Source organism: Ricinus communis, chromosome 9, assembly GCF_019578655.1.
Source record: "Ricinus communis isolate WT05 ecotype wild-type chromosome 9, ASM1957865v1, whole genome shotgun sequence".
Lineage (NCBI taxonomy): Eukaryota > Viridiplantae > Streptophyta > Magnoliopsida > Malpighiales > Euphorbiaceae > Ricinus > Ricinus communis.
Window position 1 is genome coordinate 7,998,970 of NC_063264.1, and position 140,684 is coordinate 8,139,653.

General features: G+C 32.9%; 14 protein-coding genes, 4 long non-coding RNA genes, 3 other non-coding genes and 4 pseudogenes across 31 annotated transcripts; 8 read left to right on the forward strand and 17 right to left on the reverse strand.

Annotated features, from left to right (window-relative positions):
* Positions 1–8,815: 8,815 nt before the first annotated feature.
* LOC125371166 lies at positions 8,816–10,560 on the reverse strand. The gene is made up of 3 exons (XM_048379693.1): positions 10,231–10,560; positions 9,960–10,100; positions 8,816–9,049 (listed from the first exon to the last, which is right to left on the reverse strand). The coding sequence occupies exons 1-3, from the start codon at positions 10,558–10,560 to the stop codon at positions 8,816–8,818; spliced, it is 705 nt and encodes a 234-aa protein (XP_048235650.1).
* A 10,143-nt stretch (positions 10,561–20,703) lies between these two features.
* LOC8282921 (fatty acid desaturase 4, chloroplastic) lies at positions 20,704–22,986 on the forward strand. Of its 3 annotated transcripts, none has more exons than XM_048379601.1 (2): positions 20,704–21,678; positions 22,083–22,986. In XM_048379601.1, exons 1-2 carry the CDS (start codon positions 20,818–20,820, stop codon positions 22,098–22,100), a joined length of 879 nt encoding a protein of 292 aa, XP_048235558.1. In that variant the 5' UTR covers positions 20,704–20,817; the 3' UTR covers positions 22,101–22,986. The 3 variants fall into 3 exon arrangements, with proteins under 3 accessions (XP_048235558.1, XP_048235559.1, XP_002522972.1); XM_048379602.1 differs by having other exon boundaries at positions 20,705–21,678; positions 22,459–22,986; XM_002522926.4 differs by lacking the exon at positions 22,083–22,986 and having other exon boundaries at positions 20,713–22,061.
* LOC8282922 (vacuolar protein sorting-associated protein 22 homolog 1) lies at positions 22,375–24,801 on the reverse strand. Its single transcript, XM_002522927.4, has 7 exons — positions 24,664–24,801; positions 24,446–24,556; positions 24,019–24,154; positions 23,191–23,345; positions 22,951–23,058; positions 22,775–22,864; positions 22,375–22,644 (listed from the first exon to the last, which is right to left on the reverse strand). Exons 1-7 carry the CDS (start codon positions 24,712–24,714, stop codon positions 22,543–22,545), a joined length of 753 nt encoding a protein of 250 aa, XP_002522973.1. The 5' UTR covers positions 24,715–24,801; the 3' UTR covers positions 22,375–22,542.
* Positions 24,802–25,373: 572 nt separating this feature from the next.
* Positions 25,374–29,559, reverse strand: LOC8260821 (probable folate-biopterin transporter 4). Its single transcript, XM_002522928.4, has 7 exons — positions 29,256–29,559; positions 28,456–28,583; positions 27,636–27,857; positions 26,871–27,335; positions 26,282–26,479; positions 26,050–26,187; positions 25,374–25,875 (listed from the first exon to the last, which is right to left on the reverse strand). Exons 1-7 carry the CDS (start codon positions 29,334–29,336, stop codon positions 25,614–25,616), a joined length of 1,494 nt encoding a protein of 497 aa, XP_002522974.1. The 5' UTR covers positions 29,337–29,559; the 3' UTR covers positions 25,374–25,613.
* Positions 29,560–31,449: 1,890 nt separating this feature from the next.
* Positions 31,450–34,086, reverse strand: LOC8260784. Its single transcript, XM_002522929.4, has 2 exons — positions 33,844–34,086; positions 31,450–31,992 (listed from the first exon to the last, which is right to left on the reverse strand). Exons 1-2 carry the CDS (start codon positions 34,001–34,003, stop codon positions 31,709–31,711), a joined length of 444 nt encoding a protein of 147 aa, XP_002522975.1. The 5' UTR covers positions 34,004–34,086; the 3' UTR covers positions 31,450–31,708.
* Positions 34,087–43,638: 9,552 nt separating this feature from the next.
* On the forward strand, positions 43,639–44,801 carry LOC125371151. Its single transcript, XR_007217464.1, has 3 exons — positions 43,639–43,837; positions 43,957–44,231; positions 44,625–44,801. It is a non-coding gene; the product is annotated as an uncharacterized LOC125371151 (long non-coding RNA).
* An 8,419-nt stretch (positions 44,802–53,220) lies between these two features.
* Positions 53,221–59,013, forward strand: LOC125371155. The gene is made up of 2 exons (XR_007217467.1): positions 53,221–56,505; positions 57,475–59,013. It is a non-coding gene; the product is annotated as an uncharacterized LOC125371155 (long non-coding RNA).
* LOC112535468 lies at positions 53,616–53,698 on the forward strand. Its single transcript, XR_003079588.1, has one exon. It is a non-coding gene; the product is annotated as a small nucleolar RNA R21 (small nucleolar RNA).
* On the forward strand, positions 54,480–54,580 carry LOC112535466. Its single transcript, XR_003079586.1, has one exon. It is a non-coding gene; the product is annotated as a small nucleolar RNA Z161/Z228 (small nucleolar RNA).
* LOC112535467 lies at positions 55,739–55,834 on the forward strand. Its single transcript, XR_003079587.1, has one exon. It is a non-coding gene; the product is annotated as a small nucleolar RNA Z161/Z228 (small nucleolar RNA).
* Positions 59,014–63,686: 4,673 nt separating the features above from the next.
* LOC112535456 lies at positions 63,687–65,255 on the reverse strand (annotated as a pseudogene).
* A 2,593-nt stretch (positions 65,256–67,848) lies between these two features.
* Positions 67,849–68,538, reverse strand: LOC112535457 (annotated as a pseudogene).
* Positions 68,539–69,941: 1,403 nt separating this feature from the next.
* On the reverse strand, positions 69,942–71,152 carry LOC8260786 (annotated as a pseudogene).
* Positions 71,153–77,548: 6,396 nt separating this feature from the next.
* Positions 77,549–79,554, reverse strand: LOC8260787 (BURP domain protein RD22). Of its 4 annotated transcripts, none has more exons than XM_048378817.1 (3): positions 79,536–79,554; positions 78,940–79,045; positions 77,549–78,433 (listed from the first exon to the last, which is right to left on the reverse strand). In XM_048378817.1, exons 2-3 carry the CDS (start codon positions 78,989–78,991, stop codon positions 77,670–77,672), a joined length of 816 nt encoding a protein of 271 aa, XP_048234774.1. In that variant the 5' UTR covers positions 78,992–79,045; positions 79,536–79,554; the 3' UTR covers positions 77,549–77,669. The 4 variants fall into 4 exon arrangements, with proteins under 4 accessions (XP_048234774.1, XP_048234773.1, XP_025013811.1 ...); XM_048378816.1 differs by having other exon boundaries at positions 77,549–78,442; positions 79,536–79,552; XM_025158043.2 differs by lacking the exon at positions 79,536–79,554 and adding an exon at positions 79,146–79,473 and having other exon boundaries at positions 77,549–78,442.
* A 3,490-nt stretch (positions 79,555–83,044) lies between these two features.
* LOC8260788 (BURP domain protein RD22) lies at positions 83,045–84,468 on the reverse strand. The gene is made up of 2 exons (XM_002522933.4): positions 84,165–84,468; positions 83,045–83,895 (listed from the first exon to the last, which is right to left on the reverse strand). The coding sequence occupies exons 1-2, from the start codon at positions 84,229–84,231 to the stop codon at positions 83,120–83,122; spliced, it is 843 nt and encodes a 280-aa protein (XP_002522979.1). The 5' UTR covers positions 84,232–84,468; the 3' UTR covers positions 83,045–83,119.
* Positions 84,469–86,192: 1,724 nt separating this feature from the next.
* On the reverse strand, positions 86,193–88,262 carry LOC8260789 (annotated as a pseudogene).
* Positions 88,263–89,087: 825 nt separating this feature from the next.
* On the forward strand, positions 89,088–91,264 carry LOC112535461. 2 transcript variants are annotated; one of them, XR_007217211.1, is made up of 3 exons: positions 89,096–89,628; positions 90,170–90,233; positions 91,056–91,264. It is a non-coding gene; the product is annotated as an uncharacterized LOC112535461 (long non-coding RNA). The 2 variants fall into 2 exon arrangements; XR_007217212.1 differs by lacking the exon at positions 90,170–90,233 and having other exon boundaries at positions 89,088–89,628.
* Positions 91,265–91,601: 337 nt separating this feature from the next.
* LOC112535463 (BURP domain protein RD22-like) lies at positions 91,602–92,120 on the reverse strand (the record flags this gene model as incomplete). The annotated part of the gene is made up of 1 exon (XM_025158055.1): positions 91,602–92,120. A coding segment is annotated over one exon (519 nt), but the record flags the coding sequence as incomplete, so codon positions are not given.
* A 4,061-nt stretch (positions 92,121–96,181) lies between these two features.
* LOC8260790 (BURP domain protein RD22) lies at positions 96,182–97,785 on the reverse strand. 3 transcript variants are annotated; one of them, XM_002522935.4, is made up of 3 exons: positions 97,698–97,785; positions 97,426–97,534; positions 96,182–97,049 (listed from the first exon to the last, which is right to left on the reverse strand). In XM_002522935.4, the coding sequence occupies exons 1-3, from the start codon at positions 97,746–97,748 to the stop codon at positions 96,280–96,282; spliced, it is 930 nt and encodes a 309-aa protein (XP_002522981.3). In that variant the 5' UTR covers positions 97,749–97,785; the 3' UTR covers positions 96,182–96,279. The 3 variants fall into 3 exon arrangements, 2 of the variants coding, with proteins under 2 accessions (XP_002522981.3, XP_025013820.2); XM_025158052.2 differs by having other exon boundaries at positions 96,182–97,058; XR_007217236.1 differs by lacking the exon at positions 96,182–97,049 and adding an exon at positions 97,214–97,276 and having other exon boundaries at positions 97,426–97,785.
* On the forward strand, positions 96,908–98,717 carry LOC125371049. Its single transcript, XR_007217237.1, has 2 exons — positions 96,908–97,036; positions 98,064–98,717. It is a non-coding gene; the product is annotated as an uncharacterized LOC125371049 (long non-coding RNA).
* A 1,553-nt stretch (positions 98,718–100,270) lies between these two features.
* On the reverse strand, positions 100,271–101,753 carry LOC8260791 (BURP domain protein RD22). The gene is made up of 3 exons (XM_015721641.3): positions 101,639–101,753; positions 101,403–101,511; positions 100,271–101,255 (listed from the first exon to the last, which is right to left on the reverse strand). The coding sequence occupies exons 1-3, from the start codon at positions 101,675–101,677 to the stop codon at positions 100,486–100,488; spliced, it is 918 nt and encodes a 305-aa protein (XP_015577127.3). The 5' UTR covers positions 101,678–101,753; the 3' UTR covers positions 100,271–100,485.
* A 1,282-nt stretch (positions 101,754–103,035) lies between these two features.
* Positions 103,036–105,585, reverse strand: LOC125371167 (probable aminotransferase ACS10). Its single transcript, XM_048379694.1, is given in 5 exon segments — positions 103,036–103,764; positions 103,766–104,080; positions 104,166–104,326; positions 104,765–104,878; positions 105,580–105,585. Coding segments are annotated over 5 exon segments (1,137 nt in total). The 3' UTR covers positions 103,036–103,223.
* On the reverse strand, positions 105,530–107,039 carry LOC8260792 (BURP domain-containing protein 5). Of its 2 annotated transcripts, none has more exons than XM_048378846.1 (3): positions 106,932–107,039; positions 106,708–106,819; positions 105,530–106,407 (listed from the first exon to the last, which is right to left on the reverse strand). In XM_048378846.1, the coding sequence occupies exons 1-3, from the start codon at positions 106,968–106,970 to the stop codon at positions 105,635–105,637; spliced, it is 924 nt and encodes a 307-aa protein (XP_048234803.1). In that variant the 5' UTR covers positions 106,971–107,039; the 3' UTR covers positions 105,530–105,634. The 2 variants fall into 2 exon arrangements, with proteins under 2 accessions (XP_048234803.1, XP_002522983.2); XM_002522937.3 differs by having other exon boundaries at positions 105,530–106,410.
* Positions 107,040–111,701: 4,662 nt separating this feature from the next.
* Positions 111,702–113,696, reverse strand: LOC8260793 (BURP domain-containing protein 5). Of its 2 annotated transcripts, XM_002522938.3 has the most exons (3): positions 113,637–113,696; positions 113,411–113,519; positions 111,702–112,505 (listed from the first exon to the last, which is right to left on the reverse strand). In XM_002522938.3, exons 1-3 carry the CDS (start codon positions 113,673–113,675, stop codon positions 111,733–111,735), a joined length of 921 nt encoding a protein of 306 aa, XP_002522984.2. In that variant the 5' UTR covers positions 113,676–113,696; the 3' UTR covers positions 111,702–111,732. The 2 variants fall into 2 exon arrangements, with proteins under 2 accessions (XP_002522984.2, XP_048235394.1); XM_048379437.1 differs by lacking the exon at positions 113,637–113,696 and having other exon boundaries at positions 113,411–113,604.
* Positions 113,697–123,316: 9,620 nt separating this feature from the next.
* Positions 123,317–126,610, reverse strand: LOC8260794 (MDIS1-interacting receptor like kinase 2). The gene is made up of 2 exons (XM_002522939.4): positions 123,920–126,610; positions 123,317–123,838 (listed from the first exon to the last, which is right to left on the reverse strand). The coding sequence occupies exons 1-2, from the start codon at positions 126,561–126,563 to the stop codon at positions 123,471–123,473; spliced, it is 3,012 nt and encodes a 1,003-aa protein (XP_002522985.2). The 5' UTR covers positions 126,564–126,610; the 3' UTR covers positions 123,317–123,470.
* Positions 126,611–140,684: the final 14,074 nt, after the last annotated feature.

Sequence of the window (140,684 nt, forward strand, 5' to 3'; positions counted from 1 at the left end):
CAGAGTGGTTTTGAAGGTTTGACCATTGGCTGCCCTAAAGAACTGATTATGGGGCTTCCAATACTCTGATGGGAGAACCATTGGGTTCATCATGCTTCTTTGTGCTCCACTGTCAAAGAAAGCTATAACTGGTACAGGCTTGGAGTATTTTGAAGGTAGGATCTGTATGGGAATATATGGAACTGGAGGGGGTTTTGTAGTAAATTGAAAAGTTTCAGGAGGTGGAGAAAAAGCAAAGAAAGAAGACAGTAGGGTTGGAGAGAGAGGATATTGTATTACATCTTTCAGAATATTCTCCTGACTTTCTTCGTGCAGACCAATCATTAAGATTGGTATCTCACTATCGTCTAAGTCTGAAGAAGATTCTTGTGAGGACTCTGTGGAGTCTGAGAACTCCATTTCTAACCCAAATAAGCTTTCTGGGGTAAGGTCCTCTTGCTCTGAAAGAAGAGATTCTATTTTTGCTTCAAAAGAGTCTGGAAGAGATAAAGACATGCTGACTTGTTGAATCATCTTTGCTGACTTTTCTGGATTCTTAGGACAATTTTTTGCATAGTGTCCCTTTCTTTTGCAGATGAAACATCTGTCAGACTTGTACCCTTGATTCCGTTTCTTACGGAAGTATTTGAATCTCTTTGGGTTCTTTTTTCTGAACTCCTTGTTGCTACGCGTGTATTTCTGAAAATGATGTCCAAACTTCTTCTTATGATTTGAACAGACACAGTTGGCGGCTTTGCACTTAATCTTAAGGTGGTTCTTGTTGCAAGCCTTTTGGACTATTAAGTCCCTTTGAGATAACCTTTTGAATAACTCTTGTTGATCACACAGTCTCTTAATGGAAGAGAGTGTGAACTGCCAGATTTCGCCAAGTGTAATAGAGGTGACTGGTCTCTTTGTTGCCGCAATCATATTGTTGACCTCAGGTTGTATTTCATCCGACAGAGAGGTGATGAAGGTATACTTTAGTGTATCGTCACCATCATGTCCTCCAATGACATAGTAGAGTTTAGACATAGCCGAATAATGCTTTTCCAGATCCTTCATTTTTAATGAACAGCATTTTCGATCAAAGAACTATTGTTTCTGCTGTCTTATGACAAGGTCATAACTCCCAAGGAACTGGTTATGGAGGATTGTTACTGCTGCTGATGGAGTTGGCAGTGTGACAAATTGAAGCTTGGTGTACTCAGGCTGAGACTGAAACCAATCTCTTAAGCTTCCAGTAAATCTTGTGACAAATTCGGCAAGGACCTTTTTGAGTGTGGCCCCTTCAAGGGTCATCTGAAGATCAATTCATGCCAAGAATTCGGAAAGCTTGTCCTTCCATCTCGATGGGGGTAGGTCATCAAAAGTGAACCAAGGTCCCATGCTAGCTGGTTTTGACCTTGGGTTTGGAGCTCCAGTGGGAGCAAAGAATGACTGTGCATCCTCATCCTCAGGTTCTACTATTTCTGGACCGGGATCAGTAGCAGAAGTGTTCATGAGAATCTCAGTGATGTCCGCCATCTCTGAAGTATTTGAAGAGGATTCTGAATCATACGGACTGATAAGAGATTGCTCTGGTATTTTTTCTTTACAGGCTAGAGGAAGAAAGGTTTTTCTTTTCTAGGTTTTTTGGGTATTTTGGGTAAAGATGAGAGAAAGTGTCGAATGGCTGATAAAGAGTTTCTTGTGGTTATTCTGGTTGTGAAAGAAAAGGGAATGAAGAATAGTACGAAGGAGCAATAGCAGATGATGTAGAGGCTGCTGATGTGAAGGAGGGAATTATGGTAGACTGGTCTCTCCGAAGATCATGCTCAATCTAATCTATTTATTTTTTCATCCGTGTGATCTCCTTCTCTTTTTGCATGAAGGCTGGAGTAATTGGCTGAGGAATCCGAAGCTCTCTATCCAGAGCTTGATATTTTGCAGTGAGCGATGAATGGAGCTGGTGTACTTCTTAAGAGAAAGTATCCAACTTGTGATCCAGTTTATGAGCCAGGTGTAGAGCCTGGTCCAGTTTTCCATCTATCTTCTTTAGATAGGAATTCTGGACAATAGAGTTGGAGGTTTGCCAGTTTAGCACCTCTTCTGGCGGTGTCAGGGGCTCTATAGATCTAGAGGGAGAAATCCTTGAAGGAAGAATTTCTGATCTCTTGTTCTCCATTTTCCCTAAAGGAGGGAAATCCTCTGGCTAGAATATGTAGCACCCTTGAATCGATGGTTGTACCACTGGTAGATCTGGCTGGATCTCCTTTCTGCAGGTTGCAGAAGGGGCTTTCCCAAATTTGAGTCCGAGTTGGGCCAACAGTACCTTCAACTCATCGAAAGAGATATCAAGGATTGTTTTTCCTTCTTTTGCAAGGAGTTCGATAGCCTCATCAAACATTGGGAGTGGTGTTTTGCTCTTCTGTTGCTTCTAAGAATCATCTGGATCCCGGTCATCCGGTTTCGATCTTATTTCTGAACATGGAGTGTCCGGTGACATATTTCGAGGATTCTTCTTTGGATGCCGAAAGCAAGGTTCAGCATAGTCTAAGTCATCATCACAAGTGCATCCCGGGCGGCACATCTCTAGGGCAACATCCCAGACGAAGTGTCCTTTGACCTGGGCAGCGTAGATCTGGTGTCTAGAGGACTGGAATGAATGAATAAGGATCTTTTCCCTTGGCCTTGATATTGGTTGTATCATGGATGCTTGAAAGATGGATGGAGCTGAAGAAGTTTCTCCAGTCTTTGTGAAGATCATTTTAACAGTCCCGTCTCTTTGTTGGATAAAAAGAGGGTCTGTAACTTGAACAGGCTTAGTTTGAGATGCCTGAAGCTTCTCATAGTTAGTGACCCATTCTGTTGGGATAAGCTTTTGTAGATCTTCTTTTTCCAGTTGCCTGGGAGCCTGGACAATAGTAGGGATTTGGCCAGAGTCGGCCATAATGAACAACGCATCAGAGGAGGCCTGAAAGCCTGGGATCTGCAGATTCAATGCATGATCCTGTAGCCTATAGACTATCTGATGGTGTAGGGTTGCAGAGAGAGCATTATCGACTTGATTCGCTCCTGTTATCTGGACTTGAACTTTTAGTGCAGTGGAAAGATAAGGATCATTGAGGGATAGATTGAAATTAGGGAAGAAGGTCAAGACAACACTTCCTGTGTTGAGTGTTGTGACGATCGTTCCGATCACTGCATGCTCATACTTGAGGTATCTTGTGTCCAGTAGCGACATACGGGCTGTGACCGGTAGACCCATCCTTCCATGATAGGATAGGACTAGTCTAACTGCTCCAAGATGGAGGTGTGTATAGCCCTGTTTTCTCTATTGTTCTATGAAGGAGGTTGGGATTTCGAGAGTAACGTACTGCTCCTGTGTGGTAGCGGTGAGAGAACATTGAGAAAGGGAAGAAGATTGGACATATTCTTTTACAGAAAGGGGTTGTTTATGGATAATCTGGTTAAAGGTTTTTCTGACAAAGTTTTGTTTTTTAAAGATATTGTATGGGTTCATAATAGGTACAAGGGTGTTTTCTATTTGAACATTCTCAGGTATATGAGAAATTTCTACAAGATGGTCTATCTTGTTGGATACGGTTTTCTTACATGAAGGAGAGAGTTGCAGGGTTGAAGTGTGGGTTGTGATTTCTGAAGTCATTGTTGTTGGGTTTTTTTTCTCTGTTAATTTTTCATTTTAATATATTAATTTTTTTTTAATTTTTTATAAACTGTTTTTTTCAAATTTAAAAGCATCAATCTAACTATTTTTGTTAAAAGTAACGTTTAATTGTTTTATGCGATGATATGCCATGGTGTTGGTGGCAGTAAATGCAATGGTTTTTGCGAATTTGGATGAGACTATGTTTGCTATAATGTAATTAATTATGTAATATAATATAGTGTAATAATCATTGGTTATAATAAAGAAATTGTGTAATGTAATGTAATTATAATTATAATTTTAATATTTAATTTATTTTCGGTGTAGAGATAAAATATTAAATAAATTATTTAAAAATAATATTATTATTTATTATTTTTTTGAATATTATTTGTTATCAAAATCCGGTCACCAATCGCTTAATCCAGTATCTATCCAGCTAATAGATCACGTTATGGTATCTATAAGGTCTTCCTTTCATGCTTGTTGCAAACTCCCAGGCAGCAGTCTCATTAAACTTGGCTTGGATTTCTAGAAGCAATGCGATATGTGTTGAAGTAGTCTTTAAAGATAAGTTAGTTTTAATAAAGACCTATTCCTAAGGGATGCCAAAGGAATAGGAATTAGTTAGCTGAATTTTAGTATCTAGTTAGGAACGTGTTTAGTGGTAGATTTGTTAGCCAGCCATTATAAATATCTTTGTAGCAGAACTTTATATTATAGTGTGTTTTTCTTTAAAGCTTCATATTCTTCACAAATTGGTATCAGAGCCTTTTATAAGCAAAAATGTCAAGTGACGAGAAGGGTCTCACTACAATTCCATATTTTGATGGGATCCACTACGACCATTGGAGCGAGTTGATGGAAAATTTGCTTAGAGCAAAGGGTTTATGGCGTTTTGTTGAGAAAGGTTTTGCAGAACCTATGATGGGATTTGTGCTAACAGAAGAAGAGGAAGCACAACTAGAGGAAGCGAGAACTAATGATCACAAGGTGAAGCATTATTTGTATCAGGCAATTGATCGAGTTATTTTTGAACAAATACTTGATCAGAGGACCTCAAATATCGTCTGGGATTCCATGAAGAGCAAGTTTGGAGGAAATGCTCGAGTTAAAAGGTCTATTCTTAACACTCTAAGGAGAGATTTTGAAATTCTTGAGATGAAGAAGGGTGATACTATCACTGAGTATTTTGCTAAAGTAATGGCAGTCACAAACCAAATGAGAAGCAACGGTGAAGTGATGCCAGACTCAAAAGTGGTTGAGAAAATTTTGAGAACACTCACTGATAGGTTTACATATATGGTTGTGTCGATTGAAGAATCTAACGATACAGACTCTATGACCATTAATGAGCTCCAAAGCTCGCTTGTTGTTCATGAGCAAAAATTTAAGAGAATAGATCGAGAAGAAGATCAAGTGTTAAAGGCTGTAACCGAAGATGAAGGATATGGATATCGAGGGAGAGGACGTGGCAGTGCTGCTCGAGGACGAGGCGGAGGTAGAGGCAGGCATGCATTCAACAAGGCCGTTGTTGAATGCTACAAATGTCACCAACTTGGACACTTCCAATATGAGTGTCCGAGGTGGGATAATAAGGCACAGTATGCTGAGATAGATGAGGAAGAACTTGCCCTCATGGCCCATGTAGAGATGCGGGAAGCAAAGGAGGATGTATGGTTTCTAGATTTCGGATGTTCTAATCATATATGTAGGGACAAAAAATGGTTCTCACACATTGATGAGAGCTTCAAACAAACTGTCAAATTAGGAAATGACACCAGAATTGCAGTCACAGGCAAGGGGAATGTGAAGTTGAAAGTCGGAGGTCTCGTACAAGTAATTACGGATGTGTATTACATACCAGAATTGAAGAACAATCTTCTGAGTATAGGGTAACTGCAAGAGAAGGGCATTGCAATTTTAATTCGAGATGGTGAATACAGACTCTATCATCAACGCCAAGGGCTTATCATGAAAACTACAATGACAGCCAATCGAATGTTTGTTTTATCTGCATCAGCCTTAACAAAGACAAATTCGGTGTCACTTGCTCCGACATGTTTTCAAACGGCAGGCACTGAAGACAAGCTGGACCTTTGGCATTGCAGATTCGCACACTTGAATTACAAAAGCTTACAGACAATGCAACATCAGAAATTAGTGGAAGGCCTTCCAAATCTTACAATAAACGACAAAAAACTGTGCACACATTGTCTAATCGGAAAGCAGCATCGAGAAAAAATGCCAAAGAAAAGCTCATGGAGGGCTTCTAAGCGATTGCAATTGGTTCATGCAGACATATATGGGCCAATATCACCAGCTTCAAATAGTGGAAAGAGGCACATGCTTACTTTGATTGATGATTTCTCTCGTAAGTTATGGGTCTATTTCTTATGTCATAAATCTGAAGCTTTTGACGTCTTCAAAAGGTTCAAACAGCGTGTGGAAAAGGAAAGTGGAGAGTCCATAATCTGTTTGCGTACAGATAGAGGAGGGGAGTTCACATCTCTCGAATTTAATAGCTTTTGTGCAGCAAATGGCATCAGAAGGCAGCTAACTGCTGCATACACGCCTCTACAAAATGGCACGGCAGAAAGGCGAAACAGAACTATTATGAATAACGTGAGGAGTATGTTATCGGAGAAAGAAGTACTAAAGATTTTCTGGGCTGAAGCTGTTCAATGGTGTGTCCATGTTATGAATAGAAGTATCACAGCTGCAATAATGAATAAAACTCCTGAAGAAGCATGGAGCAACATCAAACCAAGTGTCGATTACTTCAGAGTGTTTGGGTGTGTGGCTCATGTTCATATAGCTGATCAGAAGAGGGTCAAACTGGATGATAAAAGCTTCAGTTCTGTGCTATTTGGAGTAAGCTCAGAATCTAAGGCTTACAGACTTTATGATCCGATATCCAAGTGCATAATTATCAACAGAGATGTTATCTTCGAAGAAAATAAAAGTTGGAACTGGAATAACAACCATGAGCAATCAGGAGCAGGTACTCTAGACTGGGAAGAAGTCGAAATTGAAAAAGGAGATGAAGCCGATGAGCAGAATGATGAGTCTGCTGGTGAGGAAGAACAAGAGGAAGCCACACTACAAGCTGTGCAAGATGAGCTTCAAGATATAGCAGCTACACAAGATCGGGTGCGCAAACCTCCAACGTGGCTAGATGATTATGTTAGTGAAAATGGTTTGAGTTCCTCAGAGGAAGAAGAAGTCAATAACTGGGTATTATTTACAGCCATAGACCCAGTTAATTTCAAAGAAGCTGTGAAGAGTACAAAATGGCAAGATGCAATGAATCAAGAAATTCAGGCCATTGAAAGAAATCAGACATGGGAGTTGGTGGAGCTGCCAAAGAATGCGAAGGAAATTGGTGTCAAATGGGTATTTAAAACTAAGTTCAATGAGCTTGGGAAGGTGGATAAATACAAAGCATGATTGGTAGCGAAAGGTTACGCACAAGAACATGGAGTAGACTATAATGAAGTCTTTGCTCCAGTAGCAAGATAGGACACCATTCGATTGGTAATTGTGCTTGCTGCACAGGAGGGCTGGAATCTATATCATCTAGATGTGAAAAGTGCATTCTTACATGGAGAACTACTTGAGGAAGTATTTGTCAGTCAACCACAAGGCTTTGAAAGAAAAGGAGAGGAGCAGAAGGTGTATCGATTAAAGAAGGCCCTCTATGGTCTCAAACAGGCTCCAAGGGCATGGTATTCAAGAATCGAAGCATACTTCATGAAGGAAGGATTTGAAAGGTGCAATTTCGAACATACACTTTTTATTAAACATGGTATAGATAATAGAATTCTTATTATCAGTTTATATGTGGATGATCTTGTTTTTACTGGCAATGATGTTAATATGTTTGAAAGTTTTAAGAAATCTATGATGGAGGAGTTTGAAATGACTGATCTTGGGAAGATGAGGTTCTTTCTTGGAGTAGAAGTGTTGCAAAATGAAGAAGGAAGTTTTATTATCCAAAAGAAGTATGCTGCAGAAGTTCTCGAGCGTTTCGGTATGTTAGAGAGCAATGCTGTGAAGAATCCAATTGTTCCTAGAATAAAGCTTGTGAAAGATGAATCTGGAATCAAAATCAACTAAACACTTTTCAAGCAGATTGTAGGCAGCCTTCGTTACTTAACTGTAACCAGACCTGACCTTATGTTTGTTACTGGTTTAATTAGCAGGTTTATGGAAAATCCTACACACTTACACCTGCAGGCTACAAAGAGAGTTCTTCGTTACATTAAAGGGACTCTTGATCTGGGAGTTTTCTACAAGAAGGGAGGGGAGACAACTTTAATTGGATACACTAATAGTGACTATGCAGGAGATCTTGATGATCGTAAGAGTACGTCTGGATATGTTTTTCTCCTAGGAGGTGGAGCTGTAGCATGGATGTCTAAAAAGCAGCCGGTCGTAACTTTATCAACAATCAAGGCAGTATGTGGTACCGCCTGCAGCTGTGGAGTGTGGATGAGAAGACTACTGGAAACTGTCAAGCATCCTCAAAATGAAAGAACAACAATATTTTGTGACAATAGCTCAACTATCAAGCTTTCTAAGAATCCAGTACTGCACAAGAGGAGTAATCACATCAATGTAAGGTTTCATTTTTTACGTAATCTTACGAATGAAGGAATTGTGGAACTAGTGCATTGTTCAACAGAAGATCAGATTGCAGATATCATGACCAAAGCTCTGAAATTGGAAACCTTCGAACGACTCAGAAAACAACTCGGTGTATGGTCAGCATGTGAGGTAAACTGCACGCAAGATGCATAGCAGTTTACAGGAGGGATTTGTTGAAGTAGTCTTTAAAGATAAGTTAGTTTTAATAAAGACCTATTCCTAAGGGATGCCAAAGGAATAGGAATTAGTTAGCTGAATTTTAGTATCTAGTTAGCAACGTGTTTAGTGGTAGATTTGTTAGCCAGCCATTATAAATATCTTTGTAGCAGAACTTTATATTATAGTGTGTTTTTTCTTTAAAGCTTCATATTCTTCACAATATTCGGATTAGCGTCATCCTTTTTCTGCTCAAATTCCCACTAGTCCTCCCATGGTATCACATCAATAATATCTTCTCCCTACAAGCGAAGCACCGCACATTCATGCTCGTATAAAAAACCCAGAATGTCCTGGGATTATGGGATATTTACCCTGTCATTTATGCGGTCCTGATTTTGCAACAAATAATTTACCATCAGGATTTGTCAAGCAAACAGCAGGGTGACCAGCATAAGCTCCAGTGACCCACTTCTCCAAAGTCTCAAAACCACCAGACTGCCCACGAATTTTTGACAGTGCAAGAAAATCTCCAGACTCAATATCATCAGCATTGCTATTGGGGGTAACCCAAGGGTGAGGACGTGTCTCAAAGTTAACTCGCATTTGCTCCTTCAGGAATTCAATATTTGCACTTTCTCCCTCATCAGAAATTTTCAAACAGTAATTCGACACCCTTTAGTGCTCTAATAGTATCGTGCAGTCCTGTGGGCATACCGAAAACTGAAAGTCCCCTGTTTTTAACCTGATTTCATCGAAAATAACATCACAAATGCAACTCAAGTTCCATAATCAGCAAAACAACTAGAAAGTGAATGTGTGTAGTGCATATACATCTCTATTAAAATTGGAGTAATATGATAAAAGAATAATAGGCCTAATAACATAAAGTATGACTAGCTTTGCTCTTTTTGCTAATTCATCATATTGGTCTAAGTAATAATCAAAGTAATACTAATAATGGATATTATGTCAGCTTAAATTAATTGTCATAAATTTAGACATAATATTGAAATTGTATAGAAAATTATGATAATTATTAAAATAAATTGCCTTGCTGTCACCTAACTTTAGGCTTTGTTTCAAAATGTTAACATAATTTTACTTTGTTTTTTTCAATAATCTAACTTTTACTTTTTTAGTATCGTTAAGGCGAGAATAGATAATTATCAATTGAATATCTATATTTTTAAGATATTATATTTTACTTTTAAAATTTTTAATTTATTTTATATTATTATTATTATTTTAAAAAGTTGAATAAAAAATAAAATGAAGTATTGTCACCAATATATAGGTTTGGTATATAAATATATTTTACCCATCTTCCCTTTGTCAACCATTTTTCTTCTCTTCTTTCTTTGGATTTTTTGCATTGCTGGGTTTTGTTAGTTTGTCCTCTCTACGTATTCTTTCTTACTTCTACTGTTATTCATGTGAGTTTTTTTCAACCTTTTAACCCTCCTAATTTGTTACAAGAGATAAATAAGAAAATGAAATAGAAGAGCAACTGGAAGCTTACGTATTCATACTCAGCTTCTCCTTCCCACTCTTCAAACTCAATTTTATGCTCTCCATGTCTAAAAAAGTAATCGGGTTTAATACCGAATGGAGTTGAAAAGATATAAAGATCCGCACAGGACAAGTCCAGAGGACTGCTAGCCTGATTAATATAAATATAAAAAGAAAAAAAAAAGGAAATGAAAAATTGTAAGTATGAGAGCTGAAGAAATTAAATTAAGCTTCAATCAGTACTAGTTTTCAAACATGCAGCGTAAAGATATTGAGAATACATTCCCAGTAACTTGACATGAAGTGTGCCACCCGCCATACTTACTGGCAGGATGCTTGTGGAACTCCAACCGAGCTTCGTTCTGTCGGAAGCAAAAAGCACTCCACGTAATCGTGTTGTTTACATACGAGATGTCTCCTACAAAGATTGGCAGAATATCAGAAATATCAGAATTGAGATAGCTGAGAGACGTTGGCCTTAGGACTTCCATGGACAACATGGATTCAAACTTCTGCTTCTTAGATGGTGATCTAGCTGCTTCTGTATTGAAAATGAAGAGCATAATGAAGATGGTGAGAATTTTTAACCAAGAAAAATTGGATTTCGCCATTATGGTCGAGAGTGAAGATTCGTACACTCTTCCCTTTGTTTATATAGGCAACAAATATTTACTCGCTTAGAGTATTTTCAACTATAAATAGTAAATGATAGGTACGTATTTACTAAAATATAAATGCTGAAAGCAGAAATAAAGTAACAGGCTCATCACAGGCACTGAAGAAAGGGAGCAACCATCCCTGTGACAGGGGAAGACCGCTCCAACATTTCCCAGAGAAGAAAGGGACGTTGGAAAGAGATACCAAGGCAACCAAGTAGAATAGGGTATCGTTGTATATGTGTATATAAATACCAATACAATCAATTGTAAAGAGATCAGAATCATATAAACAACCAATTCATCATTTCAATTTGCTAGATGGTACCAGAGCAGGTTTAACCTGTACCCATCATTTACCATTTTTTTTTATTCATGTCTCAAAATGACAAACTAACCAACATAACACTTAAAGGAAATTCCAACTATTTCGAATGGTCGAAATCAGTGTACATTGGCCTCAGCGGCAGAAGAAAGCTAGGGTTCATTACTGGGACCAAGCAACAGCCGAAGCTAGAAAGGCCAGAGGCCTCAACAGAGGAAGAACTAGACAGAATGGAAGAATGGCAAACGACTTACCATTTGGTCATGTCAATGCTTACAAACACTATGGAAACCTAGATTTCCAGACTCTGTATTTTAATGGAGTCATCAAAATTAATCTGGGACAAAATGCAAAGCCTATACGGGCACCAACACAACTTCGCACACATATTCAGACTCAAGCAAGAGTTATCACAAATCACACAGGGGACTAAAAGCTCATCTCAATATGCAACAGAAATACTCACAAGGTGGGAAGAGTTGCAGAATTACCTTCCGCCATCAAACGACCCAGAGGAGATATAGAGACGAGCGGAACAGGATCTCTTATATACCTACCTGGGATCACAGAACCTCCTCGGAGCGGAACTCCCCAAAATTGACGTTGTAATAGCAAACATACAACACGAGGAGACTCGAAGAAGCACAATGAACCCTCTCCCCAACCTCATCGACAGCCAAGCCTTCACCATCCGTCGAGAACCAGCCCTCGCGAGAGGAGGACCGAGTACCATCCCGCGCTGTGACCACTGCCAAAGGCAGGGTCACTCCTGCGATGATTGCTGGCTCCTCTACCCACATTTGCGGCCATCTCGGGGGTGGGAAGGCTCTGGGGAGTGAGGAGAGGGGGCAGAGGAAAGAAATGGGGTGGCGGCAGAAGAGAAAGAGAAGGGTTACATGTCGAGAGTGGGAGCGGGAGTGGTTATAAAATAGGGTTAAGAGAGTCGGGTGTATATACCGGGTTAGAAAAGCAAACCCAACCCGACTCCATGACCCGACCTGCCCTAACTGCAACCCGACCAGATTCCATGACCCGACCCGGCAGCAAGCAACCCGACCTGACCCGCCTTTCCGCTGCCCCCAATTCTGACCCTACCCATCTCAGCTATGGATCTGACCCTACCCATCTCAGCCATGGATCTAACCCGACAGTCTCCTTTCAACTCAATCAACTACTATCTTAAATCCAGGCTCTGGTTCAAAATCAATAGCCCAGTGGGTCAGTTTCGGTATCTAAATCATTTAATTCTGTTCCAACAAAATTAACTCACTGCTCTACTGATTGGATTATTGACTCCGGTGCCTCTGATCACATGACATGGGATTTCATGAAATTGCAAAATTTCTTTCCCGAAAAAAAATTTCAACATGTGACAATCGCTAACGGGCACAAAACTCCAATCCACGGTAGTGGTAACACTACATTACTCAACCAACATCTAAATAATGTCTTATTTATTCCTGATTTTAAATCTAATCTATTATCTGTTGGACGAATCACTAATGAATTCAACTGCAATGTTATTTTTTCACCTTCTTCTGTTATGTTTCAGGATCGCACTACAGGGACGATGATTAGTGAAGGATATTATGACAATGGTCTCTACTATCTTAAGAACTCCACCAATCAATATTTTGTGCCTACTAAAATAGCCGATCAGAGCATGTTAATGCATTTACGTCTTGGACATCCATCCGACTCTATCTTAAATACATTATTCTATTATAATTTAAATTCCAGTCACTGTGAGACTTGTAAATTTTTCAAACACACTCGTCTCCCTTTTCATCTCTCATCTCGTACCTCTGAAAAACGATTTGAATTAATTCACATCGACGTCAGGGCCCTACCACATTTTACAATCATTTTAGGTATTTTGTCACCTTCATTGATGACTTCACTCGCACAACTTGGGTCTATTTATTAAAAGACAAAAATGAAGTTTCTCATGTTTTCAAGAATTCTTTCACTTTGTTAAAACTCAATACACCGATAGTTAAAACTTTTCGTTCTGACAATGGTACAGAATATATAAATCAACACTTTCAAAACTTCTTTAAAAAGGAAGGCATCCTTCATCAAACTACATGCATCAATACCCCTGAATAGAATGGGGTCTCTGAAAGGAACCTGCTTAATGTCACTCGCACTCTGCTCTTTCAAAATAACGTTCCCTCTATTTTTTGGTCCGATGCTCTCCTTACTGCTACCTATCTTATTAATCGTCTTCCAAGTGTCAGACTCCACAATCTCAGCCCCTTAGAAATTCTCAAAAACCAAAAAATTGAGCTAGGGCACACTCGTATTTTTGGTTGCACTGCTTTTGTTCACATTAAGTGTCTTCACAAATTTGAAAAAAGCTCTGCCAAAACCATCTTTTTAGGTTACTCCATAGGCAAGAAGGGATACAAATGTTATGATCCCCTCACTCACAAAATCTATGTTTCTAGGGATGTTACTTTTTTGGAATACGAACCATATTACAAACCTCATGATATTCACAGTACTCGACCTCAACACTCTCATGGGCCATCCACATTATTTCCGCATAATTTTTCTTTTTCAGATCTCAGAAGTTCCAGTCAGGACCCTCATCTGGAGGGGGAGCCTCCTCTCGACTTAAGGACAATCCCTTCAGGGGGAGAAACTATTGCCAGAAGCGAGGACATTGCACCTCCACAAGAAGAGATTGTCTTAAGACGATCCACTCGAATAATTAGACCATCTGTCAGGTTAAAGGATTACGTATCCCATAAGATATCGTATCCTATTGGCAACTTCATCACTTATGATCACATGTCCCATAACTATCAAGCCTATCTAGGAAATCTTATGGCACATACAGAACCCACCTCATTCTATGATGCCAACACTAACCCAAAATGGTGTAAGGCCATGGAGGAAGAACTATCTGCCTTAGAAAAAAATAACACTTGGGAAATTGTCCCTTTACCATCAAATAAAAAACATGTAGGATATAAATGGGTTTACAAGATAAAATTTAACTGTGATGAATCAATCGAGCGATATAAAGCCAGATTAGTAGCCAAAGGGTTTACTCAAACCTATGGTGTCGATTATCAGGAAACCTTTGCTCCTGTAGCAAAAATGAATACTATTCGTATTTTATTATCTGTTGCCACTAACTCAGGTTGAACTCTATTTCAAATGGACGTAAAGAATGCCTTCCTCCAAGGAAATTTAGAATAGGAGGTCTACATGACTCTCCCCCCAGGTCACAAGTCCACATCAGACTCGTCATTGGTATGTAAGCTAAACAAAGCAATTTATGGTGTAAAGCAGTCTCCAAGAGCATGGTATGCCAAGCTGAGCTTGTTCCTTCTTAATATTAATTTCAGTAAATGTACTTCAGATTCCTTAATGTTTATTAAACACAATCACTTATGCATCATTATTAGCTTAGTAGATGTTGATGATATCATCATAACTGGTAACAATAACGAAGAAATTGAAAAGGTTAAGAGAAAATTAAAAAGGGAATTCGACATCAAGGACCTTGGCCAGCTGTCATACTTCCTTGGAATAGAAATAGCCAAATCACAAAAAAGGTCTATTTCTATCTCAGAGAAAGTATGTGCTCGACCTCTTAAAAGAAACAGGGAAACTAGGAGTTAAGCCAACGTCCACTTCAATGGAAACTAATGTCAAACTTAACTTAGAAGATGGTAACCCATTAGATAACATAGGACATTATCAATGGCTAGTAGGGAAGTTAATTTATCTAACTGTCACTAGACCTGATATCTCCTATGCTGTAAGTATGGTAAGCCAATTTATGTATGCCCCTCGTACCAGCCACTTGGATGCTATTGATAGAATTCTTAGATACCTCAAAAGCACTCCAGGTCAAGGTATTTGGATGAAAAATAACCACTCTAACACTATAATTGGTTTCTCTAATGCAGATTGGGTAGGAAGCAGCGATAGAAAGTCAACAACAGGTTTTTGCACATTCGTAGGAGGAAACCTAGTAACATGGAAAAGTAAAAAGCAAAGTGTAGTGGCAAGATCAAGCGCAGAGGCAGAATATAGAGCCATGGCATCCACGGCAAGTGAGCTCACTTGGATCAAACAAGTGCTCCTCGACATGAGGATTGGTCATAAAGAACCTATGTTGATGTACTGTGATAATCAAGCTGCTCGGCATATCGCATCCAATCTAGTATTCCATGAACGTACTAAACACATTGAGGTGGACTGTCACTTCATCAGGGAGAAAGTACAGTCAGGCGAAATTAAAACTCTATTTGTCAGGAGTCATGATCAGTTGGCCGACATATTTACAAAAGCTCTAAATAAAAGTAGTCACCAGACCATCCTCAGCAAGATGTGTTCAATCAACCTTTACAAACCCAACTTGAGGGGGAGTGTTGAAAGCAGAAATAAAGTAGATATGGCCTCAGACACTGCACAGGCAGAAAAGCCTATGCAGGATTGCTCATCACAGGCCCTGAAGAAAGAGAGCAACCATCCCTGTGACAGGGGAAGGCCGCTCCAACCTTTCCCATAGAAGAAAGGGACATTGGACAGAGATACCAAAGCAACCAAGTAGAATAGGGTACCATTGTATATGTGTATATAAATACCAATACAATCAATTGTAAAGATATCAGAATCATATAAACAACCAATTCATCATTTCAATTTTCTACGGTAAAGAACAAAGCAAAGAACCAAATCACAAATTAAATAATCATGAAAAGTTGTACAAAAATAACATGTTTCTCCATATTAAAAATAGGAGGATGGCGACATGATGATGTATAAGAAGTTTAGAGGAAGTGAAGAATTCATACTGTCTTTTCTTCCCTTCCCTTCATATCAATTCGTAAAACTGTTGATAAAAAGAAAGAGATAATGTCTATTAAGTTACTTGCCTATTCCTTCTGAATTATATATATACTCATGATCATTTGTAATTAGCTAATAATTTATAAACTAGAGTACTGAAGCATTGATAAATGGGACAAATGGTACTTAGCTAGATGTTTGCAATAGGGGTAGAGGAAATCTTGCTTCTGTATGTTATTATTACCTACTCACACAAGCTCAGATCTTTAACTTTCTCTTAATCTTCCATTTTAATTATTAGAAAGTGGCCTGGTTAATAAATAACTTGTTTATATTTTCCCTGAAAATCTAGAATTCAAGTATTTTTATCTATTTTTATAGTGAAAATAAAGAAACGATTATTTTCTATTATGTAGCTAATAGTCTATGAATAAAGAAAATAAATCTTTCTAATTAGAAAATAATTTAAAATTGCTGATTTTTTTTTTGTTTAAATATATTATAAAACCAATTGGTATTAGATGGAGTGACCCAATAGGTATATAAGCACAAGCCAAAACCAATTGATTTTAAGTTAAGGTCTGAAAAATATGTCAATGCGTTTCCAGTAAAAGAAATTTGCATAAAAGAACATGGTAAAAAGGAATTGGTTCAAATAATATCATTTTTTAAGACCACATTTAAGGCTAATGCCATTTCATGGTAGAACCACATTTAGGTTTTAATAAACAATTTAAGAAATTAAGCACTGTAAATGGCAACAACCTTCTATTATAAAATCACCTTGGCAAGAGGTCGAGTCGATTTTAGGTTTAAAATTAGGTGACTACCTCCTAACATGATAGCTCCTAATTAATGATATCGAGATAGATCCAAGCCAGAGCGAGTCTCATCCTTCATAGATACTAAGCCAAAATGGATAGCGTCATTTGTGACAACTCTATCCTTTTTTATTTTTACATATAGTCAAATATGAATCGAACCAATTCAATTTGATCCAATTAATATTTGAAAGAAATATTAGTTTATTTTGAAAAGAAATATGAAATCGGAAAACCTTTTCTAATCGAACCAACAAAACAGGTTTATTAAATACTCTAAATAATTTTTACAAATTAGATACTCATGAAATATGTTTTTGCCCTAATTTTAGTTTTTTTTTTTTTTTTTTTTTTTTTGCCTTAGTGCCATCTACCTCTATATAGAATATATTTGTACTTATTTCCTAAAGGTCCATGATTTAAATTATTGTTCAATTTCAGTATATAATCTTAATATATTATTTTTTCTGGATTAATCATTTGCTCCACTCATGATTTATTTTTCATTTCAAAGTAAAGATAACTTAAGTTGTTTAATAGTATGAAATTTGGAAGATGCAAAACTTCTATAGATATAAAAATCAGTGGGATTGCAGCAATAAAATAAACCTTTGTAGACATTAGAATTTAGTAGGATCAAACTATTAAAGTTAAATTCTTACTTGGGTCAAAATTAAACTTTACCAGGCTAAATATAAAAATACATATAAATTATAAGAGATCATTTTAGTTTTATAATAGACTCTACTGAACTAGTCTATCAAATCTGTATGGAAATCATTCAAAAAATAAATTAGTATGTTATTTGGAATAGATTAACACATTTCATCAAAATTTAGTTAACTCAAAAATTATAGAACTTTAGGATGCAATTGTAAATTATATCAATTTAAGTAGAGTTGCAACCAAAACAATATAGCTAAAATTATTACTTAAAATATTATGCATTTGAAAAATATGTCAAGTATGAATTGATAGATTAATATGTAAGAAATTAATGGTTTATATAATTATAATAAGATATTAATGATTAAATTTTATTAGTTAATGAAAAGGTTGTGAATTGAATAGTTATAACTATTAGTAAAGATTATGACATGAAGAATTATAACCATTGGTGCTTTGATGGAAAGCCACCATTAGTTTATAAATAAGAGTTGGTCTTCTCTCTACCTATATCATAAAAAATTATAGCAAATACAAAACTAAAAGATTAGAGTATTCATCAATGAAATAAAGAGAAAAGGAAGAGAAATCACATTCTTTTAAACACGGATCAACGTATGTTCTCTTCCTTTTATTTAATGGTGAAAAACATGAAATTCTAGATCAATTAAATATTATAGTTTATATAATATTTGTGTTTGAAAGATGATAAATTGTTAAGATTACAGTAACATTGCAAAGATGAATAATGACAAAAATTTCCCTATTTTTTGATATAGTTTCAAACTCATTGCATCACATTTTGGAAACACTAAAGAAGATCATATGATTTAAAACATGCCATCTATATATTATTTTTCCAAGAGGTAAGCCGTAAGTGCTGAATTCTTTCATGACTCTCACGTCGTTGTTTAGTTTAATTGTCGTTTGCTAAGTGACACTGTTCTTTTGTTCTTTTAGGTGACAGTCTTCTTATGTATACTTTTGTCTGTAGATTCTAAGCCGAATGCCATTACCTAATATTTTGTCTTTAAATTGAATTTGGGAAAAGGAAAAAGATAATATTACATTCTCTTTCGAATTATTATAATCATATAAATAAAAAGTTTAAATTTATTCAATTCGGCTCAATACTGTTATTATATATATTTTTATTTTAATACTAAATAAATCACCCGTGTGATATTGCAAAATAAATCAAGTAACATTATAAATATATAATCTTAAAACTATAACAGATTAATAACACTAAATAATTATATATGCATATTGTCTTAAAGATAATATTTTTCTAAGAAAGTTTATTCACATAATATTATATAGCAAAATATAGGTAAGCTCTAAAAGAATATTTGAATTAAGTGTATCTTTCTCATAATAAGGAAAAAGAATCATGAATATAAAACTCATTTGGAATTTGGTTATCAGATTTGATAAAATCTGGCATCATTATAACTAACTAATTCTATAAATGTAAATGAAATTCTAATTATATTAAATGTGCTAAATTTGAATTTTAAAACTAACTCCATAAAAAATTAAGAAATTTATTCATGTCAAACACAATGTTAAAAGTAAATTGTTTCATATCTTTAAATTTACTGTTGTAAATCAAATTATAACCTATATATTTTTTGTGAATGAATAATTTCATTATATTTTAAATATCAAATATAAGTATTTATTTGAGAAAGATTAGGGTCTCTTTGTAAAATAATTCAAAAAGTATTGTTCATTCAGTATATAAGGTTATTGATTCTTATTCAATGAGATTTTAATTTTAACACTCATTAAATGTAACTAGTCTGACTTACCATTATTAGTCATTTTTACCACAATTCTACTATTATGAGTTTTGTGAAAAAAAAATTAAAAAAATAAAATTAAAAAAAAATCAAGTGGAGGACTTTCAAAGGTCTTCATACCATTGTTAGTTTTTCAATAGACACAAATATCAAATGATGGTCTTCTTTCTTTTTCTTCTCTTTTCTTTCTCCAAAATATGATGGGTTTTCACAAGTATAATAAATATAGGAGAGTGCTTATTAAATTAAAATTGGACTTTAAAAATGAATTCACTTTTACGCTTAAATATACAGTAAAATCTTTTTAGGATGATACTTTAGATAGAAATAATTTTTATGTAGTTATAAAAGAATTAGATCCCAATATAGGCCAGTTCTAAATTAGAAAATAAACTTTTAATTATAATAAATTTATAAATTTTTTAAGTAGTATTTAAAAAAAATATTTTTTTATATATAATAATTGTTGTATATATAATTTTATAAAAATATATGTTATATTATTTTTTATTATTTTATTATTTTATTTTTAATTACTATTATTTTATTAATAAAATCAAACAATAAGTTAAAATAAAAATTCTAGTATTTAAATTTTTTTCAATTTACTTTAAAATAAAGTATTATATGTATTTTCGATTTTCCTTAATTTCTTATTTTTAAAATATTTGCTTCAAAGTGAATTCCTACCTCTGCTGAACCAAGAAGATTTTTACTTTTTTTTTTTTTTCCATTGATATTTAATGTCAGAAATTAAATATTAAGTTCTCTCTTACTTAACATACTAACACCTAATTGAGTAGTATTTGATATTTGGAATTCTCTATGTAGTCTCTTCCTGCTCAAAGGTTATCTTTTCTCTCACCCACTTGCGGAGAGAAGAAATGTTCCAGTGGCTCACAATAGTTCCACATATATGAATTTAAACTAGGGCAATGGACCACAACCGCGAATGAGAGAGAGACACACACACACACACACATATTTGTATGGTGCATATCAAACATTAGAATAATACAATTTGCTAAGCTTTTGGCATTGCTTGTGAACATCATTCACATACTTCAATCAAGGGTCCATATTCATTGCCTTTTACCTTAAAAGTGTAACCTTCACTAACAATATAATTATTTTTTCTTTTAACTGAAAAACTTCAATGAATTTGAGTTATATAAGAAATTTTCTTAAAAAATAATTAAGAGAATTTACCTAATATGCTAGACAATGCTTTTCAGTTATGTATTACGTGATAAATACTTATTATAATGTTGCAATTAGGCATAGCTAGGATTTGTAAACTTGCATGACACATGGAACCGAACCGGTCGGTTCCGATTCTATTTCCAACCAATTTAAGAAAGTAAAAAAAATTAATTAATAGTAATTTATTTTTTATTATAGATTAGAATCAAAACTATCGATCTAGCTGAGAAAACTAGTTCTCAATTAGTCCCTCTCTAATTCTAGACGGATTTGAATTCGATCCCGATTTTGACCAGATCTAGACTTGAATCGGACCGTGGCCTAGCTGCAACGAGACCACTATTCAACAACAAATTGGCTACCAAAACAAAAGCTTAACCAATTGAGAGATGCACACTCGCTGAGAGGCACTAGCGACCTGTACAATCCCACGCACCTCATACAAACACCACAACATAGACTTTCAAATCTCTCCACAAGACTTCCCCAACTCTAATTACAGCCACGATTTCTTGCTTTTAGACTGGTATATATTATTTCCTGAAACCAACCGGCACTGATTTCTCTTAGGCATTTCTCAATGTCTATCCTACCCCATCACGAGTGCCTTACAAGGTCTCCAGTCCATGTTCCCTCGAGCCACCGCATACGTGTGATATGTTCAGCCACCATCACCACCAAATCCAAGCCCAAACCAACAATTGAACCTGTTGTAAACCCACAAAACTTGGTTAAACCCGTTGTCTCTCCTGTGCTTAATGACCTTAGTCTGCAATCAACATGGTCTCACCGGATATGGGTAGCAACTGGGTGCACCACTGTGCTCATTTCCCTAGCCAAAGCCATATTGGCTGCAGCTGATTCGCATATATGGCTCCAACCCATGTTAGCAGGCTATGTTGGGTACATTTTAGCTGACCTTGGCTCTGGTGTCTACCACTGGGGAATAGATAACTATGGTGATGCATCAACACCCATCGTCGGAACTCAAATTGATGCATTTCAAGGCCATCATAAGTGGCCATGGACAATCACCAGACGCCAATTTGCTAACAATTTACATGCTCTAGCAAGGGCAGTAGCATTCTTCGTGTTGCCTATAGACCTACTCTGTAATGACCCTGTAATCCATGGCTTTGTTAGTGTGTGCTCTGTCTGTATTATGTTTAGCCAGCAGTTTCATGCTTGGGCTCATGGCACTAAGAGCAAGTTGCCACCATTAGTGGTGGCATTGCAGGATGCTGGATTGCTGGTTTCGCGTACACAGCATGCTGCACATCATCGGCCACCTTACAACAACAATTACTGCATAGTAAGTGGAGTTTGGAATGAATTTTTGGATAAGCAGAAGGTTTTTGAGGCACTAGAGATGGCTTTGTTTTTTCAGCATGGTGTGCGACCTAGGTCTTGGAGCGAGCCTACCTCTGACTGGACTGAAGAGGTTGAAACCTCTTCTCAAGTTACTGCACGCTAATAATTTTTCTGTTTTGAAGTACATATGATTTTTTTAAAAAAAATATATAGCATAGATTTCAAGGTTTATTGCAATGTGCATAGGATAGTTTACCAGACTTGCAGGAAGATATCGCTATTTGCCTTATTCGAGCCTTTTCCAGTTTGCCAAATTGATTTCGTTAAGATCATATTGGTAAAATAGCAGGTTTGAATTCTCAGTAGTATGATTCTGTTATCTGCCTCTTTCAAAAGGGTGAATAAATTTGAATAATAAAGCATAATTCCTCAGAGAAGGAACTAGCTCCTCAATAGAAATGATTCTCTGTTCACCAGATATATAAATGAACAAATTTGCTAAATTCAATACTACATAATTTCCATGATTTATAGATCTTCCGTTCTGTTTAATATCCAAGACCTGCGTATGCATGCATGCACGGGCGCACTGTAAAACTTTTTGTATCAAAGTCATCAATTTGGCTGCAATACAACGGCCAAGAAAAGACCCAAACATGGCAACCCCGTTGGAGAACTTCCTCAAAAGACGGGGCAAATTAAAATAAGAGGACTTGCACCACTCTTATTTCATAGGATATCAGCCACAAGAAAAGAATAAAGAGTAAAAAATTGGAGGCACCTATGCTTGGATACTCGACATTAAAATTCAGAAATTGCACAAATGTTGACGGAAAGTGATTCTTTTGTATTAACTTGTGAAGTTTGCAGTTTCAAATCATTTTACATTGCTAGTTCTACTTTCACGCAGGTGAAAGAATAAAGTAACTTCAAATTATCTTTCGCACCTTATGTTTTTCAAGTACAAGTGCAATGTGCATGAGAAAGCTCCATGTTAAATATCAGCCCCTACTGAAGAAGATATGGAAGACACACAGGGGAACCAATAGCGGCGTTTTCCATCCCCATGGCCATCATCAATCATTGCAAGACCCTCCTGCATCAACCAACAGGGATTTATAAATTCCATGAATCCTATTGTTCAGGATACAGGACTAGAGATTAAAGAAAAAAGAAAAAAAAGGCAAACTGAAAATGGATAATCAGAGATGGTGCCAGCGAATTACGTCTAATAAAGTATCAAGGGCATCAATAGCACGGCCAGATGTCCAAGAAAGTCGCCTCTCTACCTCGTCAACAGTCACAAAGCCTTGAGCCTATGCAAACACATAGGTTGAAAATGCAATGTAAATACTTGTTTGATCAAGGATGATAAAATATAAGCTGTGGAAAGTAGAAAAACCTGAGCCAGCTCCAAAATTTCGTTATGGTCTTTGTTTAATTCAGTTGGAACAGATCGAACAAGCTTTTTTTTTCCAACAGAAATTACCTCAAAACCATTCCCTAATATCTGAGAAAGATCAATGTGGTTTGATTACTTTAAAGAATACCTCCTCCATAAAGCACCTTATATTTACTTCAGTTACTAAAAAATTATATATCGTCAGTCTGACAAATATCCATAGTGGCCTTCATTACAAACCTTAAGCTTACTTATAGCACGCAAGCAGTCATCCTCAGAAACAGCTCCACGATCACTTTTCCGTTTCTGGCGAAGAAGAGTACAGAGTTCCTGCAGGTTGATCAAACCTCCATTGTGAGGTCTTGTTGCCAAGCAAATCTCAACAATTTGTACTCCTGTCTAGCCAAGTAAATGCATTCAATAAACATCTTACACTATTCTATACGCTGTATTAAGAACGAGCAACTTTCAATGGAGCATAAGAAATGGGAGAGCAAAACAGCAATTAAGCATAATACTTCCGGAACAGAGAACCACAGCTCCATAAACACTAACAAAAATCTTTACCATAAAATTCTTTTGTACTTAAAAGAACAGATGGCAATATTTTAGAGAGTTTCTTATTTAATAATATCTAAATAACCTTTGGTTTAAACCAATAAATTTTGATGTCAACTGAGACACCTCCTAAGGCATGTATACTTCGTAGCGAATTCACAAGATGCAAATGTTAGAAAACTTTCATTTGTCTTTAATTCTGGGAAGGGATTGGAGACTTGTCAGATAATTTAGATTCAACAAAATAATTAGTTGTGAAGTAATTCAAACTTCTTTTCTTTTGTTAGTGTTTATCATGGTCTCAACCAATGATATACATCCGCAACAAGCATTAGTTAATGTCAATAGAAACAGAAACATTTCCTAATTTAGCATAAGCATTGCTGTACTCATTATTAAATTTCAGAACCAGGTGTTAAGCATAAGATTTCAAACATTAGCATATCCACTAAAACTAAAAGAATTTTTCAACAATTAAAGCACTATACTTGAATGAAGAAATGCACAAACCAAGTTCATAATAGAAGTCACCAATCCCTAGCAGCTCCGCCCAAAAACCTTTATTAGAGGCCAAAGGATCCACTCCCACTTTAGCACACATTTCATGGAACTGAGCCCTGAAAGTCGGGTTCTTTCGAATATCATTCTGCAGCAACCGATATATCAAGTTTCAATGCAATAAAACAATAAACCATCTCTTATCATGAATTATATCAAAGCATAAAGCATTGACTTTTTAAAAAGTCAATAATTAAACAGAATAGCCCACTCAGTATAAAAACACTGATAAAATTATTAAAATCCAACTTTTGCAACGAGGGTTTTAATCAATAAGAGTACTCGTAAAATAATCACGCAAGAGGGCACACGCATACACACAGAAAAAAGAAAAAAGAAAAAACAAATTTTAAATTCTTGGAATATAGTAAAGGATGACCTTATGTTTACGGGCAAATTCTTCAAGCTGAGAGCGAAAAGTGGAGAGCTGTTCTTTCATAAGATCAGTTCTTAACTTGGCTACATTTTCACCTAGTAATCGATATTGATCCTTCAATATATGATTTCAACAAATCAAAAAGAAAAAGAAAAAAAAAGTCAGCAATCGATAATAAGAATTAAGTAATCAAAGAAAACGCAAATAAACAAGAAACAGACCCTAGCAGCAGCAGCTGTCTGTAACCCGCCAATTCCAGGTCTCCTTCTCATTGTTTTAGCGCAAAGATTGATGCTTCTGTTGTGGGATTGGAATTGGAATTTAATTGTTGTAACTTCTGCTTAATTCATCTATAGTTATATTATTACTGGAAATGTATCAACAATCAGAGTGGCGCAGCGGAAGCGTGGTGGGCCCATAACCCACAGGTCCCAGGATCGAAACCTGGCTCTGATAAAGAGTTGGCTTCCCGCACTTTTCTTTTCGCATTTCTTTTATAATTATCTTATCAATTTTTCTTCACATATGGACCAAAAATAAAAATATAATTATCTTCTTGTAATAAAAGGAGTGCTGGATTGGAGATTGACTGTAGTTTTAGCCAAATCTCGAAACAAAAAGGTGAGTAATATTTTATCATATTGAAATAAAATCAATGTTGAAAACAAATGTAAAATTTGATAATTATGAATGAAATATTAAGTCTTGTAACATTGCAAATTATATTTGCTTCAAAATCAGAATCTGGACTGAAACTTGTCCAATCTGTCCATCTGAATCCCGTTAAGCACAAACCAGTAACAAGCAGTTGCCATTTACATCATCTTAAGAAAATATTGCATCATATTCTTGGACAAAAACATAGCACTGGGAGTTCTCAGAAGCCAGCCAGTCCACTTTTACATTAGTGATGCAGTAGTCTATCAGATCATGACAGTAAACAAAATTTGTATTTCAAAATGAACCAGTATAGTTAGATTGGTTCTACAAGGTCTTATACATTGTATATCACTGTACTCAAAGATCTAAACTGAGAATTACAAATCAGAGTAGCTCTATAATTGTATATTTCACCCGCTAATCGACAGTGACAAAAAAATATCAGCGAAAAGATTTATCTCATTTTTCTACTGCTAAATAACTGCATTCTATTTTGAGGATGAATCCCTGACTATGCTGATATCCCTGTAGCTTCTTTTGGTATCAGGAATAGTAAGGCAACTGGAATGTAAGTGCAAAGAACTTGGATAGCAATGCCCAAAACAAGGTTGTCAAATGAACCTGATGAGAGGTTCAGGAATGAAGCTAGTCCTGCACCAGTGAATGATCCCAGAGTGGAACCCAAGTTGTTAATCGACATAAAGAGGGCAAACAGAGTTCCTTCAATTCCAGGAGGGCATAACTGTCCAGATAAAATAAGGAATGGCATGAACCTGCAGAAACAAGGCCAGATTAGCAATTGGTTTGCCTATGCATGTGGATTATGCAAATGTGCAAGCACACATGAAATTTCGGCTTTGTATGTGTCATTCTTTTAGAATAAAGTTCATAGTTGATTAAAAATTATTAAAGCAAGAAAACAAGAACTTAGCAAACATTAAACATACTTGAATTGATTGATTGCATCAGCAAGGGCAGACCCACAAAGGACCATGATCTTATCTGAAATTCCATAGGCAAGACTCATTCGAGACACTAAGACCATATCTAGGAGGCTCATGAGAGACAGCCCAATTTGAGCACACCTGTAAAGCAGGATAAAGCAGTATTAAGCTAATCAAGTTGATGAAGAAGGGCCATTTTTGACAGGATATACATTCTGCAACACAAAGTGCTTACAAGAGAATCTTCCGCAGCTTCATTCTCTTCAACTGGTGATTGTAAGTGAAGGTCCCAAGCATGAGTCCTAACCATCCAACAACACGGGCAGTCCCCAGAAAAGATGCGTCCAAGTTCAAGGCCTCGGTTTGGTAATAGAACATAACTGTTGAGAGGTTTGGCATAGTCACATGTGCTAGGAAAAACCAAGCCATTGGTCTGGTCTTCCCAAGACCAAGGTAAAGGCAAAAAAAAATATAATTAGAAGAAATAACTAATGTAGAAGTGGAGTATTCTAACATATAAGGAAATTAAAACCTCAAACTTAATATCAAAGGACCACATAACAGCTAGATAGGTTGACACACTGAAATAAGCATGTCTAAACTACCATTAAACCTGATACAAAACTTAAGCATAAAGCTGATCTAACATTCTGACAATAACTCTGAGTGCAGACTATCTGGCCCATTAACCATCACATCTTGGCATGACAACCATAATCTTGTTATGGCCTTAAAAATGGCAATAACTTTAAAGATGTCACATTTCACTTGACCTTGAAATATTTGACGATCAAATTACTGAGCAATTTAAGATCTTTCGTTACCTCAAAATAATTGGCTGCCTAAAAGCATGTAACAAACTGTAACTGGCCGCTTTCAAAGAATGCAGCCAACCCAATGCTAAGGAATTTCCCTTCTCAAGATTATGTGAGTTAGAACTAATATCTATCCTCTTTATGTTATTCTTTTGGCTCCTCTTTCTTCTTGAAGTACTTCTATTTGACTTCTTTGCTAAGAAACTATCTTCATCCAGAAGAACACCATTTCCATTCTCAAGATGGGAGCTGCTTGTAGAACTTGCAAACTCAGGCAAAACTTTACTGCCTACAGAATTTTCCTCAACAAAACCACACGATAATAACTGAATTGCCGGCAATACAGAAAAAAGAAGGAAAATAGTATCAATCTGTAAACTGGTTAATGCATATCCTCCAAATAAACTGCCACATACTCCACCCACAGCCATGGATAACCAAGATATTGATTGGAGATCCCCTGCAAATGAGGCCCTGTTCAATGGCAGCAATAAGTACGTTGTATTCTTAAGAAGATTTCATCACACAATCAGTAAAATATGCCATATGTCATGCGTCAATGTCAGCCGCATGATAGTAGCAATACATAATAAAGCCATCTACTTCTTTGGGTGAGTTTAGCATCACAAACTAACTGATAATAGAAAAGTACCTTAATACAACCCTATTTTCACAGTAAGCGCACACTATTTTTTCTTGCCAATTATTCTATTGACAGTGAGGATGCTAAAAATGGATATGGAAATGGAAAAGAGACTTGACATGTGCACATACCGCTCAAACCGCACTGCCTCAGCAATCATTGCATCTACCACGACATCTGCCATAGCAGAGCCCAAGTTTTGCACCGTCAATAATATTATGAGGTGCCATCTGGAACTTCTTAAGGTTGACTTTAAGCCCAGAACAGGCCATGGTACTAGAGAGAGCACAGTTGCAATTACTAGGTATGGTATTCTTTTTCTTCCCTTAATGGGAATGCAATCGGAGACAATTCTGCAAGCCAAATATAAGTTAAGAATCCAATAGAAAATTGAATAAGATAAAAAGTACAGATTTCTTAAGCTAGCTGCTTAAGTTGGGGACCAACAACATGAACAATTAAACATATACAAGTATATCCATATGCATACTTCAAATGATAATTCGATGAATTAGTTTGTGGTGCATGATCATGCCATAGAACTTTCTGTTTAAAAAGGATCCATTTAGTTTCTTGTAGCCTGTTTTTGAGATATCTAAGATGGCCTGAAAATCATAAGTAAAACCAAGCATAATATTTGAAAAATTTTCTGTGGTGCAATAGAAGTTATGTTTATCCAATATTGCTATTGAAAACAGATGGAGTTCTTTCATTTCCATTAAAATAATACCACACAAGACCTCATTTAAATTTTGGATACAAATTTAATTTTAGTATTGACCTCATACAGAAGTATACTGTAAATCAAAAGCGCAAACATGCTGTCCAAAGCTGCAGGCCTCTGAGTAGATTTCTGAGGTGATAAGCAAGTTTTACACTTTCCCCTACATGAGTAAGTAATGGGCACAAGAAAGAAGAATACCAAGTAATGGGCACAAGAAAGAAGAATACCCATATAATGGCTTAATGCTCCATGGAAAGAATGCTACTGAAGACACAAACTGGGAGGCTGAGGGTGACAACTTAAGCCTGTCTTTTAGGTGGTAGGAAACGGCTGTCCATACAAAGGATCTGAAACCCTAGAATCATATTTCAAAAATATAACAAAGAAGAATAAGTAAATGAATTTTAAAATTATTTTTTTAAATTTCAAATGTAGAAAATAGTAAACTCCAAGCCACAATAGAAACTTTAGGAATAAAATAGAACAGTAGCACAAATCAGCATAAATATGACGAATTAAACCAAATTACAACATTAATCAGACATTTATATAGGAATGCCATACTAGTATATCATCTATGATCATACAACTGTATAGAAAGAGCTTATTTAATTTGGCTAATACATTAGAAAAATACTTAGTTTGTCAGCAAAGAAATTATAATTTTCAAAGGCCTGAAACGAAGAACTCAGAACTCTAACCAAACTAATAAATGGCCATTCATATACTTTGACAAGAAATAAACATAAACTCGAAACACCAAACACAAGCAGAAATATACTCAAAAGTAACACAACATACAAATATTCATAACAATATCATTATGAGATAGAATTCAAATTCAAAACCAATAATTAAATAAATAAAAATTGATAAATCCTCCAAAACCCAGAATCCAAAAGCAACAATTCAAATACAAAAAATGACTGAATAAACAAATAAATAAATAAAAGGGAACCAACCAATTACTCAAATAAACCCAGAAAATCAAAATTCAATCAATGTGAACCCCAACAAATTTAAATACCTGAGTGAAGTAAATCAAGCAAATGAGCCATAGAAACGAAGCACCAAAAGATCTTCTCAACTGTTTTATCCATCCTATCATCTTCTTCTCTTTAAATTATAACCAAAATCCAAAAACTTATTTAAAAAAAAAACTTCTCCTGTTCTTGTTGCATGTATATGCATTTACAACAAATGAATTTTCAGTCTTTTTCTTTTTTTCTCGATTGTCCGAAATTTTCTCTGCTTCAACGGTTTATTTGAAGTTTTCTTGTTTATTGACTTTTATAGGATCGTTATTTGAGAGTGTCGCAGTTGATGGAGCTGCTGTCGTGTTACCTGATACGTCTCGTTAACCTACCGAGTCTTGCCAAGTCAGATCCATGGACCCACTGTCGCTGATAGGACTTTAACGAATGTTAGTGTTAGAAAACTGAATTTATAAGATCATTACCGCTATTTATTTTCTTATAGGTGTTAAATTCTTTATTTTAAAAAATAATTTTATAATTCTTGAAATAAAATTTTAATTAATTTTTTATTTATTATTATAAATTTTTATTAAAATAAAATATAAAGAGTTTATCAAAGATGAATATAAATTTTAAGTATCTAAATTATGATGATTTAATTTTTTTAATATATTAACTTTTAATTTAACCAAACAAACACTTAAATTATATTTTTATAGCCCATGAAACACTTTCTAATTTTCAATTTAATCTGATAGACACTTAAATTTTATTTTATGATAACTTTAAAATACCTATGCATAATAAACGTAGGCGTGTTGAACGAATTCATATGTCAAAAAGTTTTTAAATATTATAAAGAATACAAGTTGATACGTTTCCTCGGAGGAACTTCCCGAATGACCGTACCGAGGAATTCTACCGTACTCCGTGCAGCTATTGTTGTTGATCCTGCCGAGCCTACCCAAAGGTTCAGGCCGGATTGTAGGAATTGGGCGATACGTTTTTGTATTTCTATGAGAAGCTCTACGGCTAGATTCAAGTGTCTAAATATGTATTTGGCCTAAATTTTATTTTTATGTTTAACTATAAATTGAAATCATTTTTATTATACAAATGATGTTGTTTCAAAATAAATGATTTTATTAGAATCATTTTAAAGGTGATTAATTAATTAATCACAAATTCAAACTAATTACGGATTGTGCCAGATAAACAGATTGTGTTAAAGATTACCGGTCTTATTAATAATCTATTTAATTAAATTTATATATTAATTTATAATAATTAATCCATTTAAAGCTATTAGAAACAACTAATTTAATATAAATACCTTTTATCTTTATATTTATTACATTTAGATATATTAATTATAAAAGCATTAGACATTAAAAATAGGCTATATGCATATTTATACTTTCATTGCTTTTATTAGAATTAGAAGGGGCACTTTTTTAGTTTGCCCATTTTAAATCCAGATATGACCCTCATATTTTTTCCTTAATCGTCGATTACAATCTATGCCACTAGCAAGAGCATGAATGAGGACTTTATACTTTAGTTTTCCTTAATCTCGAGTCATGTTGGGACCAAAGAAAAGTAAAAGATTCAACCGCGTCGAGGACATTCTAACTAAAAAAGTGCACGATCTTTTTTCTTGAAATAAATAATTGTTCTGGTAGAACTTTCTTATACAATTATATAATAAAATGATATTAAGAAAAATTATACGTTGTCAGAAATGGTGACACATGTCACATATATTTATGATTCTGACGTTAGAATTAGAGATTACATATCAAAAATATTTTATGTGTTGTACATATATGTATATACATAGACCAATAACCTTATGCAACTCATTGGAAAAAAAAAAATAATAATAATTTTAATTTAAAGAAAAAAAAGTTCTTTCATTTGTTCTGATGATTCACTAAACGGTTAAAAGAACTGACTATGTTCCAATGCACAGCTTTACTTGCCTGGAAGTTCTTGTTGTCAATAATAATAATGAGAGGCTTCCATTTCAAATTCATCAGCAAGACTGCAACCTTACAATTCTCTCAAATCATTTTTCTAAAACAAATTTCTTTTATCTCAGTACAAAGTTGAAGTACTTGGAAAAGCATTACTCAGGCTAGAAATTCAATCTACATACAACACTTGAGATTATCTGTTCTCAAAATTATCCATCGCTAGCATAAGAGCATCAGAATGTTAGTCAGACACATGAAGAAAAGAAAGTATGCAGAATGGGGAATACATGCTTAAATAACACAGAATGAAGCCAAGAGTTTGGCTTCACTAAGCTTTCTGAATGTAAGCATAGGTTAAACAAACCGGATAATTTTTCTGGCAATTATGTATTTATCGACCACATACAAGCACATGGCCATCAAAATGCACATGTTTATGTAAAACATGAACTTACTATTCCCTAATTTCTTCCAGATAGAATATGCATAACTTTTAAATCAAATTTACATGATATCTTGTGTAGCATCTAAATGCAGTATGTAGGTACTTCTGCAGGGCGGTAGACAAATGGTTTGACAGCGTGAGAATAACCTGATGGACGGTTATAAGTAAACTTCACTCCTGTGCTTCCATTCCCCAGATGGGTGCAGTGCTCATGGAAACTACTAATAGGCCGTGCCAAGCATGCATCCCAACGGTCACTCTCAGGCATGGTCTCTGCCACAGTGTATATCCCCTTCGCATTTGTAAATGCTTGGTAATTTAGAACTTCCCCAGCTTTTGTTATGCAAAGAACAGCTACTTCGGCACCTGCATCAGAACAAGAAAAACCATAAGATTTTGCTTCTCTTTGAATAGAAACACATACTGCAAACACAATTCGTTTTCACTTCATAAATTTCAAATCCCATCATATACCCAGCAGTTGACAATTTTAAATATCTATTATACTTCATTTCCAATTTCACACAAATACAGCCATCATGAATTCCATGATTATACCCAGCCTACAGGGAAACTACAACAAATCACCAGAATTAAGTCAATAGGGGACTCCATGGCAATGAACCACAAAGCCAACATAAACTCCACACAATAAAGCTCTGTATTAAACCAAATATACTGACAAATTTAGAATTAGTGTAATTCAACTGCAATAAATCAGAAAGATCAAGGATTTCAACCCCCAACCTTTTCCAAGGAAATTCAATAGTGAGGAAGAACATTTTCTGCCAAATCAACTCACATAAATTGCAGCCATGTGGCAAGAGAACTTAAGTAATATAGCCTAACACTCCATCAGCTTAAATTAAAATGTAGTTTGTTTGCCTTCTACTATATTATATTTGTATTTTTTTTTCATTTTTTATATTTTTGGCAAAGCTTCTAAGAGTATTATCAAAATATTTTTACAACTTAAGCAGGACGGATATATCAGAAAAAATAAATCAAGCATCTTTCCTTGAACAACTTATTCTCAAGCATCATAACAAAGCAGTCTAATAAGATTGACAAAGTTTTGTTTATAACCATTGCAATTTTAACTAATAAGATTGACAAAGTTTTGTTTATAACCATTGCAATTTTAAGTCCATGTCAAAAAATTCATCAAGTTTCATTCTTCTTTACAATGTTGTCAATTCGTCATTGCAACAATGAGTTTTCAACATTTTTTGAAAAGTTAACAACTTTAAGCCTAAAAAATAAATGCAGAAACTTGAATATTCATCATAGCCTGAAATTAGTTTCTACCCTGCTCTGATCACGTCAACATTAAGACAAATGTTATTGAACATCAAATATAGAACCCATCAACCAGAATCCCAAGTAAGTTTCAGCTTTTGGTCATGAGTTAGAACACCATGAGAATTTGCAACATAAGCCACATGAGCAAAATAGCAGATAACTACAAATATTTGAAAAAAAATGGTTATCAAATTCTTCCTTCCTTCCTCTACAATTCAATCTGTCTATGTACATTTTTCAGTTCAGGCATAAATTAAAGGCAATTGATATAAATACATAAGAGTTCATAAACAAACCAATAACAATTGAAGGGTGGAAAGAGATTGGAAGCCCCCTAACTTAACCACTGGCATTTAATTCTCAGGCCACATATCTAACTGCAGAAAAAACGATAATAACCAACATAGAAGATTTAAGAAAATGAACAAGAAATTGAATTCCCCAATGCATGAACTTTAAGCCTTGTGTCAGAGTTCCAGTGCAATTCACAAAATAAAATCTAATAAACAACCAACCTTAATAAGTCTAATTATGCAAATGATCCTCAAGGATATCACTGTGTAGACTCACAAGGACAGTAATGTTACAAATAGTTTATAAACATCAAATAACAAAGACAAGTTTCATAATTTCCCAATGACAAATCAAGTAAATTTGTCTAGCTGCATTGAGAAACGCACAAATACCCATCACTTAACCAAATTAAACAAATTCGAAAACATCTATCAGTATAACTACCAAACAAAGAATAATAATTCACCCACCAAGACCTATGAACGATTATAAGTCTAACCACAAAACCCACTAAACAAATTTAACTAACGAAAACATATATATATATATATATATATATATATATATATATATATATATATATATATATATACCAATTAGATAACCACAGAGAGAGAGGACCTTCTAAGACATGATCTTCAGGGCCAATAGATGAATCGCCACACACATCACAAACAACTCTTCCATGGATTTCACCAGTCCAAGCTTTCACAGTTGACACCGTCAGTATTATAATCAAAAAACCCATCATAACATTTCTTGTCGGTGACTGTGACTCCATGGCTTTTGCTTTCTTCCAGGTTTCAAAGTGCGTACAGAGCAGTTTTTTGAGCTTTGGGGATGGGATTATAGTGATGATGTGTGTGATAACTGCTAATTTTTTATGTTTGGTAAATGAATCTTGTTCATGGTGGAACGACAGACCGTTTTCACTAGTCAACAGTCAGGCAACAGTCTTTGTCGGTTACGACAAGTGAATAACAAGCGTTTGGCAGGGGAAAACGACAATCAGCTTGGCTGTCGTTTCTTAAGTTGCATGCAATTTAATATTTAATTGTGTTATTATGAAATTTCATTTTAAATTGCATGAAAAATAATTGACTAGGTGTAATCTTAATTCAGTTGAAATGTTACTATGTTGAAATTTTCATTTTAAAAATTCTAAATTTCAATTATAATCAAAGCTTGATTTAATTTTATTTTTGAAGCTTAATGGATATATAAAATATTTTCAAATAAGCATCACTGAATTCAAACAAAAGAAAATATTGAAATAGTAACATAGTGTCAGCATCCATTTTCTGGATCTAGATATTGAGGAAATTACAAAAAATCTTATGATGAAAGTTACCGCCTTCTCAAGTCTCGGGAGATGAAGAATGGGCGAACTCAAAGTTAGGGTTGAGATTAATCTGACTAAAATCACCTTTTTAGAAATCAATTTAGAGTTAATTGTTAAGAAAAATAAAGTCTGGAGGTCGAAAAGATGAATTTTGCAAGTTCAGAAACTAAATTGTAAATTTTTTACGAATTATTCCTTATTTAAAGCCGATCGGCTCATCATAAAGCAGGATCAGCTCATCATAGAGCCAACCAGCTTTACACAGTGCCAATTCGTGATTTTCTTGATCCGACGTCGTTTTTTGACACTCTTTTACATCTAAAATGATTTTCAAGAAGGTTTTTATTGATAAATATGGATATTTTTTCATTTTATCATAGATAATCTCTAAAAAGTTTAAGTCTATCGTTTTGCTCCTAGGATTTCCTAAACCCTACGTCTATAAATATATCGTTAACTCATAATTTAGGGGAAGGTTAGCAAGGAACCGATTCTTAGCAAGACTAGCAATCGATATACTTTAAGCAAAAGATATAGAGAGTTATAGGCACTGAGAAAGAACTGACATTTGGAAACCTTAAAAGAACGACATAAGCTTTTCAAAAACCTCATCCAGCACTAGATCCTCAACTAATTTTTGATTCAACTGCATCGTCTCCTAAGACTAGCAGAACAATCAACTACGGCAACAACTTGAGGGTTCCCCAAGCATCATCATCCATATCATCTTCCAAACCTCATTCTTTTATGCTTTCCTAGAAATATGATTAAGATTATTTTTATTGATTTATGCATTTTCATATGATTAGAATTGTTTATTAGATGATCGCATGTTATGATATTGCTAGGGATTTGAACTTGATAATAGGAACTTCTTGGGAATTGAATATGATAATAGAACATGTAGAGTTTTGATTATTTTATTTTCTCTAATTATTAGTAACAAATCTAGGATTTAGATTAGATCTGTAATTTTTTTTAAATAATTTGATAGTTAAATATTTCAGAAATCACATAATTTAAAGTCTAATATTTAGCCGTTTCTTGTTTACTATTGGTCTAGGTATTTTCTTTAGAGTTTGCATGTTCTATTTAGGGTTTCTAATTGATTTTATATTCTTTGTTACATAATCTATTTGATTTTACATGTTTTAATCGATTTCATGCTTCTTGTGCATGTGAGATTAGCTCTAGAGCATCGAATCAAAGGAGGAACTGTCAAAAACCACCTGCCAAAGCTCTAGAGCCCATCGGCTCAGTGCAGAGCCAATTCGGCACTATGTTGAGTCGATCGACTCTATACCCATAGCCGATAGGCTCTGCTCTTTAAAACCCTAAATTTTGATTTTTAAGGATTTTTTATGTATTTCTTGAGTTATTCATGTACTGTACTTAGTTTTAGGTCTTTTTATTTTTTTTAGTTGTAGGCGGGTTGTAATAGTTAGATTTATTTTTCTACACTTTATTTCTGCTTATTTTTGTTTACTATGTGATAAAATAAGTGTAATATGATTTACTAACTAAAAATGAGATATAGACTTTTCTTAAAATTGGACCTCACATGAAGTCTCCAGTCTAATAGGCTAATTAATTGGTAACTGGACTTAAAATCTAAAATCGATGTAGACCTAATAGGCTTTTTTGTCAATGCTTTAGTTAGGACAATTGGCCAATATTAGGTTTAGAATCATATAACTGGGCCTTATCATAATATGTAGTCCAGTGGACTTTAAAGGTTGGAATTTCAAGAGCATAATTGGTAATTGGGCTAGACTAGGCTTTGTAAATAATTAATTATAAAGCTAGATAAACAACTTAAATGTTGGTTGGGCTTAATAAATAGGCTAAACTTAGGAGGGCTTTATGTGTTGTAAGGTATGCTTGTATATAAACTTTTGTGTTTATAGAAAATAATTTGTTAAACAATAAAATTAAAGACCAAGATATACAAATAAGGAAGTTGGCTTTCGAATCTATCTTTGGATTTGTGGCGCAGGCTTACTTATAGAATCTAAAAGAATCACTCATTAGTAAAAGTGTCGCGGGAAATTACCCGGGTGGCGACTCTCATCTTCGCACTAGTCTCAATGACTAGTTAACATATTCCCAATTAGGTTAAAAAATCTTGTAGTGTCATAGCCACTAAAGACACTGGCGTGCGTGCCCAACACCGCCGCCTATACATAGCTTCTATTTTAGTTACAGTAAAGTTCAAAAACCTACCCTCTGGTTTGCCATTTTTACACTTGAGGGACAAAACTATTTTCGTATCAAAAAAAATAATATGTATTTTAATTTTTTAGTATTTTGAGATACATTCAATATTTTTCTCATTTTTTAGATTGTAAATATTAATAGAAATAAAAAATTTAATGAAATAAGTATTTTAAATTAATTTAACATCCGATTAGATATTTTATGATCATAATATATTGTTCAAATATATATTTTTTAATTATAATCGAATTTAAAAAATAATCTTTTAATGAAATTTTAATATATTTATGAATTTTTTTGATGCATTGTTAGATGCCACATTGCTTATAAGATCATAATTTAGTAATAATTTATATTAAATACATGAGAAATTATATAAAAATAATAAATATATAAATATATACCTAAAAATGCTAATAAGTACTTCTTTATTACAAAAAATATCTCCTTCCCTTTAGTGAGAAAATGTCAAATCACATGACCATTTTAATTATTTTCAAAGAAAACCAATTTCTTTAGCTTTTTAGTGCCATTCTATTCAAGCATTTTTTTCCTTTCTTTACTATTATTTTTTAGGATGGTAAACTATTATTTTCTGTAAATTCAATGATAGTAATATGACAAGAACAAAATTGAATTTTTTACTATATTTTGATTTTTACAGAAAAATAGTAATTTAGCTACTATAACAAAGTGGTCGCTATTTAACTACCATTTAGCGACCACTTTGCTTCGATATGGAGATCAAATTATATTTTTCCAATTTAGTAACCATTTTATGTCCAAATAGCGACCACATGTGCAACTACTACGTAGGTGTTTTAGTTACCACTTAGAGATGAGTATTGTGGACTCCAAATTAGAGACCAATGATGTGGTCTCTATTTTAATTGTTAGAATTATATTGTAATAGTGATAATTTACTAATAATAATTAAATATAAAAAAATAATAAAATAATAATCTTATAATAATAAAATAGTAAATAATATAATTTTCTAATAAATATTATCTCACTAAACAATTAAATATAGAACAAATAATAAATGAAATTATTTAAATTTATAATAAAAATATTAACAACATACTAAATTAATTACATAATTTTTGATATAATTATATTATTTATTTTTATAATATATTTTCCATTCATTAATATGTACATTTATTATTTTATTTCTATTATTTTTAAAACTTTAAATTTATTTATATTAATGTAATTATATATATTTATATTAATTATATAATAAAATAGATATATGTATGTATATGTTTGAATAATATAGCGACCACATAAGAAGTGGTAGCTGATAGTTTTAATGAAATGACAAGAGATCGTTCAAGCATAAATAGTGACCACCTGTGATACCACAAAGTGTGGTTGCTGAGGATTAATGAAACGACTATAAAGTGGATCATTTAAGCATAGATGATGACCACCATTGCTACCACCAGGTGTGGTTGCTTATTCAATAGTAATATCAAAAACTAGATTTGCTTTTCCTTCCCAATTGTAGAAACACTTACACCAACGAAAAATTTAAATCCCTAATGAAGCTGACAGAGCCACTAGTGATCAGTGAAGAAATTGATAAACAGAAAATATAATTCTCATTCCTTGAGGAAAGCTTGTACAGGGCTATCTATATGTATACAAAGTGTTACACGGTATTTGCAATTATAAAAGGAAGTTGTCGTTGGTGTTTTGTAAATAAGGGAAGTTGGTAATTTTAGGAAGTGGACGTTTGTTGTTTGTTGACTGTGGATGGTGATGAGGCTTTATAAGGAAAGGAGTTTTTGATGGAAAGAATTTTGATTTGATTTGGTCAAGGTAGACGTTGAGGGCTGGTCTGGGTACGTTGGGGGTTGATTTGGGTACCTCTGTCATGGGTGTCTCTTTTATGCTTAATACCCTTTCTCAAATTGGAGGGAACTGGTAGGTGGACTCCAAGTTTGTTGCGGAAAAGAAGAAACGGTGAGCGGGTAATGGTTTTGTGAAGACATCGGCAACTTGGTGGGGAGAGGGAATGTAACGAGTAACCAAGGCTCCAATAGCGACTTTTTCACATACAAAATGATAGTCAATTTCAATATGTTTAGTGCGAGAATGAAAAACTGGATTAATGGTCATATATAGAGCACTCTTATTGTCACAAAAAAGTTGAGGAGCTTGTTTTAGAGAAGTGCCAATGTCACGTAAAAGGAATTGAATCCAAACTATTTTAGCAGTAGTGGAGGCTAAGGCTCTATATTCTGCTTCGGTGCTTGAGCGAGAGACTGTGGGTTGTTTCTTGGAGGACCAGGAGATACAATTGGACCCAAGGAAAATGCAGTAGCCTGTGGTACTCTGTCGGGTTGTTGGACACTCGGCCCAATCTGTATCACAAAAACCATAAAGAGATAAATTACTAAGTTTATAAAATGAAATACCAAAGTCTAACGTCCCGTTAAGATATCTAAGGATATGTTTAACAGCTCTCATATCTCCTACAGTTGGGTTGTGAAGAGATTGACACACTTTATTGACAGTGTGAACAATGTCAGGTCTAGTGTATGTGAGTTATTGTAATGCGCCAACCAAGCTGCGATATTCGGTGATATTGACGGCATCCCTATCACGAAGTGTGGATAGGGATTTGAGAGCCATGGGAGTTTTGTAATGGGTGCTATTTTGTAGGTTGGCATGCTGAAGTAGTTATCTGGCATATTGGCCCTGGGAGAGAGAGATGCCATGTTCAGTCTTCTGAACTGCAATGCCTAAGAAAAAAATACAATTCTCCAAGATCTTTAAGTGCAAACTCGGAGCTCAGTTGCTGGAGGAGGAGCTGAATAAAGGAGTCATTGTTTCTTGTGAGCACAATGTCATCTACATAAATAAGCATTAGTACAGTTAAGTATTCAGTGCGTAAAATAAAAAGAGAGGGGTCAGCTATACTGCAAGTAAAACCAAGATGAAGAAGGTATTGGGATATGCGATTGAACCAGGCTCGAGGGGCTTGCTTGAGGCCATAGATAGACTTGTTTAATTTACAAACAAAGTGAGGGTAGAGAGGATCTTTGAATCCTGGCGGTTGGTCCATGTAGACTGTCTCTTTGAGATGACCATGAAGAAACGCATTTTTGACATCAAGCTGGCGTAATTTCCAGTTAGAAGTGGTGGCAATGCTAAGGACAACACAAATAGTGGTAGCTTTAACCACTGGGCTATAAGTTTCCTCATAGTCTAGTCCTTCAATTTGTGAGTATCCTTGAGAAACTAGACGGGCCTTGTGGCTTTCGATCGTCCCATCTTCCTTAAATTTAATGCGAAAGATCCATTTAGACCCAATGATATTTGTATAAGGTGGTTTGGGTACGAGGGTCCAAGTGTTGTTGTTATGGAGAGCTTGAAATTCTTAGTTCATAGCTTCTTTCCGGTGAGGTATTTGAAGGGTTGTTTTGTATGTTTTAGGAACGTTGAAGTCACTACAGGTAACAAGAGCCAGGTTGTGTCGTCGGGCTCGAAACCTTTGAGTGGCTTGGGCAAGAGCTGGATCAAGGGGAGGGTGTTGGCGAAGTTGGTTACGAGTGATCATATGATGACCAGTGGACTCGTTAGTTGAGGCATTACCATTACCTGCAACAGATAAATCAATAATAAGGTTGTTGTTTAAGTCAGGAAGATCATGAAGCGAGGGACGTGATTGCACAGGAGTGGGAAAGACAACAGAGGTAGGGGAGTGCGCAAAAGCGGTGCTGGAGTCGAAAGCACTGGGTGAGTTGAAGGCAGAGGAGGAAGGAGTGGTCTGGTTAGCAGAGGTTTGGCTCTCCAAAGGGGATGGGACAGGAACATCTGAGCCGATGGTTAGAGGTTGAGTAGTGGAGGGAGAAAGCGAATGTGAGGATGTGATATCAGGATGCAGGTGTGGGTGAGGAAGGGGTTGTGCCGTGGTTGGGACAGTCGGGGAAGGATATACTACAGGGCCATGGTTGCCGTTGGTTTAGGTGGCATCGACAATGGGAGTCTGATGTGCAGGGCTGGTGTCGGGATGAGAGGGGTGATCAGTTACGTATGGGATTATACAGGTATTATATAGGGTAGTTGTGTTGGGATGGTATTAGTGGTGTTTTGGGCTAGAAGGAGTGACATGTTGTAGGGGATTGCTACTAGGTAATGGAGAATTATTTTGAGGAGCTGGTGGACAGCAAGAGCCGATAAGGGAGGGACCGGGATTTGTGTTCCCTTTCTCAAAGCAAGATGCATTACTTGGATTGACTTTCTCTGTTGAATTAACTTGAACCTGTTCAACATTGTCAGGAAAGAAAGTAATTTCTAATTCCTTTGAATTAGCGTTAGTGTTAGGTGAAAAAGGAAAATAGTGTTCATAAAAAACTACATGTCGAGAAATGTAAACTTTGTTAGTAACAGGGCATAGACAATGATAACCTTTGTGAATGAGACTGTATCCAACAAAAATGCAAGGATATGATATTTTTTCAAATTTTTTTTCTTGCCATGATCCCGAAGATAAGGGAAGCATTGACATCCGAAAATTCTAAGCATGTTGTAGTCGGGTTCATGATGGAACAATTTAAAATATGAAGATTTCATGCCAAGAGTAGATGAGGGCAGACAATTAATTAAAAAAGTAGCAGTAAGAAAAGCATCCACCCAATATTTGGTTGGCATATAGGCTTGAAAAAGAAGGGTAAGGCCGGTTTCAACAATATGGCGATGCTTCCTTTCAGCAACACCGTTTTGTTATGGGGTATGAGGGCAAGAAAATTGATGGTGTATTCCATGATTGGCTAAGTGAGATTCAAAAATATTTAAGGTAAATTCTCCTCCACCATCACTTTGAAAAATTTTAATTTTTCTTTCAGATAAATTTTCCACTTGTTTTTGAAATTTAATAAAAGTTTCAAAAAATCCAGATTTTTGTTTCAAAAGAAAAATCCACGTATAACGAGTGCAATCATCCACAATAATAGCATAGTATTTGTAGTTTTGACATGAAAGAATGGGAGCAGGTCCCCAAAGATCACAATGCAATTTTTCTAAAGAAAAATTGGAAATTTTATTTGATGAAAAGAAAGGGAGTTTACAACTTTTTTCCATTTGACAACTAGCACAAATGGTTTTTGGTTTTTCCCAACTAGATATATTTATTAGCCTTTTAGAATGTAAAGTTTTTAAGAAATTTGAATGTGCATGTCCCAAACATTGATGCCAAATAGTTTGGGACACTCCCTTATATGCTACCAAGGCTTTGTGACAATTGTCTAGAGCATATAGTCCATTATGTTTTCGTCCTTTAGCAAACACCTTTCCCTGTTGAGACTTGACAAAGAATTGATTAGCCTAAAAAATAACAGTGCAAGCATTATCTGAAGTCAATTTTCCTACAGAAATAAGATTCTTTTTAATTTTAGGAACTATCAGAACATTTTTTAGATTAACAATTCCATTATTTGACTCAATTCTACCTTCTCCAATATGACTAATATTCAAGTTTTCACCGTTACCAACAATAATAGAGTCATTTCCTTTATATTTGGTAATTTTGAAAAGTATACCTGGATCATTTACAATATGGGTTGTGGCTCCAGAATCGGCGTAGAGGTGTGGATCATCACCTTGAGGTATGTTCATGGCTGCCAAAGCTTTGTGTAGTTGATCCTCTGGTTGAATGGAGTGATCAAAGCGACTCCAACATTCAATTGCAGAGAGTTGTCTACTTCTGCACTGGGACTTTCTTTATTCTAGGCTAAAGCCCCTTATACACAATGGGTTCCTTGTATGGTTTGCTAATTTTATTGGTAGTGGAATTTTCAAAGAGTTGCTTGTCATGGTGATTATACTGACCTTTAGAGATGTGTCTTGCTGCTGGATTAAATCTACGACCACGCGAGTTGAATCTTCCATTATACCTTCCACGACCTCTACCTCTTTGGTTAAAAAAAGCTTGGTCATGCCGAGGAGTGGATTCTTGTTCGATGGTTGAGTTGAATTGTTCATGTGCTTGAAGAGCCATTACAAATTGATGGAATGAAGGATATGGAGGTTTCATAAGCATGGCCGTTCGGAAGTCTTGGTTTTTCGAACCAAGTCCCCTTGCTAGTTGAAAAGCCTTCTTAATTTCATCAATTGGCTTTTTAATGGCAGCAAGACTGTCACACAATCCTTTGAATTTCTATACATATTCATCAATGGAGAGATTACCCTTTTGTAGAGACATGAGGGTTTCATTTAAAATCATTTCTTTTTCTACCGTAGTGGGTAGAATTTGTTGTTCAATCGATTTCCACACTTTAGAGGCTGAGCTTACATCTTCAAGAGTGACTAGCACTTCGGTCTCTGTGTATTTCAGCAAGAAAGTGATGATGAGTCCATCATTTCTTTTCCACTTGATGTAGTCTGCATTGATTTCAGCTTTATTATCTTTCATAATTCCTTGTAATGATTGATTACCCTCAACTAGATGATGATCCATGTTTATACTTTGAATGAGTGGCTCCATTTGTGAGCGCCATAGAAGATAATTAGTGCTGTCTAATTTTAGTGAGATTAGACTTACACATTGATGAAGAGTTTGGAGTGAAAGATCAGGTTCATTTGCAGAGGAGATGTTGGCCATGAGAATTGTATTCTGAGAGCTGGATTCCTACTCTGATACTATGAAGAAATTGATGAACATAAAATATAATTCTGACAGAAAATATAATTCTCATTCCTTGAGGAAAGCTTGTAAATGGCTATCTATATGTATACAAAGTGTTACACAGTATTTGCAATTATAAAAGGAAGTTGTCGTTGGTGTTTTGTAAATAGGGGAAGTTGGTAATTTTAGGAAGTAGACGTTTGTTGTTTGTTGACTGTGAATGGTGATGAGGCTTTGTAAGGAAAGGAGTTTTTGATGGAAAAGAATTTTGATTTGATTTGGTCAAGGTAGACATTGAGGGTTGGTTTGGGTACGTTGGGGGTTGGTCATGGGTGTCTCTGTTATGCTTAATAATCAGAAGCTCAATCACCCTCCGCCTTGTTATGCCGCTCGACGTTTCATTCCTCTCTCTTCAAGTAAGTTTGCATCACTCTCTCTTTCTGTCTCTATACTTCGTCTTCCCCCCTCTCTCTCTATCTCTCTCACTCTCTTTACTTTGATTCATAAAAGCTTGAAGTTGACCATTTTGTTATAGGTCTTATTAGGCATCCCAACAAAAATGGATTTTTCCTTAGAAGAAAAAGAAAGAAAAACCTAATGACCGCATTTCAATCTCTCTATCTCGATACCATGAACCTAAAGAGCTAAGTCCTTTGCTTAGGAAAAACTAATAACTTAATCACTTAATCCGTTCCCAATTTCTCTAAATTCCTAATTTTTTCTCTTGACAGATTAAGAATTCCTCCTTTCCACTGTAAAACCCTTTCCTTTTTTAGCACTGTAATGGCTTCACGAGGACGACCTAAAAAGGTATAGCCTTTATTAATTTTGTTGATATATAATTTTTTTTATAAATAAAATGGTGACCATTGTCAACTATTATATTAATTTTTTATAATTATGAATTTTTTTAAGTTTTACTTTTATTAGTCACCCAAGGTCAGATGCGTATGGATATAATTCTTAATATGGATTTCATGAGCAATTGATTTCCACTTCAATCAAATAGTTTTTGGATGTGGGTTTGTTTTTGGATGTGTTCATTGATTTTGGAAGAAAATGTAGTTGTGGGTTTTGATATTTTGTTTTTATTCTTTTTTATACCAATTTTTGGTTATTTTCTATTTCAAGTTTATGATGCAGATGAATGGATATTTACTGATATTAATATTTTTGATGTCATATTGGCTTGAAATCTTGCAGATTCAAGCTTGTCGTCTCAACACCAGAGCCTAAGAGAATCACATCCCCTACTATCATAAACATTCAAGTTCTCATCTTTTCACTTTCATAGGCAATACTTGACTGTAATGAATTGTAATATATTGCATTAACGTGTTCAAGTTCCAATTTCTGGTTCTTTAGATGTCCAAATTTTTTTGTTCATTAGATGTCTTATTGTTTTCTTCATGAATTATTAATTAACCTTAAAAATAAGCTTACTTTCAAGTCTACAATTACTTTGTTTAAATGTAAAGTTTATAAGGTGATAAATAAATGGTAGAAATAAAATGTTATATGAAAAACACTTATAAACTTATAAATCACAGAAATGAGCCAACTGAATAAATTTTTATAAGTTCTCTTGGATTTATTTATTTATTTTATTAATTATATACTATCTACAACCTATTTAATATATGTCACAAAAGTGAGCCAACTGAATAAATTCTTTATGTGGGTTTAATTACCTGACAAGAGCCAACCTCTCTTTAATTTATAAGGCTTTTCTAATTAAATATTTTTTAAAGAAAGGACATAAAATTTGAATTAGAGTTCAATATCAGTAAAATAGTATGTAAAAATAATAAAGATTACTTAGAGCATATGCATCAGTTGATTACTAGATATAGATTAATTAAAATCATGAGTTTCACATGATACATTCATTATTTAAAATTACAAGATTATATTATAATTAGTTAATTAGATTACATATTTTGAGAAGTGTTTTGTTGATTTAGGACGTGTTTTGTTGAGTTGTGAAGTGCTTCATCTATTACAAGCAATTTGCCTCAACTATTTGAGGTTTGGATAGTATATATTATTGGAGAAATTCTGTCGATTTTTTAAGAAAATTATTATATTTAATTTTATTTATGTATATATTTGCATTAATTTTTTAAGTGGGAAGATTTTATTCATGAGATGATGAGACTAGCATGGAAGCAGCTTGAAGACACTATCTTGCAATTGGCATATCAGTTGCATGAGAAAGACGAGCAAATTGAGCTGCTAGAAGACCACCATGTGCTAGTTGGTGCAGGGTTAACTAGGAGCACTCAGCAGTTTGTCCTCGGCCTCTCTACCCGACCTCACGCCGATGACTCGTAGCAAGATCCACCTTCTAGCGAGTCGTGAGTTTATTATTAGTATTTCTTCTTTCTATTTTGAGTACTCTCTCATTGTACATCAACTTAATGATATGAGATTTAGTTATTTATCGTTTTTAGGGTGTTTGCATTTATCAGTATTTTTGTACATTATAAAATTCTTAATTTAAATTACATTTCTCTTATGTTTCGTTATTTTATAATTTAAAATTTTATTTTTATTATATATAATTATAATGTATATAACTTAAGCAACATGTAATATAGTATTAATAAGATTAAATATATTAAAAATATCCAATAATTATTATTATAAAAAAATTTAATATACATTTAGTTACCACATGTTTATAATCCCTAATGTGGTAGCTAAACAGAGACCACTTAGTGACCATAATTAATTGGGAGCTAAAATTAGAGATCATCCAGCTAGCGACCACTTCTAAGTGTTCTCTAAAATAGCTACTCATTTAGCGATCACATCATGTGGTCTCTAAATTAGCTACCACATAATTGTGGTTGCTAAGTGGTAGCTAAGCAGTCTCCAGTTGGTGTCTAACGTGAGTAAAATAGCGACCAACTGGAGACAAAATAAAGACCACACTTGGAGTAGCTAATTAGAGACTACACAGTGTGGTCGCTATTTTTAGAGACCACACGCATTTGTGGTAACTATTTTTGTTAGCGACTACAGCTGATGGTCTTTAAACCGTTGTTTATATATATATATATATATATATATATATATATATATATATATATATATTGTAGTTATTTAAGATATTTTAGAGCTTTAATTATATATTTTTTATATATAATATAGTAAAAATAAGTGTTTATCTATTTATGTCAAGATCCAAGAGTGAGACACATAGACCTGCTATTTGTTTTGCTAGCCTAATTCTACTATTTACTTAGGAGACAATTCATTTATTTTGTATTATTATTATGATTTATATTAAAAATCATTATAGAATAATAATTGGTGGAAATAAGAATATTTATAGTCTTATCTATTAGATAAATTTATAAAAAAAAATTATCTTGGTAAATAACTTTTCTCTATATATATCTTTACAAATCTAGTTCTAAAAAAGAAGGAGATTTCTCTCTTATATCTATCTTATTTCCTTTATTAATATCATATTCTCTCAAAATATTAGTTTATAATTTTTAAATTTATTTTTATTATTTAATGGTGATAATTAGTCTTTATAATAAGTGATCTTATAATTTATTGGGAGATTGACCTCAAGATAAATTCACTGCTTTATTACAAGAGCGGTTCTTTCACTTGCGATATATATATATTATATGTTCATTATAATAAATCTATATTATACATATTAATATTATTTTTTTTTAAATATAGTACCAAGTACAAAATTTCTCTTAAGTTAGTTAATAACATAATTAAGGTAAATATGGATATTATTGTTTTTGATAAATTCTTATTGCATATTATTAATCCACTACCACCCAACACTATTTGCCAAACCCTACTTTAATACTTTCTCTGGAGTGGGGATAGTAATTTCAACACCCACATTTGTCACGTGAGTTTTGTTTTATCACCAAAACTTTGCCCACGTGCGGCCTAGCTCGCTTGATTTCCCCGAAAGTCAAGATAGCTAGTCAGCCTTCCCTTGACTGCCAAACTCGGCAGAATGATAGCAATTACGCTAGCGGAAGTAAATTTACGAAAGTGGCACAAAGAGACGTAAGAATTTTGGAAGTGTATGCTTGTATTGTTTAACTCACCATAAGTCACTTTACACTTCTCTCTTTATAGTTACAATGAGCACACTCTCTCTCTCTACACAACCATGAACAACCTACAAATGATACAAGGAAGGGGTATTTATAGTTTTCCCCCTGTCCGCCAACATGGCCGTGTTCCAGGCCGTGTTGGGAACATGGCCGTGCTCAAGGCCGTGTTTAGAACACGGTTTGGGGTTATTGGCCATGTTACCTATTGTGGCTGTGTTTCCCGAAGCTTTTAGGTCTTTTGCATTTGTATTCAACCAATACGGGCGTGTTCTTGGGCGTGTTGGCAACACGGGCAGTGTTGAAATCCAACACGGCCGTGTTGTGTAGCCTTCCCTGCCTAGCTGTGAGGCGGGCCGTGACATTCTCCCCCACTCAATCTGGCAACACCCCCGTTGCCTGCTCCTCGTAAGCTTTAATTTTCTCCTCAAATTGCCACAAGTCGCGAATTGGCTCCCAACTTGCCTTACTCTCGTGGAGTCCCTTCTACTTGACAAGAAACTCTGTCATAGGAGGTTGATTGGACTGTGGCACCTTACGGTGGGAGATGATGTAGTCCACCTCTTTGTCATACTGAGCTCGCACATTCAGAGGAGCTCTTGTAGACTTACTTCAGCTTGGGTCATCGTGATCCTCCTTAAAAGGCTTCAACATGCTCACATGGAAAACAGGATGGATCTTGATGCCTTGGGGAAGTTCTACCTTGTACGCCACCTTTCTCACTCGTTTAATAATGGGGAAAGGTCCTTCATATCTTCTTCGGAGCCCTCAATGAAGTCCGTCGGCTTTGCCATGCAGGTATAGCTTGAAAAGCACTTTATCCCCTTCTTGAAACTCCATTGGCCTCCTCTTCTTGTCCACCCATTTCTTCATTCGCTTGGATGCCTTTTCCAAGTAAGCTCGAGCGACATCAGCTTGCTCCTTCCATTCCTTCGCAAGCTTGAAGGCGGGTGGACTCCGGCTTGACCAGTCTAGGGCAAGAGTGCTCGGTGTGTAGGGTTGTTGGCCCGTGACTATCTCAAATGGACTCTTGCCGGTAGACTCACTTCTTTGCAAATTATAAGAGAATTGGGCAACATCAAGCAACTTCGCCCAATCTCGTTGGTTGGCACTCACGTAGTGCCTTAGATAAAGTTCCAAAAGTGCATTGATCCTCTCCGTTTGCCCATCCGTTTGGGGGTGCATACTCGTAGAGAACCTGAGGTCGGTGCCTAGTAGCTTGAACAACTCTGTCCAAAACCGACCCGTGAAGCGCGTATCCCGATCGCTTACTATGGATCTTGGCACACCCCAATATTTCACCACATGTTTCATGAATAGACGGGCAGCTTCTTCGGCGGTGACGGCCTTTGGAGTTGGAATGAAGATGCCGTATTTAGAGAACCGATCCACCACCATAAAGATCCATGCACAACCTTCTGATAAAGGGAACCCCACGATAAAATCCATGGAGACACTTTCCCATGGTCTCTCAGGAATAGGAAGTGGCTCTAGTAAACCACCCGGGGCTTGCTGCTCCATCTTGTCTTGTTGGCACACAAGACAAGTCTTCACATAGGCCTCCACATCTTCCTTCATGTGGGGCCAATAGTAGGCATTCTCCACAAGCGCCATCGTTCGTTGAATGCCGGGATGACCTGCCCACTTGCTGTCGTGGCACTCTTTAAGGATCTTCTTCCTTAGATTATCATGGAGCGGCACATATAACCTCCTCCTTTTTGTGTAAAGCAAGTCTCCTTCTAACCAAAACCTTTGAGTCTTACCTTCTTTTATAAGAGCAAGGAAGTTCTTGGCCATCGGATCATGCTTTAGCCCCTTCTTGATGCGCTCCGCTAAATTGCATGCAGGACGGCTTATATCGGCAAGCTCCCCCTTCCTGCTTAGGGCATCGGCAACAAGGTTTGCTCTTCTTGGCTTGTACTCTATGACATAGTCAAATTCCGCAAGGAAGTCTTGCCACCTAACTTGTTTTGGTGTGAGCTTCTTTTGCGTTTGAAAGTAGCTAGTGGTGACGTTGTCGGTTTTGATCACAAACTTGCTCCCAAGTAAATAGTGCCTCAATGTCCGCAAGCAATGGACTATTGCAGTCATCTCCTTTTCTTGCACCGTATACCTCCTTTCGGTGTCATTCAGCTTTCGGCTTTCGAAGGCTATCGGATGCCCCTCTTGCATGAGTACTCCACCAATAGCAAAATCGGAAGCATCCGTGTGGATCTCGAATGCCTTTGTATAGTCGGGGAGTGCTAAGACTGGCTCCTCCATAATCGCCTTCTTTAGCCCCTCGAAGGCTTCTTGGCACCTCATAGACCAGTCCCAGGCACGACCCTTCTTAAGTAAATCCGTTAAGGGAGTGGCAATGGAAGAATAACCCTTAATGAACCTCCGGTAGTAGTTTACCAATCCAAGGAAAGACCTCAACTCCGTCACCTTGGCCGGCGGCTCCCAATCTTGGATGGCCTTCACCTTTGAACCGTCCATCCTCAACTTTCCATTGCCAACGGTATGCCCAAGGAACGCCACTTCTCGTTGGGCAAACAAGCATTTCTCCTTTTTAACGTAGAGCTCATTAACCCGCAAGGCTTTAAACACTTGCCTTAAATGCTCTACGTGCTCCTCCAGAGTGTTGTTGTACACGACAATATCATCGAGGTAAACAACAACAAATTGATCAAGGTAAGGAGCAAGTACCTTGTTCATCAACGTACAGAATGTGGCCGGCGCGTTTGTGAGGCCAAAGGGCATGACAAGAAATTCGTACGACCCATATCTCGTCACGCACGCCGTCTTTGGCTCATGTCCTTCGGAAATGCGTACCTAGTAGTACCCGGACCGTAAATCCAACTTGGTAAACCCCTTAGCACCACCAAGTTGATCGAAAATGTCCGCAATATTAGGAATCGGGTACTTATTCTTGATTGTGATCTTGTTTAGCGCTCGGTAGCCAATGCATAACCGAAGAGAACCATCATGCTTCCTCTGAAACGGAACCGGCGCACCATACGGAGCTTTGGACGGCCTTATATAGCCTGCATCAAGCAGCTCCTTAAGTTGCCTTCTTAGTTCCTCCAGCTCAGGAGGCGCCATACGGTAGGGTGCAAAGGCGGGTGGTTTGGCTCCCGATTCTAGCTCAATCTCGTGGTCCACTTCTCGGCGTGGAAGAAGTTTCTTCGGCAGCTCTGGCGGCATAACATCTTTAAACTCATCAAGCACGCCTCAGATAGGGCTTGGAAGTGTAGGCTCATCAACATGTGGACCTTCTTCCACTTTGAGGGTTGCTAGGAAGGTTGGCTCCTTCCATTTTACCCCCTTAGAGAGCTGTATGGCCGATACCATTTTGTCTTGGCTTAGCTCCCTCTTTATCGGCACAACACAAGGTTGGCCATTCTCCATTATGCACATGGTGTTGGCGTAAGGAACCAAGAATGCCTTCACCATGTCGAGGAAGTCCATACCAAGATAAAATCGTTGATCATCAATAGGAGCAATGGTGATATCGACCTTACCTTGCCATTGGCCTATTCGGATGTTAGTCCCTCTCGCAATGCCAATGATAGGTAGTCTCTTCGCATTTACACCTTTAATGAAGCCCTTTTCCTTTTTGTAAGGCAGCTTTATAAAGTCAGGCACCTCTTTCGTCATGTATACCGTATCAGCTCCAGTGTCCACCATGGCTTGAATGCTTTTGCCTCCGATGTTCGTCTCCACGTACATCCGCCCACGAGGCTTTTGCTCCACTTTGGCTTAGATAGCATTGAGGAGTCGAAGGGAAGCAATTCTTCGCTCTTCTTCTTGCCTCTCTTCTTCGGTGATCACTAATGCTCCAAGCTTTCCACGTTTTGGACACTCATAGGCCCGATGAGGTCCATCGCATATGAAGCAGGCAAGCTTTCTCAGAGAAGAACTACGCCTGTCTTCCTTCTTCCACTTGCCCTTATCCTTGTATGAAGCCTTACCATCCTTGGTGGAAGATTTTCCCCTATCTCCACCACCTTTGTCGCTTCCTTCGTACCTTTTTACCTTTGGTTTAAACGAGTCCTTCCTCTTCAACTCTATCAAGGACTCGACAACCGCCATCGCGGTGGCAAGGTCCTGCACACCTCGCCTTTCTAGCTCCAACTGAGCCCACCGAGATAACCCATCAATGAAGGCATGAAAAGCTTCCTTCTCCCCCAAATCGGGAATCTCCAACATCAATTCGGAGAATTCCTTCACATATTCCTGAATATGACCATCTCTATGTTGGAGACGTCGAAGCTTTTATCTCGCCTTCTTCTCTGCGTTGTCGGGATAGAATTGCTTCTTGAGCTCCCGAACAAAATCTTCCTATGTACTAATGGTGCACAGGCCCTTTTTCACATCCTCGCACCTCCGTCTCCACCAGACGGTAGCAATATCACTCAAGTAGAGAGATACAGACTTTACCTTAGTGGCGTCGTCCACTATGCCCACTGCCTCAAAGTATCCCTTCAAGTTCCACAGGAAGTTGTCGATCTCCTTCGCACTCCTCGCCCCACCGTAGGACTTTAGTTTAGGAGCATCGACTTTATGAACCGTCGCTGCTTGCGCTCCCCCACTCTTTGTCAACGCGACCTTGCACAAATTAAGCTCCACCTCGAGCTTATCGACCTTCTCTAGGCATTGGACAAGCAACTTCTTGAGAGCCTCATTGTCCCTCGATAAATTGTCGGCGAGAACATTCAAGGCACCCTGCATCTCCCCACGAAGCTCTCCGTCGTCCCCCTTGGACTCTAGCTTCTCGATGTGTAGGTCCATGTCTTCGATTCTATCTCCCCGATCGGACATGGTAGTCTCCATCCTGACTAGCCTTTCCTCTATCACGCCAATCATGTCGCGGGACTTATCCCTTCGGCCCTTTCCGCTATCCTTTCCTCCTTCCCTTGGAATAGGAGGAGCGGTAGAAGTGGATTGCTCACCAACTTTGGCCATTATCTCGTGCAAGAATTCTCCCGAAGAATTTAACCGCGCTCTACTTCCAACTGTGGCGTGATACTAACCTGCTCTGTCTCGAACTTGGCTTTGTCTCGAACCTTGCTCTGATACCAACTGTCACGTGAGTTTTGTTTTATCACCAAAACTTTGCCCACGTGCGGCCTAGCTTGCTTGATTTCCCCGAAAGTCAAGATAGCTAGTCAGCCTTCCCTTGACTGCCAAACTCGGCAGAATGATAGCAATTACGCTAGCGGAAGTAAATTTACGAAAGTGGCACAAAGAGACGCAAGAATTTTGGAAGTGTATGCTTGTATTGTTTAACTCACTATAAGTCACTTTACACTTCTCTCTTTATAGTTACAATGAGCACTCTCTCTCTCTCTACACAACCATGAACAACCTACAAATGATACAAGGAAGGGGTATTTATAGTTTTCCTCCTGTCCGCCAACATGGCCGTGTTCCAGGCCGTGTTGGGAACATGGCCGTGCTTAAGGCCGTGTTTAGAACACGGTTTGGGGTTATTAGCCATGTTACCTACTGTGGCCGTGTTTCCCGAACCTTCTAGGTCTTTCGCATTTGTATTCAACCAACACGGGCGTGTTCTTGGGCGTGTTGGCAACACGGGCAGTGTTAAAATCCAACACGACCGTGTTGTGTAGCCTTCCCTGCCTAGCTGTGAGGCAGGCCGTGACACATTGCGCCGCCCCGCCCCGCCCCATTCCTAACCATTCTACTCAATAAACAGAAAGAAAGTTTGACGAGAAGTAAAGTTGCGTGTTTTTTTAAGTTACATTATAAAGTGATGATTATAATTTTATAAATAATAGTTCTTAGGGACTAGATTCCAAGTTCTTCTGTTCTTGCACTTCACATATATAACCTAAGAAACCTAGTCCTCGCCGCAATTTAAACTAGATCAGTTTTCTACTTCCTTTCGCACCAGAGAAAAGGGGAAATCTTGCGATTTCTTTTTCCTGGGGTGGAATCCAATCGCGTCTTGTGTCTAATGGTTACAGGCAATATTGGCTATCTGTGCTGTAGATTTTTACAGAAACATCAAAACTTTTTTTATGATTTTTAAGTTTATGATATGTTGATTTGTATACCTTTTTGCGCACTCTGTCTCTGAAGTAATGGCTTGCTTCCCTATGAAGAATGATATTTGTATGTTAAATAAAAGTAGTGGGCTGATCTCCATTGATGACTGACCAATTCTGAGGGATGTACTTTTTGCTTATGAGATTTCTGTTTTATTTTGGCTTATTGGTTTCATGGGTTTTTCGAATTCAATAGAAAGATCTTTTTTCTTAAATGTTATTGGAAATCCCATCTTAAATTTTATGTTTCTTTGTTGGTACTCGGATCTTCACTGCATAACAATGAAGTGCATTTGTGAATCTTTAATCCTGTGTTTACATTCTTCCAATCAATAGGTTATGCAACTACATAAAATAAGTTTGATGGATAATTAAATTTCTGGGTGGGTTTATTTTGTTTTGTCTATGAAGTTCCGATCTCAAAAATGCCTTTCTAGAGTTTGTTATTGCAACACACGAAAATGTTTTCACATCCTGTATATTTCGTAGAAGGATTTGGTAGTCCAGACATATATATATAATGTTTCCACCTTTGCTTTTAAAATTGAAATAAAATCCGCCCATTCCTTACTTGCCCCTTGAAGTTTATTTTGCACCTCTATGACGATTGCTTGATAATTAAAAGTAGTGGACTGATCATTGATGATTAATCTATTCCGAGGAATGCAAACGGCTGCTTAATCTGAGTTCATGACGTTTTTGCTCAAAGTTGAATTGTCCTTTGTTTGTTGTATGGTTGGAAATGTGCACTTGAAAGTTATGCTTTGTTGCACTCTATCGGTGGTGGACATATACGGTCCTGAAAAGGGAAGTTGAATGTATAACTCTCTGTGTTGCGAACTTCATTGGTGCGATTCATCAAGTCTCATCCATATTTCTACCAGTCATGTCTTTATCTACTCAGATATAAATCAAATGAGGAATTTGGGTTTTAGATTTCTCACGATGGTCATCTGAGACAATTTACTATTGTCGAAGCTGATTCCATAATTCAATGCTTCTGATGATTTTATTTGTGTTTGAAGAGCTGACTTGTCCAGAAAGAGATACTAGCAATGATATTTATATTATAGCAAACTGTAGTTCTGTAAGTTGGTATCCGCATCAACTTCTCCATCATTCCAACTGAAATTATACTATTTTACATGGCAATGCCGTGCATATTTATACTCGCATTTCCACTTTCCTTGTTAGGATCAAGGATAGGCTTCTTTGTAACTGGCTCAAGTTTAAGTTATTGTGCAGTATTAATTTATTGATTACTAGTCTATTCTGAGGGATTCAAATGATTCTTTAAGTTGAGCTCGTGACTTTTTTTTTTTTGCTAAAAGTTGAAACTGTCCTTTGTTTGATATAATTGATTCTTTTTCCCTTTAGGTCTATGGTTGGAAATGTGGACTTGGAATGTTATGCCTGTTTTGCAATCTACCATTGATGGACGTAGTCCTGAATAGGGAAATAGATTTTATAACTCTCTATGTTTGCAAACTTTATCTATTTGCTTTATTTAAGTCTCATCCATATTTTGACTGGTTAGTCAGATTTAAATCAAATGAGGAATTTGGATTATATACATCTTATGACGATCGCCTGATCGCCTGAGACACTATGCTAGTGTTGAGCTGATCCCATAATCCAATGCTTCTGATGATTTCATATGTTTTTGAAGAAGTGACTTGTTCAAAACATTTACTAGTAATGGTATTCATAGCAAAAAGGTGTAGTTCTTTAAATTGGTTTTAATAGTAACTTCTCCATCATTTCAACTGATTTTTTTTATTATTTTACATGGCAATGCTGTGCAGATTTTCTACAACTATTAATTTATACATGCATGTCGCATCTGCTTGCTGAGATGTGGCTGAAGTCGAAGTTATTGTGCAGTATTAATGCATTTATGATTAATATATTCTGAGGTATGCAAATGGTTCTTCAAATTTTTTCCTCAACGTTGAATTGTCCTGGTTTTGTTGTAATTGATTCTTCTTCACTTAAGATCTGTGGTTGGATGTGTACTTGCAAGTTATGCCTGTTTTACAATCTACTAATGAGGGATATAGTCCTGAGTAGGGAATTCGATTCTCTAACTCTCTATGTTTGCAAACTTTATCTAGTTCCTTCGTTTAAGGTTCGTCTGTATTTTGACCAATAATGGTTTGTTATCCACTCGTCAAATGAGGAATTTGGATATTACTTCTCACGACGGTCGTCTGAGATACTATGCTAGTGTTGAAGTTGACATAATCCAATGCTTCTGATGATTTCATTTGTGTTTGAAGAATTGACTTATTCAAAAAGAGATGCTAGTTATAATATTCATTGAAAATTTTTTAAGCTCTTCGAGTTTATTCGGAAACCAATTTCTCCATCATTCCAAATGAGTTCTTATAATTTTACATAGCAATGCTATGCAAATTCTCTGCAACTATTAATTTATACATGCATTTCCACATTTGTTTGCTAGGATCAATGATTAGCTTCTCTATCACTGGCTTAAGCTGAAGTTGTTGTGCAGTAACTGATCCATGTTAGGAGGAGGTTTGCTCAAAAGTTCTCCTTTTCTTTTCAAATTGCATGTGGTTTGAAGCTCGAATCAGGGGTACTGAGATTGGTGATACGTCTGGGTCTAACTGCTACATGCACCAAGTTCATTATGCATGTTTTTGTTTTGGTTGGCTACCTTTGAGGAATGTTAGAGAGGAGTTTTAGTGCGGTAGCGCTCACAAATGTTTTTTCTAGGAATCACTGATGAACTTTATATGCTCTAAAAGTTACTGATAGCTGACCCGTACTTTTACTGTATATAAGATTTTACTTTTTTCCCATTACATTAACCAGATTGTACCCTTCCTTGCAATCTCGAAAGTACAATATTACTATTGCCGGGTGGCTTCTAATAGTGGAGAGTGGAGCTGGATTCCCCTGCGTCCCTGGGTTAGTTTTTCTGCTTCTATAACTGTTAGATTCTGGACTCGAAAACCTATAAATATAGCAAGTAGCCTCGACTAATGTGTCCAATGTCCATCTCAAGGTTACCCTTGCCTCTTGGATTCTTCTTGGGTCATGTTGGCTTAGGAGTCAATTTCTCTAAGGACTGTCTAATCTGAGTTATTTTATTTCTTTTCAGATTATTTGTGCAGGAAATTATTGTAGTACTCTAACTTTATATTGTGCGAGGATTTTATGATACATATGGAAAGATTTGGAAAATGGAAGTGTTAGGAATTGGCAGCTCGAAGGCTGGTTAATGATAAGTGTCTAAGAATGTTGCTGTAATATTTTACTGCTAGTCCCATGTAACTTTTTATGGTTCTCTGTGACTAGCCAATGCAATAGGCTTCTGCTCCTGCTCTTTTCAATAGCTGATTTTTTCTGCAAGTGCTTAAGAACTCCTCTATAGCAATATAGATTGCAAGTAGACTGAATGCTTTGTTGACAAGTTTGCTTTCAATTGTATACATGTATGTTCTCCAAACCAGTAATGGAAATTTCGAACTCCTTTGTTGGATCTTTCTCAAGTGAATTCATGCCGCCAAATTCCCAACCAATCTTTGTAAATTTTCCTTTGATTCATTTAATTAAGCTGAGCAATCAGCCAATTAATTGCTCTCTCTCTCCAGCACCCTAATATGCTTATTTTCGATTTTTATCACATCTTTATCAGTACTGGACTTGAACAACTTTAGGATGCATTCCAAGAGTCAGCTTAAACTAGTCATAAATGCATGCACCACCTGCAGGATGGTGAATTTGTTTCACAATTATGACAGCCTACTTTACTAGATACTTGTACCACACAAAATTTAGACCTTTCAAGTCTTGGCTCTATCCTACTTTCTTTCTCTCTTCTACTTACTAATACATTCTCTTTTCCTTTTCTGTTCTTCTCCACAATGTCGCAAGAACAAGAAAAGCAAGGGATGGTTTCCATTTATGAAGCAAGGCATGAAAAAAGGGTATCTGTTAAAGATGGGAAACACGAATTTAGGTTTGCAAGATTCCTGAAACCATGTGCAGAAAACGTAGTCCATGGAGTCAATGTTCCAAACACTCCTTTGTTGTCTGAAATTTTCTCTCACAGTAGCATGGAATGGCCAGCAAAAGTTATTTCTAAAACTTGGGCAAGACCCCGGAAGAATGGGTAGATAGATTGGCAGGAAAGTATGGAGCCATTTGGAATCAAAGTAGAATTCGTGATCTGTATCAGCAGATAAAGATCACTGACTTATCTTGTTAGTTATGTGTATTTTTATCTTTATCTTATTGTTATAATTTGTTACATCTTTGTATTACTCTATATAAGAACGGTGTATTCTTGATAATGAGATATATTCAGCCATTGCTTTCTATCTCTGACTTAGTATCAGAGTCAACTCTGAAAGTCTTTTTTTTTTTTTCACGATGACAACATCCTATTCTTCTCAAACTCAATCTCAATCTTCTGCAATCACTCCAACTCTTCCAAATCCTTCCTTACCATCAAATTCTACACAATTGAATCAAACTTTTTCCATCAAACTTGCTTCAAAAAATTATGTTCCTTGAAAATTGTAATTTACTTTATTGTTCAATTTCTATAATCTTCATGGAATACTTGACGGTACCGAACCTACACCACCCAAAGAAATTGTCAACTCCTCAAACAATAAAACTGAAATCAATCCACCATATATTGCTCGGTTTAATAAGGATCAAATTTTATTCTCATGGCAGTTATCATCTATTACAGAGGAAATATACCCTCATTTGATTGGCTTGAAGACGTCAGCTGAACTTTGGGCTGCGTTAGCATCAGCATATGGAGTTGTGAGTAATACTCAATGAACTCAACTTCACATCGAGCTCCACAACCTATCAAAGGATGACAAATCTGTTTCAGAATATCTCACTCTAACCATTGTCTTGTGAAAGATCAGATTACCAAGAAAACAATGCCGCAAGGAACAAGTGGGTTGGGACTTTATAAACTTAGCAAAGGATTACAACAGCAGAAGAATTTGAATGCCGCCGCTTTTTTAGTCTAAGTTGGAGGATTGGCATGCTCGTCTTAGCCATCCCAATTTTCAAACTGTTCGTAGTTTAGTCAAAAAATTTCAATTACCATGTTCTTCTTTTCGTCTTCCGTTCAATAAGTGTGAGGCATGTTGTTTAGGCAAAATGTCTCGGTCTTCCTTATTTTTAACGTATCATCGTAGTTCTAATCCGTTAGAATTAATTCATTCTGATGTTTGAATTATTCATCGTATTACCTGTCCTCGTACTCATGAACAGAATGGCACGGCTGAAAGAGAAATTTGTAACATCGTTGATATTGGTCTTGCTCTATTAGGTCATTGCAGTGCACCTTTTAAATATTAGTATTTTGCTTTTGAAACTGCTGCTTTTCTTATTAATCTTATGCCATCAAATTCATTATTAAATAAAATACCGTTTCAAGTCTTATTCCATAAGATTTCAGATTATTTATTTCTTAGAGTATTTGGTTGTGCTATTTACCCATCACTTCGTCCTTATAATAAAAATAAATTTTCCTTTCGTTCTAAACAATGTATTTTTATGGGTTATTCACCAGTTCATTTAGGGTATCCATGTCTTGATAAGGACACTAGCAAAATTTATTATGCTAGACTCGTACAGTTTGATGAAAAGGTTTTTCCTTTTCAACAGATTCAGGGAGTTATGCAAGATAAAGATGCTCAATCCACCTCCATGACTACATCTCCTTGGCTTCAAATTTCTTACCCACAACACTAACTCTCTGTCCCTACAGCTTTATCAGGTAATTGTCCTATTTCTACCGCTTCTACTCCATCTCAAACACAATCTCTTTCTCCTCATCCCAACCACTCACCTAATCCCTCACCAATCCGAAGTCAAGCCTTATCTCTACCACCGACTTCACCAACTACCTCTATCACTAGCTCTCCTATTTTATCTAGGACCCCTCACTCATCTCAAGCCAACTATTCTGATCCTAATATCCCACCCGACCAAGCACCATCTACACAACCTCCACGTACTCATCCCATGCAGCTAGGACCAATCACTTACCATAAACATCCTGGCCTTTTTCTTACCACTTCAACCGACTCTTTATCTCATATTACCGAAGAACCTACCTCCTTTACCACAGCCCATAAAATTACAGCATGGCATAGAGCAATGGAACTAGAACTTGAGGCATTACAAAAGAATAATACATGGGACCTTGTCCCACGACCTACTACGGGAAATATTGTTGGCAATCGCTGGTATACAAGATTAAAAGACGAGATGATGGAACAATTGAGAGACTAAAGGCGAGATTGGTAGCAAAAGGTTACATACAAGAGCATGGTTTTGATTTTAACGAGACTTTCAGTCTAGTTGTGAAGCCAATGACAATATGTTCAGTAATATCTGTTGCTGTGTCTCGAGGTTGGGAATTACAACAACTCGATGTAAGTAATGCTTTCTTACATGGTTTTTTAGAGGAGACGATATACATGACACAACCACAAGGATTTATTGATTGTAATCATTCGAATTATGTTTGTAATTAAACAGATCGTTATACGGCCTCAAACAAGCCCCTAGAGTATGGTTTCAACGGTTAAGCAAATTTTTGGGTGATATTGGTTTTGTAGGATCCCATGCTGATTCCTCTTTATTTATTTACAACAAAAACAATTGCACTTGTTTTTTATTGGTTTATGTTGATGACGTCGTGATTACAAGAAGCAATATGTTTGTGGTTAATTCTATCATTCAACAGCTATCACAAGAATTTTCTCTCCGAGATTTGGGCAAGCTACATTACTTTTTGGAGTAGAAATAATACCTCATTCTACCGGTATATTCCTATCTTAAAAGTCTTATATTTATGATCTTCTGAAGAAAGCGGGTATGCCCACTTGCAAGCCATGCTCTACCCCAATGATTTCTGGTATTTCTCTTACGAAAAATGGAGGTGACCCGTTATCTCAAGATGCAGCAACACATTTTAGACAATGTTGTGGAAGTCTGCAGTATGTAACATTAATTAGACCAGACATCTCTTTTGCCGTTAACAAGCTTTGCCAATTTATGCACGCTCCTACCACCATACATCTTCAGGCACTTAAACGAGTATTACGGTATTTAAATGGCACTCTTTATAGTAGTCTATTTATTACTAAGTGCTCTATGGACAGACTTATTGCTTTCAGTGTCGCTGATTGGACTGGATGCCCTGATGATCGTAAGTCTACGGGGGGGTTACTTTATTTTTCTTGGCAAAAATTTAATTGCATGGAATTCCCGTAAGCAACAAACTGTTGCTCGGTCTTCTACAGAATCTTAGTTTAAAGCTGTTGCTAATGTGTGTGTTGAGATAAAATGGCTGTCCAAGTTGTTGAAAGAACTAGGTGTTCAATTTTCTCAGCCACCTCATGTTTGGTGCGATAATGTTGGTGCTGTTTTCTTGTCCACAAATCCAGTGTTTCATGCTCGCAGAGATAGATTTTCATTTTGTTCGTGATGCAATTGCAAATAGGGAATTTTCAGTTGGTATAACATCTAGTTCTGATCAATTAGCTGATATTTTGACCAAGCCTTTGTCACAAGTTCAGTTCAATCGTTTTGCTTCCAAGCTTCAGCTTCAATCTCTTCCAGCATCAGCTTGTTGGGGTGTATCAGCAGATAAAGATCACTGACTTATCTTGTTAGTTTGTTATGTGTATTCTTATTTTTATTTTATTGTTATAGTTTGTTACGTCTCTATTACTCTATATAAGAACGCACTACTCTTTATAATGAGATATATTCAGCCTTTACTTTCTATCTCTGACTATATGAGATTCATTATAATCGCGATTTGATTCTGGGGTTGGCAGAATTTTTGGTGTTCAGAAACTAACATTTTTGCTTTTCCATGGGGAGAACATCACTGGTGGGTTTGAGTCATTTGGTGAGCCTGAAACGAGTCCTTTGACAGAAGAGTTAGTGAAGATAGAAGAAGCAATGGAAGAAAAGCGAAAAGAACTGTCAAGAAGCAGGTCGAGAAAAATCACATGGTGCTTGGTTGAAGGTTAGAAAAATGAAATAATAAAAAAGATTATATAATAACCATAGATGTTGCAAAGAAGCTAAAGAAAATTTGATTTAACTCTTTGATTTTCATTTGTCTATATATTGAGAGGGAGTTTACAAAATACTCAGTCTTACTTGAATTGTAAGTCTTTAGACCTAATTCTCCTCACAGAAAAGAAAATAAGATCATTGATCCTAATTAATTAACTTATTAATTGTCTCTTAAGATTTGAGACATTATTATCAGTCAAATCATTCCTAGGCTTGGACCTTAGGTTTCAGCCTTTCTTTTACCATATTTTCTAACAATACAGATCTTTTTTTTTTTTTTTTTAATTTTAAATCTGTAAACTATTGATACTTCTATGGTGAATTATGCAGACCACTAATAAATTCTAGGGTTAGCATAAGCTACTGATGCTCGGAAGAACATAGAAGATTTCAGTGAATTTTGAAGCGTGGTCATAATAGATTCAAAGGATGTAGCTCGAATCAAGGTAAATTCATTTTCCTTATAATTGTGTTTATGATGGAATAATCACTGAACAATTCTTTTTATTAGATTAATATACTTTTATAATATATATAAATTTTATTTTTAAATATATTCAAATTATTTATTATTAATTACAAATGTATTCAATATAAATTTTATAAATTATAAATTAGATCACTGTTAGATAAATTTACTATAATGCAAAGAGTTTATTATTTTTTTATTACTAAAAGTTTTTATGTTACTAAATTTGAAAAGATTATATATTAATTTATTTTTTAAATAAATAATACATTAAATAGTTAATATTTACTATATTGTACGTGAAATAAAAAAATAATAATAAAATAAAAAGCATGATTAATGAGTTTTTTAAGGAGGTATACTCTTTAAGGTCTTCGTAAATTTTATTCGTTAGAGCATTTCCAAAAGCTCTTGTTATTTTAAAGAATATAATTTTTAAAATAAAAAATAAAATATTTTATTTAAATATAATAAATTTTTTATATTTTATTATTTATTTATTTTTATTTTCCTAAGTATTAAAATTTTAATTTTTATGTTCTTTTCTTCTTTAATTTTACCAATAGAAAAATAAAAATTATAAATGTCAATTAATCTTCACTCTCCATTAAATATAAAATAGAGAGTGAAGATTGACTCTCCATACATAAAGAGTCAAATTGACTCTCTGCTTTATATTTAAAATTTTTAAACAATACATTGAGTATCATTTTATAATATATGATTTTTTAAAATAAAAATTTTAATGCCTATAAAAATTGTATGGGAAATGCTGTTACATTATTTATATATAAGCTCGGCTCATCAGGAAATTTTGTTTAATGTGCCGATGTCACCTGCACAGGCATCACGGCAAAGGCAATTCATGCCCTGCATTCTCGTCCATCTTGCAGTGTGGGCCGAATGCAGGGGATACATGTGGGGTTGTTGTCCCACTTTTTCAGGTTTTTCTTTTACATTTGGATTTATTACAAAATTAATCATAAAAAATTAATATTATATATTTTAAAATATATATTAATAAATATTTTTATGTTCATAAAAATTAATTTTTTGCTTATGTATTATATGATTGTTATAATTATCTTAATTTAAATAATAATGTAAATTGAATTTATAGATAAAATTAAAATAGAATTTTAATATTTTATAAATATTTATAATATTTTTATAAATTTAAATATTTTAAATGTCTTTTTAAAATTTTTTTATACATAAACTTAAATTTTATATATTAAAAATAACTATATATGTCAAAATATATCAAAATATAATAACACATATTAAACAATTTAAATCTTAAAATTTTATATATATAAATATATATATATATATATATATATATATATTCATTTATATTAAATAAAATTTAAAATTTTAAATAATTAGTAATATTTTTTTCAATTAATCATACTCTGAAGAATTAAAAATTATATATATATATATATATAAAATAAAATAAATTATCTATTGAAACTAATATAAAATGTTCAGGATAAGTCTAATATTCTTGATTCAAGTAGTTGATATTGTTATTACATTTTCCTTACTTAGGAATTCAAACAATGGTATCAGCATTAAGAAAGTGACAAACTGAAGGTTCTCTAGGCTTAACTTTTTGAGTACTTGAAAGATAAAATGTTCAGGATTCCAGTCAGATGTATCTGTTTGGCAATAACAACTGCTTCAGCTTTGGACCCATCATCACCCACCAATGGGATCATATAAACTTTTGTGGCCATAATTACATGATAATAGAATATAGCATATTTATATCTTTGCTTATGGCAAACTATTTGATCGTCTCTCATCATTCTGATTCCGGTTAAAATAGCGTACTCTTAATTCTTGTACTCTTCTTCTGCCTCATTAGCAATTGCAACAGCTTTTTTTCCAAGCTTTGCAAGCACGAAATCAACTAATGACTCTAGAGATGTTGCACACATTTGTCTTCTCCACTAATGCTTGGTGCCTCACATTCTTCAATTGTCTGTCTCATGATTCGGGATTCTTTTAATGTAGAATTTAATGCAAACAAGTTCAGAATTTCTGGAAACTTATTGCCTGAAAAAGGTAGAGATTCAACAGTTTCCCGGATAAAAAGTTTGACCCTTTGCTCGATTTGGTGAATATAAGCATCATCTTTTTATGAGGATGTATATCATTAAGTAAAAAGTAGATGGTAGTTGAAAAAAAGGGTAGCATTCCTGTTAGACTTTTTCGTTTCTTCCCAATACCCAACTCCATAAGTATCCCTTGCTTCTGAAGGTGCAAGCTCTATTTATGGAAAAGTACTTGCATTTCCTGCATCTTCTTACATTTTTCAGAAACAACAAGAAATTGCATGGAAACAAGTCCATAAAATGAATCAGTAGTTCTAAAAGTACATACTTGAAAGAAATTGAGAACATCAACTAACTAGGCTGTAATAGTTCTTGTAAAACTTTTAGCATTGAAGTGTTCGGTAACATGGATTGCCAGTACTCCTCTGCAGGAAAAAAAGCATTACTTCCTTTTGGAGCAACCTGCCATAAGATTTTATGTTAAAAGTGATATAATTAGCACATAAGAATTAATATTTGTTTTAAGAAATATAACTATAGGATAAAAATTAATGCTCACAAAGAGTAAGGCAATGATGGGAATTAGGAGTTGAAATTCCATATGATTGAATTTTAGTTGAAATTAATTCAAATTTGTAACACTGCAAATATGTGAAATGGATGCAATGAGAGAGTGAGAAGAAATGTGAAATCTCTGTCATTTTTTGCTCTTTTATTTAAACATTCGAAGTCACTTCGTCAAAATTTGATAAGTTAATCCATTTTTCTACTTTGTAAATGGAATTATGCATAGTTATAGGATGTACATCGTTTTCCCACAATTTCTTATTTCTTGTAAAAGTAGCCATGCAGAATATATTTTGATAAACACGGGTAATAGCCCAGTGATGCCAAACCTTTATCCTATTGTTTTCAATGGGTATCAATGTTATAATTTTTTTTTATACCAAAATTTTACTTCTGTTGTAAGTGACGGTACCCATTGAAAATCTGTTCAATTTTTTATGATGTGGAGAGCAGAGCTCCATATCAGCATTCCACTCATCATCCATATCACATTTGAATTTAAGTAAATTATCCTGTTAGTACTAAATTTTTGCCATTTATATTCAATTGGTGTCAATTCTTTAATATATTTCGTTTTAGTACCACACTCGTTATTTTTGTTTCAATCAATAAATTTCTATTTGAGTTAAAGACTCGCTAATACTCGATAGTCCACCTGGACCATAAACATATCTCAATAGCCGAACCAACATTCCATATAGTCACGCCAGATATGAAAATAACTAGCACTTCTTCTATAAACATCCACCTAAAACACCATTGGAAGACTAATACTAATACAACCCTCAAACACTATTCCTTAAACTCCTACTTAAAATGAATCACATTGTTATTACCTTACACTTTTGATGACATCAATACCCATTGGGATTCCAGTATTTTTTACTGACTTGGTAGCCGAAATTTCAATCTAAGCATGGTACTAATTAACACATCAAAAGAATTATTAGAATCCCAATAGATACCATCAATTGGAACATAAATAATGGCTGTGGTACTAAAAAGAAACAAATTAAAAAATTGGTACCATTTGGATATAAGTGACAAAATTTTAGTACCTATATGAAATTTACTCGAAGTCAAGTGTCAGTGAGTGGAATGCTAACATAGAGCTCCACCGTCCATATTCATTAAAAATTGAATGGAATTCCAATAGGTACCTTCGCCTGTAATAGAAATTAAAATTTTTGTATAAAAAAGAAATAAATTAAAGTATTGGTACCAAATGAAAACAAGGTCATAATCTTGGTACCAACAAAGCTATTTACCCGATAAACACAGACTATAATCTTTTTCCTTTTCTATTGACAATTTACAGTATATATTTGAATTTTTAAATTCTAAAAATAAACAATAAGATCAATTTCTTACTGATAAGATGACTAAATTGTAATCAAAATTAGAGATGAATGATTGAAATAAAATTTTATGACCTAAGTGCAAAATTTAGTGATTATTAATTTTTATCCTAAAAAAATATTAACACCTTGAATACAAAATCATGGGTTTAAGAAGGGACCTCTTCTATGAGTAAGACTTCTTCTTTGTAAAAATTATATCTAGCATACAATGGGCAACTATATCTGCCAATCTAGAAACATAACTAAAATTCTTATCTAGTTTTGGTTTATGTCTTTGTGTATATACAAAACTGTGATAAATGATTGATACATATTCTTAAATTTTAAATAATTAAGTATTTGTTGATCATCTAATATCAAAGCGTATAATATTTATATATACGTATCACTCTCCTATTTATACATAGGTCCGAATTAACTAAGAAATAAAAGAGAATTGAATAGAAGTAGCTCAAGTGTTATCAATTAACAGACATCTCCGAGTCCTGGCTATAGAGGAATTATTGAGAGCAAAAATAAAATTAGAGCAATCACCTTCCACCTCGACATCATGTAGCTAAATATCAAGAGCAAATTGAACAAGATTATCATTATTATTAGTTACAAGCCATCAATCGGGATCATACATACACGTTATAATTAGTATATTACCATTATGTACATCAAATTTTGACTCTATTTCTTATGAATTGACTTGCATATATTTAAACGGGAGGGGAAATGACTTATGTGGCAAACGCCTTAAATCTTGATCTTGGACTCCCATAAATAAAATTTAGCAGCTAGATTTGACAAAATCTAACTAGATAAACATATATATGAACAATTATTGGGTAAACAGTTGGATGAGTGACGCGTATCTTGAGCGTTTAACACTTGGATAAGGAAAGAGTGACATATTTTAAGTTTTATAACTATTTTACACATATCACTCATCTAATAGTAGAATGCAATAAGATGGGCTACTCCAGCTCTAAACGTACTCAAATAGAATATTGATGGTTCATGTATTGGTTGTCCAAGCTTTATTGGCGTCGGAAGAGTACTTAGAGATGATAATGGTATATATAGTTAAGTGTATTTTCTCCTGTCCTTTCGGGTTTTTTTTTTTCAAACAAGGTTGAAATTTTGGCAATCAAGAAGACTTTAAGCCTTACATCCAATAACTGCAAAATGAAAGATATTTCATTCACTGTTGAATCAGACTCATTATTAACAGTAAATTGGATCAGTGACATCAATTCAGAATTCCTTTGGAAACTCAACACGAGTTAAATTCTATTTGTGGCCTCAGATCTAAGGAGTGTTGTTTTTGTCATATCTCTAAAGAAGTCTTGACAACCTTGCAAAATCTGCAGTTAGGCATTCAAGTGATTTTATAGCTTGGACATGATGTATTACTAGCCCCATTTTTTGTTTAGTTTTTCTCTTCTCAGCTCCTCGTTTCTTCTTCATGAAATATCAATATTTTTTCACTTTCTTTCATTAATGAAATTCTCTTGGCTTATAGAAAAAATCATAGAATGCTGTATATCTAGAGTAGCTAAAAGAAATCCAACATAAAGTACTCAACTACGTATCACTCAAAATAAAAGTTACCACTAAATAGAAATATTCAACCATGTATTTAACATTAAAGAAGACGATGTTAATATTAAATAAATTCTTATTGAATAGCTTCAACCATAAAATTACATCAAGTATCTTCATAGTTATCCTAGTTAGGAACCCATACAATTGTATCACTATTAAGAAAGTGGCAAATTGGAAGTCCTCTTGGCTTAACTTTGAGTACTTGAAAGGCAAAATATTTAGGATCCCAAGTTGATGTCTTTAAGTGAAAAACAACTGCTGCTTTTGCTTTGGAGCCATATAAGCTTTTGTGGGATTTCTTATATGGCAGTAAAATATAGCATATGAATCTTTTTGCTTATGGTAGATTATTTGATTGTCACTTATCATTTTAATTCCCTTTAAAATAATATATTCTTAAATCTTATTTTCTTCCTCCGCCTCATTCGAGAATGCATGAACCTTTTTGCCAAATCTTGCAATGACAAAATCAACTAAGGAATCAAAAGAAGTAGCAAAAATTCATCCTCTCCTTTAGTACCTGGTGCCTCACATACTTCAATTATTTTTTTAATGATTTGAGCTTCTTTTGAAGAAGGTTTTATTGAAAAATAGTTCATAATTCTTGTGACTTGGTGCTTGAAAAGGGTATGGATTCAACTATTTTACTAGAAAAGAAATTGGACCCATTGATAGATTTAATGAAGATAAGTTTTACCTTTTTGTATAGCCTGAGATCATTGTATAAAAAGAATATAGTAGTTTCAGTGTATATGTCATTCTTGTCAGAGGCTTTTGATTCTCACCACTATCCAACCCCATCTGTCGCCGGTAAGGTTCAACGGTTGGTGAGTGAACCTCAACTTCTATCAAACTATCACTCATTCCTGCATTTGTTGTCAATTCAATAAGAGAAATACTCTAAATGAAATTCTGCAATGATGCATAAATAAATATTTATGTAAAAAATTTAAATTTCAATCTATCTTAAGAAATTTGTATGATTATTTTTTACTTGATTATTTAAGTAAATTTTAAATTTTTGATGGAAAAAGGAAATTTATACATTTGTAAGGTATGTTTCCTATTATTGTGTTTAGCATTATAGTAAAAGCATTGGCGAGATTTATTTATTTATTTTATTATTAAATGGTATCGTACTACCTAATGCTTTTTTTTTTTTCCTTTTCTAAGAATAGCCTTTTTCTCATTAATATTATCTAGATGCAAGAAAAGATAAACTAAAAGTAGATTTTCAAAAAAGAAATTATATGAAAGAAGAAAAAATCAAGGTTTTTATACTTAATATCTAATAAGTTAGTAATTGTATAATTAATAAATTTTTAGGGAATCATCCTCATCTTTAATTAAAATATATTGTAATTGTTAATTAATTATAAGAGAAGAAATTGCAAAGAGAACTCTAATATTAACAAAACCAACTAAACAAATTCATTTATATTGTTATAGAAAGATATTTAAAATTAATATAAATATTTTCTTAGTGGTCACTTGTGAAATTAAGTACTTAATATTTTTTGCATTTTTTTAGAGTTATAGTTTCTTCTGCATATATTAATCTTATAATTATAATAGTCTTTTATCTTTATAAATGCAATGAATTAATCTTTCTAACATTTAATGATTTCATATACTTTTAGTATATTAATAATAATTAGAGATTCGATTGTAGCTATAAAAGCAAACTTATAAGTAAAAAAATAACTTTAAAAAGTGAACTAAATGAAGTTTTCACTTTCTTTATTAAGCAAGTAAATGTAGCTTTGAGTTCTTGATGCGCAAAAATAGCAAACGTAGAAAATAATTAAAAGAAATAAGAGGGGAAGATCAAACCAACTAGCAGGTCGCAAAAGCTCTTGTAGAGGTTTTGGCAATAGAGTATTTAGCAACTTGGATTTTCAATACAGCTCTCTGGGTAGACCATCATTACTTCCATTTATAACAAGCTACAATAAGGTTGATGATGATAGTAATATTATTTTCCTTAATTAATGAAAGCAAAAAAATAAAAAAGATAAAATTAATGCAGTATACTTGGAGTAGCCAAAAAAAATCAACGTAAAGTACTCAACTACATATCACTTGAAACAAACCTTACCACTAACTAAAACAGCATCCAACCATGTATCTGACATTAAAAAAGATAATGTAATATTACAAAAGTTTTTATTAAATAGGTAGAACCACAAAATAACATTAAGTATCTTTATAGTTATCCTAGTAAGGAACCCATACAATTGTATCAATGTTAAGAAAGTGACAAATCGGAGGTCCTCCTGGCTTAACTTTAAGTACTTGAAAGGCAAACTGTTTAGGATTCCAAGCTGATGTATCTAAGTGACAAACAACTGCTGCTGTTGCTTTGGACCCATCAATACCCATTAATGGAACCATATAAGCTTTTGTGGCGTTAATTGTATGGCAATAAAATACGGCATATGGATATCTTTGCTTGTGGCATATTCTTTGATTGTCACTTATCATTGAAATTCCCTTTAAAATGGTATACTGTTGTTTCTTGTTTTCTTCTTCTGCCTCATTTCAGAATGTCCGAACCTTTTTGCCAAACTTTGCAGTGACAAGATCAACTAATGATTCAAAAGAAGTAGCACAAAATTTGTCCTCTCCTCTAATACCTGGTGCTTCACATTTTTCAATTGTTTGTTTTATGATTTGTGCTTCTTCTGATAAGGGTTTTATTGAAAAATGGTTCAGAATTTCTTGTGAATTGTTGCTTGAAAAGGGTATAGATTCAGCTATTTTACGGGGTAAGAAACTGGACCCATTCATAGATTTAGTGAAGATAAGTTTCATCTTTTTATAAGGCCGGAGGTCATTGTATAAAAAGAATACAGTAGTTTCGGTGTATATCTCATTCTTGTCAAAAACTTTTGATTCTGACCAATATCCCACTGCATATGTGTCCCGCTGGGGTTGAATTTTGGGAAGCTGGACTTGTCTGAAACTATTACTGATTCCTGCATTTGCTGTCAAATCAACAAGAAATGCTTTATATGAAAATCATGCAATGATGCGTCAATAAATATTTATGTAAAAAAGTTAAATTTCAATCTATCTTAAGAAATTTCTATAACTATTCTTTAAATCTTAATTTTTTTTGATGGAAGATTTGTTTACATTTGTAAGATATGTTTCCTATCCTATTATTGTGTTTAGCATTATAGTAAAAGTAATAGTACGTAGTACCAAATGGCCTCTTTTTTTTTTTTCTAAGAATAACCTTTTTCTTAAGATATTAGGATTTTCTTACTTTATTCTACCATGCTAATTTAATATTATTATCTTGTTCTCATCAACACCTCATTGATATTTTTAAATAGATTGCTAATTAAAAATATTATAATTTATTAATAATATAATATTTATTTTTATATGAAATGATTGTATTCACAAATTTGAGGTTGAAGTTCTTAAAGGTATTACATTTTTAACTGTTTAAAAAATTATATCAAAAAATTTGAGTTATAAATTAGACTCTTAATATTACTTGTATTTTTTTTAAAAGGTTTGCAGAGTCAATGAAATACTTTCTTTAAAAAATAATCACTTATGAAATTAAGTACTTAAAATTTAATTTGCATTTTTTAGAGGTATAGTTTCTTGATCTTACAACTATGATAATTTCTTTTATCTTTATAAATGTAATGAATTATTATCTCTGATACTTAATGATTTCATATTTATTTAGTATATTAATTATAATTAGAGATTTGATTGACTTAGAAGTAGAAAAGAAAAAACTTTTCTTGAGAGCAAAAGAATAACTTTAAGAAGTGAACTGAACGAAGTTTTCATTTTCTTTATTAACCACGTAAATGTAGCTTTGAGTTCTTGATGCACAAAAATAGCAATAATTATAAAAAAAAAAAAGAGGGAAAGATCAAACCAACCAACATGTCGCAAAAGTTCTTGTAGAGGTTTTGGCAACGGAGTATTTGGCAACTTGGATTTCCAATACATCTCTCCGGATAGACCATCATTACTTTCATTTACAACAAGCTGCAATAAGGTTGATGATAACAGTAATATTAATTCCCTTATTTAACAAAAGCAAAGAGACTCGTAAAAAAAAAAAAAAAAAGCAAAGAAAGGAAACATTTTTTATTTTGGTTAAGAAAATGACCAAAGAATTCAATGCTTACTAAGAGTAAAGCAACGATGAGAATGAGATGAAAATCCATATTAACTCTATGGGGAGTCTATCTTAATTTGGAGAGGTGTGTATAAATATATACGTGCGTGTGGTGGGGGCTATTTGGTATTGATTTTCAAAATTTTTGATTATTATTGTTAAATAAAAGAAGTTAAGTGTTTGGTTAAAGTTATTGTTTGAAGTGATACTATAACTAAAATGACTATAATGGCCAAATTTTTATAAATAATTAAATTTCTCATAATTAATATCAATTATATTAAATTAAATTTAAATATATTAGAATGACAAAGTACTAAAAATATTCTAGAATGATACTAAAATTATAAATTATTAGAATAAAAATTAATGGTGTGGAGAAGAAATAGTTGAGGCAAAAAATAGGGTCTTTGGTTTATATATTGGCAACAATGTAATATCGTTGAACCGTTAAGGTTATTTTTTGTTTATATTTATTTAATAAAATAGTTTCTTATCAAAATCAAAATTGAGTTTTGGAAAAAGTTGGCTTTTGGGTTCTTTTCTCAGAACATGGTTTGAGAGCATAAAACACAATTTTGATTTATAACCAAATACTTTTTAAAACTGTTTTCTCACCTGAACCAGCTTTTAGCTCTTCAACAGTAATGCCTAAATTCGTTTAGTAAAATTTAAAAATAAGTAACTGATAATTGATTTAGTTACAATCAGCTGTTGATTTTATCATCAGCTTTTTCATATCAGTTGATATCTGATTTGATTTTTTATTTATTTATTTGGACAATATTATTTAATAGTTAAATAATTATTATATTTATAATTCTGACATTTGAAATAAGTAACTACTTTATTAGTGAAATTTATATTTTAGTTCCTACTTTAAAATAACTTTTATAAATATTTCTAATAATAAATACAATTGAGCTAAACAAAATTAATTATAATATTTTTAATTATTATGAACTGTTTTTATTAATGTGTATCATTGAAGATAATATTATAAAATAAAATATATAAGATAATTATATTTTTAATGGTTATCTACCATATTAATAATAGTATTTAATAAAATTTTGCTAAATAGTTTGATTTATCAATAATCAGCCATCAGCTATCCGCCACCAGCTTCTTATTGTATTGATTAATCCAATCAAACAGTTCCTAAATATGAAAAAAGAAATGGAGAAGAGTGTAGAAATCTAGGTTAGTTCCGGTGACTTAGAAATATCAAGTAAATTGGTAATGATATAGAAATTGCAGAAGTCCATGAAAAGGGGGGAGACATGATCATAGGCCGCATAAATTAATGTTAATTCTCTCTTGAGATATACATGGCAACTTTTGACAAATATGGCAACTTTTGGACTATATATGAAAGGAATGGGAAAATACAGCACTGGTCTGTGAGCTTAGCTTTTCAAATTTTATTAGTCTCTCTTAAGACTAATCAACACTTATTAGCCTTTCTAAAGTTCAATAATGATTGACTCTGGATTTGAAGACACAAGGATTAAGTGTTTTTAGGGTCTAGTCTGGATTTGGAATCAAAAGAAGCGGGCTTAAAAGCCCGTTGTTCTTTTGACTCTACTTCTTATGAATTGACTTGAAGTAGATGTTGAATTATGTGGCCAAATTGTAGACTTCTTTAATTAAAATTGAAATAGAAATGTTAGCAGTTTTTTGGAATTATAGACTTATCAGTGGTCAACGACAACGACTAATTCAAGCAAAAAATTTGATTCCCTTTAAAATGTTATACTGTTAGCAGATACTTAGGGCTTAATTCTCAGCACCTGGAAAGCAAATTGCTCCGAACGCCAAGATGATATATTTGTGTGGCAAATAGCAACTGCGTTAGTTTTGGAACCATTGTCGCCCACTAATGGAACCAAGTAAAACCTTTGTGGCCATGATTACATGGCAATCAAACACAACACAAGCATATCTCATCTTATGACATACTATTTGTCTCGTATCATTTTGAACTCTTTTAAAATGGTATATTGTCCCTTATTCTCTTCTTCTGCCTCGCTAAGGAAATGCTTGGATATTTTTTTTTTTCCAAATGCTGCAACAGCATAGTCAATTAATGATTTTAACAATGTACTACAATATTGTCTTCTCACTTAACTTTAATTTATTAGCTATCAGTTACCAACTATCAACCATTATTTATCAGCTACCAGTTCTATTAATTAGCTGAATTAAGGCACTAAATGTGAAGAAGAAATCGACAAGAGTGTAAAAATCTAGGTTAGTTCTTGGGCCTTAAAAATGTCAAGTAAAATGGCTGTGATATTGAATTTGCAAAATTCCATGATAAAGGGAGACATGACCATAGGCACAAATTAATGTTAATTCTCTCTCGACAAATATGGCAACTTTTGACAAATATAGCAACCTTTTTTTCTTTTTTGAACTAGAATGTGGCAACTTTTGGACTATATATGAAGGAATGGAATAATACACCATTGGTGTACGAGTGTTTCAAATTTTCTTATTTTGATGTCTGATTTTTTTTTTTTTTCCTTTTCCTTTTCTTTTTCTTTTTCTTTTTCTTTTTTCTTTTTCCTTTTCATCAAGTGCCTTATCTTAAAAAAGTTATTCAAGTAAGTGGTTCTTGCTAATTTTTCTTGGCCAGACTAGTGAATAATAAGCTCCACTTAGTCTCATATCTCTTAAGACTAATGCCACATTGTTAACACTTATTATCCCTTCTATTTCATTAAGTTTTAATTAAATTTATTTGATTTTAGAGTTCAATAATAAACGATTCTGGATTCGAATGAGGTCCCATTAGGTATAACACGTATCAAAATTTTGATGTGCATTTTTCCTTTTTTGAATTTATGTTCATTAATTCGGTATTAAATGTTCATTAATTTATGTTCATTAAACATATACTGAATGTTCATTATTTTAATATTAAATATTTATTGTCTATTATTTTATATTATTAAAAATATATTTTTATTATAATATAAATATTTATAATATAACTTTAGCATGACGTTTTTTTTTTATTCAGTAACTGTAAAGATGATTTATATTATATATATGTTATATATATCTGTTTAAATAAATTAATAAATATGATGTTCATTAATGATGAATATCCATTGACAAACTAATGAGAATTATGTCTATAAATGATGAATATTTATATTAATCATAAAAATATTTTAATATGCATCATAAAAAATATTGAATCTAACTTTCATAAAAAATTAACATCGTTTTCATTTGAAAATAAACATTTCATAATGATTTGAGAAACATATATAAAGTTATAACTACTAAATTGATAAGAATAAATTAATGACCATGCAGATCATAAATGATGAACATTCTTCACTAAAATAATAAGCATTTAAAAATTAACGGAGTAAAACATGAACATCGGTATAGTAAAATGAATATTATCCTACAAATGATGAATATTGATATTTATTATAAAAATATAACAATTTTAGTTATGAAATTATCAATTACATATTAACGAAATTGTCAAATGTGCGAAAAATTAGTTTCATTCACTAATAATATAAAATTTTAGTATATGAAGATTTTCTAAAAATTATATTATATTAGTTTTAATAGATGATTTATTTTATCATTTATTGAAAGTATATCAATTTTTAATTCTTCGGAATATGTTTAATTGAAAAAGAGTATTACTAATTATGTTAATTTTTAAATTTTATTTACCTATAATATTATATGTTGAATTTTGAAATATAATTTTTTTTGATATGTAATACTATATTTTGACACATTTTGACATGTGTATTTATTTTTAACACATAGAATTTAAGTTTATACATGAAGAAAATGAAGAAAAAAAAACTAAAAATATTTTATTTATTATTATTTGTAAAAATATTATAAATATTTATAAAATACAAGTATAAATTTAATTTATATTAATTTAAAATTAAAACAATTATGACAATCAACCAACGATTTTAATGATGTGGCATAATAGTTATCTTCTCCGTTAACTCTTTGGTGCCTCTCATTCTAACTCTTTGGGTCAATTATAATATTTATGTGGTAATTTTGTTGGGGAAGTGGCTCCGCCACTGGTTAAGTTGTTGATGTCAGTTAGAATTAGTTGTAATTCCACAATTAGAAAGTCAGCCCCATGTTTTCAAAACATCCTCTCTTTTTTTTCTTTTTTTTTTTATGAATTATATAATTATTACTTCAACTACGGGCAAGGACAATGTCAATATTTACAGCACAAGTGCAGTGCAGACACAAAAATGCCCATTTTATCACGTGCTTTTTAATGCATGATCCTGTTGTTTTTGAATGGCAGTGGATTAGGCGGCTAAAGCAGACAACATTAGACCTAATTAAAACCGGGGAAATTAATGCTATTTTATTCAGCGAACAGTGCCCAAAAAAATGTCATCTTTGAAACTTAAAAGTATATGATTCTTTTTAGATGAAAATAGTAATAAAATTTGAGTGTTTAATCTTGAAAAACAATTCTGATTTGTTAGGATTTAATAATTTTCACTATGATCGGTTATTATTATGATATTTTCTGTGTCTAGTTAATTTTTTAAAAATTTTATTGTTTAATTATTAGATTGAGATGAAAATCTATTGAACCGACGATATTAATCTGATGATCAAATAAAAAAGTAGTTACATTTTGAACCTATATTATTAGACATGAGTAAGATAATAATGGAATCTAATTGAAAAAAAAGGATGGTTAAATTTTTATAAATTTAAATTCTTTTATAGTGAAATTATTATTTTTATATATTACTTAAAATTATTAAAAAAGAATTCAGTGGTATTTTTTCATACTTATTTTATATTCAGTTTGGTTCACAAATATATAAATATGAGTAATTTACTTTTATATAATTTTAGTTCTATTTTTAAAAAATAAATTGATTCAATTTTATAATTTCATGCATCAAATAAAGAACAATTAATGGAAAAGGGAAAGGTAAAATAAAATAGATTAATAACTATGAGGTATTTTTGGAAAAGAAAAATTAAGTATCAGATGGTGTTTACATGAATGTATTTATTCACATTATAAGTGTTTTATTTGCCATGGCCTTTACTAATCCTAACAATTCATGCACTAACTCACTTTGTCAATTATTAATTACTCTTTATACTATTTTCCTGAACGTACTAACGGCTGCTTTTGGAAAGAAAACAAACACCATAATAATAATTACATTTTCCACATTTATAATTAACAAGTGGGTTCAATATTATGATCTTAACTAACACAAATATATAATTATGACAATCAACCAACGATTTTAATGATGTGGCATAATAATATCTGAGTCAAAATTTTATAAATATTTTTTTTAATCTTATTCTATCAAATTCTTAAATTTTTATTTATATTTATTGAGCTTATATATTTTATTCTTACTTTGATTTTAAAAGGTTTAAGAATCTTTAATCAAAGTAGAAATAAAAATAAAATAGCTCAATAAAATAAATAAAAATTTCATGAAATTTGAGTAAGCAGTACTTAATCAAAACTGAGGTTCAGATTTTTTGTCTTGACGAATGAACCACAATTTGAAATTTTGTAAAAAGACTTGTTAATGGTTATAGAAATTCACTGTGACATTTTGCTCCCAAGCTATAATGCTTGTAGAATAGTTTTACAAAGAAATTACCATTGTCTAACTTAATGAAAATTCTTGAACTATATATGACAATATTTTTGTCATCAGTATTACATTATCCATAAAAGGAAAATCCAACATCCTATAAAAAATCTAACTTGATATAACCATTTCCTAATTGGGAATCCATACAATGGTATCACTATTAAGAAAATGGCATACTGGAGGTCCTCCAGGCTTAACTTTCAGCACCTGAAAAGCAACGTGTTGTGGGTTCCAAGCTGATGTTTTTGTGTGGCAAACGACTGCTGCTTTAGCTTTAGAGCCATCATCACCCACTAATGGAACCATATAAGCCTTTGTGCCCATGATTGTATGACAATAATATATAGCAAAAGGATATCTCTCCTTATGACACACTATTGGATTTTCTCCCATCATTTTGATTCCTTCCAGAACAGTATATTCTTGTTTCTTGTTCTCTTCCTCTGCCTCATTCATGAGAGTGCGAACATTTTTTCCATACTTTAAAACCACAATATCGACTAATGATTCTAACGAAGTAGCACACTTCTTCTCCTCTCCCTTAATGCCTGGCGCCTCACACTCTTCAATAGTTTGTTTCATGATTTGAGCTTTCTTTGATGTGGGTTGTATTGAGAAGTGTTTCAGAATATTAGGTAACTTGTTGCTTGAAAAGGGTATAGATTGGGCAAGTTTTCGAGGTAAGAAATTAGAATTTTCCATAGATTTAGTGAAAATAAGAGTCATCTTTTTATTAGGAATGAGATCATCATATATGAAGTACACAGTAGTTTCATTGTATACAACATTTTTGTCAAATTCTCTCTTATCCGGCCAATACCCAACACCATAGCCTACCCTTGCCCCACTTTGTGGAGTTTCATCCTTCTCATATGAAAAAGAGACGTTGCTTCCTGCGTTTGCTTACAATTGCAAATCAACAATAGGCTAATGGTTTAGATGAAAATCACTTAGAGAAGAAGCATATAGTTTCTGCCATAGCCTAATTTGGTCGGCCTTTATTTCCCTTTGTTAAATTTGGAAAGGTATTGTCTATTATTGAGTATAGTTCAAGATATATACTGCTCACATATGATTTACATATATTTATTAATATTGAACAAATAAGTCAAACATCTTATTTAAAATTAAAAAAGTTGACTATAAAGTTTAAAGTATTTAGTAAAAAACATTGGTATTAGCCATTTTAAAATCTTTATCTTTTTACTTTAGCCCGGCCGTTAGCCTTCTCTTTTTCGTATCATTCAGTATTTAAAGTATGAAATATATAAATTTGTATATTAGTTCATATAAGTACTTGCTAATAATTTTATATCTTTCAAACATCGGAATGACTCTCAAGAATTCTAATCCCCCTACTCAAGAAAGAGAGGTAGATAAAGAAAGAGAGTTAACTAACCTGGCTGTAAGAGTTCTTGTAGAGCTTTTGGCAACGGAGTGCTTGCTAACATGGACTGCCAATACACCTCTGCCCATAGAGAAGCACTGCTTCCTTTGAGGATAGCCTGCCATATATAAAAAGGCCGAAGATGGAAGTAAAATTAGCTGTCTAATGTCTTAAAGAAATGGAAGCAAAGAGAACTGAACTTAGAACTTAATGCTCACACAAAAGAATAAAGCAAAGACGCGAAGGATAATATGAAACTCCATATAAATTCAAGTGGAAAAATGTACACAAATTAGAAGCAACAGAAGTGGGACTAATATATAGTTCCCAGAAAAGAAAAGGATAAAAAGTGGGACTAAGACATGGATAATATGTATTAGGAATTATATATAAGAGAAGATTGAATGAAGGAAAAATCTTGGTTGTAAGAGAAAAAATATCAAGGAAATTTGAGGCTCGCATCTTTGAATTTGCCAAGGCCTCAAATTGACTGCCTTCATTAAGAAATCTCTAGAGAAAGGAAGCAAATCATAAATGGTTGCATCAAACTGAAGTGTGCTAGTCAGTAAGGTGCATGCATGGCTTGGTTAGCGAAAATGAATCCATACCAACTTGTCAAGTTCGAATCTCTATACCTCTGTCTCCTCCTCCTGATAAAAAGAATAATAATTTGATTTGATTTATTATTTTTGAAATAAAAAGTGTCCTAGATAAAGATGGCAAGGATATTAAAACATTTAATATGAAAGTTAAAATAAAGAAGAGTCAAATTATTTAGAGAATGCTCGATTTAATAATAATTCCTTGTTTCCCTATCTATTTTGTTCTATTAGTTGTTTTTGGGCACTTTTTATTTTTCTATTTTTGTAGCATTAGAATTGGAGATTGAGATTCAAACTATGATGCACATTGCTACGACTTTACCATAAGATTAAGTCACTTATTTGAACTTTGACTAGTTCTATTTTATTTTATTATTTTTTAAATAAAAAGTAAATTAGAAGAAATAAATGAGTATTTGTTGGAGGTTTTTTTTTACCATTAACAACTCATAATTAAAATTAAATTAATAAAAATGCAAAAATTAATAAATGAAGCCACATGTTATAGTGCAATTAATATAGTCTATGAATGACATGGTAAACTGAGTCTATCTAAAAATTCTCTATAGAATTAATAAGAAGAAATAGAGATATTTTCTTCAATTCCTTCAATTTTAGAATATATTAAATAATACTTTTTATTGTCTAATACAGACTAAAAAATATAAATAAAACTAGTCCGAGTTAGCATTTTTAATTTTTCAAAGGACTAACATGATAAGAATTGAAAAGAAAACGCATTGATGATGCAGAAAGAATTGCATGGAAACCTAATAAATCCTTTCAAAATGAAAGGAAATTTCAGTGTAATAAATAAAATATAGGAGATAATTTATATATCACATAATAACATTAGAGGACAAATAGTATAAAACTAAATCTAATTAAGTTTCTAGTATAAAATTATAAATTAAAAAAATGAAAAAAATATATTTTTTTAATATTAAGAGGTAACTAGTATAATATAAAAAAAATACATGGAGCAAATAATAATTACCCCTAATTATTATCACTAAATAAAAAATAATGTTAATATTACACAAATTTTTAGTAAATAGCTAGAACCACGAAGCAACATGGAAGTAGTTTTATAATAACCCTAGTTAGGAACCAGATAAAGGGTTAATTTGCCCTTTGAACTTATGTCCAATGATCAAATACATCCAATTTAAACTTCTATCAGTAAATAATTTTTTAAACTTATGTTCAAGAGTCAAATATATCCAATTTAAATTTTTTAGTAAATAGCCTCCTGAACATGTGTTCAAATGTCAAATACATCCAATTTAAACTTTTTTAAAAAATAAAATAAAATTAGATTTTTAGGTTTTAATGATTATAAAAATTAAAATAATATTTATTTTATTTATTTACTGATACAATATCTAGTGACGTGCTGTATAAAAGTGTATTTGGCAAAACTTAAAATTTTAAAAAATGACAAGTATTAAATAAGTTAAATTTCAACTTTCTAAGGATTAAATAAGTCAAATTTCAACTTTCTTAACAAATAGGCCTATAACTTATCTTTTTTAATGAATTAAATTTGAATTTAAAATTTTTCTAAATATACTCTTGTATAGCGTATCACTAGATAATTTATTAATAAATTAATAAAATAATTATTTTAAATCGGATATATTTTATTTTTGGATACGAATTTAAGAGATTATTTATTAAAAATTTTAAATTGAGTGTATGTAATCTTTGGACATAAATTTAAAAAGCTATTTGCTGATAAAATATAAATTAAGTGTATTTAACCCTTCTATTAGGTAAATTGATCTTGGACAATTAGGAACCATACAATTGTATCACTGTTAAAAGATGTGACAAATTGGGGTCCTCCTGACGTAATTAGAGGACTTGAAAGGCAAGATATTTAAGATTCCAAGTTAATCATAGGCCACGCAAATTAATGTCAATTCTCTCTTGACAAAGGAATGGAAAAACATGGCAACTTTTGGACTATATATGAAAGGAATGGAAAAATACACCATACCACTAGTGTATGATTTTTTTCAAATTTTATTATTTTGATGTCTGAGTTTTTTGTCTTAACTTAAAGAAAAGGCTATTAAGTAAGTGGTCCTGGCTAATTTGTTTTGGCCGGACTAGTGACTAGGCTCCACTCAATCTCATATCTCTTAAAACTAATGCCACATTGTTGAGGAAGTGATAAATTGGAGGTCCTCCTGCTTTAACTTTGTGTACTTGAAAGACAAATGTTTAAGATTTCAAGTTGATGTATCCATACAATAATAGAGATATTACCTATTATTGTGTTTATGATCTAATTTAGTATTTCAAAATGGGCTATATTTTTCTGTTGGATATGTTTGAAATACCGAAACTCTTTAGAAATTTGTCAATACGTCTTGTAGATTTAGAAAAAAGTTTTCCATTATTTTTTAATTATTTATTTATTTTTCAAACTTTAAGAAACATTTTAAATAATTTTTTTATCTATTTAATTAAATTTCCTATTTTCAAAGGATTTTAAGTTTAAATTCCCCCTTTGCTTTTATTGTTTTTTTATCAACATTTTTTATTTTTAGGCCGGCAAATCATTTTTTTTATATTATAATATTTTTATTTTAATTCAAGAAATACAAACCTATCAGCTTTTATTGTCTTTTTTTCCTTATTAATTGCATCTTTTCAATCTTCCTTCATAGAATGTTTGATTTTTTTTTATAAAATTCATAATGATACCTTTTATAGAATTTGAATATTACTTTATGCATATGTATTCCTAGAAGTTAGTAGATTTGAATCATTAATAGTAACCCAAACAATGGTAAGGAAGTGACCTATTGAAGGTTTTCCAGGCTTAACTTTGAGTACTTGAAAGGTAAAATGTTTTAGAATCCAATAAGATGAATCTGTGTGGCCAATAACTGCTGCTTCTACTTTGGAGCCTTCAACACCCACCCGCGGAGACATATAAACTTATGCGGCATTTATGTTACAGCAATAAAATATAGCATTTGGATATCTTTGCATATGGCGTATTATTTTATTGTCATTTCTAATTTTGATTCCGTTTAAAATGGTATATTGTTGTTCTCTTCTTCTACCTCATTTGGATATCTTTGCATATGGCGTATTATTTTGTTGTCATTTCTAATTTTGATTCCGTTTAAAATGGTATATTGTTGTTCTCTTCTTCTACCTCATTTGGAAATACATGAACCTTTTCTCCAAATTAACTTTACAGTGACAAATTCAACTAATGGTCCAAGAAGCAGCAAAGTATTTTTCTTCTCCTCTAATGCATGGTGCTTCACGTTCTGACATTCTTTATTTCTTCGAGCTTTTGATTGGGATTTTCATTGAAATTTAAACAAAAGAACCATTGCATAAGCATTTCTTTCTTCGAGCTTTTGATTGGGATTTTCATTGAAATTTAAACAAAAGAACCATTGCATAAGCATTTTTTTTTTCGAGCTTTTGATTGGGATTTTCATTGAAATTTAAACAAAAGAACCATTGCATACGCATTTGAGAGAAACTTCCAAGTACAATCATTCCTCACATTAGGGAAGTATATAACAATTGTTCACTCAAGGGTGTGCAGCTAGTCTTTTCTAAATTGAGTTAGATACCCAAACAATAGTATCACTATTAAGAAAGTGACAAATTGGGGGTCCTCCTGGCTTAACTTTTAGGACCCGAAAAGCAAAGTGCTCTGGATTCCAAGATGATGTATTTGTGTGGCAAATAACAACTGCTTTAGCCTTGCAGCCATTGTCACCCACTAATGGAACCAAGTAAACCATTGTTGGCATGATTATATGGCAGTAAAATACAGCATAAACATATCTCATCTTATGACATACTATTTGATTGCCTCCCATCATTTTGATCTCCTTTAGAATGGTATAGTTTTGTTTGCTGTCCTCTTCTTCTCCCTTATTAGAAAGTGCATGGACTTCTTTTCCTAATTTTGCAATGACAAAGTCAACTAACGATTCTAAAGATGTGGCACAATATTTATCTTCTCCCTTGACTCCCGGTGTCTCACAGTCTTCAATTGTTTGTTTCATAATTTGAGATTGCTTTGATGTAGGTTTTATTGACAAATAGTTCAAGATTTCTGAAAACTTATTGCTTGAAAAGGGAATAGTTTCTGCAATTTTACGTGGCAAAAAACTGGACCTGCTTGTTGATTTGGTGAAAACAAGCATCATTCTTTTGCCAGGAAGGAGATCATCATATAAGAAGAATATAGTCGTAGAATTGGCCATGGTAACTTTTTCAGCTCCTTTATCCGTATAGCCAATATCATAGTCTATCCTAGGCAGCGCGGATGATTCTTTGAGTGCAACACCAACCTCTACTTCAGAAAATGTGCTTTTATTTCCTGTAACATAATGTTTTAATTAAAATAACTTGCAAAGCATACATCTTATCTGTTCATCTACGGGTTTTTCTATTATCTCAACTCATCGCGTAAGAAAAAGGGACAATAAAAGGGATAGAAGACTATAAAATAAAATCGTTTTACTACTAAAAAGGAACTTTTTCTTTTTCCTTTTCTTCTCCCAATTGTGATATTAAGAAAAATAAAAGAACAAAAAATTGGATACAAAAAGCAAAATTCATCACAATTCACAAGTATGATTAACTAACCGGGCTGTATAAGCTGGTATATAGCTTCGGGCATCGGGGTGCTTGGCAACATGGATTGCCAGTACATTTCTGCAGGTAGCAGAGAACCATTATTACTTCCTATTAGAACAAGCTGCCATAAGGTTGAAAAGGAAAATAAAATTAGTTTCTCTTATATGATTATCAGATAATCATCATCCACATAAATAAGCAGAAAAGGAAAGCAAAGAACAAAAATTTGTTTATTTCTTCCTTCCTTTTCAAGTAAATTAATTGAAGAGAGAATTAAATTCTCACACAAAATAAAACAAAAATGGGATGCAAATGAAACTCCATATAAGCTACCATATGAATCTATTCAAAAGTGATGCATCTAACTAGCTAGATTGAGAATTTATATAGACAAAACATACAAAGAGGAAATCGGGAGAAGATTATTTTTTTATGGAAACATTTTGTTAGATATTATCAATATTATTATTATTTTAACGTCAATTCTTATCTCTACTTCTTACGAGTTTACTTGAATTTTTAATGAGGTAGATGTTGAATTATATCGCCAAAATCTCGTTCGAGTAACATTGAAAAATGTAGCAATCTTTGGAATTATACACTTATCGATCGTTAACAACTAATTAAAATAAGAATTTTATTAGTATGAACCCAAAAACGTATAGATGTGATGGTAAAAGTTTTTTCTCACTTAATTAAAATTTTGAGTTCGAGCTTTAGATATGCAGCTGGCGTTAAAACAAACTTCTTGTCTTAGGGAATCAGCAACATTCATAGAATTTAAGTCAAATTAATTATAATAGTCAGACAACTAAATAACAATTTTATTTATATTTGCATATACCACCAATTGCATTAAAACAAAATTTGATGCTAGTGTCTTTGAATTTGTCAAGGGAATGGAATTAAATTAATCAAGCAGCTAAACTCTTTAACATATAAAGCCTCGAATTGACTACCTGATTAAAAGGGAAGCAACTTTTTGGATTTTTTTTTATTAAAACAAATTATAATTGGTTACAACAAAAATTAAGTGTGCTATTCACATAGAGGTCCTCTTTAGAAAAAAAAAATTATATAGATATATATATATATATAGATATATATATATATATATATATATAGAAAAAATATTATCTTTTATTTTTATTATTTTACGATCCTTTTCTATTTTTGTATCATAAACTTTTACTTTAATTCACTAAGTATAGGTTGCTTTGAGTTTTTATCTTGGTAGAGTTTACGATGAAACCCTTCAATTATAGAATCTGAATATAATCTTATGAATGTATTCATAGATTTGAGTCATTGATAGTAACCCAAACAATGGTCCTCCAGGCTTAGCTTTCAGTACTTGAAAAACAAAATACTGTAGATGCCAATCAAATATATCTGTGTGGCAAATAACAACTGCTTCAGTCTTGGAGCCTTCATCAACCACAGATGGAAGGAACCATATAAACTTTTGTGGCTATAATTGTTAAGATGACAGTATATTTTTATAGCTTTGCTTATGACAAATTATTTGATTGTGTCCCATCATTTTGATTCCCTTTAGAATAGTATACTCTCATTTCTTGTACTCTTCTTCTGCCGGATTGACAACCCTAATTCTTTTTCCAAACTTTACAGCCACAAAATTAACTAATGACTCTAAAGATGTTGCACAGCTTTTAACCTTATTTCTTATGAATATTTTATTTTTTATTTTTAGAGGGGCTTTAAGAGGAGGATCAGATATACATTTTAACATCCCAGCTAAACGGATACCGCCTTAGCACCGGTACCTCCTTAGCACCGACATCACCCTAAAGACAAAGTCTGCCAATAATCAAAAGCAACTAAGAATATAAAGCTCAATCAATAAACCGATAATGCACTTGGCCTACTGCAGCTTGAGCTATTAAAGAAGGGCAACAAGGAGGCAAAGACCACCAAGAACTCTGAACCAATAGGGCCTTGTGAGAGAGGGAGAGTCCCGCTATAGTATGAGAAAAGAAATGCATTGAAGGAAATTCTGGAGATGCAATGGAGACATGAAAGCCATAAAGCATGCCATTTCCAAGGAATTCTCATTGATTTTTCTTTCAAAGAATGGAGCACATAGGTAGAATCCGATTGAAGCCACACACGATCCCATCCAAGAGAACAAGCCGGAGAAGAGCATTGACAGCTGCCCCCAACTCAGCTTCATAAGCATGACAATTGTATCATTGTTAAAGAATGTGACAAATCGGGGTCCTCCTGGGTAACTTTTGAGTACATGAAAGGAAAGATTATTTGATTCTCACATGTCATTTGGCTTCCCTCTAAAATGGCACACTGTTGTTCCTTGTTCTCTTCTAGTACCTCATTCGATAGTCCACTAACCAATTCACCAAACATTGCAGTGCAGAATCAACTAATGATTCAAGGGAAGTGGCATAGTATTTGTCTTCTCCTCTATTACTTGGTGCTTCACATTCTGACACTGTTTCTTTCGGCTTCTTTTAATTGAAGCTTTATAGAAACTTATACAAGAGAATCATTGCACACAAATTTGAAAGAAAATCTTCGAGCATAGAATACCGAGAATTATATTCATTCCTCCAACTTTTTGATAAGTACATAACTACAATTATTCACTCAAGAGCTTGGAGCTAGTCTTTTCTTAATTTAGTTAAGTATCCAAACAATAGTATCATTATTAAGGAAGTGACAAATCGGAGGTCCTTCAGGCTTAACTTTCAGGACCTGAAAAGCGAAATGCTCCGAATTCCAAGATGTGTGGCAAACAACAAGTGCTTTAGCTATGGAGCCATTATCACACACTAATGGAACCAAGAAAACCTTTGTGGCTATGATTATATGGCAGTAAAATACAGCATAAGGATATCTCATCTTATGACATACTATTTAATTGTCTCCCATCGTTTTGATCTCCTTGAAAATGGTATACTTTTGTTTCTTATCCTCTTCTTCTGCCTTTCTAGGAAATGCTTGGACTTCCTTTCCAAATCTTGGAACGACAAAATCAACCAATGATTCTAATGATGTAGCACAATATTTGTCTTCTCCCTTAATTCCTAGTGCCTCACATGCTTTAATTGTTTGTTCCATGATATGTGATTGCTTTGATGCAGGCTTTATCGACAAATAGTTTAAAATTTCCGAAAACTTATAGCTAGAAAAGGTATAGCTTATGCAATTTTACGTGGTAAAAAATTGGAACCGCTTGTCGACTTGGTGAAAACAAGCATCATCTTTTTACCAGGAAGGAGATCATCGGGTAAGAAAAATATAGTCGTAGAATTGACTGTGGTAATATTTTCAACTCCTTCATTGTAGGAGTCCAACGTCAACCTCTACTTTAGAAAAGGTACTTTTATTTCCTGTATTTGCTTAAAATTAAGAATCAGCAACATAATGCTTTAATTAGAATAACTTGGAAAGCATACATTTTATATATTCATTTATTGAATTTGTCTATTATGTCAAGAAGTCCTCATCCTGAAGGGAAAAGGGACAGTAAAAGGGGCAGAATTTACATGCACACAACATGGATTTAGGAAAAAAACCCTGTAGCTGATGAATATATCTTTCTGAGATTTCTTTGGGCAAAGATTATAAAGTACAAGGAAAATTTTGTTTTACTACTTGAAACAAAAAAAAAAATTCTCTATCTTCTCCCAATTCGTGAAATCAAGAACAAAAAGCAGAACAAGAATTGAACAAAAATGGAAAATTGGTCACAGGTATGATTAACTAACCAGGCTGTATAAGGTGGTGTAGAGATGTGGGCAACGGAGTCTTTGCTAACATGGATTGCCAGTACCTTTCTGCAGGTAGCAGAGAAGCATCAGTTCCTATTAGAACAAACTGCCACAAGGTTGAAAACCAAAGCAAAATTAATTTCTCTTATATGATTAGTAGATACTCATCATCCACATATCACACAGAAAATGAAAGCAAATAACAAAAATAGATTTTCTTTTCTTTCTTTTTCAAGTAAATAAATTAAAGAGAGAATTAAATTATCACAGAATAAAACAAGAATGTGAAGCAAATGGAACTCCATATGAGCTAGCATATGAATTGAAAATTTATATAGAGAAACATACAAAGAGGAAATTATATATAGTCAGGACAAGAATTCTTTTATTATGGAAACATTTTGTTAGGTATTATCAATATTATTATTTTTTTTTTAACACCAATTTTTTATTCTACTTCTTATGAATTGACTTGAATTTTTAATAAAGTAGATGTTGAATTATGTGACCAAATTCTAGACTTCAATAATAAAAATTGAAAAAGAAATGTAGCAATGTTTGGAATTCTAGACTTATTTAATAAAAATTGAAAAAGAATGTATACTTTACCAATGGTTAACGACTAATTCAAACAGAAAATTGTATCAATGAGATACAGAGGTTTCAGCACCCATTACTGGAACCACATTAGCCTTTGATTGATGGCAATAAGACACAGCATATGCATATACCAGCAGCAATTTATGCCCTGCGCCCCGGTCACCTTGGACCGGAGGCAGGCATGCGTGCGGGATTGCTATCCCGCCTCTTTGTGGTACAACTATCATTTTAATAAAATAAAATTAATAAAAATAAAAAATCAGTATATGTAATATCCGAAATTTTAAATTTTAATTATTTTATTTTTAAAAATAATTTGATAAATTAATAATTTTTGTGAGTAACCGATCACCACTTAGTTTAATTTAACCCAATAATTCAAATATATCAGTTTTGATAAATTTTGAATTTAGATTTGTGGTTTTAAAGTTAGTTTTATTTAAAACACTTATTTTCTATTTAACTTAAATTTAATATTACACTAGATATTAATGTTTTATTTATTTTATATATATATAAATAAATAAATAAAATAAAAATAATATGGGCATGGATGTCAATATAGTAACTGATTTAAGTGCATTTTTTTTTTTCATCTTTTCACTTTAAAAAAAATTACATTAAGGCCCCCTACCCTCTTTCCTTCTTCCTCCCCACGACACTACCCCTCCTCCTCCTCCCTACGCCCATTTCCGCCGCCTGCCATCTCCTCCAGTCACCGCAGACTTTTTCTTCCCCTCCTGTCGCCTTCTCCCTCTTCCTTTTTTGCTGTCACCGTCGAGCTTGAAGGAGGAAAGCTCGCTTCCTTGCTGTCGCTGCCGAAACAACCACCTGCTGCCGTATTTCTGCCGATTTGACGCTGGATTTGAGTTCTACACCCTTCAAAACCTGTAGGCAGCTCCTCCTCACTGTTGATCAGCCATTTTCCAGCTCCTTCGAGCCTCACCAAAGCTGAAACTTTCCGGCCTCAATTCGGTGGCTTCCAGTGAGTTTTAGGCCAAGAAATCTATATTTTTTAACTCCCCGCAACTCAAGCTTTGCGGAAGCATTTCCATATTTGAAATCTGACACCGTTAGCGGTAACGACTTTCGGATCCCGGTGTTTCCGGTGTTTTCTAAAGGTGCAGAATTTCTGGTTTTTGGCTCGAAATAATTTACTTTGGACCCAAAGATTATTTAAAAATTATTAGAAAATATTTAGTGCAATAATTATTAGTTATTAATAATTAATTAAATCATTTAATTAATTAGTAGCTTGACCCTAGAAATATTATAAATTAATTATAGTGAAAATTATTATTTTATTTTTATAAATTGAGGTTGTGATTAATTAAATTAAAATGCAAGAAAATATTTGTGTGTTGGATTGTGAAATAATATTTATTGTCGCACTGTTAATTATTATATTGTGATATGGGTTGTATTGCAAAGTCGAAAAAAATAACGTAGTTTGGTGACCCGTCTCTTGTTAAATAATTATTGAATACTTGAAGTGTTTTTAGCAGGTTCCGGACTCGTTATACGATGGCAAACTTTCATATTTTAGGGGAGGTTTTGCCGAATTTTCGGGATCGATCATAATTTCTTTAGGCAATATAATCTAAGAGTCTAGGTTGGAAAAAATTATAAATATCATATTAATTTAATTATTTTCATCAATAGATAACCCGTCAATCCAGCCAACACACCCGATGCGTAGGAGCAGACAGCTAAACTCGGCAGAACTGTGAGTTAGAATCATATATTCTACCGCTGGTGTCATTTCTGCATTTAAATAAAATTATTAAATGAATAATTATTATGGTTATTTTAATAGTATAAGTATTATTAAATTTATTTTTATTTTATTATTATTATTATTATTATTATTGTTATTGTTATTGTTATTGTTATTGTTATTGTTATTGTTATTGTTATTGTTACTGTTGCTGTTGTTTAAATATTATTAATTTTATGAAATTGCATTACTTCCCTATACTACTATTACTACCGCGATTATTGAGTATCATGTTGTATGTAATATTACTGATGTTAATGTTTTGTTGCTCGGGATGAGGCAACAGTAGAATATGCCATTTAACGGGCTATACTAGGACCGCGTGCACACCGGTGAAAATTAGAGTAAGGTAATAGAGGAATATTTGGTGATGTGCCCTAGTCGAGCACAACTTTTTACGCCTACGGAAGTCTGATTTGCCGGAGAAAGATCCCTAATCGAGTGTTGCTCTCTAGATGCCGGCTATATTGGTATTTAAGTGACCAGACTAGACTTAAGGACTTTACTCGAGTTTTGCTCTCTGTGTGCCAGTTTTATTAAATTAAGAGGGCCGAAAGACTACTAGAATTAGAGGTTTAGGGTTCTGCTGAAATACTCATCTTGTGTGTGTTAAAATTGCATGTCCTTTTAAAATTACGATATGACACGCATTTGTTATATTATGATATTTTATACTATTAAATAATTATTTTATATTTACGGTTGCTTTAATTCAGGATATATAATTTCAACTCACTCTCGAGACTAACAGTCTCAATTTTAATTTTTCAGGTGACAACTAAGTTCTTCGCTGACTTTCTCTTGGCAGCCTGACTTATTTCCCTTTCGGGCTTATTGTAATTAAACTCTACCTTTTGTATTTCGAATTATTTGAAATTCTAGACTCTTTACAGTAGTGGATTTGAAACTTTACATCTTATTTTGATCGGTTAAAAGCTATGGAAAAATTATTAAGTACTCAAGCTGATGGATTAATTTAACTGTGTTGTGATTATGTGAATAAATTATTGGTTTATTTAGATAGTACATATGCATGTATGTATTTTTCTGGATTATTGGCTAGTTAGGCTTGCTACGAGTTTCAGCGCCCTTAAGCCTATTCATTCCTTAACGCCGGTCAAAGAGTCCATAGATCAGGTCGTAACAGTACATGTTTAATGAACATAAATTAAAAAAAAAAATACACTTTAGAACTCTGATGTACTTGGTCGGACCATATTGTAATGTATTCCGAAGTGCAAGATATAATGCCCGTATACCATCAAGTGTTTAAATAGGTGGAACCACAAAATAACATCAAGTGTCTTCATAGTTATCCTAATTAGGAACCCATATAATTGCGTCAGTGTTAAAAAAGTGGCAAATTGGAGGTCCTTCTGGCTTAAGTTTGAGTACTTGAAATGCAAAATGTTTAGGATTCCAAGTTGATGTATCTAAATGACGAACAACTGTTGCTTTTGCTTTGGAGCCATCAACACTCACCAGTGGAACCATATAAGTTTTTGTGGCATTAATTGTATGGCAATAAAATACCGCATATGGATATCTTTGCTTATGGCAAATTATTTGATTGTCACTTACCAATGTAATTCTCTTTAAAATGGTATACCATTGTTTCTTGTTTTCTTCTTCTGACTCAGTCGAAAATGTCTGAATCTTTATGCCAAACTTTACAGTGACAAAATCAACTAATGGTTCAAAAGAAGTAGCACAATATTTGTCATCTCCTTTAATTCTTGGTGCTTCACATTCTTCGATTTTTTGTTTTATGATTTGAGCTCCTTTTGATGAAAATTTTATTGAAAAATAATTCAGAATTTTGTGGGACTTGTTGCTTGAAAAGAGTATAAATTCGAGGTCAAGAAATTGGACCCATTCATAGAATTCATAAGGTTAGAGATCATTGTATGAAAAGTATACAGTAGTTTCACTTAATAAGTCATTCTTGTCAAAAGCTTTTGATATATGGAGCTCGTAAGATCTAGAAGTTGATGATTGAAGCTCAACTTCTATAAAACTATTATTTATTCCTGCATTTGGTGTCAATTCAACAAGAGAAATGCTTTACATGAAATTCATGTAATGATGTGTAAAAAAATATTTGTCTATCTTAAGAAATTTTTGTAATTATTTTCTTTGATTTAAGCATTCTTTAATTATTTTCAACTTGATTACTTAATTAAATCTTAATATTTTTTTAATGGAAATAAATATTTGTACATTTGTAAGGTATGCTTTTTGTTATTGTGTTTAGTAATAAAGTAAAATTATTGTAGAGATTTTATTATACCCTTATAGTATCTAGTACCTAATGCCTTTTTTTTTTTTTTTTAGTATAGGAGGTTAACATTATTTAACCTTTGGCAGTGCAGCGGCTTCCTCATTAATATTTAATAAATTAATTAATCGTTTACTTATGCATTGTACGATCATATTTTGATTATAAAATTAGGTTCATAGATAAAATTTAATAAATTTTTTAATATTTTAAAAACAACAGAAAATAATTTTTTTAATTTTTTAATATTATATAGATTAATACTATCAATATAGATATTTTCTAGAATTAAAAATTATTACATAACTAAAAAGTTATATATTAGTGAATATAATACTAAAAATATTATTTATTTAAAATTAGAATAAATCATCTAATTGAAAAACTAATTTATTAGGTAATATAATATTAAAATATAATTAATATGGTATTTTTCAGGATAAAATAAAAATTATTATCTAATTAAAAAATAAATATATTTGTTAATATAATACTAAGACATAATTAATATACTGTTTTTAGAGTAGCATTAGAATCACTATGTAATTAGAAAACTAATTTATTAGTCAATATAATATTAAAATATATTTAATATGTTATTTGTTAGGATTAGAATCAGTATTTCATTAAAAATGAAACTTATTAGTCAATAAATTAATAAGAAAAAAATTATAAAATTATACATAAACTTGAATTATATATTTCAAAAATAAATTCCATATCAAAATAAAAATCTTATGTATCAAAATATGAATACACATGTTAAAAAATATTTAGATCTTAAAGATTAATATATATTAATCGTCTAATTGTATGTCGCATGACTGTTGTTATTATCTTGATTATAAAATTGAATTTATAAAGAAAATTTAGTTAAAATTTTAATATTTAATATTTATTTATAATATTTTAAAAATAACCGTAAATTAAATTTTTTAAAATGTTTTTAATTTCTTAATATTTTAAATTTTATTATTGCAATAAAACACTTATTAACTTATTTTGGTATTATATAAATTGATATTACTATTTTTTAGGGTCAGAAATCATTATATAATTAAAAATATTATCAGTGAATATAGTATTAATAATATAATTTAAAAATTATTCTTTAGAATTTTATTCATTATCTAATTAAGAAACTATTTTATTAATTAATATGATATAAGAATATAATTAATATGTTGTTTATTATGATAGAATTAGAAATATTATCTAATTAGAAAATTACTTTATTAATTAACATACTATTAAAATATGATAAATCTATTATTTCTTAGGATTAGAATCAGTATTAAATTAGAAATATAAATTTAACTTATTAATTAATAAAGTATATTAAAGTTATAAAATTCACTGATAAAACTTAAATCTCATGTGTCAAAAATAAGTGCATATATCAAAATAAAAATTCTATGTATCAAAATATAAATATACATGTCAAAAAAATTCAGTATATATATATATATATAGGTAATTTCATTAATTAATAATTTTTAAAAAAATTAACCTCATTTTCAATAAAAATACATTATAATGATTAATTACAAGAGAAAAAATTGCAAGGAAAAACTATGATATAAACAAACCAATTAAACAAGTTGACTCATTATTGTGTGTGTGTGTATATATATATATTGAACTTATGATTATTTATATTTTTTACCTTTTAAAAATGTAATAATAAATTAATCTTTTCTAATACATAATTATTTCAAATTAATTAAGTATATCAATAATAATCAGAGATTCAATTATAGTTATAAACACAAACTTATTACAAGTAAAAAAGAAAAACACCTTTTTGAGAGTAAAAACGACTTTCAAGAAGTGAACCGGAAGTAGTTTCTATTTTCTTTTAAGCAAGTAAATGAAGGTTTGAGTTCTTGATGTGCAAAAATAGCAAGCAGGCTCTACTTACTTTCCAGCTATACCAAAGATTATGAGTCATACTTGCTAAAGGATTATATTATCCAATAATACGAAACGTAGAAAATAATTAAAAAGATTAAAATAAGAGGAAAAAGATCAAACCAGCCAGCAGGTTACAAAAATGCTTGTAGAGCTTTTGGCAATGGAGTATTTGGCAACTTGAATTTCCAATACAGGTCTCCAGGTACACTTTCGTTATTTCCATTTACAACAAGCTGCAATAAGATTGACGATGACAGTAATATTAATTCCCTTACTTAATAAAAGCAAAGAAATACAAAAAATTATTTTTTTGGTCAGAGAAAGACCAAAGAATTTAATGCCTACTAAGAGTAAAGCAACGATCAGAATGAGATGAAAATCCATATCAATTCTCTCTTGACAAATATGGCAATTTTTGGACTCCAAGTTAGTAACTAACTGATTTACAACGATTTTTTTTTTTAATTTCTTAAAAGGTATTTAAAATTTATCAACATATTACTGATAATAACATCTTTGGTAAATTGTTTTTTCTAAAAAATTTAAAATTATTTTATCGATAATTAAATAACGATTTACCAATAAAAAACCGTCAATAATCATAAGGATTTATTTTTTCATTAGTAAATATTTTATCGATCAATGCAATACCAACTATTTACGGTTGTCAATAATTCATCGATAAATAGAGATACTAACAGGCTTTTCATTCATAAACTGTTGGTTTTTCTATACCATTAGGCTCCACTCGGTCACATATTTCTTAAAACTAATGCGAGATTGTTAACACTTTTTTTATAAGAAGCCTTTCTGCTAATTGATTTTTAATTAAATCTATTTGATTTTAGAGTTCAGTAATGATTGATTCTGGATTTGAGTACCAAGCCTTAAACGTTATAGGGTCTAGTTTGGATTTGGAATCAAAGGAAGCAAGCTTATTAGCCCGTTATTCTTTCATGGGTTGTATACCAATTTGCTTAAACCCATTCAAATGATATGTAATTAATTTGATTGTTAAAATTTTAACACACGAGAATGAAAAAATTTTAAAACGAATTTTTATCTAGGCTTAGTGTACGTCATAATTAATAGAGGAACGATATATATGTACGAGTATTTTATATTTTGATGTTGAATGACTGACATATAATTAATTATTTAAAATTAATAAATATGTATCAACCATCTACCAGTTTAATATATGTGTGGAGATATATACCAAGTATAGCTAATAAATTTTTGAATATAAATTAAAAAATAATATGAAATATTTTTATTATTCCAGTTAGGTACCCTTACGATTGTATGTCTGACAAATTGAGCATCCTCCTGGATTAACTTTAAGTATTTGAAAGGTAAAATACTTAGATTTCAAGTTTATGCATACGAGGGACAGAGGATTGCTGCTTTTATTTTGGAGCCATCAAATATAGCACATGGATATCTTTTCTTATGGCAGATTATTGTATTGTTACTTATCATATTGATTCGCTTTAAAATGGTGTATTGTTTGTTTCTTGTTCTCTTCTTCTACCTCATTCGATAATACAATGACAAAATCAAATAAATGATTATAAGAGAAGTAACATAGTATCTATCTTCTCCTCTAATGCTTACTACTTCATACTCTAACATTATTTGTTTCTTTGAGCTTCTTTTGATTGTGATTTATTGAAATTTAAATAAAAAAATCATTGCAGACGCATTGGAGAAAAAATTTCAATATTCAATCATTCCTCAAATTCCTAATAAGTACATAATCATAATTACTTACTCAAGAGTGTGGAGTTAGTCTTTCTAAATTTAGTTAGGTATCCAAACAACTGAATCAGTATTAAGAAAGTGACAAATTGGGGGTCCTCCGGGCTTAACTTTCAGGACCTGGAAAGCGAAGTGCCTCGGATTCCAAGATGATGTATTTGTGTGGCAAACAACAAGTGCTTTAGCTTTAGAGCCATTGTCACCCACTAATGGAACCAAGTAAACCTTTGTCGCCATGATTATATGGCAATAAAATACAGCATAAGGATATCTCGTCTTATGACATACTATTTGGTTGTCTCCCATCATTTTGATCTTCTTTAAAATGGTATACTTTTGTTTCTTATCCTCTTCTTTTACATCATTAGGAAATGCTTGGACTTCCTTTCCAAACCTTCCAACGACAAAATCAACCAATGATTCTAATGATGTAGCACAGTATTTGTCTTCTCCCTTAACTCCCGGTGCCTCACATTCTTCAATTGTTTGTTTCATGATTTGCGATTGCTTTGATGCAGGTTTTATTGAGAAATAGTCCAAAATTTCTAAAAATTTATTGCTTGAAAAGGGTATAGCTTCTGCAATTTTACGTGGCAAAAAATTGGAATCGCTTGCCGACTTGGTGAAAACAAGCATCATCTTCTTACCAGGAAGGAGATCATCAAATAAGAAGAATACAGTCGTAGAATTGGCTATGGTAATTTCTTCAATTCCTTGATCTGGATACGCGAGAGCATAATCTATCCTAGCCTCCAAGGGTGATTCTAGGAGTCGAGCATCAACCTCTAGTTCAGAAAAGGTACTTTTATTTCCTGCATTTACTAAAATTAAGAATCAGGAAAAATGCTTTAACTAAAATAACTTGGAACATCTTATATGTTCGTCTATTTAATTTGTCTATTATCTTAAGAGGTTCTCACCTGAAGGGAAAATGTACAGTAAAAGGGACAGAATTCATATATACACAGCATGGATATAGAAAAAAAAGAAAACCCCGTAATTGATTGGCATATGTTTCTGAAATTGCTTTGGGCAAAGACTGTAAAGTACAAGGAAAATCTTGTTTAACTACTTGAGAAAAAACTTTTATTTATTTTCTTTCTTCTCCTAATTTGTGAAATCAAGAACAAAAATCAGAACAAGAAATGAACAGAAATAGGATACTAGTCACGAGTATGATTAACTAACCAGGCTGTACAAGCTGGTGTAGAGCTTTGGGCATCGGAGTGTTTGGCAACATGGCTTGCCAGTATATTTCTGCAGGTAGCAGAGAAGCATCACTTCCTGTCAGAACAAACTGCCACAAGGTTGAAAATGGAAGTAAAAAATTAGTTTCTCTTATATGACTATTAGATACTCATCATCCACATATCACACCAGGAAACGAAAGCAAATTGCAAAAAGATTAACTTTGTTTCTTTCTTCAAGTAAATTATTTACAGAGAGAATTAGATTCTCACACAAAATATAACAAAAATGGGAAGCAAATGAAACTCCATATGAGCTACCATATGAATTGAGAGTTTATACAGACAAACATACAAAGAGGAAATCATATATATTACAAAATTATTTTTTGTGGAAACATTTTGTTATATATTATCAAGATTATTATTAAAATCAACTTTCTTGACTCTACTTGTGAATTGACTTGAATTTTTAATAAAGTAGATGTTGAATTATGTGGCCAAATTCTAGACTTCTTTAATTAAATAATGTTTAATGGTGAACGACTAATTCAACCAGTAAATAAAACTCAATATGACAAAATCTTATTATAATTATTAAGAGAAAAATACTGATTTCATGATTTCTTTTGCAATTAGGTGAATGTGAAAAAGAAGAGGAAACATAAATGCAAACAGGAAAAGAAAAGAGGCTCGATTTGTCAAAAAAACAAAATAAAATAAAAAATAAAAAATGTGCCACTGAACCCAGAAGCCTCTGGCTCTCTCTTAGACTGGTAAGGTTTCTCTCTTGTCAAAGGGACTGAAATTTGGAATTTGTAAAAGGACTCGGCCATGGTTGCGTACAGAAATTTATTTTGATATCATTATTACACCTCTTTACTATATATTGTCATGTCCTCATCAAGTTCAAGAGAAATTTGAAGCTCTGGTCTTTGAATTTGTCAAGAGACTGGAACTAAATTAATGAAGCAGGTAAAGTCTTTGGCATAGAAAGCCTCCAATTGACTGCCTCGTTAAGAAGAATCTCTAGACGAAGCAAGCAAGCATTTGGATTATTCTTTATTTCTATCTTTAGGAAAGAAGAATTTATCATCATATTTTTTATGAAATTTTAATATTACCTTATAGATGTATCTGTGTAATTTAGTAGATTTGAATCATTGATAGTAATCTACTACCCAAAAGAAAAAAAAATAACATTAATAGTAATCTAAATAATGTATCACTATTAAGGAAGGGACAAATTACTGAACGTCCTCCAAATTTTAAATCAACTAATGATTCTAAAGATGTTGAACAGCGTTTGTCTTCTCCATGGTTACAGGATGTATATTGTCTCCACACAAATTTTTTTATCTGCTGTAAAAGTAGCCACGTTGAATGGATGTTATTCAATCCAACAATGCAAGAACATGTTATGGGTGTTCCAGCTTCATTCTCATTAGTTAAGTCATACCAATGAATTAATAGAATTGTTTTTTTTCTTTTTCGGTGATGCAAAAAGAGAGAGAGAGCGATCAGCGGTAGCAACTCTCGTTGAGCGTGACCATACGAGCTATTTTTCGTTACGAAATGTTCGAAATGCCATAGCTTAGTTTGAGATGGATTCCAAGTCTATCACCACAGCATCAACCTTGAGACCAAGCGAAAGAGACCCAATCAACCTGTGACCTAAGTGGCCTTATTAGAGGTATAAGTGCCTTAAAAAGGGAGAGGGGGCGACCAGCGGTAGCAACTCTCGTTGGGCGTGATCATACGAGCTATTTTTCGTTACGAAATGTTCGAAGTGCCATAGCTTAGTTTGAGATGGATCCCAAATCTATCATCAAAACATCAACCTCGAGACCAAGTGAAAAAGATCCAACCAACCTGTGACCTACCTCAAGACCAAGCAAAAAAGACCCAACCAACCCGTGACCTGAGTGGTCTTATTAGAAGTATAAATACCTTAAAAAACCGTCTCCTAGGACTCAAACCTAAGCTCTTGCAACGTGATGGAAGCACTTCTTACTACTAGACTACCACCCTTGGTGGTTAATAGAATTGTTAGCTTTCAAAGTCAAAGCTGAAATTAATACTCCAATTGACATCCTAAATTATATAAAAAGTATATATATTCTTCCCTAAATACATGCATTGTCTATAGAACCATACATATGACATTTGCTTCTAATTTAAGAATTTTTTTAAAGTTAAAATTATTTAAATTTCATTTAAGATAAATTATGCTGCAAGATACATGGCATGGATTAGGCATACTACCAGCCGAAAGTAATATGCTAAAACATCTTGAATATAAAACTTTAATAAATTATTTTGCATCCCATAAAGCAAGAAAGATAAAGTGAATTTCTCTAATTATGTTTGAATAATATTTTTCTCACTTAAGTCTCTTCCAAAGTCTTCCCTCAAGGCTCTCGATTCATTTGATCCGGCCATGCTTTGATGTGTTCAGATTGGCACTTACTTAGAACAATCTAAGAGAGCAGAGATGGGACAACGTAATGAATGTTAGACTTGGAAATGAAGATTTTTTAGGATTAATTTGCAGTAAATGATTGATACATATTTAATTATTTAAAAATAATAAATATATGTTAATCAGTTTGGTATATAAATAGGACCACGTACTTAGATTAAGTAATAATTTTTTTAAATTCTATTTATATAATTATTTTCTCTCTTTTGTGGTTTCTTCACATACAGTTGGTGTGTTGCTGAGTACTACTTTTCTTTGGGTGTACATTGAAGTATATTGACTTGGATAGCTGCTTGTTTTTTTTTTTTTTTTTGGTAGTGATCACTTATTTGATAATAAAAGAAAGAAAAAAAATTATCAAATTAAAAAAAAAAGTTAATTCCCAACTAGATTGGAACTAATTAATACTTGGTCAAGTTGAGTTGGGTAGATTTACAAGAAATTGCGGAACGTGGACATTTGATAGCAAATTCCAACATACAATACAATACTGATAATTATATTATCATTTCTCGAATTATTGCCAAGTACATAACTACAATTGCTCACTTTAGAGTATAAAGCTAGCGTTTCCTAAATTTAGTTAGGTACCCATACAATAGTATCAGTGTTAAGGAAATGACAAATTGGAGGTCCGCCAGGCTTAACTTTTAGGACCTGGAAAGCGAAGTGCCCCGGGTTCCAAGATGATGTATTTGTGTGGCAAACGACAACTGCTTTAGCTTTGGAGCCATTGTCACCCACTAATGGAATCAAGTAAGCCTTTGTAGCCATGATTATATGGCAATAGAATACAGCATAAGTGTATCTCTTCTTATGACATACTATTTGATCGTCTCCCATCATTTTGATCTCCTTTAAAATGGTATATTTTTGTTCCTTATCCTCTTGTTCTGCCTCATTAGAAAGTGCTTGGACTTCTTTACCAAATTTTGCAACGACAAAATCAACCAACGATTCTAAAGATGTAGCACAATACTTCTCTTCTCTTTTAACTCCTGGTGCCTCGCATTCTTCAATTGTTTGTTTCACAATTTGAGATTGTTTTGATGCAGGTTCTATTGAAAAGTAGTTCAAAATTTCTGAAAATTTATTGCTTGAAAAGGGTATCGTTTCTGCAATTTTACGCGGCAAGAAATTGGACCCGTTTGTCGACTTGGTGAAAACAAGCATCATCTTCTTACCAGGAAAGAGATCATTATATAAAAAATATACAGTAGTAGAATTTTCTACATTACTCTTTTGATGAGCATCGTTATTCACATATCCAACTCCGTAGTCTGCCCTTCTGGGTACTTGTCCGAGGCGTCCAACATCAATCTCTACTTCTGAGAAATTACTTTGAGTTCCTGTATTTTGCGATAACTTGAGTTATATTTCAAGATCAAGTCTCATTTCTCTTAGTTGTAACTAAAAATAAGCATGAATAAATCACAAAGCATATTATTGAAATAGAAAAGGTAGAAATGGAAAATTCAGGGGCAGCATTAACTAACTAGGCTGTATAAGATTGTATAGAGCTTTCGGTATCGGAGTGTTTGGTAGCATGGATTGCCAATACATCTCTGCAGGCAGTTGAGACGTATCACTTCCCTTCAGAAGAAACTGCCATAAGGTTGACAACGAAAGTAAAATTAGTTACTCTCATATGATCTGTAGATACTGATCATCCACTTAAACACACAAAAAGTGAAAGCAAAGAGCCAAAATGAAAAGAGAATAGGATTCTTACACAAAATAAAAGAAAAATGGGAAGCAAAGGAAACTCCATGTAAGCTAATAGAAATCTATATTCAAAGGCGACGCATGTAATAATTAACAAGCTAAGTGAGGAAGTTATAGGTAGCCAGGAACATTATAGAGTATTCATTCACGCGGTAGCATTTAATTTTATATTATCACTGCAACTGCGGACTCTGGTTCGTATAAATTAACTTGAATTTTCAATGAATTTAGATATTAAATTATGTGACCAAGCCTTTATATATATATATATATATATATATATATATATATATATATAGAGAAATAATTTAGAGTGTGCCAGACATAATCTTTACAGGTGGTAAAATTCTATTTTAAGAGTTTTAACGCAGTTGCATATTCAAGACTTAAACTTGAAATTAGTTAAACTAGAACAATTACCCTCCAATCTATATATTTTTTGATATAACTAAGTCATTTTATATATATATAGTTAATTTAAAGTATCTCAAATAAGACCCTTACAGATAGCAAAATATTATTTCAAAAATACAATAAGTATTTTAATGGAAGGAAGAAAACTTTGATCTTACATTTTTTTAGTTAGAAATTGAAATATGTAAGCAGTGGTCATCCACTAATTCAAACAAAACTTCTTTTGACTTCAATATATATATATATCAAAGTCTAAGGAAAAGAAAATAGGAATGACGTATAGGGCTTTGGACAGGGAAAGGAGAGGTGGGTGCTGCTTCTATTGACTCCTTTTTGTCTTCGGTAGTTAAATAACACTTCTGATTTGGAGGGTTGTTCAAGAGTTCTTATTTAATAACATTTGTAATTTTCATGGGCTATCAAAAGTACTTACTTTGAGTACATTTTAACAAACTAAAAATAATAATTATTATTATATTATTATTATTATTATTATTATTATTATTATTATAAATATTTTTTAAAAAAATTAATAGAAAAAGTCTGCCAGCTAAATTGACACTAGAGTTAGAGAAAAGAAATGGATAAAACTGCTAGCAGAACCAAAACTGATTAAATCGAGCCAAACTTTTTAATCAATTGAACTAATAGTTTAGGTTTAGGTTTAGATTTAGATTTTAATTTATTAGTTTTCAATTTTATAATTTTTATTTGAAAAACTGTTTCTTTTCAGTTAATAATATATATATATATATATATATATATATATATATATATATATATATATATATATATATATATATATATATATATATATTATATATAGAATACATTTTAATCGCTTAATTGACTATTTTTTTATTTTTAAAACTTTTTTTTTTTTTTTGGTTTATTAAAGATAGAAGAGTCATTATTAGACTTTTAGTTAACCATAGAAGTATTTTATAATAACCAATTCAATTTTAGGTCAATAAAATTAAAAACTTAATAGTCAGTTTTGTATATGTCTTTAGCGTCTATATCAAATTCCTCTTCCAAAAAGAAGAAGAATAGTTGAGAATGCAAGAGGAGCAATACTGGGTGGTGGTGCAGGTGAGGAAACAAACCATTATTAAACAAACTACTGCTAACAAAAATTTGCTGTATGCGATCTAACATTTTCGAATGGCCTGCACATTTCAACTGAGAGATTTAAATGTTTCAGCAATTTTCCGAATCCGATCCATAACTACAGGAATGTCTCTTTCAGTCAAGGTAGTAAAACAGAACCCAAACCATCCAGGTTCAATACAATGACAAGAAGATCCAGGAGTTGCATTGAGCTTAGCTGAATTCAACAATTTCTCCCAGAGCTCAAGCTCCCCTTTCTCACTGTAAGAGCTGATTAACTCACTCATGTCAGCCCAACAGTAGAAACCCCCATTGCTTTTTATGCATTTAATGCCCAATTGCTTCAGTCCTGCTGCAAACGCAACATACATCTTTTGCAATCTATTCCTGTTAGTCTGAATGATATCTCGAACAAATTTAATATCTGAAAGCATAGAGATAAGCAGACGCTGGGTTGGAGCTGAAATGGATGAGAACCTTGTCAGCTTTTTCGCAGCAGCTACAACTTTCTCATTGGAGGAGAAGATAACACCCACTTTAAAACCTGGCAGAGACAGATCTTTTGATAGAGCATATACTATATGCACTCTGTCCCGGTCTGAATCTTCTAAAATCGATGAGTTCTGCCATGCTCACAAACTCTTCATTTCCATAAGTGGAGCCAGCAAATATTTCATTACAAACGATGTGTATGTTCTTTTCCCTGGAAAAATCCAGCAGGCTATAAAGTGTTTCCCGATTAAGCAGATTACCTACAGGATGTGACGGGTTTGAAATTATTATTCCTCGAACTTTGAGACCGCGTTTCTTTGCCTGGTTGAATGCTCGATCAAGCGCTGTTATACTTAAATTGAAGTTGTCAGCACTACGACAAAGAACAGGTATTATATCCACCCCTGTCCGCCATTTTACATCCCTATCAAATCTGCATATTGTTTTTTGAACTTCAATTCTCTCTTAGGAAAGCAGCTTACTTGAATGATTTTGGAAATAGACAAAGTAGTAATTACCCTAGGCAATACGGTGTTGGAACAAGAAATGCATTTCCAGCATCTGCTAAACAGAAGCTAAGCATCTCAATTGCAGGAGTTTCACCTGCTGTCAACACTATTTGTGAGGGGTCGAAGGGAACTTCTTTTTCCATGATTTGAGACATAAAATCTGCCACAGCCTGCAAGGAAATTGCAATTAGAGGCACCCCCTCCTGATATTTTGTACTCTCTTTTGCTGGGGGATTTGACAGAAAATTATATTTATGCTGATAAAAGAAAATAACAACAATAAGAGAGATGAAGTATGATACGAAACCTATTTCTTTATCCACTTGAATCTTTAGTCGATTTACAAAGTGAGCAAATGAGGACATAGCTTAGCTTAATACATTCTAATTTCTAAAACAGAAGAAGTAGAAGAAGAAAGAAAATCATGGACAAGTATTCATCTAAGACGAAGAACTTATCCATACTAAATTCTGGTGAATACAAAGTAGAAAACTTTAGTAGGAAAATCAAAGTTGTAAGTTGTAACTATCAGATAAATTTAACTAAAATAAACCATCTTAAACAAATTATGATTAATAAAAAGTTTCAGAAAATTGGTTAGTAATTACCACTTTCAACTTCATTAATCCGTCGCAAGGCTGGTAATTAGCAATCCCAGTAATAGTCAACTCCTCACCTGCACTACCACCCAGTATTGCTCCTCTTGCATTCTCAACTAGCTGCTACTCCACCAAATCCAGCCACTACGACAACTAAAAAGCTAAGATCCATTTTTCTTTTTCTTTCTTTACTATCAATCACTCTTTTACATATTTTTCACCATAAAAATAATAAATCCTCATAAAATAATTCTTATTTGATATAATGATGATATTCTTGAAGCGTGGAATTAATTTGGAAGATAATAGAGGAAAGTAAGAGAGAACTGTTCATATGAAATGCGGATTTAGTGGTAGCTGACCTAATAAAAGTCGAATTTATATTCGTAGAAGCAAAATCGAATTAATTAAAATATATGACTGTAAGATGTTATAATTTAATAGAGATTTCAGTATTAGATTTTTTTTTTTTTGATTTAATACTTAATTTTGTTGGTGAAATAATAACAACTAGAGATAAAATACGTTAATATCTTCTAAAATAAAACATAGTATGCAAACTAAATTGAAGAGACAACAATAATACAGTAAGACAAAACATAGTATAATATATCTTCTAAAATAAATATAAATACAAATATTATTATACAGAATAATATTCTTTTAAAGTGAGATTTAAAAAAATTTATAACTTATTACAATATATAATTTATTTTCATTTACAATTGAAATTTTTTATAATTATATAAAAGTTATTTTTATCCAGATTATAACTATAGAAAGGTTTCACCAATTAAAAAAAGTAATGCTATTATTACACAAACTTCCATTAAATGGCTGCAATATAATTACTAAAAAGCATGGAAGCATTTTCCTTAGTCAAATAGGAACCCAAACAATTGTGTCACTATTAAGAAAGTGACAAATTGGTGGCCCTCCTGGCTTAACATTGAGGACTTGAAATGCAAAATGTTCAGGGTTCCAAGTTGATGTATCTGTATGACAAATAACAACTGCTTTAGCTCTGGAGCCATCTTCACCCACCAACGGAACCATATATGCCTCTGTGCCATTGATCGTATGGCAATAAAAAATAGCATATTTATATCTCTGCTTATGGCAAACTATTTGATTGTCTCTTATCATTTTGATTCCCTTCAAAATGGTGTATTCTTGTTTCTTGTTCTCTTCTTCTACCTCATTTGAAAATGCCCGAATCTTTTTGCCAAACTTTGCAGTGACAAAATCAGCTAAGGATTCAAAAGAAGTAGCACAATATTTGTCCTCTCCTCTAATGCCTATTGCTTCACATTCTTGAATTGTTTGTTTCATGATTTGAGCCTCTTTTGATGAGGATTCTATTGAGAAATAGTTCAGAATTTCTTGTAATTTATTGTTTGAAAAAGGTATGGACTGAGCTATTTTACGAGGCAAGAACTTAGATCCACTCATAGACTCGGTGAATATAAGTTTCATTTTTTTAAAAGGATAGAGGTCATTGTATAAAAAGTATATAGTAGTTTCATTGTATATGGCATTCTTGTCAAATAATGTTTTCAGTTCTGTCCAATACCCAACTCCATATGTTGCCCTCTTTGCTCTTTGTGAACCAATAAGCTCTACTTTTGGCAAACTACTTTTGTTTACTGCAGCTGCTGGAAAATAAAGAAGAGAGTGTTTTACATGAAAATCACTTGCAAATGATACATAAATAAATAAAATATTTGTGGAAGCTAAACTTTGTATCTTTTAATTCATCTTTATTATTTTTTTATTAATATGTATCATGATTAATATTTATATTTTTTCTTCATGCATGTTATCAATGAAGTCAAAAAATTATAATAGAACTCTTAATATTATCAACTTAGAATAGTCGTAGCAATTAATATAACTTATATACTATCTACCATAATAGAAAATGAAAAATAAAATGGAGAAGCTTAACCAACCAGTAGGCTGCAACAGTTCTTGTAGAGCTTTTGGCAATGGAGTGCTTGGGAACTTGGATTTCCAATACATCTCTCCTGGTAAAGCACCATAATTACTTCCATTTACAACAACCTGCAATAAGGTTGATGATGAAATTAATATTAATTCCCCATATTCAATAAAAGTAAAGACCTAATATCATTTAATTTTATTCAAGAAAATAACCAAAGAATTTAATGCTCACAAGGAATAAAGCAAAGATGAAAAGGAGATGAAATTCCATATTGTAACTTCTATATGCATATGGAAATGACAGCAATGAAGGTGGGAATAAATATGGAGTGCAAAGAAGAAATGGACAAGAGTCTAAGGATTTCTTAGGTTACTTTTTATGAGTTGACTTGAAATGTCAAGTAAAGCGGCTGTGAGTATTTGGTTTGGCAAAAGACAGGGACAAAAGGAAGACTTGATCATAGACCACATAAAATAATGTCCATATTCTATTGATAGAAAATGGCGACTTCTGCTTTACATAGATTTTTGCCCTCTAGCTAAATACTTACCCAAGTCGACAAGCATATCTTTGGACATAAAATCAGGTTTTTAGTTAAGTTGAATGGCAATTTTTATTTATTTTGTCAATGGAGTCATTTGACCTGCATTGACTATGAACAGAAGGGTAGCAATTATATTTTTTATGAATAGTTTTGGTGAAATAAACAAAAAAATAGAGAATAGTTTTTGTAATGTCTAATCCTTGATAGATTTTTGAAGTTTTAATCGTAAATATTCACTTTTGTATTATATGAGTTATCGCTTTTATAACAAATATAAGAGTATAACTTGCATAATTTACAGCTCTTTAACCATCATATGAACCTGGAGAAACAAATATTAAAAGAGCAAAAAGAAACACGAATATCATTACTAAGGTACTCCTTCATAGATTGAGTATTTGATCAGTTCAATTTTATGAACTAGTAAAATTGAATAAACTAAAACTTTCTGTAAATAAAAACTGAACAAAGGTTAATAAAGACTAAACTAAATTGATTCCAAAACCAAAAATAAGTCATTGTCTATGAGTTGTTGGCTCATTCTTGAACAAGCACTTCAGAGTCCTATGCTCCTTGCATTACTTGGGAGTCTATGGCTTTATGTTCTTTTTCACCTTTCTTATGATACTGCCATTAGTCATTTTAGGAGTATTTAGCTTTACAAGGTGGTCTTTGCTGATTTACATTGAATTTCATGTTCCCCGTATGCTAGTTGGAGCATAATGTCACGTGCTCGGGCTGGGAGGTTAGCCGAGACGCGCGGCACTTAGTCAACTTGCCTGTTGAAGTTGAACTAAGTAAGCCTAAATGAGGTTCGGGGAGAGATTATAGGTGAGCAAAGTAGGAAGCAGAGTTTCGGAACGTGGATAGGGTAGAGAAATGAGAGCACTTGAGCTATGAAGATATGGAGGGCTTTATTAAGTTTACAACCTTCGTTACAAATGACTTGTTGTGGTGTATGGTTACATATGTTGTTGGGTTATTACACACATACACACACACACACACCCTATGATGAGTGGAGACACACACACGTTAACACACACCAACACCAACACACCTTCTAAATGATGAGTGAAGGGGGGTATTTATAGGTTTCCCCCTGTCACGAACATGGCCGTGTTCATGGCCGTGTTGAGGACATGGTTTGGGGTTCCTGGCCGTGCTACTCACTGTGGTCGTGCTCTCTAAAAGCTTCTTCCTCCTTCTCATCCAGCACAGACGTGTCTCTGGCCGTGTTACTCACTGTGGCCGTGCTCTTTAGGAACTTCTTCCTCCTTCATGTTTTGACGCATCCGGCACGGACGTGTCCCTGGCCGTGTTGAGAACACGGTCTGGTGTTCCTGGCCGTGTTACTCTCTGTGGCCGTGCTCTCCAGAAGCTTCCCCCTCTTTCGTATCCAACATGGCCGTGTTTGTGGTCGTGTTGGAAACACGGGCGGTGTTGAAGCCAACACAGCCGTGTTATTCCTCATGGGCATTTGTTGGGCAGATTTCAGCCTTCCTTGCCCAATGTGAGGCGGGCTGTGAGCCTTGCCTTGCCCACGGACAAGGCGGACCGTGACAATAAGCAAGTGATACTATTTTGTTATAGTAAATGTTCGAAATAATAATATAAATGGTCACTAAACTTTGCATGTAGTTTTATTTTGATCATAAAATCTTAGTTATTTTATTTTAATCAATCAACTTTAGTTTTGATTGCAATTTAGTCATCTTTTCAATAAGATATTAACATGTCACATTTTTCTTACTTAATTATACTTTTCTTATTGATTCTTCTTGCCACGTGTCAATTTTTTATTTGTGAAATGATTAAATTGAAACAAGACCAAAATTGGATGACTAAAACGAAACAAATTAAAATTTTATAATTAAAATGAAACTAAATGCAAAATTCAGTTACTATTTATATTAGCATCCCGTAGATTTTCTATAAATATAAACCAAACTGAATATGCAAGAGATCAAACTAGATAAAAATCAAAATAAACATAAAACTAACTTTAAATAAAATTTATAATACGTTAAAATACTTCTATTAAGATATATGAATATTTCGTTTGAATCAGCTTTAACCAATTTTGTTTGATTCAAAAGGGACCAAACCAAATTAATTTTGATTCTTGAATTAGACCAAACCAAATTAAAGTTCTAAGAATCCAAACTAAAACATTCGGTTCAATTTGGCATGTCACGCAGCTAGCTAGAGCCTTAGTTTGATGGCAAATTTTTAATTTATTTACGAGAGAACGGCTTATGGGTTACACAACAAAGGGTAGTTATCCTTTTACGGTCGCTATAAAGATGAAAATACATCTAATGAGAAGAGGATTCAAACCTAATACCTCTCACTTACAAGAGCAAACGCTCTTGTCACTTGTGTTAGACTTTAAATGTAGTCTGATAGAAAGTTGAACTCTTATAAAATTGATCATATATAAATAATAGGCCTAATTACAAGTTAAATTCTAAAGTTTAAACTTTTTAAAAAATTTATTTAAATATTTTAAAATTTTAATTCAAATACCCATTCTTTTAATTTGTTTTAAAAACACTTTTCAATGATAAATTTTTTAAAAATTTCAAGGTAAAAAAAAATGATGTGGCAAGTCGATTATACTTACTAAAAGAAGAACAAGTATGAATAAGCAAAAGTAGTTTATTTTAGATTTAATAATATATGACCATTAAATATCTCACATATGTGCATTCTTTCACATATTTTACATCTAAATGTAACAAATTTTTTATTGACTCGCTAATTTTTCATTAGTAAGTATAGAATTGACTTGCAACGTCATCTTTTCATTGTAGAATTTCAAACATTGTTATTGAAAAATATTTTTGAAAATAAATAGAAAGTATAGGCATTTATTTTAAAATTTTGAAAAAAGTAAATAAAATTGTTAAAAAGTGTAAAATTCAGTATTTAATTAATAATTAGGCCTAAATAATATAGCTATTAAAATTTTAACCTCAAAATGAAGTTTGGTTAACATGATATCTTATTAACTAAGAGCATCTCAAATGGTGCTCTTTATTTTATAGAACATAAATTCTATAATAAGAGCGTCTTAAGAAATATTTAAATATAAAAATAAAATATATTATTTAAGTCTAATATACTCTTTATATTTTATTCTTTAGCATATTTTTATGAGAAATTTATACAAAAATATTTTAATGTGTAATTTAATATAAAAATCACATATTCAAATATTTTATGTAAATAATTCAAATTTAATAATTTTTATTTAATGAATATATAAAGTTATTGGAAAGTCACTTTAATTACAGTACTCTAGAATTCTCCACCAATAAAGATCGAAGATAAGTGAGCACTAAAGTGATTGAACGATTTAAATCAATTCATTTATGAAAATAATTTTATTTATTTATTAGGCATGGGTATTTCCTTTCCACAAATGTGAAATGCACTGGGTTCTTAATTTTACAATTGACAGGTTATCCTTGTATCCTCTTCCCAGCATTCATCTCTCGTTTGCAGTGAAAAATGGTGATGGAGGCAATTAAAAGTGCGGAAGAAAGCCTTAAATTGGAAAGGGTAAATTTTTGTGGAATGCAAAATTTAAGGTTTTAATGATATATGGAGCAACGATAACCTTAAAAAAAATAGTATTTGATGCCTCATATACTTGTGATGTGGAGGTATTTTCTTAAATTAATAACTTATTTTGTTTAATAAAAAAATTTAAATTTAAAAATCTTACTTTCACTAAAAATTAACGGTTAATCAACCCATTTTTGGTTAACCATATCATAATAATATGATACTCTGACAAATCAGCACTAAAACAAATAAAATTAAGTATAATATTCTTTTTAATACTACAGCCACTAATTTACATTTATTTAATAATTTTATATTTTATTTATTTATTTTCCAAGTCTTTGATTTAAATATCACAGTAGATTTGAGAAGTCCGTCTTTGATGATTTCATTATTTATTTATTTACAAATATTATTTTTTAAGGATTACTGTGTCAGGTAAAAGTAAATATTATTATTTTTACTTTCATAATAAAAATAATAAATTCTAAAGTAAATCTTATACTTGAGAATAATAACTATTTTAGCAGCAATTGAAAAATGTATTTGTTTATATATTGATGATATTCTTGAAACGTAGAATTAATTTAAAAGATAATAGAGGAAAACAAGAGAATCTGATCATATGAAATGCTGATTTAGTGGCAGGTGACCGAATATCACTTTTTAGTATGATAGAAAAATAGGGGTCCTACCCATGGGAGCCGTTAGCCAAGAATTAGTGAGTTGTGTATGTTTTTTACCCATAAGAGAAAAAGTACACATAAGATTTTTAGCAACAACATGATTAAGAATTGTAGATTAAACTGTGAACTGTTTCACTTAACTTAAATATGTGAATGCCAAATAACTACACAAAGTTCCATTAAATGGCTGCAATGCAATTACTAAATAGCATGGAAGCATTTTCCTTAGTCAAATAGGAACCCAAACAATTGTGTCACTATTAAGAAAGTGACAAATTGGACGCCCTCCTGGCTTAACATTGAGGACTTGAAATGCAAAATGTTCAGGGTTCCAAGCTGATGTGTCTGTGTGACAGATAACAACTGCTTTAGCTCTGGAGCCATCTTCACCCACCAACGGAACCATATATGCCTTTGTGCCATTGATCGTATGGCAATAAAAAATAGCATATTTATATCTCTGCTTATGGCAAACTATTTGATTGTCTCTTATCATTTTGATTCCCTTCAAAATGGTGTATTCTTGTTTCTTGTTCTCTTCTTCTACCTCATTTGAAAATGTCCCAATCTTTTTGCCAAACTTTGCAGTAACAAAATCAACTAAGGATTCAAAAGAAGTAGCACAATACTTGTCCTCTCCTCTAATGCCTATTGCTTCACATTCTTGAATTGTTTGTTTCATGATTTGAGCCTCTTTTGACGAGGATTCTATTGAAAAATAGTTCAGAATTTCTTGTGATTTGTTGCTTGAAAAGGGTATGGATTCAGCTATTTTACGAGACAAGAACTTGGATCCATTCATAGACTCGGTGAATATAAGTTTCATTTTTTTATAAGGATGGAGGTCATTGTATAAAAAGTATATAGTAGTTTCATTGTAAATGACATTCTTGTCAGATAATGTTTTCAGTTCTTCCCAATACCCAACTCCATAGGTTGCTCTAGGAGATTCTTCTCTAATGAGCTTTAGTCGTTCAAAACTATTTTTGTTTACTGCAGTTGCTGGAAAATCAACAAGAAGAGAGAGTGTTACACGAAAATTACTTGGAAATGATATATAAATAATAAATTTTATATCTTCTAATTTGCAAATTATCTATTTGTGCTATGGGAAGATGGTATCTCAAAATGTCCGAAGCTAAATTTTATTTCATTGAGATGCCTAGGTTTCTAAGCTTGGGTGTATGGGGTAACTCAATTAGCTATGGGGAAGATAGTATTTCAAAATAGAGAATAGTACAATAACATAACTTGTGGTTTGGTGTTTCTCCTAGCCGTGACAAAGAAATATCTTGTGATTTAATTTTTTTATGTTTTTACTAACCTATCTTTTAGATTTTTATGATTTATTATTACTATAATACTCATTTTTAATAACAGAATCGCTTATTTATGATAAATCACCTATAAAATTATTATAATTGAAAATGAGTATTATACTAATATTAAATTATAGAAATTTAAAATTATTAATTTTTAAAAACTAACTCATAGGGTACTTTTTTGTCAAAAGAAACTACGGTTCTCCAAGTGCAAAAACGTCAAATTATATGGTACTTTTTTATATTTTTTCTTTAAAATATGTTTCTCCCTATTTAATACAAATAAAATAAATTGAGATTATTATAAAAAATAATTTGAAAATTATCTAAAATACTTCTCATCATTGTTTTCTTATTAATACTTATTATAACTATTTTTATATCTTTTTTTTCTTCATGCATAAATAACAGCAGTGAGATTATCTTAGCAATAAAGTCAAGAATTACAAGATATCCCATGAACTCCTAAATATTATCAACTTAAAATAGTTGTAGAAATTAATATGACTTGTACTACTTTCTAATAGATTGTCTTCCAAATGAGCATAATAGAAATGAAAAATAAAATGGAGAAGCTTAACCAACCAGCAGGCTGTAGAAGTTCTTGTAGAGCTTTTGGCAATGGAGTGTTTGGTAACTTGGATTCCCAATAGACCTCTCCTGGTAAAGCACCATTGCTTCCATTTACAACAAGCTGCAATAAGGTTGATAATGAAATCAAGATTAGTTTCCCTTTGTTGAATAATAGCGAAGACATGAATTACTGAACTTATTCAAGGAAAAAAAGATGAGCAAAGAATTTTATGCTCACAAACAATAAAGCAAAGAGGAGAACAAAATGCATAGCCATACTAACTCTGGGAGCACTGAAAGTGAGAATAAATATGAATACAGAGAAGAAATCGACAAGTGTGTCAGGATTTCGAGGTGAAATTGTCAAGTAAAACGGCTATAAATATTTGGTTTGGTAAAACTGCGACCCAGAGGAAGACTGGATCATAGACCTCATGAATTGATGCCGATAGTTTCTTGACAAAAATTGGCAATTTTTGGACTACATGCATATATGCAAGGAATCATCAACTGTAACTCCAAATTGTCAAACAATTTTGCTGCCTTTGACAAGCATATCTTTAGACATAAAAATCTATGGTTTTAATTAAGTCGAATTCCAACCCTTTTTGTTTTTTTCTTTTCCCATCAGTTTAGCCATTTGTCAGGGTTGATTTTGGACAGAGAAGTAGCAATTATTTTGATCGAAAAGAGTTTTAGTGTAATAAATAAAATATAAATTACAATTCCGTATTAGATTAAAAATCAAGATATATTATTTAATTCTTAATAAATTTTAAAATTCATTTGATAATTGTATTTTTTCTTTGAAGTTTTCATGGTACGACTTTACCTTTACACTATATGAGTTATCGCATTTATAGTAAATTAGTTTCTAATTTACGGTATTGCTTGTAAATGTTAATAATTGAATTTGTTGATATTTAAATAATAAAATATAAAATAACTATTGCATTTTAGTTAAAGTGAATTATAAGTAGTTTGCCATCTATAATGCATTACTGATTTTATATTTTTTTGTAGAAATATAATGATTCATTTGATATGACAATATAATAAATTGATGGCCTTAACATTAAATTAATGTTCATGAACGAAATCAATAAACTTATTCATCAATAATGAAAAAGAAACTTGCATATCTTAGAAAACATTTACGATTTCTTAACAATTTTTTTGATAATTTATATTTTAATATTAGATAATTAACATATATTAATTATTTAAAAATCAATAAAATATAAATAAAAATATTCATCTATAGTAGGTAAATAATTTGTGTCAACTATTGAACGAGTTATTAGACCTTTATTTTTATTAGTTTTTTTACTCACATATGTTGTACATGAATATTAACTATTTGATTCGTTATTACACAAAAAATAAAATAATATATATTTTTGAATTTAGCATTATGAATATTTCTATTGTTAAGATAATGATAAAATATTTTTTATCATAGTAAATTCATCTACAAATGAACTAATTTATAACTTATAAAATTTATACTAATTATTTTTATAGCTAATAATAAATAAATTTATTGTTATATTAATAAAACTCGAAATTCACATATATTGTAAGAGTATATTAATTTAATGAGATAGTGTGATAGTATACGAAAATTAAAATTCCTAATAAGAGTAAGGACTCTCTGTATTTGATTATTTTTTCTTTCATCAAACCTTTCTTTTATTAAAGTTCTGATGTAGCTAATGACATTAAACCTTGACTTCTCAAAAAAAAATTTGATTCTTTTATTCTCTATTTTATGTAATATTATTTATTTAATATATATTTTTATAAAATTAACTATCACTACCATTACAACATAAAGTTATAATGAAATATATCAAATGTTAATAATATCAATTTTAGATAATTATATTATATTTAGTCTATTTTAAATATGTTTTTAGTTTTATTGTAATTTGTTTTTTATATTTTATATTTTATATTTTTAATAAATATTGAAAAAAGTTTTAATTTTTCACAGAGGATGTTAATATGCAAAGTTAGTGAGTTATTTTAAATTGATGTGTTTAAATTAGTACTGGCAAGTGTACAAACCAAATGATAGTATGGGCAAGTTCACCATGAGGTCGATCTTATAAGGAATTGTATAGCACATATTATAAAGGCCAACTATCACACAAATACGGATAAAATGCCCCGCTGATACTAAACCTTAGCCACTTATATCCATTTGGTACCAAATCTTTAATTTGTTTCATTTTGGTACCCCTCATATTATTTATATTACTTCCGCCAATACCAATGAGAATTCCGGCAATTATTTGATAATGTGGCTGCTAGATTTATAAAACACCACATACCATTTGCCACATGTTTTGCTGACTCCTTTATCTTATCCTAGTCAGCAAATAAATAACCCTAAAACATTTAAGAATTACCTTTATCTTGAGCTAAACAATTGAGACAAGTTGTTTTACTTTTATTTTATCTCCATTATATCCAAGAGTAACCGCTTTACCTTAAAAATCAATAAAAATCATTCTACTTCCACCTCCATTGTCAACACTCTCTAAGCTATGAGATGTAGGAGCTGTTGATTTTTGCAGTTTAGATAAGATATCTAGGTTAGAAATTGATTCAATGGCTAGAGAGCTAGGAATAAAACCTAGAAAAAAAATTATTATGTGGAAGCATCCTAAGAAGAGTATGAATGATGGATTGAGAAGCCTTAAAACTGATAGTGATACTTTAGAAATGGTAATGTCTGTGGAGGATTGTAAAATGATGTATATTTTTAGTAGAGATAAGTTTGAAGGAATAGAAGAAGTTTGAAGAAATTGGGGAACCACATGCTAATGAAAAATATGTTTGAGATGGAAGGAGAGGAACCACAAAATGAATAAAAATTTTGATGATGACAGTTGTGAGAGTAGTGAGAATAACGATGCAAATTCATAGGACAGTAAATTTGTGTACTCTGATTATGACCTCGGGGATGAAGATATTGATGATGATGCCATGTTTGATAAGTTTGTTGATAAGGAGCTTGAGAGGGACAGACCATCTAGATCTGGTAGAGCTAGGCAACATGTTGAGGAGTTGTGTGAAGATTCAGATGCGACAGTATATGCTCCATCAGATGAGTTGTTGTCATGCTCCTCAACTGAAGACAATGATACAGATTCAAGGAAGCACAGGTGGCCTATGTTTAATGAGGAGACCGATATATGACGAATTCCAACTTCAAGATTGGAATGTTATTCAGTTCCTTCAAATAATCCAACAATGCAGTTAAGAGCTCATCAATCAAAATTAGGAACCATGTAATATTTGGACCAGATACAATGCAGAAATGCAAGGCTAAGTGCAAGAAAAGATGCCAGTTCTTCATTTGGGCTTACTTGATGAACACAGACAAACAAACAGTGCATTTCAAGTCAGCTTGTTTGACTCACAATTGTTCAAGAGAGGCATACAATAGGCATGTTAATGCCAAATGGATAGCTGACCATTATGTTGAAAGGTTCAAAGCTGATCCCACTTGGGCAATTCAAGGGATCATACAAGTTGTGAAAGAAGACTGTAGTATTGATGTGTCCAAACTTAAAGCATGGAGAGCAAGAAATGATGCCTTGAAATTTATCAATAGTGATGAGATAGAACAACTTTCTAAACTTCATGACTACAAGCTAGAAGTACTATAGTTTTTTATTTGAATGAAGGAGTTTTTAAAAGTATGTATGTGTGCTTTATTGCATTGAGGGAACTTTTCACAGCTGTTGCTTTAGATGCAAATGACTGCATATATCCAGTGGCATAGTGTGTTGTGTAGAAAGAAAACAAGCAATATTGAAAATGGTTTTGGAGTTGCTGGCTGAAGATTTGGAGATATTAAATAATTATCAGTGGGTGTTCATGACTAACAGACAGAAGGTAAATAGTCTTCACATTTTTCTTTTCTAGTCCTTCATATATATATGGTATTAATTAGTATTAATTGTGTGTTGTGATTTTAGAATAAGGTCTTATTCCTACCATTGAAGAACTATTCCATAATTCTGAACATAAATTTTGTTTTAGACATGTGCATAGTAATTTTAAAAGAATTTTAATAATCTAGGGTTGAAAAAACTTGTGTGAGATGCTACTGGGGCAAGTTATGTCCAGTTATTTGAAAAAAATATTGGACAAGTTTGCATCAAAATCAAAATAAGTACATAATTACATGAATAGCATCCCCCCTCATCACTGGTCTAGATCTCATTTTAGGACTCATGTTAAGTGTGACATGTTTTAAATAACTTATGTGAGTCTTTTAATAATTTTATCTTAGATGCTAGAACCAAGAGTGTGATAGTTATGAATGAGGTTATAAAAATAAAATTAATAAAGATGATACATAAGAAAAGGGATGCTATGAAAAAAGTAGCATCTGCTTACTATTCTAAGATCCTGAAAAAACTAAAAAAAGTTAAAAGAATTTTGTTGGATATTTAGAATAGAGTAGTCTGGGGATGAAAGGTTTCAAGTGGTTGGGCCAGGGGGACAGTTTGTAGTTGACAAACAGGAAATGACATGCACATGTAGGAGGTGGGATCTAACTGGTATACCTTATTGTCATATTATATGTACGATTTGGTAATAACAATAAAAACTCTGAATTTTATATACATGACTACTACAATATTGAAACATACCTAAAATGCTATAGCCATTTGTTTAACCCAATTACCAGTAAATAATTTTGGCCCAGCGCAACTGCCCTACCATTCCTACCCCCAACCAATCAAACTTAGAAAAAACAAGCCTGCTAGAAAGAAAAGCTTAGAGGAAGAAAAGATGGAAGCTCTAATAAAAAATGGCAAGATCCAGGGCTCTATGATGGCATGCACAATCTGTCGTGCTAAATGCCACAACAAGAGGTTTCATGGTGCTAGTGCTTCTACAAGGCAACAATACATGAGGGAAAAGTTGCTTGTAAGTATTCCTCTCATTTACTTCTACCTGCAATAAATGTCATCTGAACTAATGTGGAAATTTTATACTAGGTGATGAAGAAGACAAAAAAAAAAAACGGAAAAAGAAAAAGGGATCCAATGGTGAAAGTAGTGCACAGAATGTAAGCTACTAATATACTGCCTGTAAGTATTGTTTTCTGGTTTACCAACCTTGTGAGTTGTACTTACAGATGCAAGGTGCTGCTACCACTTGTTTTGATACACATGAAGATTATCATGGAGCTTTAAATTTATTTGAAACACATGAAGATGATCACCTAGCTTCAAATGTGTTTGATTTTGACAAACCTGATCATGAAGATGACCATGGAGCTCCTATAGGCACAGCTCCTTTAAGAACAGCTTCAACATTTGATAATATGTCACTATTAATACCACTATCACAAGTAAGTAATCTATCACCTCTAATATTTAGTTGAGTACTGTAAACTAGTGGTATGCTAACTTGAGATGTTATCATACAGACCATTAGCAATACAAGCAAAAACAGCTACAGTTGAGCTTAGCATACCATCTCATTTAGTTGATTTTCAGGATTATGCTTCACAGTGGAAATCACATTTACGGTTTATCACATCACCTTCAATAACTACCACCAAAAAGATTAAGAGCATTACTGATTTGTTGAGTGAGCTACCACCAGATATGGGCATTGGAAGACTTTTACAGACACAGAAAGGAGGAAGTCAATCTCACAAGGAATTGTAGAGCATATATTATAAAGACCAACTATCACACAAAATACTAAAAATAAATCTAAACACTATAAGCTAATGTTTTGAGAATGTTCTTAAGGTTTATAAGTGAAATTAAATAACTAGAAAATAAATATGCAACTAGAATGATTAATGCAAACTATATGATAAAATAGCATTTAGTCTAGTTTATACTTAGTAATTCCCTTATTTCCCTTAAATTCAAATCTAATGAATGAGATAGTGATATGCCTTTTCCCTAAGTCACTCAAGCTAACGATGCAACCTAAGTTTCTTATACTAACATAGATTAAAGTAAAGATAATGTTTCTAATACTTTTAACCTAAAGATTTTCATAACAAATATTGCTACTAAATTGATATGATGGTCAACTAATAATAATAGATGAAACTACTATATATATGAAGGTAAAAAAATCATTCATTAAACTCATAATATATAAAGGTTCATACATAAATAAAAAACCAAACTAAACACTTATGGAACTTAGCCTGACATACTTAATCCAATGGTCATTGTAATTAAATAGAAAGACATAAGATACAAAGAACAGAAAATTAAAACTCCTTCAAAATCTAAAGACCCTTGAAAGAGTGAAGAAGATTGATCCTCACTCTCTACGTCTTTAAAAAGCTTCTTTGATTCTTGAAAGAATAATACAACAAGACTAACTAAATGTAGAAAATGATGAACTGTAGGAATTCTTGCAGAGAGAATAGTAGTAGCCTTTCTCATAGAGAGAATAGTAGTAAAAACCTCATTTGTTTAATTAACCTGTACTTCTTATAGAAATTACCTTTTTAAGGTCATTCTCTCAGCACATAACTACTATAGTTATCTCTTACTGTTCTAAATTAAATAAACAACTTAAAAGATAATTATCTATTAATTACATCATAACTAATTAATTTTTCCTTCATGGGCCTTGATAAATTCGGCTAGGCCGGCGCTATTGGTAACCCACGTGTCTTATTTCCAAGCCATTTACAGCCGCAGTCCATTTATAGCACATTTAAGCATTTTTGGCTCAAATTCTCCTTTTTGGCTATTATTTTCTGAATTTAGAGGAAAAAACTAAAATGAGGTAAAAAAAACACATACTTTTACCATATTATATATAGAAATTTATTATTAAAACTCTAAAATATCCTTAAATATATATATATATAATTTGAACATATCATAAATATTTCATGTTAGTTATAAACATGTATGCAATTAATTAGTTAACAGATTCAAATCTTAGCACTAATAATAAATTCTAGTAATTAGTTGAAATTCTAATAAATAAAATAAAATTATATCTTTATTATAATTCAATGTTACTTCTTTCTTGTTTCGTCAAATTTTTATCAATTTATAATAATGATAAAATTTACAATTAAAAAAGAGTCCTCAATTTCTCAATTATAAGTGAAAAAATCCAAGTGAAATACATCTCAACATAACTGAAACTTAATTACAACTGATAAAAAATTGAAAAAAAATCATTATTTTCTAAAAATATAAAAATAAATAAAGAAAAATAATTATACCAAAAAAGAAAATAAAACATAAGTAAACATTCAAAGAAACCAGTTGCATAGGTTTGGAATTTTGGATCCCACAAGTCAATTATGAAAATTAGACCATTTTCAATTTGTTTAGAGTAAATAAATTTTCATAATATTATAAAATTTGTAATTATTTTTATTATCGTTGTCGCAATTAAGTAAATTTTGAAATGGACTATCTGATTTGTATTTCATATCATTATTTCCTTGAGGTGACTAAATTTATATATGCATCTCCAATATTTGCACTGAATTTGTTGCATTTCACAATTCCTGTTTACAAAATGACTCAATCTTTTGCATCTTAAATCCTGATCAATTTAATATATAATTCTTCAAAGTAAAAGAACCCACAAGCCAATGAGTGCTTTACAGCCTAGTCATCTAGTTATGCAAAATCTGGACAAATTGCATTAGTTGTACTCAAACTTTGCAATATATTTCAGGATGGTATCACATTTCCAAATTTTTCTTTTACTACTAAAACATCTTTTTTTATTATAGATAAAAGGTACTTAATATATTTTCTTTCCTTTTTTTAAATAAATTTTTCCTTATCTTTTTATTTATAATATTTTAGTATCTTGTTGTATAAAAATTTGAGATAAATTTTTCTTTATTTTTATTTATAGTCTTTTAGTATCTTAGTTGTATAAATTTTTTTTATATTACTATTTTATATTATTTTTACTAATTACATTAAATTAGTAAAAGACCAAATCAATCAATATTAACAACACTAATTATAAAGCTCTTTCAATAATTTTGTTTGTCCCCTCTCCTCGGACTTTTATATATATATTTAGATAGATTTACTTAAAGAAATTGATTGATTATTTAGATAATTAAATTAATTTAATAATTTATTGATTAAATATATTAATAAATAATATTAATAATTCACTAAATATATGTCTAATTGTAGAAATCTAACTCTATTAAGATTTTTAATATTACTTATAAAGTGCACCAAAAAATATTCTTTTAAGAAAGAGGACTTCATTAATAATAATAATAATAATAATTGGCTTAATGGTTAGATTATAATAAAAGAATATAAGAATCCCGACCCATTTACAATTGGTAGCCTAAAAGATCACATCCTACAACAATTGTATTGGTCATACGTTGTAGAGTAATATGACATTTTTTTTATGGTGTTAAAAAATCAATTTAAATAAAAAAATTATTTTTTATTTATAATATTTTAGTATCGTAGTTTAGTTGTATATAAATTCTATCTTATATTACTATCCCTATATTATTTTTATCAATTATATTAAATTAATAAAAAATTAAATTTATTAATTTTAATAACATTAATTATAAAGTTATTTCAATAATTTTACATATTATCTTTCTCTTCAAACTTTTATATATATTATAATATAATATAATATTAATGCTCATGCCTGAAAAATGTGTGCCTTAGTTTGATAGCATGTTTCTTTTTTAAATGAAGCTTTGGGGATAGTTTGATAGCAACTCTATTAAAATTATCATATAAGCTTTTAAAAATAAATTGATCATATATAAAAAAAAGTATGACTATGTTTAAATTTTCACCTCAAGGTGCTGTTTGGTTAATATGATATCTTATTAACCAAGTAGAATATATCTATTTTAGGTCATACAAATAGGGATGGCAGTCGGTGGATATTATTGGATATTTGATCCAATCGAATTTTAATATGATGAATATAGAAAATTATAAATAGATTTGGAATAGGTTTGAAATTAAATCTTAATATTTATATTGGGATCGAATTTGAACTTTCGGATACCTACTACCCATACTCGATTATTTAAATGAATATAGATATAGAGTACCTGAATCTAGTATCTAATATCCGTTTAAATAACATATATATATATTTATATGAAATAAAATAATAAGAAAAAATATAATTATAATTATCTGATTATTTATATTAGTGGTATTTAATAGATAGGATACTTGTTACCCATTTAAATATCTATAAAATTTATTTAATAATTATATATGTTAAACGGACTTTTATCGGGTTCGAGTAGCTATGCGTGTATTTCTATTCGGATTTAGGACGGGTTCGGATAATAAAGATAATAAACAGATTTAGGACGGATTTGGATGTATATATTTTAATAGGATTCAGATTCGGATATCTTTAAATGGGCGAATACCCTATCCGTTACTTTTTACGAATAAATTAGCTCTATGTTTTATGCAGATTTCTTTTTTTTTTTTTTCCTATTTACTAAAATTGAAAATCTGTCTGGGAGTGAAAAGATAATTATAAATATGTTGCTATATTTGAAAAAAAAAAATGAAAGAAGTGACAACGATTCAAACTTAAAAACTTTATTATAAGTTAAAAAAAGAAAGCAGAGAAAAAAATATGTACCTGTTCTTAAACTAAGTCATTGGTGCAAAGAAAATCATTAATTGAGAAAAAGGCAAGGATAAAATTTGAAACTCTTAACTTTAGTTTTTTTTCTATTAGGCGTGGGCATTTCCTTTCCACAAATGTTAATACACTCAGTATTTTGTTTATAACTGACATGTTATCCTTGTCTTCTGAGAATTAATTGAGTAGCACATGTATATATATATATATATATATATATATATATATATATATATATTACTCATCTCATCTATTCATTGCAGTATATAATAAAAATTATATTGATATTATAAGGTATAATTGGCTAAGATCTAGAATAAAATACAAGGTATAGCAAAAACATGAAACTATGCACAAGAACATCAACTGCAAATATTTTCCGAAAGGGCTAGCTTAACTAGTGACACATGCATCCTTTTTCTCATAAACCAAACAGTTCTCCCAAATTTATTTCAGAGAATGACTTTGTCAAAGGATTCCATTTATCCACAAGATAGGAAGAAACTTGTCGCATGGTTGGCCGAGATTGAGGATTGGTACTCAAGCATGCAAGTGCAAGTCGTGCAACAGACACCAATCCTTCACCAACTTTATCTTCAGGGGTTGGGAGCCGTTGATCAATCACATCCTTAAATAGTATGTGCTGATCAACTGGCGACGACAATGAAGATGTTGACATAACTGATGATATCAGATCACCAGGATGCCTTCCCATTATTGTTTCAAATGTCACCACTCCAAAGCTGTAGACGTCGCATTTCTCATTGACCATCATTGTGTAAGCCAGCTCTGTAATTATATACAGTCATGTTTAGTTAGCAGGATTTTAGTGGAAGTAGAGAAAATTTACCGAGTATATTATGTATTTACCTGGAGCAGTGTACCCAAATGTGCCTGCAAAGGAGGTCCAGTTTGAAGAGTCAGGCATCAACAACCTTGCTGTTCCAAAATCAGAGACATGGGCTTCAAATTCTGAATCCAAAAGAACATTGCTACTCGAAATGTCTCGATGAATAATTGGAGGAGAGCAGTCATGGTGCATGTAGCTTAATGAGTTAGCTACTCCCTTCACAACATTTAGCCTCTTAAACCAGTCCAACTCCATTGCTTCTTCCTCATTGCTCAAAGTGTTCCTCAGACTTCCTCTTTCTATGAAATCATAAACCAGGAATGAGTGTCTCGGGTGTGAACAAAATCCAAATAACTTCACAATGTTTCGGTGGCGTATATTCATCAATACACAAATCTCATTTCTAAATGCTTTCATGTCAGTTATTTCTCCATTCTGTGATTGATGAAGTTTCTTCACTGCAACCACTCTACCTGTCGGCAACACAACTTTGTAGACGATTCCATACCCTCCTACACCAATGCAATACTTAGAATCAAACTCCTCTGTGGCTTCAACGATATTTTCATAATGCAAGTCCCTGTCACGGCTCCACACCGCATAAACATCTTCCAAATGTGCCTTCTCTTCCAGTGATGAGTTAGCTTTTGTGTTTCTCATTCTTTGGCGGTGGATGAAGAAACCTCCGATCAATACAACAAGTAGAAACAGACCACATAAGACAGGGATGAGAATAAGAGTGTACTCTGTTTCTCCTTTTTTTCTGACAGGTTTAATGATTGCAGGAGAAACACAGGCCTTTAGTTTCGAGTTATTGCCACACAGGTTTTTGTTGTCTCGAAGTGCTTCAAATGGAGCTTCCTGAAAAGCTTTAATAGGGGGAATTGGGCCCTCTAAGTCATTGTATGATATATTGACAGTCGTCAAGCCTGATAAATAATCAAAACTTTTTGGAATTGAACCTGAGAGCAAATTATGAGAGAGGTTCAACGTTTCCATTCTTTGCAACTTCCCGAGCTGTTCTGGTATCTCTCCTGTTAACAAATTGTAACTGAGGTCGAGACTTTCTAGAGGGTCTATATTCCCCACCTCCAAAGGAATACTCTCTGAAAATTTGTTGTTGCTTAGATTCAAGAACATTAGTTTTGAGCAATCTCCAAGTTGTTTGGGAATTGCTCCACTTAGATTGTTTCCTGCCAGGTCAAGACTTCCAAGATCAGAAAGCATTCCAATTTCTTCAGGAATACTACCTGAGAGCTTGTTATCATCAAGAGAAAGTTCTAATAGTCTCAACTTCCCCAATTCCTTGGGAATCTCTCCTATAAGGTGATTCGATGAGAAATGAAGTGACTGCAACTGAGTTGCATTTCCAAGTTCAGCAGGAATTATGCCAGAGATGTTATTCTCTGACATTATCAGAGTTGACAAGTTGCCGAAATCTTCCCATTTCCAAGTTAGCTCACCATGTAACTTGTTACCGCTTAAATCCAAATACTTCAATTGTGGATATATGCCAAAATCTTCAGATATATTTCCTGTGAGCTGATTTCTCTCAAGACGGGCTCTCACCAAGCTGCTACAGTTTCTCAGGCTTCTTGGAATGGGACCGGTGAAATTATTTCTATTCACACTAAGAGCTGATAGGCGTCCACCAATGCATATGTCTTGGGGTAAAGGGCCAGTGAATCTATTAGAGTATATTATGACAACTTCCAAAGAGGTGAAGTTGTTCATCTCTGAAGGGAGAGTTCCAGAAAGTTCATTGTATTCAAGGAAAAGCTGAGTTAGCTTTCTCAACATCCCGATTTCTGGAGGTATGGAGCCGGTAAATGAGTTATTACTAAGATAAAGACCAGTTAATGCTGTCAAGTTTCCTACAGAAGATGGGATTGGACCACTGAGGTTATTATATGAAAATGCAAGCTGTATGAGTGATTTCAGCATTCCAATTTCTTGAGGTATGGAACCAGAAAGTTGGTTTTGATTTAGATGGAGATACTCAAGTTTTGTCAAGTTGCCTATAGAAGTTGGAACTGTACCAGTGAGATAATTTGTTGACAAATCAATGTCAATGGCAGATCTCATCAACCCAATTTCATCCGGTATTGAACCAGAAAGCTCGCACATGTGAATGTACAGAATTGGCAACTGGGTCAGGTTGCCAATAGAAGGTGGGAGTGAACCATTGAGAAAGTTGTTTGATAAATCAATATAAGTGAGAGATCTTAGCATTCCGATTTCTTGAGGAATGGAACCAGAGATCTTATTAACAGACAAGTCAAGAATGTTGAGCTTGGAAAGATTAGCAACTGTTGGAGGGATACTTCCATAGAACGAGTTGTTACTAAAATTAAGCCTGATAAGATTAGGAAAGGATGAAAAGCTGAGACTCTGAAGAGTACCTGTTAAACCAGAATCTCTGAGGCTGATATTTGTGACACTTCCTGCCTCATTGCAATGAATACCAAACCAAGAATTGCAAGGACTGCCTGAAGCCCAAGAAGACAGGAAAGATTGGCTTTGATTATCAAGAGTAGCTTTCCATCTAAGAAGAGCATCAGCTTCTGCTACTTCATTTTCAGCAGCAGCAACAGTAAGGACATGAAGTGACAACACAAAAATGAGAATAAGGAAGGAGAGTGGTTTCTGAAGTGAGACTGCCATGGCTAGTGTGGGTAGAAAGATGGATCAAAATGAAATAAGAAGATAGTGAACTAAATAAGATTCTTTTTGCTTTTTGGTCTACAACTTGGGACAATTCCGCGCCTCCATCTTGGACTTAGTTAATAACTTTTGTATTTGATTAAGGAAGTAATATTTATATTTAGTGATCAGATTTCAAAGTCAACCACAAATCTTTTGGCAATTTGCATCCAAGAATGACTATATAATATACATGACAATGACATTGATATTTTTGGTGGAAAAGAAAATGGAGAAGCTTGTATTGATGTTTACATTTTCTAAATTTTTATGAAATTATTTAAGTAAATAAATAGATTTTGAAAAGGGGAAAAAGAATATCAGAGAATTATAAGTTTCCAATATAAGATAGAGATTCTAGATAGTCAACAATACCCTTTTAATGTAGCATATGGTTATGGAAAGGTCTTATTGGTTGTGTGGTTCCTTTGAGTGGAGGAGGAGGGAGTTGGTAAGAGTGATAGCTAACCACCTGGAAAGGCAATTCTTTGTCTCTTGGCAATTCTTTGTCTCTTCTATTGTTCCCATTAGTATAATTTTGTAGTCTCACTTAACTTAGACTAGAGTGATTACTAATCTGAGATTTAGAGTGATGCCTTTTATCCAATAATTTCCAGGTTTGTTGTGACTTATTAATATTATTTTGACATTGCATGCCAATTGATCAGAGAATAATTTCTTGCTAGTGCCCCTTAGAGTCATCTAGGGGGTTTGAAATTTATCATTAATTTTAAAAAGAAAAAAAAATTACCCACTTCCAAACTAGTCTCTCTATTCCATTACAGCAGTTACTTTTTAATAAGTTATTCGGATTAAGAAAATATTTAATAAGATTAATTATAGAAAAAGACTAATTTATTAGATATTGTACATATTCCAATATAAGAATAAAATAAAATAAAATATTATATTAGATATATAAAAATAATAAATAATTAATTTTTTTTTTATTTAAAAAAGTGATAGTTAAAATAGAATACATGGAGTAATAAAGTAATAGAAGAGGCCCTTGATCTAGTGGCAATACTAAAATTATTTTACAAGTGAATATCAAAATTCAAACCCCACCAAAATTTTAAAACAAAACATAAAACAAAAAGTAACTAAGGCAGAAGAAATACAATTTGATGGCTTGGTGAAGAAAAAACAGAGACAAAAACTACATGTCCTAAGATTGGGAAGTGAGAGAGAGAGAGAAGGGCTTATACAGTACTCTCACAAGAAAAAGGCAACTAGAAAGCCCAAAAACCCCATTTACAGGTAGTGCTAACACCTTCACTGGAGAAAGAGAAGAACTCATGATTTACCTCTACTGATGATGGTACGCCAATTCTGGGAACAGCCCGCTTCTAGAAACCTGTTTTAACCTCCATGCATAAATCTGACCTTCTTTCTTTCACACTCTCTATCTCTACCACCACCAAGCTATGAACCCAAAAGCATCCATTGAAGGTTAAATTCAAAGCTCGGACACACTCAAACTATTCATCATGGGAAAAGCCACCATTTATGATGCAACCTTTACTTCTACTTATGATATGCATAAATTTGATGATATGATTTCTGAATTAGCCGAGAATTGGTGTCTTAACACCAATACAATCATTTTCCATTTAGCAGATGCTACTATAACATTAGAGGATATAACGTTCATTTTCCCCTGTTTATTGCTTTGTGTGAAAAGAACAATGAAGAGTGTTGTATATTGAAAAATAAGAATTCTAAGTTCTTTACAGGAAGATGTTGGTATATATACATGATTTGTTGTATTGAGAAAAATATTGTAACGGTTGCCTAACAGCTCTTTCTGCTAAGGGTATGGGTTGAAGTGACCTTTCATGCATAGCAGGAAAGGTTGCTCCTTTTTTACCCTGAGGTCTGTGATGATAGGTCTGCACAAGCTACCTAGCTTCTGCAGCTTCTGAGACCTCAGCTTCTTTTCCTATTTCTTCAACACTCCCCCTCAAGGTGGGTTCGAGTAAGTTTATGGAACCCATCTTGCGGAGGATCGTATGATGATTCTGCTTATCAAGAGCTTTTGTGAATATGTCTGGCAACTGGTCTTGACTTTTGATGTAGGGAGTCTCAATTTCTCCCTTTTGAACCTTTTTTCTAATGAAGTGACAATCAACTTCAATGTGCTTGGTTCGTTCGTGAAACACGGGATTTGATGCGATGTGCCGTGCAGCTTGATTATCGCAATGCATTTGCATTGGTCCTTTACTTGCAACTTTCATGTCCTTGAGGACTTGTTTGATCCAAATGAGTTCGCTTGCGGTGGAAGCCATTGCACGATATTCAGCTTCGGCGCTTGATCTGGCCACTACACTTTGTTTTTTACTTTTCCATGTTACCAAGTTTCCTCCTACAAAGACACAGTAACCAGTGGTTGATTTCTTGTCACAACTTCCAGCCCAATCTGTATCAGAAAAGCCAACTATGTTAGTAGTATTGTTCTTCTTCATCCAGATTTCTTGTCCGGGAGTTCCCTTGAGATATCTGAGGATTCAATCTATAGCTTCTAGATGACTGGTGCGAGGGGCATGCATGAACTGGCTTACTACACTAACTGCAAATGAAATGTCAGGTCTAGTGACAGTAAGATAAATCAGTTTTCCTACCAAGCGCTGATAGTGCCCTATGTTGGTTAGGAGGTCTCCATCTTCTAAGTTGAGTTTAACTTTGGTTTCCATAGGTGTGAAGGCAGGTTTGGCACCTATTTTTCCAGTTTCTTTCAAGAGGTCGAGGGTATGTTTCCTTTAGGATAGAAATAAGCCCTTGTTGGATTTTGCCATTTCTATGCCTAGAAAGTATGACAGTTGACCAAGATCTTTGATGTCGAATTCTCATTTTAGACTTTGTTTGACATCCTCTATACTTTGATCATCATTTTCTGTTATTATAAAATCATCAATATATACTAAGATAACAATGGTGAGATTAAGGATGTTTTTGACGAACATAGATGAGTCATATTCGCATTTGTTGAAATTAATACTTAATAAAAAACGACTGAGTTTAGCATACCATGCCCTCGGGGACTGTTTTAGGCCATAGATAGCCTTCTTTAGTCTACATACCATGGATGTGTCTGAGGTTGACTTATGACCAGGAGGAAGTCTCATGTAAACTTCTTCTTCTAAATTACCTTGTAGGAATGCATTCTTGACATCCATTTGAAATAGGCTCCAGCCCTGATTAATTGCTATTGAGAGAAGGATTCTGACTGTATTCATTTTGGCCACTGGAGCAAATGTCTCTTGATAGTCAACTCCATAAGTTTGAGTGAAGCCTCGGGCTAAAAGTCTGGCCTTGTATCTCTCAATAGTTCCATTACTGTTATACTTAATCTTGTATATCCATTTGCATCCCACAGGTTTTTTATCTTTTGGAAGATGGACAATACTCCATGTGTCATTTTTCTCTAAGGCATGAAGTTCTTCTTCCATAGCCTTACACCATTTAGGGTCGGTGTTGGCTTCCTAGAAATTTGTGGGTTCAGTGTGTTTTGAGATCTGACAAAGATAGTTGTGATATTGGTTAGATAAGACATTGTAAGAAATAAACTTTTGAATTGGATATGTTACCGTATGAGACACATAGTCTCTAAATTTTACAAGAGGTCTGGATTGGCGAGTTGATCTTCGCAAGCCAATTTCTTCTTCGTGAGGCTGCATTTCTCCCCCTGAAGGAAGCGGCCTTGAGACAGACGGAGACTCCCCCTCAGGCTGATAACCTTGTTCAGAGCTGCTAAGAGAGAAGTCAGAGTTAAGCGGAAATAAAGACTGACAAGGGGAAGGAAGGAAGGGAACATTGGTGGGGGTTGAGTAGTAAGGTTCGGTTTCCACAAAGGTGACATCACGAGAAACATAAGTTTTGTGGTTTAAAGGATCATAGCATTTGTACCCTTTTTGGGTGGAGGAATAGCCTAAAAAGATGGTCTTAACTGAGCTTTTGTCGAGTTTGTGTGAGCGCTTGATATGAATATAACAAACACATCTAAAAACTCGGAGGTGGCCTAGTTCTATTTTTTAATTTTTTAGAACTTCTAGAGGGCTGAGATTTTTTAAGGTGACAGTAGGGAGCCGATTGATGAGATAGGCTGCAGTTAACAGGGCATCCGACCAAAAAATAGAAGGAGCATGATTTTGAAAAAGGAGAGTGCGAGTGACATTGAGAAGATGTCGATTTTGCGTTCAGACACTCCATTTTGCTCGGGGGTATTAACACAAGTGGTTTGATGTATGATACCATGATGTTTAAAGAAAATGAAGAAATTATGATTTACATACTCTGTACCATTATCGGAGCAAAAAAATTTTAATTTGGCATTATACTGATTTTTGATGAAATTAAAGAAATCTTGAAAACGAGAAAAAACTTCATTTTTTCCTTTTAATAAATATATCCAGGTGGTGCGAGAGTAATCATCAATAAATGTGACAAAATAGTGAAAATGATTATAGGCAGTAACGGGGGCAGGTCCCCAAACATCAGAATGAATTAAATCAAATGAGTTTTCAGACACACTAGATGACAAGGAAAAAGGGAGCCGCGTGTGTTTTGAAAATTTACACACATCACAATTGCTGGAATTTAATTTTGAATAAAATAATTTATTTAAAATAATATCAGAAGGATGCCCAAGTCTTTGGTGCATTAGCATATCTTGGAACGAATTGGCGGACACAAAATAGGCCTTTGGAGGGTTATGCAGATAATAAAGACCATTATTTAATTGACCTTCACCAATCGTCTTCCCGAAAATTCGATCCTGAAAAATGACCGAAGATTGTGAGAAAATAACATTACAATTTAAGTCACGAGTAATTTTGCCAACAGATAAGAGATTAGATTTAAAATCGGGCAATAATAAAATATAATGTATATTTGACTGAAGTAAATTTGTGGTGTCATATTCTTGAATTTTGACTTTGTTGCCATTGGCAACTGTCACATGATGAGAATCACTAATAGAATGAATTTTTTGTAATTGGGTGGGATCCTAAGTCATATGATCAGTGGCTCCAGAGTCAATAATCCAAGTATTATGACATTTATTTGATGAATTTAATAATGGTTGGACAGAACCTGACCCATCGGATGGGTTTGAACCGAACCGGCTGGGCTGCTGGACCAAGGCTTGGAGTTGGGCCAAGATGTCAGCCATTTGGGCCTGAGAAGGCTGTTGGGCCGAGTGAGGTGACTGGGTCGAGTGGGCTGGGTCGGGGTGGGCCGGTTGGGTCAGCTGGGCCAAATGGGCCGCAGACTGTTGGACTTGAGAAGCCCATAAGGACTGTTGGGCTGACGTCTGAAATGGACCGAAGTTGGGAAGGGCCGGGATTGTCGGGTCGGGTCGGAGGTTAAGTCCGGGTTCGGGTCGGGTTTGATTAAAGATACCTGACCTGGCATACACTCCTAACCCTACATCCCTTTCCCCCATTCTTTTTTTTTTCCAATTTTCTTCTCTCCTGCCGCCGCCCCCTCTTCTTTCTCCTCTTCCCCCTCTTCGCACTGCTCCAGTTCCGTCCCACCCCCGCGAAGGCTTCAAGTGCGGGTGTATATGCCAGCAAGCCTCGCGTGAGTGACCCCCGTTGGCGATAATCACGGTAGCGATGCTTGGCCCTCACGCGTTGTAGGCGTGATTGTCCGTGAGTTGCGGGGGGGAGGAGACGCTCATGGTGTTCCTCCGCGTTTCTTCGCGCTGAACACTGGCGATGACTTCGTCGATCCTGGGGAGCTCTGTCGTGAGGAGGATCTGCGATCTCAGGCTTTCATAGCTTGGATCCAGTCCTCCAAGGTAAGTGTATACTAGATCTTGTTCGTTCCTTTTTTGAATTTCTTGTGGGTCGATTGAAGGCGGAATGTAGTTCTGCAACTCTTCCCATCGAGTGAGAATTTCTGTTGCATATTGTGAGAAATTTTTGGTACCCTGAGTGATTTGTGCTAACTCCTGTTTGAGTCTGAATATGTGAGCAAAATTGTGTTGTTTGCCATAAAGGCTTTGCATTTTTTCCCAAATGGTTTTTGATGATTCCATCAGGATGCAGAAACGGGATATTTGGGGCTCCATAGTATTTGTGAGCCAAGACATGACCAAATGGTCAGATGTCTGCCATTCCTCTATTCTGTCAATCTCTTCTTCGGTTGGGGCTTCCAGCCTTTCTGGTTTTGGCCGTTGTTTTGTCCCCGTGATGAATCCCAACGTTTTTCTGCCACTGAGGGCAATATACACAGTTTTGGACCATTCGAAATAGTTGGAGTTGCCTTTGAGGATGATATTGGTTAATTTTTCATTTTGAGACATGGCTGGGATTTTTTTGTTGTTTTAAAAAAAAAATTGATAGATGATGGTTACTGGTGAAAACCAGGCTCTGATACCATGTGAAAAGAACAATGAAAAGTGTTGTATATTGAAAAATAAGAATTCTAAGTTCTTTACAGGAAGATATTGGTATATATACATGATTTGTTGTATTGAGAAAAATATTGTAACGATTGCCTAACAGCTCTTTCTGCTAAGGGTATGGGTTGAAGTGACCTTTCCTGCACAGCAGGAAAGGTTGCTCCTTTTTTACCCTGAGGTCTGTGATGATAGGTCTGCACAAGCAACCTAGCTTGTGCAGCCTCTGAGACCTCAGTTTCTTTTCCTATTTCTTCAACACTTTGTTATAAAAAGAGAATAGAAGCAGAAATTAATAGATGCTAGTAACAAGGTTAATGGAACTAGAGCTAGAAACGTCTGTCAGAAGGGATGGCTGAAGAAGTTCATTGAGAGTGGAAGTGGAATTGAGAATGAACCATTTCTTTCACTATGGTTATCTACATCTGTTTTCCTTAAAATTCTGCTCAGACTAAACCAGCATCCGTGGGAGTGCTGTCTAGCTAATTCCAGAGGTCTTCAACCTCATTTACGCATGATGGAGATGTAACAAAGAAGGGTTTGATGCCAAAATTCGTATAGAAAAATTCAAACAGTAGGGTTGCAATGGAAGAAAGCAATAACAGTAAAGCTGAAGTTCAGTTTATTATAAGGGAAGCCTAAATGGCAAAGAAGAAGAAAATGGTGGTTATACAATTGAAATACCAGGGTGGCACTTGATTTGAGACTCGAACCATAATAAGTCTTGAAACAGGAATTGCTATGCTAAAAGCAGCAAGATTTTTCACCAGATTTGTGAATAAATTCATTGCAGAATAATGCTGTAAATTATATATCAATGTTGAGTGATTGACTAGGAAAATAGCATTAGTCTTTTCAAAAACTTAATACCAAAGATTTCACCATCTCTTGTCTCATGCTTGATCTTCAACTGTTCCAGAGTCTCAACTTTCAAGAGTTTTCTGTTTCCTTTTTTGTTTGGCATTGTTTCAGTCTTTTCTGAAGTTCACCATTTCAGTCTAAATGGTTCGTACCTGCCTTTCTATACAAGTTTTGCATTTTACCAAATCATCAAAATCACACGATGCCTTATCAGATTCTTGGAACTTTTAAGTTGTACAAAACTTCAAAGATTGTCGACATAAATATATGAGAAAATATGGTTCAAATTTTAACAAGATACACTGAAGCAACCTTAATCATACAATTGAGGAAAACTAATAGATTAACATTAGATAATCGGGTAATCATTAATGTACAATGATGCTGGGATCACACAAATCAGAAACCTACAAAATTCCAGTCTAGGATCAAAACTAAGTTCTCCCCTATCCAGTGGAGAGATCTGTTTATTGTAGCATATAAGAAAACATTACTCGAATAGCCTGTCCTTATCTTCAGAAACTTCTAAAAAAAATGTTAAGAAAATGTATAAAAGGTAGAAGATCATCAAAAGGGAGGTTTTCCCATCAAAAGAACTTACATAGCATCTACATTCATGGGTTTTTATACCATCACCAATCCAAAATAACTAATATCATTAATAAAGCAATCATCTTGAAGAAAGTCCCTTTTGGAATTGTTTTATATGAAAAATGGAAGAGTCTGAAATTATAGTTGAAAAGAGAGAAGAGCTAATTATTTCATCCGCTGGTAACTTCAATCCAACCTTAAGAACAACCCATTTCTTGAATCAAATTCATGCTTCCGTTAAAGCTCCAATCCCCAAAAACCTTTCTTCTCTGCGTTGACTTCTGAGCCTGAAAAATGTCTTCTAAATGTGAATTGCAGGTCAAACTGAAAACCCTTGCAATGCAAATGGACCTTTCACAGAAATGAACTCACTAGAAAAGTCAGCGGAAAACACTATGCACGTCAATGCAGCAAATTGGCAAAGCACTAAGTGGTTTGGAATAGAGAACTGAGGTTTTTATCTGCAGCACCCACAATTGCAGGAGTAGGCCTGGAGAAGAAGCAGAATCAATACATTTGAGATACCAGGATTGGCACTCGAAGCTCAAATTACCATAATTTAGAGAGCTGTTGTTCAGCTGAAACTGAAAGCATAAAGATTTGTCCGCAGGTTTGGTAGAAAATATTTCAAAGAAGGGTCCTAAACAATTTGTTTGGAGAAGCTTGTAATCAAGTGAAACTTTGTTTACCTTGATACTCATATTGCTAAGTTCTTTTCTACTGTTCGAATTTCTAAATTAACAGGAAAAGCTGCACCCTGTTTGAATCTTCTTATGTGGTATATTAACCTGGACTTATTCTGCTCAGTGTAATCAAGCAAATTTCGTTTTATGCTGCAACCATATGATTTGTTGGAAAAGAAAAAAACAACTAAGCATTTCTTTTTTCCAACTTCAGGATAATCTTTCCCCTTTTCAGTCAAATACTTGAAAGTTTTCATCCTTCCAAGCTGGTTAATCTGTGGTAGAAATTCCAACTTCAGAATAAATTATTCCCTTTTTTCAGTCAAATATATAAAAGTTTTGGTATAATGTTAGTAAAACTAGTTTAAAAGTTTTCACATGCCTGAACCAAAAAAATGTACAGCATAAACTGAAAATATTATCATCTTGGCATTATTAATGTACCACTAGTGACATGTATTAATCTCCAATGACATTTTTATTTTATTGGAATAATAAATCTCTTACAACCTATATTCAGATAATTAATTGATTTCAGAATGGTGATGCATATTTTCATTAGTTAGCCGTATGAGAAAAACTTAATAATTCAGACATAAATATATATAGTAAAACTTAGCATTATATATATAAATTATTCTTTTTATTAAATTTAAAAAAATTAAAGTAGAATGGCAATATTAAATATTAATTAAAGTAAAATATAGCTAAATACAATTATTTTATTGACAAGTCCTCTTGAGGAACTCAAGCTATAGCTTTATCAAGGTTATATATATATATATATATATATATATATATATATATATATATATATATATATATATATATATATGGCAACATTTTATAAAGCTACATTATGTAAAATTTTAATAAAAGATGTATATAATTTTGATATAGTTATATAATAATTTATTATAATATTAAATATCAATCAAATAAAATGATAATATTAAATACATTCTAATACTAAATACAAATCAAATAAAATAATATAATTAAGTACTTATTAAAATAAAATGATAGCTAAATATAATTAAACAATTAATGATTATAATGCCACTAATCTATAATATTTTTTATTATTTTTTATGACTATTAAATTTTAAAATATTAAAATAAAATGATACTTATTAAAGTATAATATAGCTAAATACAATTATTCTTTATAATATAATATATTTATAACTAAAATAAGATATTTTAAATTAAAAATTTAAATCATAAAATTATCAATAACTATGTATTAACACAAGTAAATAAAATAATATTATTAAATGCACTAATTTACTATATATCTATTATGAATTTTCTAATTATTTTTTATATCTATTAAATTTTAAAGTTATATAAGTAAATAATTAAGTGCTATTAAAATAAAATAATAACTAAATAAGATTACTTTTTATAATGTAATATTTTTTATTAGAATAAGATATCTTAAATAAAAAATTTATATCATAAACTTATCAATAATTGTGCATTAACACAAGAATATTGCTAGTATAATTATAAAATTGTTGGATCGCCAAGTTTTGATGCATTTTAACGCTTAGTATTCCACGCATTAACCTTATCAATTTTTGCTTCATGGGACATTTCATTAATTTAATAAGAGAACTTACTCAATAAATAATAAATCACCAATAAGTTTATGTAAGAACTTTTATCTTTTTATTTTAAAGTACAATTTAAATTAAGTATATGGATGTAATAAATATTTATTTAATTTTTCGCATAGTCATATGTAAGTGTTATTATGATCAACCTAATTCAAAGGTAGTAATGATTGATCAAGTAATGTATAAGATTAGAATGTATAACTAAAATCTAACCTCGTGAATTTTTTGAGACATTGTTTTATAATTCATAAGAGTTTTATTCGATACGTTCTAAATTATCTCTAGATATATATAATAATAATAATAATAATAATAATAATAATAATAATAAAAGAAGACAAATCAAAAGTGAATCAAAAATCAGAATAGACCGACCAACTTTATACTACAATTTTCTCTTAAAATAATTTTCATCCATAATTTTAATTTCACCATGAATTGTGGATATTTTAATTTGAATAAAATCTTAAATTTAAGTTGTTTTATTGTATTATATTTAATGTATATTTATATTTTATATATTTTAATTATCTTATTATTTTTGTACTTTTATTATAATTATTTTTAGTTATTATTTTATTCTATTAAATTTTATTTTACTTCTATTAATTTAATTAATTTATTAATTTAACTTAATAATAATTGTTATATTAATTATTTTGTTATTGCTCAATAAAATATAAATAAACAGTAAAAGTTAAAGAAAGAAGAATCTCACAGCCCAACTCACATCATCTTCTGCAGGTTGATTATGATCCATGACCTCATCTTTTCAAAGTAACAGTAAATCAAGACTTGCAATAAATATTTAAACGTGAAAACATTGACAGAAGTTTGATTTTTCAGTGTGCTTTCAAGTTTTATCTTCAATGCTTTGATAAGGACCACGTTCATGTCTTAATAGGTTTAGCACTCTTAAGATTTGATCTTCTTCTCTATAAATAACTCCCCATGCATCTTACAAATATGTGTCCATCCTAATCTTCTGTAACTTTTATCCTTTTGATGAGCCTTCAACTGATTCAATGTCGCCCTCCCTACAGAAACCACTTTCCTTATTTTCCCGTCCCTTCCTCTTCTTTCTTAATATTCATTTTTTTCTACTTTCTGTTTATGTTTTCTCTTTTCCAAATGATGCAGCACTACTTGCAAACCAAGCCAATGCTCTTCTAACATGGAAAGCTTCTCTCGATAACCATAGCTAATTTTTCTTGTCTTCTTGGGACGGAGGCAACCCTTGCAGCTCTTGGCTTGGAATTTCCTGTGACAAGGCTGGAACTGTCACTAATATAACTGTTGCAAGTTCTGGTTTGAAAGGTCGCTTCAGAGTCTGAACTTCATTTCTTTTCCCAATCTTAATGTGCTAAACCTTAGTAACAACTCTATCCATGGGGGAATTCCTTCACACGTTGGTAATGTTTTAAAACTAAACATTCTTGATTTGTCTAGTAATGACATGTCCGGTTCCATTCCTCAAGAAGTTGGAATATTGAGCTCTATCACTTATCTTGATTTATCAAATAATTATCTCATTGGTGTGATTCCAACTTCTATTGCAAACTTGACAAAGCTTTCTGTTGGAAAAGGAAGAAAATCAGAAGCAAAAGAGGTCTCAGAGGTTGCACAAGCTAGATTGCTTGTACAGACCTATTATCACAGACCTCAGGGTAAAAAGGAGCAACCTTTCCTGCAAAGCAGGAAAAGTCACTTCAACCCATACCTATAGCAGAAAGAGCTGTTAGGCAACCGTTAGAATAGTTTTCTCAATACAACAAATCATGTATATATATTAACATCTTCCTGTAAAGAACTCAGAATTCATATATGCAAATTACACATTCTTCACTGTTCTATTTTTAACATGGTATCAGAGCTGGTTTAACCTGTGCTCATCACTTACCTAAAAATCCCTTCTCAATCAGCCATGTTTCAAAATGACAGATTAACCAACATCACACTCAAGGGAAACTCAAATTATTTCGAATGGTCAAAAACAGTGTTTATTGCCCTCAGTGGCAGGAAAAAACTAGGTTACATCATAGGGACAAAGCAAAAGTCAAAGCCTCAAAGAGCAGAAGAACCAACAGAAGAAGAGATAAAAAAATTAGACGAGTAGCAGACAACTGACCATTTGGTCATGTCAATGCTCACAAACACTATGGAACCTTAAATTTCTCGTCTCTGCATCCTAATGGAATCATCAAAATCAATTTGGAAAAAAATGCAGAGTTTTTATGATCATCAACACAATTTTGCGCACATATTCAGATTAAAACAAGAGTTATCCCAAATCAATCGAGGAACGAAAAGCTCATATCAATATGCAACAGAGATACTTACAAGGTGGGAAGAGTTGCAGAATTATCTTCCACCTTCAAACGACCCAAATGAAATTCAAAAAAGATCAGAACAAGATCTTGTGTACACTTACCTTGGAGGTCTGGACTCAAGCTATGAAAGCTTGAGATCACAGATCCTCCTTGCAACCGACCTTCCAAAAATCGACGAAGTGATTGCTAGTGTTCAACGCGAAGAAACACTATGAACCCTCCTTTAAATCTCAACGACAACCACGCCTACGTCTCCCGAAGAAACATGTCTCAACAGCAAGGAGGACCAGGCACCATCGCTCGCTGTGACCACTGCCAAAGGCAGGGTCACTCCCGCGATGAATACTGGTTCCTCTACCCACACTTGAGACCATCTCGGGGGGGAGAAGATGGCGTCGGCGCTGGCAATATGAGGCGGGGGGAAAAGAAGAAAAGAGAGGCAGCCGAAGCCTTCATGTTGAGAGTGAGGGGAGCTGAAACTCACATATGGAAAATGAGGGGCTAGGGTTAAGAAAAAAGGAAACTTATACTAGATCCGAATGGTTCTCAACCCGACCCGACATCCAACCCGAGATGGTGATCCGGCGACATGTTGACCCGACCCAGATAGAGCCCGGCCCAACTGGATTCCAAGCCCACTCCACTAGGTCCAGCCCATCTCGACCTCAGTTGGGATAACAGCTGGGCCAACCGGCCCATTCGATTCCTTTAGCCCGACAGGCCCAGTAGCACAGTTCGGCCCATACAACTGCCCAGGCCCACATAACAGAAATTTTGGCCCAGCTTCAGGCCTTGGTTCAACAACCCCATGGGTTTGGGCCCTCCCAGCCCGATGGGACAGGTTCGGTTCAAACCACTTTAAATTCAGTTCAGAAAAATATTAATTCTTGTCATCAAGCCTGGATTATTGACTCTGGAGCAACAGATCATATGACTTGGGATCCCACAAAATTACACAAAATTAATTCTATAAGGGATCCCCAGCATGTGACAGTTGCCAATGGAAATAAGGTCAAAATTCAAGGATATGGCACCACTAATCTATTTAATTCCAAACTTACAAATATTTTATTTTTGCCTGATTTTAAATCTAACTTTTTATCAGTTGGCAAAATCACTCATGATTTAAACTCTAACGTTATTTTCTCACCATCTTCAGTTATATTTCAGGATCGAGTTTTCGGGACGACGATTGGTGAATGACACCTAGAAAATGGCCTTTATTATCTTCATAGTCCTCCCAAGAAATGTTTTGTTTCAACCACTCCCCAAGGCATGCTAATGCATCAAAGATTTGGTCATCCTTCCAACAATGTTTTAAATAAATTATTTTGTTACAATTTGAACTCTAGTAATTGTGATGTGTGTAAATTTTCTAAAAAGCTCGATTACCCTTTTTATTATCATCTAGCATGTCTGAAACCCTTTTTGATCTAATACATTTTGATGTTTGGGGACCTGCCCCCATTGCTGCATACAATCATTTTAGATACTCTGTTACTTTTATAGATGATTACTCTCGCACCACATGGATCTATTTATTAAAAAGAAAAGATGAAGTTTTTTCCTGTTTCCAAATTTTTTTTAATCTT

Coding starts and splice junctions, on each gene's coding strand:
- LOC125371166 (XM_048379693.1), bottom strand. CDS start 10,560: ATGGCGAAATCCAATTTTTCTTGGTTAAAAATTCTCACCATCTTCATT. Junction 10,101..10,230: donor CATGTCAAGTTACTGGGAAT/GTATTCTCAATA, acceptor TATATTAATCAG/GCTAGCAGTCCTCTGGACTT. Junction 9,050..9,959: donor GAGAAGCTGAGTATGAATAC/GTAAGCTTCCAG, acceptor GAATTCCTGAAG/GAGCAAATGCGAGTTAACTT.
- LOC8282921 (XM_002522926.4), top strand. CDS start 20,818: ATGTCTATCCTACCCCATCACGAGTGCCTTACAAGGTCTCCAGTCCAT.
- LOC8282922 (XM_002522927.4), bottom strand. CDS start 24,714: ATGAGAAGGAGACCTGGAATTGGCGGGTTACAGACAGCTGCTGCTGCT. Junction 24,155..24,445: donor AATTTGCCCGTAAACATAAG/GTCATCCTTTAC, acceptor CGGTTGCTGCAG/AATGATATTCGAAAGAACCC. Junction 23,346..24,018: donor TGACTTCTATTATGAACTTG/GTTTGTGCATTT, acceptor TTGGCTAGACAG/GAGTACAAATTGTTGAGATT.
- LOC8260821 (XM_002522928.4), bottom strand. CDS start 29,336: ATGATAGGATGGATAAAACAGTTGAGAAGATCTTTTGGTGCTTCGTTT. Junction 27,858..28,455: donor AGCATTAAGCCATTATATGG/GTATTCTTCTTT, acceptor TTTGGCTTGCAG/AATTGTCTCCGATTGCATTC. Junction 27,336..27,635: donor GAGGCAGTGCGGTTTGAGCG/GTATGTGCACAT, acceptor GCCATTGAACAG/GGCCTCATTTGCAGGGGATC.
- LOC8260784 (XM_002522929.4), bottom strand. CDS start 34,003: ATGGAGTCACAGTCACCGACAAGAAATGTTATGATGGGTTTTTTGATT. Junction 31,993..33,843: donor TGAAGATCATGTCTTAGAAG/GTCCTCTCTCTC, acceptor GTTCTGATGCAG/GTGCCGAAGTAGCTGTTCTT.
- LOC8260787 (XM_025158043.2), bottom strand. CDS start 79,190: ATGGAGTTTCATATTATCCTTCGCGTCTTTGCTTTATTCTTTTGT. Junction 79,046..79,145: donor TCTTTGCTTTATTCTTTTGT/GTGAGCATTAAG, acceptor TATATATGGCAG/GCTATCCTCAAAGGAAGCAG. Junction 78,443..78,939: donor ACAAGAACTCTTACAGCCAG/GTTAGTTAACTC, acceptor TGCAATTGTAAG/CAAACGCAGGAAGCAACGTC.
- LOC8260788 (XM_002522933.4), bottom strand. CDS start 84,231: ATGTACTGGCAATCCATGTTGCCAAGCACCCCGATGCCCGAAGCTATA. Junction 83,896..84,164: donor ATACCAGCTTATACAGCCCG/GTTAGTTAATCA, acceptor ATTATGTTACAG/GAAATAAAAGCACATTTTCT.
- LOC8260790 (XM_025158052.2), bottom strand. CDS start 97,748: ATGGTAGCTCATATGGAGTTTCATTTGCTTCCCATTTTTGTTATATTT. Junction 97,535..97,697: donor CCATTTTTGTTATATTTTGT/GTGAGAATCTAA, acceptor ACCTTGTGGCAG/TTTGTTCTGACAGGAAGTGA. Junction 97,059..97,425: donor ACACCAGCTTGTACAGCCTG/GTTAGTTAATCA, acceptor TCTTAATTTTAG/TAAATGCAGGAAATAAAAGT.
- LOC8260791 (XM_015721641.3), bottom strand. CDS start 101,677: ATGGAGTTTCCTTTGCTTCCCATTTTTCTTTTATTTTGT. Junction 101,512..101,638: donor CCATTTTTCTTTTATTTTGT/GTAAGAATCCTA, acceptor ACCTTATGGCAG/TTTCTTCTGAAGGGAAGTGA. Junction 101,256..101,402: donor ATACAATCTTATACAGCCTA/GTTAGTTAATGC, acceptor CGCAAAATACAG/GAACTCAAAGTAATTTCTCA.
- LOC8260792 (XM_002522937.3), bottom strand. CDS start 106,970: ATGGAATTTCATCTCCTTTTCATCTTTGCTTTATTCCTT. Junction 106,820..106,931: donor TCATCTTTGCTTTATTCCTT/GTGAGCATTAAA, acceptor ACCTTATTGCAG/GTTGTTGTAAATGGAAGTAA. Junction 106,411..106,707: donor AGAACTGTTGCAGCCTACTG/GTTGGTTAAGCT, acceptor TTTATTTTCCAG/CAGCTGCAGTAAACAAAAGT.
- LOC8260793 (XM_048379437.1), bottom strand. CDS start 113,582: ATGTCTTCGCTATTATTCAACAAAGGGAAACTAATCTTGATTTCATTA. Junction 112,506..113,410: donor AGAACTTCTACAGCCTGCTG/GTTGGTTAAGCT, acceptor TTGATTTTCCAG/CAACTGCAGTAAACAAAAAT.
- LOC8260794 (XM_002522939.4), bottom strand. CDS start 126,563: ATGGCAGTCTCACTTCAGAAACCACTCTCCTTCCTTATTCTCATTTTT. Junction 123,839..123,919: donor ATTTGGGTACACTGCTCCAG/GTAAATACATAA, acceptor ATATAATTACAG/AGCTGGCTTACACAATGATG.